The sequence below is a fragment of the Salvelinus sp. IW2-2015 genome, linkage group LG22, assembly GCF_002910315.2.
Source record: "Salvelinus sp. IW2-2015 linkage group LG22, ASM291031v2, whole genome shotgun sequence".
In the NCBI taxonomy this organism is placed as follows: Eukaryota; Metazoa; Chordata; class Actinopteri; order Salmoniformes; family Salmonidae; genus Salvelinus; species Salvelinus sp. IW2-2015.
The window spans coordinates 9,491,178-9,635,356 of record NC_036862.1 but is presented as its reverse complement, the minus strand read 5'-3'; the positions used below and the strand labels follow the sequence as shown (position 1 = coordinate 9,635,356).

Below are 144,179 nucleotides of genomic sequence, written 5' to 3'. Positions count from 1 at the left end.
GGTTGTGGGCGAAGCAGTTGCCGTACCAGGCGGTGATACAGCCCGACAGGATGCTCTCGGTTGTGCAGCTGTAAAAGTTTTTGAGTGTTTAAGGTGACAAGCCAAATTTCTTCACCATCCTGCGGTTGAAGAGGTGCTGTTGCGCCTTCTTCACAATGCTGACTGTGTGGGTGGACCAGGAGGGTGCTATGGTGTTGAATTCTGAGCTGTAGTCAATGAACAGCATTCTTACAGTACATAGGTATTCCTCTTGTCCAGATGGGATAGGGCAGTGTGCAGTGTGATGGTGATTGCGTCGTCTGTGGACCTATTGGGGCGGTCAGCCAATTGGAGTGGGTCTAGGGTATCAGGTAGGGTGGAGGTGATATGATCCTAGACTCAAAACACTTCATGATGACAGAAGTGAGTGCTACGGGGCGATAGTGATTTAGTTCAGTTACCTTAGCTTTCTTGCGAACATGAACAATGGTGGCCATCTTGAAGCACGTGGGGACAGCAGACTGGGATAGGGAACGATTTAATATGTCCGTAAACACACCAGCAGGCTGGTCTGCGCATGCTCTGAGGACGCGGCTAGGGATGCCGTCTCGGCCGGCAGCCTTGRGAGGGTTAACACGTTTAAATGTTTTACTCACATTGGCCACGGTGAAGGAGAGCCCACAGGCTTTGGTAGCGGGCCGTCTCAGTGGCACTGTATTGTCCTCAAAGCGAGCAAAGAAGTTGTTTAATTTGTCTGGGAGCAAGACGTCGGTGTCCACGACGGGGCTGTGTTTTTTTTGTACTCCGTGATTGACAGTAGACCCTGCCACATACGTCTCGTGTTTGAACAGTTCAATTGCGACTCTACTTTGTCCATCGGATTCTGGTTAGGGAAGGTTTTAATAGTCACAGTAGGTACATCACCGATGCACTTGCTAATAAYCCCGCTAACCGAGTCAGCATATATGTTATTGTCTGAGGCTACCCAGAACATATCCCAGTCCACGTGATCGAAGCAATCTTGAAGTGTGGAATCCTATTGATCAGACCAGTGTTGGATAGACCTGAGCATGGGCGTTTCCTGTTTAGCTTCTGTCTATAAACTGGGAGAAACAAAATGGAGTCATGGTCAGATTTGCCGAAGGGAGGGCAGGGGAGGGCTTTGTATCATTCGCGGAAGTTAGAGTAGCAATGGTCCAGAATGCTACCAGCCCGTGTCGCGCGTTCAATATGCTGATAGAATTTTGGAAGTCTTGTTCTCAGATTAGCTTTGTTAAAATCCCCAGCTACATTAAATGCAGCCTCAGGATATATGGTTTCCAGTTTACCTAGTGTCCAGTGAAGTTCTTTCAGGGCCGTCAAGGTTTCTGCTTGGGGGGATATACACGGCTGTGACTACAATCGAAGAGAATTCTCTTGGTAGATAATGCGGTCGGCATTTGATTGTAAGGAATTCTAGGTCAGGTGAACAAAAGGACTTGAGTTCCTGTATGTTGTTATGATCACACCATGAGTCGTTAATCATAAGGCATACACCCCCGCCCTTCTTCTTATCAGAGAGTTTTTCGTTTCTGTCGGCGTGGTGCGTAACGAAACCAGGTGGCTGTACCGACTGTGACAACATATCCTGAGTGAGCCAAGTTTCCAATGAAACAGAGAATGTTACAATCTCTGATGTCTCTCTGGAAGGCAACTCGTGCCCTAATTTCATCCACCTTGTTGTCTAGAGATTGGACATTGGCGAGTAATATGCTCGGAAGCGGAGGATGGTGTGCTCGTCTTCTAAGTCTCATCAGTAGGCCACTCCGTCTGTCTCTCCTGCGGCGACCGCATTGTTTTGGATCAGCCTCTGGGATAAGATCGCATGTCCAGGGTGGAGGTCCGAACAAAGGATCCGCTTCTGGAAAGTCGTATTCCTGGTCGTAATGTTGGTAAATTGACGTCACTTTTATATCCAATAGTTCTTCCCGGCTGTATGTAATAACACTTGAGGTTTTCTGGGCTAACAATGTAAGAAATAATACATTAAAAAACAAACTGCTGCATAGTCCTAAGGACCATCTCTGTCGGCGCCATCACAACAAGATGTGTTTTGTTACTCGTGRAGCTGAGGCTGGTGCTGCTGACAGCTGATATGACACCAGTCATAGTGTTTGTCAAGAGAGCACGTTATAAATTAGCACAGGAGAGAGTTGAATAACTCAATAAGCTTCAATAAATGTTGCCCTAAAGGTGATACAGTATTAAAATCTAGGAGACATAAACTCAGCAAAAAAAGAAACGTCCACTCACTGTCAATTTAACATGTGTAAATATTTGTATTAACATAACAAGATTCAACAACTGAGACATAAACTGAACAAGTTCCACAGACATGTGACTAACAGAAATGGAATAATGTGTCCCTGAACAAAGGGGGGGTCAAAATCAAAAGTAACAGTCAGTATCTGGTGTGGCCACCAGCTGCATTAGGTACTGCAGTGCATCTCCTCCTCATGGACTGGACCAGATTTACCCGTTCTTACTGTGAGATGTTACCCCACTCTTCCACCAAGGCACCTGCAAGTTCCCGGACATTTCTGAGGGGAATGGCCCTAGCCCTCACCCTCCGATCCAACAGGTCCCAGACGTGATCCCAGACGGGATTGAGATCCGGGCTCTTCCCTGGTCATGGCAGAACACTGACATTCCTGTCTTGCAGGAAATCACGCACAGAACGAGCAGTATGGCTGGTGGTCATGCTGGAGGGTCATGTCAGGATGAGCCTGCAGGAAGGGTACCACAGGAGGGAGTAGGATGTCTTCCCTGTAACGCACAGCGTTGAGATTGCCTGCAATGACAACAAGCTCAGTCCAATGATGCTGTGACACACCGCCACAGACCATGATGGACCCTCCACCTCCAAATCGATCCCGCTCCAGAGTACAGGCCTCGGTGTAACGCTCATTCTTTCGACGATAAACGCAAATCAGACCATCACCCCTGGTGAGACAAAACCGCGACTCGTCAGTGAAGAGCACTTTTTGCCAATCCTGTCTGGTCCAGCAATGGTGGGTTTGTTCCCATAGTCGACATTGTTGCAGGTGATGTCTGGTGAGGACCTGCCTTACAACAGGCTTACAAGCCCTCAGTCCAGCCTCTCTCAGCCTATTGCGGACAGTCTGAGCACWGATGGAGGGATTGTGCGTTCCTGGTGTAACTCGGGCAGTTGTTGTTGCCATCCTGTACCTGTCCTGCAGGTGTGATGTTCGGATGTACCGATCCTGTACAGGTGTTGTTACACGTGGTCTGCCACTGCGAGGGCGATCAGCTGTCCGTCCTGTCTCCCTGTAGCGCTTCTTAGGCGTCTCACAGTACGAACATTGCAATTTCTTGCCCTGGCCACATCTGCAGTRCTCATGCCTCCTTGCAGCATGCCTAAGGCACGTTCACGCAGATGAGCAGGGACCCTGGGCATCTTTCTTTTGGTGTTTTTCAGAGTCAGMAGAAAGGCCTCATGAGTGTCCTAAGTTTTCATAACTGTGACCTTAATTGCCTACCGTCTGTAAGCTGTTAGTGTCTTAACGACCGTTCCACAGGTGCATGTTSATTAATTGTTTATGGTTCATTGAACAAGCATGGGAAAAAGTGTTTACAATGAAGATCTGTGAAGTTATTTGGATTTTTACGAATTATCTTTGAAAGACAGGGTCCTGATAAAGGGATGTTTATTTTTTTGCTGAGTTTAGTAATAGAAGAATATAATCTCCCCTGGCTGGAAAGATGATAAGATCTGGATATGCAGGGAAACACATGAGAAACATAGAACCATATCAGACATCAGAAGTGGAAACTTCCCATTGSTGGGCGGTGGTTGTTTCCTGCACTTGTCAGGGATCATTAGGGATGCTGGCTGAATGTCGTTGTATGGCTGCAGGCCAAAGTMTTCCAACTGGCAAGTGGCAGTCTGGCAGCTGCTTCATGCATGAGCTTCATCGCAGCTGATATCTTTTAGCTCTGCTGCCCATCTCAGGTCCTGGAGGACCAAACTGTATGTCAGATTCACACCTCTACTCCCAGTACGAGAGAGGAAGCTGATCTGGCCCACTCCAACCATCATTAGACAAATGATTCATTGAGTGATTGGAATGAAAGCATTGAGGCTTATAGCATGTGTTTTTCTCTTGTCTCCAGGAAGTCACACTCTCCTCCTGACTGAGATTAACCTGATCCATTCCCGATAACCCTAAAACAGGYCTCCCCAACTTGCGGCCCGCGGCCCGACTTTTCCCCACAGGTGGTTTATTTGACCCCCAACATTTTTGGAACAAAAATATGTACTTAAAAAAATACTTTTTTACTTTTTTTATTTTTATTGTTGGACATAAAACACTGTAAAAACACCAGGATTTTTATCTAAGAAATCTGTTCCCAAGTATTCCCACGCATAATAGAGAGACACATGATCGTATACAAATGTAAGCAAGGTTTGAAATTATTATGTGTTAGTCAAACATTATATCTGTTTGGGCTTCTTGCGGTCAATTTGCAGTCTACAAATMATTTGTAATTTTGTTCCTAGTTCATGATCCCTGATTTTCTACCACATTCAGTAAATTAACTACTTGAATCAARAAGGCACTGAAGCGCAGTATAGTCCAGCAGACCAGGAACCAGTGGAAGGCTGTCCTTGAGCTGGCCACAAAAGGATTGTTGGATGGATTATGACTGTGTTGGCTGATAGCCATCCTTTTTCACAAGCASTTTCTGGCCTAAAACCAGCTTGAGTCATATCCTTATGTCAATACATTGACTCTACTAATGTACTGGCATCTGTGTTGGGGAAATTATATTGAGTTATAACAGGAAAAGCAGCTATTATCAGAAATGTTGTAAAAATCAGCACTTTCTCAATAGTGCTGATTTGGATGTTAATCAACACAACTACAGTATATTGAACTGTGGATGGTCTGAATATTTACATGTAAAGTGCTTATACAATAACACCTGTCGGGAAATGTTTAAACTTGCAGGAGACTGGAATTCTTTACCCTTGATTGCTGTGTGAGCAAATGCAGTGCTCACAGGTCAATGTGGTGCACAGTACATTAGATATTTCATAAATAGGGCTCATACATTAAATAATGGTCCATCATTTTCTGTCTTGTTGATATTTGTGGGAAAAATCACCAAATTAGCATCATATGGAGAGTGTTTCATGGAGGAACAGGTAGACTGATCAAACCCCCCCCCAAAAAAAACATGCCTCTGTGTGAAGATCAACATTTTTTATGTTTCGCCCAAATCCAAAAGAGGGCTTGGCACAGCACTCGTGTTAGGCWTTATGAAAACACAATGATGGTTATTCCCCTAGCTTTCCAAATCCTCACATTCTCAAACACATTTCAATACACAAGATTGAAACAAAAATATTCTCACTGAAATGTTATGATAGTGTGCTCACATACAGCAGCAGCATAGATACAGTCCTGGCACAGGGTTACGTGGCATTTCTCATTGATTGCAATCTTAAATAAATGCCCTAATTGACTTTTTCTGCATTGACCCCTGCCGCAGGAGATAAATGCTCAAGGAAAAGACAGTAGGATAGTTGTGTGTTGATCAGAGGTTTTAAAAGCAACCGTTAACATGAACATTTTTAACACTTTCTTTTCAATATTTTCTTAATGAGCATCGCTTAAGATGTTGCCGTCAACAGTGCCTCTTAGGAAAATAGGTCAACACTATTTAAAGGGCCAGTGTTGAGTCACTGTGCTAAGTAATTTTTTGATGCACCACACAAAGAGGGATATTCAGGTCAGTAATCATACGTGTCACGGGGTCGTCAACTTTTGTGTGTGTGGTTATGGTTCTTCTGGTGTTTTCTTTGAGAAATGTTCCACTTGATTCTTCCACTGGCCCATGAGCCATCCAGGAAATATCTATTTATCATATCTAATGAATAAATTACATTCTGTCTATGTTACAAGGCTACATGACTAATTGTCTGTGTCACACCCTGATCTGTTTCACTTGTCCTTGTGCTTGTCTCCACCCCCCTCCAGGTATCGCCCTTCTTCCCCACTTATCCCCTTGGTATTTATACCTGTGTTTTCTGTCTTTCTGTTCCAGTTCGTCTTGTTTGCCAAGTCAACCAGCGGTTTTCTCTCAGCGCCGGGTTTTCCCAGTCGCTCTTTTTCTCGTAGTCCTGGTTTTGACCCTTGCCTGTCCTGACTCTGAGCCCGCCAGCCTGACCACTCTGCCTGACCTCGAGCAGGCTGACCACTCTGCCTGACCTCGAGCAGGCTGACCACTCTGCCTGCCCCTGACCTCGAGCCTGCCTGCCGCCCTGTATCGTTTTGGACTCTGCCCTGGCTATGAACGCTTGCCGGTCTCCGACCTGCCTTTTGTCTATCCCTTAGTTTGAGCTCTGGTATTTATTATAATCCATCTGAATCCTGTGTCTGCATCTGGGTCTCGGCTTGTGTCGTGATAGTTTGTTATCCTCACTGACTCTATTCAAGGTTCTACAATGTCATTGTCTCATAAGTGTCCCCAAAACGAAGTACAGGAGTGATTACACTTAATAGTAGGGAAAGGTAGGGCAATTGCCTCCTGTTATTATTCCCACTGCTGGCTGTGCAGCGTTTGGGCTCCGAGAAAAGTGCAAGGGCACATAGCAGCAACCGTTCCCATTTATGCCTCATTTGAAATTAGATTGAGTGCCATACACTCAATACAGACTCTAGATATTCTAGACTCAGATCCATTCAAAGGAATTGGATAGGAAATGTTCCTCTCAGGGTCTCTTAAAGTGCTGACCGTTCCCACCTGAAACATAATGGATGGTGACATTAACCTCATTAACAGTCACTCGTGTCTATCTCACYCCCCGCCAGGCCCCGCCCCGCCAAGAACACAGCAGGGGAGGCATTTTTCTAATGAGTCTCGTTGCAACATGAGAATGGCAATCCAGTGTAGTGCATCATTATGATGGCATACATGAGCCCTAATGTCAGACTAATCACAATCTATGAATTAGCCATGAGAATATAGTCGCTCTCTGCGGTTTGTTCAAAATCATAACCATGTGTCGAACTCAGACAGACAAACCAATTCTACTCCAATTACACATACTGTACAGTACTTCTCTAGTTTGGAGCCCCAGAAACCAGACGATTGACTGTCTTTAACAATAGAGAAAGTTACTAAAGCATCTCCCTCTTAAATGTGGAAGGCACTTTTCAGTTGAATGCATTCAGTTGTACAACTGACTTGGTATCCCCTTTCCTTTCTCTATCACGAAGGTTTCCATTATAGGAACCAGCCAGTGAGCAGAGTAAAACAGTGATACATCGTAAGCAGGGGGAACAATGCATGAAACAAATAGTGGCACTAWTGTGTGCCTCCCCAGCCTTGTCTACCCCTCATGCCTCATATTCAAAGAAATTGAACTGTAGCACCTTCCTAGACCCTGAATCTTGAGTGTCATGGTGATTATTAAGCTCTGTAGAGTCAAGAACGGTTTACATTTCGCATGTCGACCCCTGGAAGAAGCCCTGGGGAAAGCCAATAATCACCAGTAAATAATATCTGCAAATGGAAAACAAATGGAAAACTTTGTTGATGGTGTTGGTATGTGCATGACTTTATGTTAGAAGCTATAGCTATGTACAGTATATTAGGAATACGACACATTGGGCTCTCCAGTTCATGTGACTAGTTGTGGTTCCAAGGTGTCATGTCATTCGGATGTCAAATTTGTTGACATAATTTCAAGTGATGTGCCTGTAAGGGCTCAGGGCCAGACCCAGATGCAGACACGGGAGGCAGATGGTTTAAGTGCTTGATATTTATTAGTTCCAAAAGGGGAAGGCAAGAGAATATTTGTGGACAGGCAAAAGGTCAAAACCAGATCAGAGTCCAGGAGGTACAGAGTGGCAGGCAGGCTTGAGGTCAGGGCAGGCAGACTGGTCAGGCAGGTGGGTACAAAGTCCAGAAAACAGGCAAGGGTCAAAACCGGGAGGACTAGCAAAAGAGAGAATAGCAAAAGCAGGAGCACAGGAAAAACACACTGGTTGACTTGAAACGGAACAAAACGAACTGGCACAGAGAGACAGGAAACACAGGGATAAATACACTGGGGGAAATAAGCGACACCTGGAGTGGGTGGAGACAATCACAAGGACAGGTGAAACAGATCAGGGCATGACAGTGCCATATCGATTGGTCTTTAAACTTGTTGGATTTAGCCAACAACAGTGTTTAAGCCAACAATAAAACATACACATGGAAATCCCACAGGGAAAAGTAACACAAATGGAGAAAGAACAAACATAAGGATTAAATCCAGGAAATTCATCCATCTAGTCCAAAGGGTTCTGCACTGATGAAATTCCAGGTTGGAATACCAAAGCCACTGGCCGTGTCCAAATACCCATACTTGCATCCTAAATAGTAGGCCGTTTTGAGTATGAGAAAAAATAACATTTTATAGTATATACACTTCTGAAATCACAATCCCCATTACCTGACAACAATGGTGACAGCTAGTGTTACTGGGGTCCGACAAATAACGAAAAATACATTTTAAAAATGTACATGTAGTGTGCGTGTGTGTGCATCTATCAGTTACACATACAGTACATGTCAGTACATACACACAGATAGGCGCCGGAGGAGATGGCTGCCGTTTTATGGGCTCCTGACCAATTCTGCTGTTTTGTGTATTTTTTCGCGCTGTTTGTAACTTATTTTGTACATAAATGTTTCTGCCACTGTCTCTTATGACCGAAAAGAGCTGCTGGATATCAGAACTGGACGAAGATTTTTTCTTTAACGAGGCAGACGTGAAGGATTTACACCAGATATCGACCAGGACATTTTTCAACCAGGCAGGTGCGCCACGAAAGTCAGAAATAACGATATAATAAATGCCTTACCTTTGAAGATCTTCTTCTGTTGGCACTCCAAAAGGTCCCAGCTACATCACAAATGGTCCTTTTGTTTGATCAATTCCTTCTTTATATCCCCAAAAACTCTGTTTAGCTGGCGCGCTTCATTCAATAATCCACCGGTTTCCCTCCTTCAAAATGCATACAAAATGAATCCCAAACGTTACCAATAAACTTCTCCAAACAAATCAAACAACATTTATAATCAAACCTCAGGTACCCTAATACGTAAATAAACGATACAATTTAAGACGGAAAATCGTTATTGTCTTTACCGGAGATAAACAACAAAGAACGCGCTCTCATCCACACGCATGAAAACACTAGAGCCAAAATGGGAGCCACTTAGAAAAACTACAAATTCTAGCTCATTTTTCCAAAAACAAGCCTGAAACTCTTTCTAAAGACTGTTGACATCTAGTGGAAGCCCTAGGAACTGCAATCTGGGAGGATTTCTCCTCATAATAAACATGACAGCCATTTTTTTGGGATGGTTTGTCCTCTGGGTTTCGCCTGCCATATCAGTTCTGTTATACTCACAGACATTATTTTTAACAGTTTTAGAAACTTTAGAGTGTTTTCTATCCAAATCTACCATGTGTATGCATATTCTAGCCTCTGGGCCTGATAAACAGGAAGTTTACTTTTCGGCACACTTTTCATCCGGACGTCAAAATACTGCCCCCTAGCCCAAAGAGGCCACCCATTCCAAAACTGACTGCAACTCTTTGTTAAGAGTTTCAGTGACTTCATTAGCTGTGGTTGTTAGTCCGTATATGGTTGAATCATCAGCATACATGGACACAAATGCTTTGTTTAATGCCAGTGAAAGGTCATAGAGAGCAGCCCTGTGGTACACCACACGTTACATGTTTGACATTAGAGAAGCTTCTATTATAGAAAACCCTCTGAGTTCTATTAGATAGATAGCTCTGAATCAACGATATGGCAGAGGTTGACAAGCCATAACTCATACGTTTTCTCAACAACAGGTTATGGTCAATAATATCAAAGGCTGCACTGAAATCTAACAGTACAGCTCCCACAATCTTCTTATTATCATATAGGCTATTTTCAGCCTTTTCCTGTGTAGCTTATCAGAGGTAGACATAATATGGAAAAGAGCAAACAAAGCAAGAGAAGAAAAAAAACAATCAGCAGTCCATTAATAGTGTGTGTGTTGTTGTGGTGTGTGTGTGTGTGTGTGTGTGTGTGTGTGTGTGTGTGTGTGTGTGTGTGTGTGTGTGTGTGTGTGTGTGTGTGTGTGTGTGTGTGGTGTGTGTGTGTGTGTGTGGCAGCTTTCACTCTGGCAGCTTTCACTACTGGGATAAGTTCTTTCTTCTTCTGGCGCACAGCTTCAGGAAAGAAGATGTACGCTCCTCTCAAGTTCTTGGCTCTGTCCAGAACAGCTACCTTGTCCTTGAACCTCAAGAACTTTAACACTATCGGCCTGGGCCTGTCACCTGGACCGGTGGTGGGTTTTCCAGTCCTGTGATCCATCTTCTGTTTCTCCGGGATCATTTCCCTCACTTTGTCCTCAGACTCCGTCCAGGTCTCATGTAGAAGTTCCGCAATTCTGCCCACAATAATGTTGTTCCGCCATAATTGTCCCTCGAGATAATAAGATTTTTCTGTCATTGTTATCATGGATTCACATACAGAACTGATGTCCTCCTCTCTCAATGACTTACAGATCGCTGTCATCTTGCCGTTGTCCTGTTTAATCCTTAAGAATCCAGAGCCCAGTTTCATAGATTTCAGTCTAATCCTTGTTTAGACTTAGGGCTATGAGAGGAGTGGTAGATTTTATCCTGCAGACTTATGGCAGCCTATAGTTTTTAAGGGTTCACTTGGTCTGAAACATTCCACGAGGATAACCATTTCACAACATTGAGGGACATTGAGTTCAGAGACAGGTGCTTGGCACAGTTCACCAAAGACTCTGACTCACACTATTGACATTTTTACACACTGTGCCAATAAAAACCAAAGAGATGGCCACAAGAAGATTCTGACTGAAGAAAGTACAAAGACAGAMCAATAGCGCTACACAGAGCTGTGACAAGATGCATGCACACCTGTGATAGACATGGCTGGATAAATATACTGCATGTGTAATGTTCGAAGCAACATCGACCAGTTTAGACAAACAAATTTCTCACAGGCACAGTATGTAGAATAATCCAATTTCTATAGACTTAGTATGGGTGGATGTGAAATATTTGTCAACTAGTGGTCTGTGAAGAAATGTCCAGTTAAAAGTAGTTGGTCAATAATATTGGTGAATAATATCTTAAATCATGTGTTCTTGACAAGTGACAGCTTAGGCAAATATAAGTCTGTACATGGTTTTTAGATGTACTATGGTTTGTTGGGCTGGCCAACAATTCCAGTATGGCAACAATTACATTACTAAGTAATGCAATATAAAAACAATAAGAAATGATTTATTCCAAGAAACAAACCATTCAACAAAAATGCAAAAAAAGCTCTCTCTCTGCAGTCTGGAGTGCATTGCTGTTCCATGATGAATCGTGATTGGCTACATGAGAAGGAGTATGACCTCTCTAGGCTTACAACAAGCAAAAAAAATTATGYTGTCATCCATATGAATGTCTCATCTCACCAAGGTGCTAATGCTATGTACTCTTCATTTGATAACCAAAATGCAAAGGATTTCCAATCTGATCCATATCACTCAGAATGTCTCTCAGAAGATGAGAGAGAGAAAGAAGAAGAAACAGAGAAACGGATGATAAGGCTTTTATATCTGTCAAATATATAATTTAATCACTGCAGTACAGTCCATGCTAGAGTGGAAAGATAGAAATATAACAAATATGGGATATTACTGATGGGGGAACGACCCATTACTATACTGTTGAACAATCAAACATTAACAATGTGACATTAAAATGCATTAAAGCCCTGTGTAACCATCCTTGCCAGGATGAATATGGCAAGCATACAAGGTGTAGTAAAAGATGATACTGTATACAATAAGTATAGATTCAGTATAGATACAGATACAGATTCTACATTAATGTTACATGAAGAGTGCTAAAAGAAACAGTAGTCTTTTTCCATAAGCAAAATGTTCCACGTCACACACTCTGTGGGAAAAATGTATTGTTATAATACCCTTTCACAGCTGACATATTACCATTGATAAATGAAAAAAACGGTGTAAAGGTTGTCCAAGCCATTAAAAGGGGTAGGTGAATATACAGTGAATAACCTGTGAAAAAAGGAATGGAAAGTGTCCATTGCAACAATCCATGACATTGCATAATAGCTGTGGCTGAGATGGACGTGATCCAAGCCTTGATTGAGCTTCAAGAGCACAAACAGGCTGCCGAAATACCCCCATCATCCAGGGTCATGCCTACTGGGCTGGATATAGACCGTTTCACATTGCATGGATAACTTCCTTCACCTGTCTGTCACGTATCCTGGATTATTATGTAGAGCAAGGCACAGACATAATATGGTTTAAAGAGCAAGGAGTTTTAGTTTTTGTGAACAATACCAGTCCATAACCACTGTCTTATACCTGCAAAAGTTTTATATCCCTAGTCAGTTTATGAACAAACGTAAAGGTTGGATCGATTTTTGGTTCTCAGGTACCACATTTCAACCATCACTGAAACTAGGGTTAAACAAATTGACAGCAACCTTCTGTTTTCTCCAGCGTTTTCTGAGATGGTTTTAAAACTACTGGTGTTTCTTTCATCCGAATGCGGTCCGGGGTCAACCCCGTCAAGGGTTTGTTTGCCACTCTAAGACGTGTTATCGGATTATTGGTGGATGATTATGGCGGCCTATTCAGTGTTGATTGACAATGTTTTATATGATGAGGCATTTCAGGAGCTTGCGCCGTACTATAAGCAGTCCTGCAGAATCTGGTCAATTTATGACAACTTAGTTTAAACTGCTTAATCCTTGTGAGAGAACTCTGAGGTGATCGTCCCCAGGCGTTGTCCACAGACTGGCCACGGACTGGAGCCATAAAACGCACCATTGTCGTTAAATGTACCAGAGAAATATCCTTGCTTAGTAAGTGAACTTATGCAAGTTTGGCTCTCAAACCAACTACCCGTTTTGTCAAACTAACCCACCCCCGGTTTATGCCCCCATTTCATGTGATTGGAATTAGGGGGGTGATTAATAAGGAGAGGAATGACTCRTGAATGTGCCAGTTTAGTGCTTTTGCTACTTATGTAATAATGCTGCTGGATTGGTTTAACAAGGGCCAGAGTCCCTAAGGAATATTTTCTCAGTGAAGGACAGGCTCTTTCCACTTTCAGAGGTGCATATAAACACATAATTCAAAAGCAAGCGTGAGAAGGGGAAGGGGAGGAGGGGTGTAAAAAGTGTTCCTCAGCCAATTGTTTTTTTGAAGGCACTGTCCTGACATCGGCCACACGCCAAACCCTCCAGATAAATGGATGGTGGCGTGCTAAAAGATGTCCTTTAGGATGTGATGAAGCAGGTGCATTATATTCAGTATAATGCCAGCTATATTATTCTTAGCAGTGATGAAGATGGAAGATGTATTCAATTTAAAAACCACTCACCAACAATGTTCAATCCTTTGGAGATGAATGTCAGGCCTAGTGGTTAGAGCGTTGGACTGGTAACTGAAAGGTTGCAAGATTGAAACCCTGAGCTGACAAGGTAAAAATCTGTCGTTCTGCCCATGAACAAGGCAGTTAACCCACTGTTCCTAGGCTGTCATTGAAAATAAGAATTTGTTCTTAACTGACTTGCCTAGTTAAATAAAGGTTACAAAGAGAAAAATAAATAAATAAAAAAATACAGTAGAGGCTTGGCACCAGATGACAAGTAAGGTCAATCACTATGCCATTCTTTATAGCCGTCCTGTCCTTCAGCAATACCTTTCTCCAGGATTGCACGCCAGCATTTTTCCCCTTGTTATTAATGTCCAGAGTTGTAAGTAGGGTGTGTGGAAGGTACTTCAGCCTGTGAGAACATTCAGAGATGTGACATTTCTAGCATTGATTGGACCCCTAAGGAGGAGTCACGGGAGGGGTGAAAAGGAAGAGAGGAGTAGAGAGAGAGAGAATGGAGCTTAATGGGTACTTTAGGATGAGGTGAACTTTCAGTACTGCATAAGAAGGAATTTAAAACCATACGTCACTCCATTAAAGACAAGCATTTACAATCTATTAATATACAGTGGGGCAAAAAAGTATTTAGTCAGCCACCATTGTGCAAGTTCTCCCACTTAAAAAGATGAGAGAGGCCTGTAATTTTCATCATAGGTACACTTCAACTATGACAGACAAAATGAGAAAAACAAATCCCGAAAATCACATTGTAGGATTTTTTATGAATTTATTTGCAAATTATGGTGAAAATAAGTATTTGGTCAATAACAAAAGTTTATCTCAATACTTTGTTATATACCCTTTGTTGGCAATGACAGAGGTCAAACGTTTTCTGTAAGTCTTCACAAGTTTTCACACACTGTTGCTGGTATTTTGGCCCATTCCTCCATGCAGATCTCCTCTAGAGCAGTAGTGTTTTGGGGCTGTTGCTGGGCAACACGGACTTTCAACTCCCTCCAAAGATTTTCTATGGGGTTGAGATCTGGAGACTGGCTAGGCCACTCCAGGACCTTGAAATGCTTCTTACAAGCCACTCCTTCGTTGCCCGGGCGGTGTGTTTGGGATCATTGTCATGCTGAAAGACCCAGCCACGTTTCATCTTCAATGCCCTTGCTGATGAAGGAGGTTTTCACTCAAAATCTCACGAATACATGCCCCATTCATTCTTTCCTTTACACGGATCAGTCGTCCTGGTCCCTTTGCAGAAAAACAGCCCCAAAGCATGATGTTTCCACCCCCATGCTTCACAGTAGGTATGGTGTTCTTTGGATGCAACTCAGCATTCTTTGTCCTCCAAACACGACGAGTTGAGTTTTACCAAAAAGTTATATTTTGGTTTCATCTGACCATATGACATTTCTCCAATCTTCTTCTGGATCATCCAAATGCTCTCTAGCAACTTCAGACGGCCTGGACATGTACTGGCTTAAGCAGGGGGACACATCTAGCACTGCAGGATTTGAGTCCTGGCGGTGTAGTGTGTTACTGATGGTAGGCTTTGTTACTTTGGTCCCAGCTCTCTGCAGGTCATTCACTAGGTCCCCCGTGTGGTTCTGGGTTTTTGCTCACTGTTCTTGTGATCATTTTGACCCCACGGGTGAGATCTTGCATGGAGCCCCAGATCGAGGGAGATCATCAGTGGTCTTGTATGTCTTCCATTTCCTAATAATTGCTCCCACAGTTGATTTCTTCAAACCAAGCTGCTACCTATTGCAGATTCAGTTTTCCCAGCCTGGTGCAGGTCTACAATTTTGTTTCTGGTGTCCTTTGACAGCTCTTTGGTCTTGGCCATAGTGGAGTTTGGAGTGTGACTGTTTGAGGTTGTGACAGGTGTCTTTTATACTGATAACAAGTTCAAACAGGTGCCATTAATACATGTAACGAGTGGAGGACAGAGGAGCCTCTTAAAGAAGAAGTTACAGGTCTGTGAGAGCCAGAAATCTTGCTTTGTTGTAGGTGACCAAATACTTATTTTCTCACCATAATTTGCAAATAAATTCATTAAAATCCTACAATGTTATTTTCTGGGATTTTTTTTTCTCATTTTGTCTGTCATAGTTTAAGTGTACCTATGATGAAAATTACAGGCCTCTCTCATCTTTTTAAGTGGGAGAACTTGCACAATTGGTGGCTGACTAAATACTTTTTTGCCCCACTAACTATTGCACGGTCCTCATTTAAAATGTTATTTGTACACTTTTTTCTCCTATTAGATCAAAAGGAGAGCAACATCTAAAAGGCCTAATACGATTACTGTCATAATTACTACAGGCTTCAGTGCAGACAGGCAACACAGGCCTGGGGCTCCAGATGTCGGAGCTGGAACGTCATTGGTAAGCTGTCAGAGTTACTCAGTCTTATCTCCTGGGGTGCTCTCTGGATGGATGCTTAACAAGACTGTAAAAGAAACAATTTTGTCATACAAGATTCCTCTAATGCTTAAGTAACACAAGTAACATTTTACTGCAGTGGGCTAAATCAGGGTCACACAGAGTGTTTCTTGGTAGTCTTAAACAAAAGTAAACACCTCACACACATGGTCATGGGCTTAAAAAAAGAAGACATCTGTACCATGTCAGATATGGAGTTGAAATGTATTCAGTTTTGAGTTTGCATCCAAATATTACAATTGATATACATCACAGAAGACTGAAATATAACAAAACCGTTTGACATAGAAACACCAGATTTTCGGCGGGTTAAAATTTGTTTTTTTTGTTAATTATGAAATTATGAAAAATATGAATAACATTTCACCCATGAGGCCACAAGGTAATTTGACTGCAGGAAAGGMTTTTAAGGAGGGACCTCCACCAAAAACATGAATGTGGTTTCAATTTCAGCTGGAACATATATTATGTTACAACAAGCAACTGCAAATGGACAGTGGCACAGAGGAGCCAATACATGGAAACTACCTTTATTCTACAGACCTATTCCCAAGCCCCTTTCTGTCCCCCTATTGGAAAGAGAGAGAGAAAGTACAGGCAATTCGGAAAGTATTCAGACCCCTTGACTATTTCCACATTTTGTTATGTTACAGCCTTATTCGAAGAAGTTTGGAACCCCCAAGACTCTTCCTAGAGCTGTCAGCCCGGCCAAATGTAGCAATCGGGGGAGAATGGCCTTGGTCAGGGAGGTGACCAAGAACCTGATGGTCACTCTGACAGAGCTCTAGAGTTCCTCTGTGGAGATGTGAGAATCTTCCCGGAAGGACAACCATCTCTGCAGCGCTCCACCAATCAGGCCTTTATGGTAGAGTGGCCAGACGGAAGCCACTCCACAGTAAAAGGCACATGACAGCCCGTTTGGAGTTTGCCAAAAGGCACCTAAAGGACTCTCAAACCATTAGAAACAKGATTCTCTGGTCTGATAAAACCAAGATTGAACTCTTTAGCCTGAATGCCAAGCATCACATCTGGAGGAAACCTGGCACCATCCCTACGGTGAAGCATGGTGGTGGCAGCATCATGCTGTGGGGATGTTTTTCAGTGGCAGGGACTTGGAGACTAGTCAGGATCGAGGGAAAGATGAGCGGAGCAAAGTACAGAGAGATGCTTGATGAAAACCTGCTCCAGAGTGCTCGGGACCTCAGACTGGGGTGAAGGTTCACCTTCCACCAGGATAACAACCCTAAGCACACAGACAAGACAAGGCAGGAGTGGCTTCGGGACTCTGAAGTCTCTGAATGTCCTTCAGTGGCCCAGCCAGAGCCTGGACTTGAACCCAATCAAACATCTCTGGAGAGACCTCAAAATAGCTGTGCAGCGACGCTCCCCATCCAACCTGACAGAGCTTGAGAGAAACTCCACAAATACTGGTGTGCCAAGCTCGTAGCGTCATACCCAAAAAGACTCGAGGCTGTAATCGCTGCCAAAGGTGCTTCAACAAAGTATGGAGTAAAGGGTCTTTATACTTATTTAAATGTGCTATTATTTTTTTGGGGTTATATAAATTTGCAAAAATTATTTAAAAAGTTGTCATTATGGGGTATTGTTTGTGGACTGATGAGGGGCAAAACGATTTAATACATTTTAGAATAAGGCTGTAACGTAACAAAATGTGGAAAAAGTCAAGTGGTCTGAATACTTTCCGAATGCACTGTATATACTGTGTGCATCAGACTGGAAAAACCCACACGCTTCCGTGAACCCACACACACAAACTCATTCACACACACATTTCTGAATAGACACCAATTAGTAAATGTTCAACAAACATGTAAACATCCCAGTGTTTCCCTGTAGAGTGTCCGGTCAGACCACACAGCAACTAAAGGCCTTGTTGTTATTGGCAGATGAACAGAGTATACATTGAGAGGCTCTGTCCACAAACACCCACAGATAGTCATCTGCTTTTAAGCCCTCATAGTTCAATTCAATGAGTCTAAACTTTGGATCAACGCCGACATCGAACAAAATAAAGGATTGTTCTCTCAGCKTTATAATAATAATTTATAATAATTTATTTAACTACAGAATGATTCTCAAAGCGCTTGAAAAWATAAAWAAATAAACAAGTAGCACGTAAAATATATATGTAGCTACATAACAGAGAGTAAGTCTGGACTATTGTCAACTAGAGTTGAACGTTTTGGGTGTTTCAAGCCTCCAACAGATGGGATCCACATAGCAGGAACAGAGGGAGGGGTTTGTCAACAGGGAAAGATGAGCAGGTACTTCGGTGGCAGGCAGGCAGCACAGTTCACTCTCCATTCAAGGCGTCTCACCAGCGCCTCGCCATCCCTGCCGTCTGACTGCCTTGTATGAGATGAAGTTCGTTGTTAAGTTCCCTCTCACTCAATGACGACAGTCCGGACAAAACTTTGGAGGAATCCTCAGACTAAACAATGGAATTATCACTGCCAGCTGGCCATCCAATGTAGTCCTCAGGGGTCAGGAGACCTTAGAAACAACCAGAAAATAAGGTGGCGTATTCAAATGAAAACACACTAGGTAACTAGATAGCTAACTTGCTAGCATTGTTAGCTAGCTACAGTATGTTCAAAGAGCTGATTTGCCATCAAATTCCAGGTGCACGAAACAAGTAGATGTAACCTAGGCTTAATTTATACGCATTTAGCTATTCAAAACCTAAAATAAAAAGATTCAAACAAAAAACAAATAAAAAATATTCAATATTTTCTAAATGTTCCGGAATTCTCTGCCTAGGTAACCACCCGGCGCCATTGCAAAATGGCAAATGTGTAGAATAGCAGGAAACATTTTCTCTCAGCCTCATGACAAATTATGTAAAATAGCATGGGATTAGCTATAAAACTGCAAATGTTTGGACTTTTTGGTAGGACCCGCAAAACTGCACTACACTACTGCCTGTCAACAATGGACAAGCTACATGGTTTTGACTGTGCGTGGGTGGTTGGGTGGGGGGATAATAGTGTGCTGAATACCAGGCTGGCTGGCAGGCTAACTGTTTCTATCTGTCTCAAACCCATCTAGGGACAATGAACCACATGCTGATGGGCCAGAGCAGACAACGACACAACAGCCGCGAGAAAGTCCTAAAGCACTGATTTCATTAGCTGAATCCTGCATATGTACTAAGACATATAGCCATAGTTTGAATCATAATTTTACTATTTCAGTACAAAGGGAAATCCATCAGGATCTTGGTGACACAGCAGACTTAGTAGCCTGCAGGGTTTGAAAGTGCCAGCTTCAAATCTACTTTATTACCATTCTTTAAAAAAGCTATAGCGATGTTTGGACAATACCCTAATAAAATATAATGATGTAAGAAGATTGAAATGCCATTTGTTTCGAAGTTTGGCAACTTCATAAAGTAATGTAACATTACACATCAATATTAGCAGAACATTGCAGCAATGTTTCGGGAACTACTTGTACTATCGTTAAAGTATGTTTTTAGAACAATTCTGGATCATCATGTCATAACCTTACAGAATACCTTTATAAGAGTCTTGCAGGAACGTTTCTTGTTTGTTCTTATTCTTGTTGTTAGTAGTAATATCTCCATCAACATTAGCTCCAACATTTTATTGCTGAAGTACGTTCAGGGAATGTTATTAGAACGATCATGTCATAATGTCACACTCTAACTTCATAAGACCATTGTAGGAATATTCCCAACTTGTTATTCTATTTCACCCACACTTTGTTGTGGCAGTATGTTCCAAGAACATTACCAGAACATTGTGTTATTACATCCAATGGCAACCTAAGGAGAATCTTAACGTTAGCGGAACTTTCCAGTAATGTTTTCTCAGAACCAATGACATGATTGCTGAAGAATGTTTGGGGAACGTTATTGTCATAACGTCACAGTATATCTTTATGAGTGCATTGTGGGAATATTCCCTGCTTGTGGTTATGTATGTTTTTAATAACATCTCCATCAACATTATCAGAATGTTCCCGTAATGTTTTCTCAGAACCATTTCGATTGCTCTGCCATTTTGTTGCGGCAGTATGTTCTAAAAACATGGCAGATACATTGTGTATTTACGCCACCTGGAAACCTAATGAGAATGTTTGGGGAATGTTCTGTGATGGTTGTTACAGATGTTGTGGGCAACATTTTAGTCCTTTAGGAGAACATTCCAAGGATATTTAATTTGCTAACATTTTCTAAAAAAAATATATTTGTTATCAAAAACATGTTTTGGGGATGGTATCATCTTAATGTTAGATAAAACCCTAACTAGAACTTAATGTGAATCTTAGATGATGTTCTGGGAATGTTACTGGTTTGTTGGGAGGCGTCTGACATGCAATATCAAGGACTTATACAAAACCAATATTGTCTACTTATATTTTTACATTTCAGTCATTTAGCAGACACTCTTATCCAGAGTGACTTACCGTATGAGTGCATGCATTTTTGTATTGGGAATGTTATAATCACACCGATCCATAGRAACTGTAATTTGGTCCTCACTTTCCCAGAAACACACAAATGTAAGCCTTGTTGAGACCAGGGGCTGGACTTAACAACTGCTGGTCAGATTCTCTATTAGAACGTCAGCTGTTACAGTTCGACTACTACGCATGAAAAAAGAAGATAAAAGAAACCTGAGGAGTATTGGAGATTGTAGTGTGCTAGTGACTAATGCAAGTTTGAACCCCAGGAAACCTTTATCATTAGCATACATATTTACATACTACATAGACTCATACTTGCACGAATTGGATTCGTAGAATATCGCAAGAATTACAAAAATCCTATGATATCATACAAATTGCTAAATTTGTTAACATAACACAATTAGTACATTTACATTTACATTTAAGTCATTTAGCAGACGCTCTTATCCAGAGCGACTTACAAATTGGAAAGTTCATACATATTCATACATATTCATCCTGGTCCCCCCGTGGGGAATGAACCCACAACCCTGGCGTTGCAAGCGCCATGCTCTACCAACTGAGCCACACGGGACCGAGTACACAATTAGATGAATTAGTACACAAAAGACTTAGACACGTTTTGGCACGTGAGCCCCACTTTCAAAACTAGTGTCTGAAATTATACAAAAGTTTGAGAGTGCATCTTTAAAAGTAAAATGTATTTTAATGACACAGAGGTGGCGGGATATGCTGATTGGAATGACCTATAGCCTAGGCTACCGCTGTTTTATTAATATAATGACTCATGTGTAGTCAGAACTGAAGAACACTCAAGGTGTACCTTATGGCAGTGTTGTCTATGCAGCACTTCTTTATTTATGATTAACAAACAAGTAAGGCGAGTTCCATAATGCTCCAATGGCCAGTGGTATCTCATCACCATCTGTTCCTCGCCAGCAGTCTGCCTCAGAAGACTGTCCAATCAGGCTTTAACAGGAAGTGATGTGAGCCAGAAGAAAAATGCATGCAGTCAGCTATGCAATGATCGGCCCATATATTTATTTCATGTACAGTGCATTTGGAAAGTATTCAGACCCCTTGACTTTTTCCACATTTTGTTACGTTACAGTCTTATTCTAAAATTGCTTAAACAGTTTTTTCCCTCATCTACACAGAATTCCCCATAATGACAAAGCAAAAACAGGTTTTGTAAAAAATAAAAGTAAATCACAAATACATGAGTATTCAGACCCTTTACTCAGTACTTTGTTGAAGCACCATTGGCAGTGATTACAGCCTCAAGTCTTCTTGAGTATGATACTACAAGCTTGGCACACCTGTATTTGTGGAGTTTCTCCCATTCGTCTCTGCAGATCCTCTCAAGCTCTGTCAGGTTTGATGGGGAGCGTTGCTGCACAGGTATTTTCAGGTCCCTCCAGATATGTTCGATCGGGTTCAAGTCCGGGCTCTGGCTGGACCACTCAAGGACATACAGAGACTTGTCCCAAAGCAACTCCTGCGTTGTCTTGCCTGTGTGCTTAGGGTTGTTGTCCTGTTGGAAAGTGAACCTTTGCCCCAATCTGAGGTCCTGAGCACTCTGGAGCAGGTTTTCATCAAGGATCTCTCTGTACTTTGCTCTGCTCATCTTTCCCTCGATCCTGACTAGTCTCCAAGTCCCTGCTGCTGAAAAACATTCCCACAGAATGATGATGCAGCCACCATGCTTCACCGTAGGGATGGTCCCAGGTTTCCTCCAGACGTGACGCTTGGCATTCAGGTCAAAGAATTCAACCTTGGTTTCATCAGTCCAGAGAATCGTGTTTCTCATGGTCTAAGAGTCCTTTAGGTACCTTTTGGCAAACTCCAAGTGGGCTGTCATGTGCCTTTTATTGTGGAGTGGCTTCCATCTGGCCACTTTACCGTAAAGGCCTGATTGGTGGAGTGCTGCAGAGATGGTTGTCCTTCTGGAAAGTTCTCACATCTCCACAGAGGAACTCTAGAGCTCTGTCAGAGTGACTATCGGGTTCTTGGTCAACTCCCTGACCAAGGCCCTTCTCCCCTGATTGCTCAGTTTGGCTGGGCGGCCAGCTCTAGAAAGAGTGCTTGGTTTCAAACTTCTTCCATTTAAGAATCATGAATGCCACAGTGTTCTTGGGGACCTTCAATGCTGCAGACATTTTTTGGTACCCTTCCACACATCTGTGCCTCAACACAATCTTGTCTCGGAGCTCTACGGACAATTTCTTCGACCTCATGGCTTGGTTTTTGCTCTGACATGCACTGTCAACTGTGGGACCTTATATAGACAGGTGTGTGCCTTTCCAAATCATGTCCGATTAATTGAATTTACCACAGGTGGACTCCAATCAAGTTGTAGAAACATCTCAAGGATGATCAATGGAAAAAGGATGCAACTGAGCTCAATTTCGAGTCTCTGCAGAGACCTGAAAATAGCTGTGCAGCAACGCTCCCCATTCAACCTGACAGAGCTTGAGATGATCTGCAGAGAAGAATGGGAGAAACTTTCCAAGTACAGGTGTGCCAAGCTTGCAGCGTCATACCCAAGGAGACTCAATGCTGTAATCGCTGCCAAAGGTGCTTCAACAAAGTACTGAATAAAAGGTCACATATACTTATGTAAATGTGATATTTCATTTTTTTTAAATTATTATTATCAAAAATGTTAAAAATAGTTTTTTCTTTGTCATTATGGGGTATTGTGTGTAGATTGATGAGGGAAAAAACTATTGAATCAATTTTAGAATAAGGTTGTAACGTAACAAAATGTGGAAATAGTCAAGGGGTCTGAATACTTTCCAAAGGCATTGTATATCAGAGAAAAATATAGCCCAAGGCTGCTGATGGTGGCTTACAGGCTATTGAGAACAATATACCCAGCAAATGAGCCACGGTACTGTTAAATGTAAAAGAACCTTTGGTTTAGTCTTCAAGCAGTTTTGATACGTTTTCATGATTCTAACCACTACTGTAGGAAAGTTTGTAAATGGTGTGGGTGCTGTACTTTGAAAATAGCCCGAGGTATTATTTGAATGTGTCAGAACAATGTTGTTAGTCGAAGGGTGAAAACGAATCAATTTCGAATCTGTTTCCTTAATACCTCAATCAGCCTGACTAACCGGTGTCTGTATGTAGCCTCGCTACTTTTATAGCCTCGTACTGTTATTTTTCACTGTCTTTTTACTGTTGTTTTATTTCTTTACTTACCTATTGTTCACCTAATACCTTTTTTACACTATTGGTTAGAGCCTGTAAGTAAGCATTTCACTGTAAGGTCTACACCTGTTGTATTCGGCGCACCTGACAAATAGACTTTGATTTGATTTGATTTCCCAGGATATAGACATATACAGTATTGGCAGAAAACTTAAATATATCTGATATTGGCAGAAAACTTAAATTCTTGTTAATCTTGTTAATCTCACTGCACTGTCCAGTTTACAGTAGCTATTACAGTGAAAGAATACCATTCTATTGTTTGAAGAGAGTGCACAGTTTTGAACATGACAAGTTATTAATAAACAAATTAGGCACATACACTGCTGCCATCTAGTGGCCAATATCTAAATTGCACCTAGGCTGGAATAATACATTATGGTCTTTCTCTTGCATGTCAAAGATGATGGTACAAAAAAATACAAAGAAACYTACGTTTTTTTCTTTGTATTATCTTTTACCAGATCTAATGTGTTATATTCTCCTACATTCCTTTCACATTTCCACAAACTTCAAAGTGTTTCCTTTCAACTGGTACCAAGAAAATGCATATCCTTGCTTCAGGGCCTGAGCTACAGGCAGTTAGATTTGGGTATGTTAGGCGAAAAAAAATTAAAAGGGGCCGATCCTTATTAATGTAAGCTTGGCAGGGAATGAGAGCTAGGTGGTGACAGCTTTGAATGTAGCCTGACCACTTTCTCTACAACATGTATGAGTAGAAAGTTAAGTCTCCAAACTGCCTGCACATTGCAAGAACAGCTTGGACATACTGTACACTTACCTGTGCATGCCTTACAAAGTATATACTGTATACAGTGCAAGAGTGCATACAAATACACTACAGTACATGTCAACATTAAAGCCAGGACACCTGCCTCTGTAAACTCTTTGTGAAACTCTCAATTTCCACTGCAGGAGCTGTTATTATCATGTAGTTATTATCTAACAGCCATAAAGGTGTATACACATACAGGTAAAGGATACTCAATGAGGGGCTGTGGAGTTTGATGGAAATCATTCACGACACTGACCTTTATGCCAACTCAAACTTGCTGCCTGGGACCCAGCACCTTCCTTGTGGCCCATTTCTGACAAAAATCTACTTGGACAGCCTGCTGAAGCCACTAGCGCCATTCGACCCTGCAGCTGCCCTCAGTGTCCTACCCTCGCTGTGTGCAGATGGCCACAGTGGACCATATCCTTCTTAATATCTCCCCAAGTGAACAGTGGCCATACCAGACTGGGTACTAACTGCTGCCTGTTACCTCATGGCCTTGCTTATGTGACTGGAGGGATAGGTACTGGCATCATTTCATAGACATGGGCATGACCCCTTCCCATGTTTAAGACACAGGGTAGCCCTATCACAAGGAGAAACATTGTCATGTTCACACAAGCACTCAAGTTCACAAAGTTTCAATTTCATTTCAACCACACAACCTACTAATTATCTTTACCGCCCTCCTCTTTCAACTCTTCCTCCGTTCACTCAGAGTTCAATGAGCAAACAAACACAGGGGGAAAACAATAAGCTGGAGTTATTGCGGTGCACTGGGTGGTATCAATCCTGTTTAAGAAAATGTAAACGGGTGTATTTATAGAACCTGGTTCATAACGGAACACTTCCACAAGCAAACAGTCCTGCTGTGCAGCATCTATGGCATCTGGCCATGTCTTTTCTCCTCAGCTGCAGTCATTCTGAACATGCAGAATTGCTCATTTTGGCATCTCTGTAGATTAGTGTTGTGTATATACGTAAAGCAGACATATTGCAGACATATTGCTTGTTCCGAGGAATGCAATGGTGGATTTTATGTTCAGATACAGAAAGCTGCTTCAGTGTACTCAGAGATCACTGAGCAATGAATGACCCTGAGCTAGACATCATGCTTTAGATTCTGTGGGATTGTATCAGATCGTTTTATACATTTGTCAATGAATCCACCATGATACTATTACACTAGAATGTTATGTTTGTTTTCGTTGCTCTATAAGACGTCATTGTTTAAGAACAAGGGACATCTTGGACTCCATGGATAAACTAAAATCATTCAAGTACAGCAGAAACTCAGCAAGACACCTGATTGACTACTGCGAAAGGCTGCTTCTTAAAAAATTTTACTGTGGGGAATTAGCAGAATCCCCACCATAGAGGAGCAGAGGCTAAATGAAGCCCATGAGTCATTGTCATGGAAGTGTTCCATTATGAACAAGCAGCCTACCCAGCTGGCAAATTTTGCTAGTTGGAAGTTGTGGGAACGTATATTTTTGGTTTCACATTGGTTGTAGGAATGAAGCCATACGTTTCCTGACTGGTAAAACAGCATGTTTTTTAATGTTCTGAGAACAGAAGTGAAAATTTTGCCTGTTCTGAAAATGTTTATTTTTAGATTGCAGGGAGGTTCTGAGAACGTTTTACTCTGCTCTGGTTCCTTGGAAGTTTTCCTGGGAAGTTTTATTAACGGTCTGAGAACAGAAATTATCGGTGATTTAGATTGTTTTGAATAACTTCCTTAAAACTTTCATGAACGTTTCAATACAACTTTTAATAACACTGCTAGCTTTTTTTTTTTTACTATTTTGAACTCCAAGCACAGATGGAAATTAATTTCCTTAGGTATTAACCATGCAAACATTTATTTTTTATTATGACACGGCATCAGAACCTATGATSTTCTTTTCTCTATCCATGGAATTACTCCAATGTGCCCACAGGATGSAGCTAGAATGCCATGTTTTTTTACTAAAATTCTAATATTTTGCCTAATTTCAGTTTGTGACTAAACAATCATTGTACCATCTAAACCACTGTGAAATATATTTTCAATAACTACAAATATTGTATTTTCAGCTATTTGAAGCTGGTGTACAAAAACGAGAGTAAAAGATGCAAAAACTTGGAAAGCATAGAAATAGCGCACATAGAATAGATCTACTGCGTCAGACTAGCTTTCAATGAGAATGACAGATCTATAACTAACGTTTCTATGTTCATTTTTGCTCGGGGTCGCCCAAAAAGTTACATATTGCAACTTTAACGTTCTTGGAACAATTTGAGAACATGACTTTAAACAGAACCACYAGGAAACCTGTAGGAAACGTTGAACTGAAATTCCCACAGAAGAATGTTGTTTCTTAATGTTCTCTGAACTACTTGAGATCATTCCCAATGTCAAACCAGTTGGAAAACGTTCCTACAACATTATCAACATTTAAATTAAATCTAACTATGTTTGAACTTTTAGGAAACGTTCTGTTAAAGTAATGAAATACCAAGAAATATGCTGATAATGTTCCAAAGCCAAGCAACTATTCTGRACCATTCCCAGAAAGTTGTGGGAAGGTTGTATGCAAAATAACCATAGGACAACCATGCTCGCACCAAGCTCTAAGAAACATATGGTTCTCTGAACATTGTGTGCTAGCCTGGGTATGCCGTGGAACAACACGCCCCACTTAGTGTCCCTGACGAGGTGTCAAAGACACACATCAAGCCCAAACACTGCAGGCTGCATAACACACACCACACACAGTGGCACAGTTCAAACATCAAACATACATAACCAATCAACATGCTCCCATGAACACACACACACTCACGCACACACACTGAGGCATGCCCCGCCCTTCACCTGTGGGGTGGGACCAAGGCTGACATTGAGTGATTATAGCACAGTTTACTGTAAAATGAATACCGGTAAGCAAGTGTGGTCGCACCTTGTTATCACAGGCAAGAGCAGAGCATGACAAGTAGTCACTTAAACGCTTTAGCTTGTTACCCCCGCAGGGTTCCTGGATACCACGATACACACAGTGTGTATCATGGGGCGTGGAATTATTGGATCCGTTGATAAAGATGATAGAAATAATAGAAATACTCAGCTATATTGTGTGCAACATGTTTTGTTGTTGTATTATATTATATTATTCTATACATTACACAAGTAATGAACAAAAATCTCAAAAAGATTCAAAAATGATTTATGAGATTGTAGAACACATTGGGAAGGGATCTTAGACCATTCCTCCATACAGAATCTTTCCAGATCCTTGATATTGTTTGTGGACTGCCCTCTCCATGTCAAACCACAGGTTTCCAATGGGGTTCAAGTCCGGAGACTGAGATGGTAATGGCAAAATGTTGATTTTGTGGTCAATTAACTTTGTGGAGTTTCGAGTGTGCTTTCGGGTTATTGTCTTGTTGGAAGATTCACTTGCAGCCAAGTTTCAGCCTCATGGCAATCAGGTTTTTGGCTAAAATGTCCTAGGACTAGATAAAGTTCAAGATGCTGTTGACCTTAAGGGCCCCAGGACCAGTGGAAGCAAAATAACCCCATAACATCAAAGATACACCACCATATTTTACAGTAGGGATTAGGTATTTTCTGTTTATGCGTTGTTCTTTTGAAGGCCAAATCCACCACTGGTAATCTTGGCCAAAGAGCTATTTCTTCATGTCATATGACCAGTAAGTTGTTAGCTCATCACAACATCAGCAAGGGCTCTGAGAACCCATTTAACAGTATAGAGTTTCGCCACTAGGTAACCCAATCACTGCTAATGAAATGTGTGTCAGGAGTTAGAATGTGTATGTGTATGTGTATACACTACTGGGGATTCCAGGGGCCACAGTACTGCTTTCAGAAGGGGACCCAGAGTGAGAGGATGGGGACCCTGAGTGCAATCTGTCGGGTGACCTTARGATCTTCTCTCAACGCCATCTGCTCCCTGGGCATTAGCAACAGGTGTGACAGGAGAAAAGCTGTGGGTGTGTCACCACTCAGGAAAAGCTTCAACCGTGTGTGAGTGGTGTGTGTGTGTGTCTGTAGGAAACTCTAGGGGCGAGATAGACATATTGTAGAACTGTCATATATTCTCAATTCAAAAACAGCGGTGTGAGGGTATATTTTTATTTATTTTTATTTCACRTCATATAGAGTYGGTGCTCTATAATCATCCTTCTACATGTAAAATATTGCTCCTCCTAATGGGATGCTAAAACAGAAAATGGCTGGAATGTCACACCAAACACATAAGAAATATTTCAATGTTACTGAGACACTTTTTTGCATTTATAAACACTTCTTCTGATCATTAGTCAAGGATAGTAGTCAAATGGGAGTGGAGCAATACCAAATGTTGCAAGAATATGGAATAGAATCATTTCTTAGGTCAATATCCTCACTCATCATCCTGTCCTAGAACTCATTAACGTGTTGTTTGTTACCAAAATCACTTTCCCAGAAAAMAATACATGTGGTACATGTTTCCCACAGAATACATGTGGTATTTCATTATTACGTAATGGTAAAGGAATGACGGCTCCATTTTGGAATTGAACCACATGTACTCTACATGGCAAGGATCAATCAGAGAGGGACAGTTGTTGATTTACTGTATCTAAAAACAGCATGCCTTCATGGAGTGTCTGTCAGGTACTGATGAGTACAACATGTTGGATGACCAAACGCACCTAACATCAAATCAGATGCTCGTCTGCAATGGAGGGCCAGCCATTTTATGTTTATCAAAAACAWCTGCTTTGAATTTCGACAGAGAGAAACCACAATCTTTTTCCCATATACTGTAACCCTCTAAGTTTTCCTAAAACATGGTGACTCAATCAAAAATAAATCCATTATTATTTAAGAGCGACTGCACTTCTGATTTCACGTTGTTTTCATGAGTGCTCATAAAAAAATGACTGAAGGAAAACGAGAGTAGTCTTGGGGTGTGGTTTGATGGGGGTGTTTCTTGGGTGTGTCTTCGCCATTCAATCATAACAAACAAGGACAGTAGCTACCCAGTTCAAGTTGAAACATTATTGAAAGCAAGCTGGCAACATGCATCAAACATGACGTCAGGTTTGCTTGTTTATGAGCTAATGTTAGCTAGCAGGGATCAACTTGTCTTCAAGTGAAATGTTAGCTATGCAAATCTTCCTCTCACAGTACAGTTCAGGGAGAGACTATGTATATAGCTAGTTACATTACAGTATCACAGCCTAGTATGATAACTGCATAACCTATCAAAGAATGACTTGGCTTGCTAGCTAACGTAGAAAACTTAGCTACTTAACAACAATACACCAGTCTCAGGTTTGATGGTTGACAGTCCAAGTAGAAGCTAGTCGGATGTAATCCATATCCTGGCCATCTGCCGGAGATTGTTGAACAACTTTATGGAAGCCCATTTTCACTAGAGAAGCTATTTCCAGAGTAAGGGCAAGTACTAACCACACGTCTTGTATGGGGAAGACATTCCAGTGGGCGAGTTCGTTTTTCAACCATTCCATTGTTCCTCCTAAGGAGAGGTCTCTGCCCGGGGCATCGGCCATGCAAAGCGAACTCGCCCAGTCTTTTCCCAATAGGCAAAAGGGGGCATGAATTGTTGACATAATTGTAATCCAAACCCTCAAGTAAGTCGTAATAGTCCATTTCTGACACTAGAATAAATGTTTCTGACTCATATCGATGCCACATAGGCCATTTTCAAATCGATGAGTTGGAAAGGGCAGTTGACCTTTAATGGTTCACATCTGTATCTAAATCGATTAAAGGGATAGTTTGGGATTTTGGCAATGATTCCCTTTATCTACTTCCCCAGAGTCAGATGAACTTGTGGATACKATTTTTATGTTTCTATGTCCAGTATGAAGGAAGTTAGAGGTATCAAATCAAAGCCAATGCTAACTTGCTTAATAATTAGCTGAATTAACTTAGCAAAATCCCAAACTAGGCTATAACTAAATTAATTCCCTACCTTGAAAAAAAGTARAAAGATTGGCTGCAGTTCATGCTAGATGTTGCCAGATGGGGGACTGGCATTGTAGGCAAACATTGTTTTTGCATGATATTTGAATATTTTCGATGGCCTTATGAAATTAGGAATGATTTAAATCACATAATTTTCTTAGAAACAAATTAGTAGACATTTTMGAACCTGTCATCCCATACTTTGAAGGTTTCTTGTCCAACTCGGATCAAAGAAATGTGAAAAGACTCTGGTCTCCCTAGATCGCCAACATCTCCAGGTGTCAGGGCTGTGGTGGTGAACTGTAGTTTAATCCCTGACTGTTGATGCTGAATGAAATCTTTCTCTCCCCCTCTATCTTTCTTTCTTTCTTTCTCTCCCTCCCTCTCCTTCTCTCTCTCTTCTTCTCCACTTCTCTTTCTTAATCAAAGCTTAGCTGTCTACATTATTACAGCTCCTGAGTGGCGCAGCGGTCTAAGGCACTGCATCTCAGTGCTAGTGGTGTRACTACAGATACCCTGGTTTGAATCCAGGCTGTATCACAACCAGCCTTGAGTCCCATAGGGCGGTGCACAATTTGCCCAGTGTTGTCTGGGCTTGTCCGGTGTAAGCCATCATTGTAAATAAGAATTTGTTCTTAACTGACTTGCCTTGTTAAATAAAGGTTAAATAAAAAATACAATTTTAAAAATACGTCAAGGTCAGTGGCCCATTATCTGTCTGGAGAGGTGCTGTCCAACCAAAGACTTGATTAATGCCACACACAGATGTATTGAGCCAAAAGCAAAAGGTGGAGAAAAGCAAGTCAGTCATGTAAACATTGACTACAAGGCGTCCAGCAACCCCTACTAGAAGGCATACATCAACTACAAGGCATCTATCAAAATCAACTACAAGGCACCCTCTCCTTAGCAGCATACTCTAAATGTTATTTGTACGGTATGCGGCTCCACAGAAGCAAACACACCTACAGTGCAGGCTGAAACGAACTAACAGCAAAGGACTTGACTCTGTAAAAGCACTCTAGAGAATGACAGGTTGTTCAGTTGCAATGCAACCACTTGAAAAAACTGTATGTAGCCTACTGATAGACGGTTTCCCCTTRGCCTGACTAGAAGCTATAGACATTTCAGCAGTCAATTAGTCGATTCACAACATGCAGGATGAATAGGTGTTCAGGCAAYCACGTCTCAGCTGTTGCCTCTCGGCTGTAGTGAGTGTGTGAGACATCGTTGACAAGCCTGGTGGCAGCTCTCTTTGTGCAAACATGTTAAATAAAACAAAGACACACAAGCTTACTGGACTCCCACTGTGATGATTGAGAAAGGTACAGTAGCAGTCATTTGGCTATGTATGGGAAAGCCCTCATCTCGTACCATAATCTACAGTACATTATGCAATGTGGAACAGACCAAAATACCTATATTAAATGATCATCAACAGACTRCAGACATATGGAAAATCCCTCTGAAAAGCTTTTGTCTTTCTGGTGATGTTAATATTAGCTGATCCTGATACTGTTTAAGATGTGAGTTAGTGTTTCATTGACATTGTAGCATTGACACCCCAAAGCCACAAAGCTACAGTGTTATGAGATGGAGCCTCTGGCAGTGACTCAACAGATATGAGTTAGGGCCTACCATACTGGCAGTCATTAAATCTTGTTTTTAATGTGCTGTCCTTACTCACTTCACGCTCCACAGCCCTTGTTGGCCGCACAATTGACTGGTTTATACTTGCCATTAAATTATCTTAATTAAATTTAATCATCCCATATGTTTTATGTTTATATGGAATCAAGAGCAAACAGCCAAACAGCATAAGCGGTCACAGTGAAATTGGACATTAGTTGTCCTCAATGTAACTATTTAACACGTCAAAAGGTTTGGCGAATGGTATCACTTGTACGTTGTTGTTTACATCAATGCAGAGGCCCTTTGCTCCACTAGGAGTTAATTAAGTAAAAGTTAAGTAAGTCATGACATCTATGCATGTGAGTAGCTGTGGAGGCTCCTCAGAGGAGGAAGGGGTGGATCATCCTCAGTGAATTTCATAAAAATAAAAATTGTAAAACATTTAAAATGTTATCCTTTTTACATTAAACTACACTAAATATATTCACGTCACCAAATAATTGATTAAAACACACTGTTTTACAATGAAGGTCTACAGTAGCCTCAACAGCAATCTGTAGAGTAGCACTATGGTGTAGCTTGAGGACAGATAGCTTCCGTCCTCCTCTGGGTACATTGACTTCAACAAAACCAAGGAGGTTCATGATTCTCACCCCCTGCCATAGACTTACACAGTAATTATGACAACTTCTGAAGAACGTCCTCCAACCTATCAGAGCTCTTGCAGCATGAACTCATATGTTGTCCAGCCAATAAAAAAGGATCAGTGAATTTAGTACTGAAAGCATAAGCTACAGCTAGCTAGCACTGCAGTGAATAAAATGTGGTGAGTAGTTGACTCAAAGAGAGAGAAAGACAATAGTTGTACAGTTTTGAACAAATTAATTTCTTCCAAAATGAWTGAGAAGCAAGAGAGCGATGGAGAGAAAGATTGTCATTCATTTTCACGTCCTCCCTCATGTTAAACGGCACTGACTGACACTGGTGAGTAGCCATAGCACCACAGCATCTGACAGCTACTGTACAGTCTAGCTGTCAAATGCTCACCAGATAATATCAGTCAGTTAACATCACCTTTAAGAATTATGAAGCCTTTTGGTGCTTTATGTGCTTGGTTTGACTACATACTGTAAATGCCACAAAATTCACAAAAAGCGACGTTAGCTGATGAAGATTATGCCATAGAATGAAACAAATAAGATTTCCTAAGCCTGTGTTTGGGGGCGGCAGGCAGGGGCGAAAATCTTATATCAACTTTGGAGGGGACAATTACATGAAATTTTCTCAAGAGCAATTCCTGAGGGGGACACCAAAAGTAGTGCTGTAACACAGCCTACGTTATAATATGTTAAATGTATATTGACGAACCATAATACTGGATAATTGATAGGTAGTTAACTGAAGGGTTGTCCCAACTTGTTCAAATGTTTAAATCATTATAATACTACTACAAATAATAGTTATAGCAGTGTTCCTTATCAGTCCAGTAATATGCAGGCATTTGTATTTACAACCAGCAATACCAAGAAAAGCCAGTAGGTAGCAATGGTACTGTACATTGTGTATGGGTGCAATTTTCATAATTATAATGAGCATGGTGTGATCTCATCTAAAATAATCTCCATTGAGAACCAAAGTTTGTCTCAGTATTGAATTTACCTTTTTATTTGACTTTTTCTGATACATGTATATGGTCATTAAATATGTGCTACTGGCCTGAATCTACTACAATAGATTTACAAGAACAAAAAGCTCAAAATAAGTACAATTCTAAAAGCGAAAGAACTACTTCAATGAATAACCCAAATAAATCAACCAAAATATCCTTCCAAAATACTTATTTATTGTTCAGTCAGTGTCTCAACTCTTCAAACAACAGCTATGGACAAGTTCATTACCGTTCAAAAGTTTGGGGTCACTTAGAAATGTCCTTGTTTTTGAAAGAAAAGCTATTTTTTTGTGCATTAAAATAACATCCAATTGATCAGAAATACAGTGTAGACATTGTTAATGTTGTAAATGACTATTGCAGCTGGAAACGGCAAATTTCTTATGGAATATCTGCACAGGAGTACAGAGGCCCATTATCAGCAACAATCACTCCTGTGTTCCAATGGCACGTTGTGTTAGTTAACCCAAGTTTATAATTTGAATAGGTGTCACGAGAATTTCTATCCCAATGCTCTAACTGAACTATTTTATATCTCTGTCTAATTCCTGAAGGTTGTAAATCTCCAGTTCAAAGAAATAGACAGACAGTCTCAGCCTGCAATAGATCAATTCTTTATTCAGAGAGCGCTCTGCCCCCCTAATGCAGAGCAAGTCTTTTTATACACACACACACACACACACACACACACACACACAACAACACACACACACACACACACACACACACACACACACACACACACACACACACACACACACACACACACACACACACACGTTTCTTATCATAGGCTACTCCCTGCTTAGGCAGGCAGTTTTTTCCCACTACCCCCATACATAGTTATCTCGTCTCACAGTTGCTCCCTGCTTGCATAGCTACTGTCACGCCCTGGCCTTAGTTATCTTTGTTTTCTTTATTATTTTAGTTAGGTCAGAGTGTGACATGGGGGAAGTTTGTGTGTTTTTGTCTAGTATAGGGTGTTTGTATTGTCTAGGGGGTGTTTGTAGAGTTCATGGGGTTGTGTTCAGTGTAGGTGTTTATGTAAGTCTATGGTTGCCTGGATTGGTTCTCAATTAGAGACAGCTGTCTACCGTTGTCTCTGATTGGGAGCCATATTTTAGGCAGCCATAGGCATTAGGTAGGTTGTGGGTAATTGTCTATGTCTTGACGTTAGTTGCTTGTGTCTGCACTTTCGTTTTGTAGCTTCACTGTCGTTTGTTGTTTTGTCTAGTTTGTATTAGTGTTCGTTTCATCTTCAAATAAAATATGTATTTATATCACGCTGCGCCTTGGTCCTCGCTTTCACCCGAAGACGATCGTGACAGCTACAAAAGAATACAATGCCCTAGTTATAATTCTAACCAAGCTACACACATCATCAGATTATATTCTTATGATTCTAACACATTTCACACGGTTATACAGTTTCATGGAATACTTCAGTCATTATCTTAAACATACAAATTCTTCGATCAATAGGCTAATTGATCATTAGAAAACCCTTTTGCACTTATGTTAGCACAGCTGAAAACCGTTGTTTTGATGAAAGAAGCGATAAAACTGGCCTTCTTTAGACTAGTTGAGTATCTGGAGCATCAGCATTTGTGGGTTCGATTACAGGCTCAAAATGGCTAGATACAAAGATCTTTCTTCTAAAACTCATCAGTCTATTCTTGTTCTGAGAAGTTAAGGCTATTCCATGTGGGAAATTGCCTGTCCCTTCACAGAACAGCACAAACTGGCTTTAACCAGAATATAAAGAGAAGTGGGAGGCCCCAGTGCACAACTGAGCAAGAGGATAAGTACATTAGAGTGTCTAGTTTGAGAAACAGACGACGCCTCACAAGTCCTCAACTAGCAGCTTCAAATAGTAACCGCAAAACACCAGTCTCAACGTCAACAGTGAAGAGGCGACTGTTTTATTGTATTGAGTGGTAGAAGTAAAGAAATGTCGAACATAATATCCTTTGTTTGAACTACTTACTGGAGGTCAGGATCAAACCATTGTGAGGCAAAGGGTGGGGGTTCGCAATCTTTTGAAAGTTAAAACACGCTATTAGGTGTCTATAATCATCACAAGTGCTTTCATTGCATTATACTGAAATTACATAGTTATGTTTACAGTGATATATTGGGGGGGAGAAATCATATTTTTCCCAGGATGGGAAACACACATTTCCACCTATGGCGGCAGGTAGCCTAGTGGTTAGAGCATTGGGCCAGTAACCGAAAGGTTGTTGGATCGAATCCCGAGCTGACAAGGTAAAAAATCTGTTGTTCTGCTCCTGAACAAGGCAGTTAACCCACTGTTCCCCGGTAGGCTGTCATTGTAAATAAGAATTTGTTCTTAACTGACTTGCCCAGTTAAATAAAATGTTAAATAAAAAAATACCACATACCTTGTTTTTGGCATTTATCCACAACCCCTACAAAAACCCGTTAATTTCCCCATAGGCTTTGTCCAACGAACAATGGCAGAGTTAGTGCCTACAAAAAGATGCCATTACTATTGCGCTCTATAGCTACACTGTTTAGTACAGTATAAAATGAATTAAAAGGGAAATGAACAAACGGCAGCCTATGTTTATGTGCATTCCCCCATGAATAAACTGAACTGACACACATCATACATTCTCCTGATGTGACCTGACTTAGTCTATAGCTGCTCGAGGCTGACATAACACGATCAAAAGTAACCTGAACTGAGGTCTGACCAAACATGAGTAGTACAGAAAGCAGAGTTGTATGTGATCCCTCCCATGTTGGGATTACAGTAAAATCAAAAAGTATCACTAAAGACTTAAGATCTTTTGAAAGTCAGCCTACACAGTAGGCCTACGTCTAAAATTTAAACTACGGATTACGAAAAACAATCATGCATACTTGTCAAGCATTCTTTAGAGCGAAAAATTATTTTTGATTTATAATAAATTCTTCACTTGCACACGAGAAAACATGATTAAAAATGATTTACACTCGTTATTCAACATCACCTGTTCCTCAGCTCACATAAGAATGAAAACTTCAGTAGCTTTTCGCTAATCTTCCGGGGCTGCCTCAGATTGATTTAACCCCGCTCTGATCAGTGTTCACATAGCATAGCATCCAACTAACACGTCCATCCAAAAGAGACCTGGCTCTTAATGAACTTAGTATGGGTCCATCATGGAACAGCTTTGAGTGTTTCAATTTTGCTTCAATTAAAAGGAATCCATCATTTTTCATTGACTGGATTTGGGGTCTGTGGTCAGTGAGCAGCAGAATTACTCCGATCTTTGTCAAAGTCATAAATATTCTTTGTTGAAATAACCATTCGTGTGCCAAAATGTGGTTCATTTCAATTTGCCCTGAGCGTATACACAGGTATTGTGTTAGAGGTAAAAGTTAAAGAGTATAGTGTATTTACAAGTCTCCAAGTCTTTTTTCTTAGTAGACTGTAGCACACTTTCAGCACTCAGGTACACAATTGGACAGTGATCGTAATTTCACGTCATCACTTCCACGGCCACCCTTTCAAAACCCCAACATGTTTTCTGAGGCAGACTCATTTTATTTTGTGATGCACTGACCAAACTAAAGGAAGGCTAGCTCCTGGCCAGTGTTCTGGCCAGTGTTCTCTGATGAAGACACTGCTTGCGTCTTCATCAGTATTAATGCAGGTCACGTGGTGGAGGTCCATTATGGGTTACCACACCCTGCTACTGTAATTCAACGGCTCAAACACGAGACCTATGTGGCAGGGTCTACAGTCAATCACGGATTAGAAAAAGAAAACCAGCCCCGTCGCAAACACCGACGTCTTGCTCCCAGACAAATTAAACAACTTCTTTGCTCTCTTTGAGGACAATACAGTGCCACTGACATGGCCCACTACCAAAACCTGTGGGCTCTCCTTCACTGTGGCCAATGTGAGTTAAACATTTAAACGTGTTAACCCTCGCAGGGCTGCTGGCCCAGACGGCATCCCTAGCCGCATCCTCCGAGCATGCGCAGACCAGCTGGCTGGTGTGTTTACGGACATATTCAATCAATCCCTATTCCAGTTTGCTGTGCCCACATGCTTCAAGAGGGCCACCATTGTTCCTGTCCCCAAGAAAGCTAAGGTAACTGAGCTAAACGACTATCGCCCCGTAGCACTCACTGCTGTCATCATGAAGTGCTTTGAGAGACTAGTCAAGGACCATATCACCTCCACCTTACCTGATACCCTAGACCCACTTCAATTTGCTTACCGCCCCAATAGGTCCACAGACGACGCAATCGCAATCACACTGCACACTGCCCTAACCCATCTGGACAAGAAGAATACCTATGTAAAAATGCTGTTCATTGACTACACCTCAGCATTTAACACCGTAGTACCCTTCAAACCCGTCATTAAGCTCGAGACCCTGGGTCTCGACCCCGCTCTGTGCAACTGGGTCCTGGACTTTTTGATGGGCCGCCCCTAGGTGGTGAGGGTAGGAAATAACATCTCCACCCCACTGATCCCCAACACTGGGGCCCCACAAGGGTGCGTTCTCATCCCTCTCCTGTACTCCCTGTTCACCCATGACTGCGTGGCCATGCACGCCTCCAACTCAATCATCAAGTTTGCAGACGACACTACAGTGGTAGGCTTGATTACCAACAACGACGAGACGGCCTACAGGGAGGAGGTGAGGGCCCTCGGAGTGTGGTGTCAGGAAAATAACCTTACACTCAATGGGAGCACCCCCCTATCCACATCGACGGGACAGTAGAGGAGAAGGTGGAAAGTTTTAAGTTCCTCGGCGTACATATCACGGACAAACTGAAATGGTTCACCTACACAGACAGCGTGGTGAAGAAGGCGCAACAGCGCCTCTTCAACCTCCAGAGGCTGAAGAAATTTGGCTTGTCACCGAAAACACTCACAAACTTTTACAGATGCACAATCGAGAGCATCCTGTCGGGCTGTATCACCGCCTGGTACGTCAACTGCTTCGCCCACAACCGTAAGGCTCTCCAGGACGCATCAATAGGGGGCAAACTACCTGCCCTCCAGGACTGCTACATCACCTGATGTCAAAGGAAGCCAAAAAGATCATCAAGGACAACAACCACCCGAGCCACTGCCTGTTCACCCCGCTATCATCCAGAAGGCGAGGTCAGTACAGGTGCATCCAAGCTGGGACCGATAGACTGAAAAACACCTTCTATCTCAAGTCCATCAGATTGTTAAACAGCTATCACTAACATTGAGTGGCTGCTGCCAACACACTGACTCAAATCTCTAGGCACTTTAATAATTAATAATTGAATGTAATAAATGTATCACTAAACACTTTAAATAATTCCACTTTATATAATGATTACATACCCTACATTACTCATCTCATATGTATATATTGTACTCTATACCACCTACTGCATCTTGCCTATGCTGCGCGGCCATCACTTATCCATATATTTATATGTACATATTCTTATTCATCCCTTTACACTTGTGTGTATAAGGTATTTGTTGTGAAATTGTTAGATTACTTGTTAGATATTACTGCACTGTCGGAACTAGAAGCACAAGCATTTTGCTACACTCGCATTAACATCTGCTCACCATGTGTATGTGACCAATAAAAATTGATTTCATTTGATCTATCTCCCACCCCATCAAAGAGCAATGAACAGACAGAGAGGGGGGAAGATAATAAGAGACGCGCATTCCTAAAGCCAGTATTGTCTGCTTCAGACCAGTCTCCTGCTGAGAGCGTGACGGCTCTAGAATCTGAACTCCCTTGGTGCCCGGTAGCCCCTCTCATCCATACATACAACCCCCCTCTATAATAATCAGCCACGATGAATGGTTTTCAGAAAAACACATTTTACAGCGCAGAATGCATGAAAACAAGCTTTATGTTTGTTTGAGTTAGCAACCTGGACTCGGGTAGACTAATATAGTAAATGTGACTCGTTTCAGCGGGTCACTACTTCACAGGAGAGCCATTCGAACGTAAACTTCTTTTTTAATTAAAAATGCATTTTTTTGGGCAGAAAAGCTTCCTGGAACATGTGAACGTTCATGTGCCTTAATAACAAACGTGTATGCCATCTGTAAATACGAATACAATTGTTAAATTACGAGCCTAGTTGGTTCAGCCACAGTCGCGGTTTTGTCTCACCAGGGGTGATGGTCGGATTCACGTTTAACGTTGAAGGAATGAGCGTTACACCGAGGCCTGTACTCTGGAGCGGGATCGATTTGGAGGTGGAGGGTCCATCATGGTCTGGGGCAGTGTGTCACAGCATCATCGGACTGAGCTTGTTGTCATTGCAGGCAATCTCAACTCTATGCGTTACAGGGAAGACATCCTCCTCCCTCATGTGATACCCTTCCTGCAGGCTCATCTTGACATGACCCTCCAGCATGACAATGCCACCAGCCATACTGCTTGTTCTGTGCGTGATTTCCTGCAAGACAGGAATGTCAGTGTTCTGCCATGGCCAGCGAGGAGCCCGGTTGATCCGAGTGTTCTGTCCTAACAGCAGTCAAGCACCAAAGCTGTTATACAGGATTACATACACATACTGACCAGCTCAAATAGACAGAAGCGCGCTACATGGCAAACCAATAGACGCATAGAGTTGAGATTGCCTGCAATGACAACAAGCTCAATCCGATGATGCTGTGACACACTGCCCCAGACCATGATGGACCCTCCACCTCCAAATCGATCTCGCTCCAGAGTACAGGCCTCGGTGTAACGCTCATTCCTTCAACGATAAACGTGAATCAGACCATCACCCCTGGTGAGACAAAACCGCGACTCGTCAGTGAAGAGCACTTTTTGCCAGTCCTGTCTGGTCCAGCGACGGTGGGTTTGTGCCCATAGGCGATGTTGTTGCCAGTGATGTCTGGTGAGGACCTGCCTTACAACAGGCCTACAAGCCCTCAGTCCAGCCTCTCTCAGCCTATTGCGAACAGTCTGAGCACTGATGGACGGATTGTGCGTTCCTGGTGTAACTCGGGCAGTTGTTGTTGCTATCCTGTACCTGTCCCGCAGGTGTGATGTTCGGATGTACCGATCCTGTGCAGGTGTTGTTATATGAGTTCTGCCACTGCGAGGACGATCAGCTGTCCGTCCTGTCTCCCTGTAGCACTGTCTTAGGCGTCTCACAGTACAGACATTGCAATTTATTGCCCTCGCCACATCTGCAGTCCTCATGCCTCCTTGCAGCATGCCACATTCACGCAGATGAGCAGGGAGCCTGGGCATCTTTCTTTTGGTGTTTTTTTTTGAGTCAGTAGAAAGGCCTCTTTAGTGTCCTACGTTTTCATAACTGTGACCTTAATTGCATACTGTCTGTAAGCTGTTAGTGTATTAACGACCATTCCACAGGTGCATGCTCATTAATTGTTTATGGTTCATTGAACAAGCATGGGAAACAGTGTTTAAACCCTTTACAATGAAGATCTGTGAAGTTATTTGGATTTTTACAAATTATCTTTGAAAGACAGGGTCCTGAAAAGGGGACGTTTCTTTTTTTTGCTAAGTTTAGTTGAAAAGTAGCTAAAAGGTAGTTTCTAATTAGCTAAAATGCTAAAGTTGTCTGTGATGAGATTTGATCACGCAATCTTTGGGTTGCTAGACATTCGTGTTATACGCCACCAAACCAGCCAACTTTTGTTTTCGCCTTAAGTAACCTTCTGTCTCATGTAACCATACCATACTAATTTGAGTGTGCCGGATTTATATTTACTATGTTACATCTAGCCTATGAGACCAGGCTGGTGTTAGTGCACTGGGGTGGAGTTGAGCAGCGGTGCTCGGAGGCATGTTGGCCCCTCTGTTAAGCTCCTGGATGTTAAAGCCAGACAGTCCAGGGTTCTGGGGGCAGCACAGTGGGGCATCCATGTCAAACGCAAAGAGCCACAGTGGTGGCCCAGTAGTGCTGGAACACAGCTAGCATGTAAACACTTTGGATGGAGCTGGTCTCTTCGATTGACTTCATATTCTTCTTCCCATTCACTCTTCTTCACTGGATTATTGTTACGCCTGGGGTCCTTTCAAACACTAGAGCTTGAGTGGTCACCAACCTTTTCGGAGTCAAGATCACTTTCTGATTCAAAATGCAAGCTGAGATCTACCGCTCAGATTGCAGTCAAAACACAGGAGCATACCGTAACTTGTGCACTGAGTGTACAAAACATTAGGAACACCTGCTCTTTTCATGACATAGACTGACCAGGTAAATCCAGGTGAAAGCTATGATTCCTTATTGATGTCACTTTTCGGGGACTAAATCCACTTCAATCAGTGTAGATGAAGGGGAGGAGACAGGTTAAAGGAGGATCTTTAAGCCTTGAGACAATTGAGACATGGATTGTTTGTGTGCCATTCAGAGGGTGAATGGACAAGACAAAATATTTTAGTGCCTTTGAATGGGGTATGGTAACAGATGCCAGGCGCACCAGTTTTAGTGTGTCAAGAATTGCAACGAGTGGGGTTTTCACGCTAAACAGTTTCCTGTTTGTATCAAGAATAGCCCACAACGCAAAGGATATCCAGCCAACTTGACACAACTGCGGGGAAGCATTGGAGTCAACATGGGCCAGCATCCCTGTGGAATGCTTTCGACACCTTGTAGTCAATGCCCCAATGAATTGAGTTGTTCTGAGGGCAAAAAGGGGTACAACTCAATATTAGGAAGGTGTTCCTAATGTTTTGTACACTCAGTGTGTAACTTCGGGCTAGGGTAAGTGTACACTTGCGTAACGAAAGGCATTGACCCGATATCTGAGGAAAGAGCTTCAGCTTTGTTTTCACTAATTGTTCAAAATGCTGATGGGGATGGATAGGTTTCCCCTGAAATGAACAGTCAATTAATCTAGTCCAATCCTCTCATCAACTAAGAGACTAGTTGCAAGGATCATTGAGCACAATTGGTGCTTCACAAAGTGATTGGACCAATGGCTTTGTCTGGGTTGTCTTGGTAGCAGGAAGAAAAGGCACCAAAAAACAAACAAACAAAACCATTTGTGTTCACTAGTGATTTGTTATGAAAGGCAGTGACCTAAATGAGCAATAAATATCATCATCAATGCCAAAATCAGTTATTCAGCCAGAACATTGATGTTCCCCTGTGAAGATATATCTACAATTAAAAATCTATAGCCCTCTAAAGCCACAGGATAGTGTCCTATCCTTCAAGATACAGTACAATATACAGTATTTGAGCTCACAGAGTGAGTAGTTCCTCTCTTGTCTGATACTGGGCCCCATTCCATCATACAAAAGCATCACTCTAGTACAATTTTTTAATATTTTTCCAATTTTATCTTGTCACATTGACACCTAAAAACACTTTTTATATAAACATCTTAATTTTGAACAGATTGAAATGATTAGCATCAATAACAGTCTAAGTTTAACTCAAAATGAGAGATATGACAAAAATGCAACCGGTTTATTTAACTGATTTGATTGTTGTTGCAGTGGAATAGAGGCATGGAATAGACGGGGGAGTTTGTTTTATTGGATAAAGAAATATTAACACCACTTCCTGTGGTCTCTGTGTCCCCTACTGCTGATCCAGCCAATCCAAGAGAGTGCCGCAGTGTCCTGAAAGGAAAAAACATTGCTACAGTTATATAGTGAACATACTGACACCCTATACTAAACTTGTATACAGTACATGTAGAAGTAAATGGGGTTCAGCCAAAGGTAGGGCATAGAAATACTCACCACAATACATCAGAGACCACAGTTCAATAAATGTATGTTAACCTAACCAATTGGTTCCTTCACTGAACCTGCTCCACTCCCAACACAAATAAATCAAGTATCCTGTCATGGCAAGCTTTCCGTTAAGCAGTCAAAGTGGTGTAGATTCTGTGGCTTTTGGGTACACACAGTAAATAACCACAAATGGCCAGCAGAGGGATAATTAGAGCATGTGCATTGCCAATAAAAGTCTGCAGAGAGGAGATATACAAACACAGGCCCGCAGCTCAGTACACAGCTGCAACCAGGCAGGCAGCCAGCACAGTCAGAGCATCACTCATCTTCCATACACAAACCACCCTCTTAATGGAACCACTGAATAGACTTGTTATCCTCTCTCACAGTGGTGCAAGCACAGACTCCTTCAGGAGGTAGAATGGACACATCTTGGCAGTCATGTGAGAAATGCGGAGTGTGTTAAAGGTTATTATGATGTCATGCTCATAAATGATTCTGGACATGGTGGAAGGCATGCAAGGTTTACACAGCAGCCAGTTGGTCAAGACATGCGTGCCTGTGTCACTGGACCCTTTTAGTGCACCTGAATTATTTTAGCAGCACTGTGGCCTGCAATGCAGTCTCATTCCGTCAAGCACAGAAACCACTCAGTCTGAAATGTGCATACAGCATGCCCACAAGAGAATTGTATTACAATACAGGGGAAGTACTAATCAGCAGTACATTCTAGTGGTAGAGGAAGAGACCCTGCCGTGTTCAGGGAGGTGCTTTGCACTCTGGATAGGCAGGGTCTGGATAGGCCAAAATCCCATGAAAAGCAAGAGCCCCAGCTCCCATGGGGCAATTCCCTTACACTACCTGCAGAGATGTGCAATATATCCTCTACTTCTACAGTTTCATCCCAACTGTGTAACTTTAGAGGTCAACGCATAGATACAACATTTTTGTCAGGATTAGTAATAGGCCGTCATTGTAACTAAGAATTTGTTCTTAACTGACTTGCCTATTTAAATAAAGGTTCAATTAAAAAAATGTATAGTAATGTGCTCAGGAGCTGTGCAGGCATTGGATTTGTTTGCCGTTTTATTGCTTTCTAGAATCATTTCCATGTAATGTGTTGCACATTTTCTTGTCAGTTAATATTTAAAATAAGTTCATATATTTGAGGTATTGTGCTATTATCGTCATCTTGCATTAAGTTCAATTGCCTTTTTGCAGATTTGTACGGTCTTACTTGACAGCTCATTTCCCTGTTTTACACATCTTGGAAGCACTTTGCAAAGACGAAATGCTCAATTGCTCAGAAATACACATGAGTGGGTGTAGAAGCCGAATATGCAAGTCATTTGGCACAGGATAACCTTTCTCCTCCCAGACTGGTTTTGGTTACAGTGCCAGCGCCAGACATACATCACTCCTGTCAAATGTCAAATGTGTCCTTGGATTTCAGTAAGGCAGCATTTGAGGTCTAGGGAGACTTTTCAGCACAGGGAGTCAATGACGTGTTTCCAATGCTTACGTCAAATGTGCTGTCCCTTAATATAGCTATGTCCTTTCTTTGGTGCCAGTGGGCTCTCCATCTTTTACTCCTCAAAATGCAAAAGGCAGACATATTCAGAGCAAAATACTATTCCTTTTTTTTGCACGAAAAGCTACTGTTCGGGCATGCATCCATTTCATTACATTTGAAAGAGAGGGCATTATATAACATAGGGTTTGATCCAGGGACGGCACGAATAATGTTAGTCTACCCATTGGTTGGATGAGCATCTGCTGAAAATATATTCTGTAGAAGATCTAAAAGCATGTCTAATGTAAGCATGTTCATCATGTTCAGGAGAGTGGAGCAGACATGAGTCTATCCAGTATCACGGGTGTTTTTCTTTTTTTTTCTGCCTGCCTGCCTGCCTGCCTGCCTGCCTGCCTGCCTGCCTGCTCGCTGTTGAGAGGTCTGTGAGGTGGATGCACATACTCAGGAGTAATCAGAGCCTGTTAAAACCCTATCTAGAGATAGGAGAGCTGCCTCTGGTTTGATTTTTCTGCCCTAGTTCTCAGTGGGAGGCTCGCTGCCTGACTTCCCGAAGTTCCTCCTCAAGGCAAAATGGAAATCAAACTTGACTAAGTGCAACCGGGAAACACAAATTGATGCACATTAAAGCAAGTCAATGAAATGTGATTCTCATTCTTATCACAGGGTAGAGGTGCATGCAGAGGCGCTGTACTCTAAATCTGGCCATTACTAATAAGACTGTCAGACCTTATAACATTATTCACCATGTCTCTCTCTCTCTAGCATATGTTATCTATCTCAATCTGCAGCAGTCGGAAACTGAATGCACTTTGGCATCTCCTCCTGTACACACATAAGGTTATCACTGGCCATTTCTGTATAGTGTTACCCTTTGGCTTTGACTTTAAGTGCTGTGTTAGCGTGCGGTGCTCATACGGGGAGCCTCACCTTCTTTGAGCTGTGTCATATGTGTTCCATAGCTGCTGCTGAGATTTTCTTAAGCGATGCCTTCCATGTGCGCCAGTGCTCTGCACTCCGCTATCACAGTCAAGATCCACCTAGGTGCAATATTCTGTTCCATTGTGGCCTTGCTCCAAACATGACTATGATGAAGCCGTTGAATTAGAAAAAATTACTTCTCATGACCTGGGACTTGTCATAAGAGTCCTGTGTGGCAGAGAAAAATGGAGGATCAATCAAGATCACATATTACACACTGAAATGGCTGAGAGCCAGTGTGATCATTTTATATGTGTATTTCAGCTCATCATCTAAAGTCTCAGAATGAGAGACTGAGGTGATGGACCTCTGATCAATGGAGAAAAAGAGATGCGATTAATGGAATGGAGAGTGGTTTCTATGTGGTGTGAGGCAGCTCCCTCTACAGTTCTCTCTACACCTTGCACATGAGAGACGTGACGGAAGCTTAAACAAGGCCTGCTCTCATTCCCTCAACTCATATTTCGATATAACATGGATTCCACTTGTTTCTTTCGCGTTGGCTGAATTACAATAGAACCCAATATGTTGTTGTACCCCTCCCCACTACATTTATAGGGTCCTAGACTACAGATTAACAATATATATATGCATTATAAGGTTTAATATTGTTCCACAGTTATTTTCTAGTCTCTGCCTCTTATAAAGAAACGGTCTGAGAGATGTGTGAGTTATTGCAGTCAAAACAGGGTGTCTGTGAGAAAGTGCCTCAAGGCTAAAAGAGATTCATAGACACAGAACCCTGCAGGGGAGTGAAAGAGATAAGAGACAAGTCAGACATACCACTATTAAGCAACTTGGGGAGTGGACATTTACTGCTGAGCCCTTAGAAAACACTGGAACTATTGTATCTCCTGCAAGTTTGTAAAACTGTATATGCATGGGCTTGGTCTCATGAGTAGAAGGTATTGACATAGGCAGTTACATCACTTGGGGTTGACTGCAAGCATATTAAAAGCAACTTGGACTTTTCCTATTTTGCAGAACTCAGGAGAGACATCAGATGTATGTGTGATGTTTGATCTTTGACTTCTGTCTACAGCTGTATTTCGATTAAAATTGTTATGATTTATAAATGCACATTTTGAGTGTTCCTTATTTGTTAAGTAAATAACGGAACCCAGAAAAGTGGAACCAACAGGTTCAATAACCAAAATATTGTTTTTCAAACTCAGTGTCATATTTTAGCAGACACCCCATTCTTTCTGCAGACATCTTTGAATCTTTGTGAGAACTATGTGGGAAAGTAATTTTTCTAATAACCAAAGAAGAACCTTAAGGGAACGTTGCTACTTGATAGGGAGAATCACACAGTTCTGATAAAGTTCTATTACCTTTGTAAAATAACGTTATTTTGTTGGAATTTGAGAACTTGTACATAACGTTCCCCACATAGTTGTAAAAAAACTATTCCCATAATGTTATGGGAAAGTTATTTTTCTAAAAACCAAAGAGAACCTTTAGGGAACATTGCTATTTTGGTAGGGAAAATCACATAGTTCTGGGAATGTTCAATATAAAATGTATTTTGATTTGTTTAACACTTTTTTGGTTACTACATGATTCCATGTGTTATTTCATAGTTTTGATGTCTTCACTAGTATTCTACAATGTAGAAAATAGTAAAAAATAAAGAAAAACCCTTGAATGAGTAGGTGTTCTAAAACCTTTGACCGGTGGTGTACATTCCCACAACTTCCAAGGAACCAAATGTGCTAGATGGGTACTTTCGGAAATCCCAGACCTGGCTGGAATATTATGGGAGGCAACCCATCTCTCTAGAAAGACTATTATGACATCTTCACTGTGTACTGATCCTCTCTGTAGTAAACTGCTGGAGATTTCTTAGAGCAGGGCTGCCCAACCTGCTTCCTGGAGATCTACTGTCCTTTAGGTTTTCGGTCCAACCCTAATTTAGCATATCTGATTCAGCTAGTTAAGGTCTTGTTGAACAGCTAATAAATAGAATCAGGTGTGTTAAATTAGGGTTGGACTGAAAACCCACAGGACGGTAGATCATTGCCTTAGTTATATGGAAAGACGGATAGGTGGTCTGACTTTCTCCAGTAGACTATTGAGATTCAATGGAGTGATAAAGACTAGTGTAATGTCGCCCTCCAGTGATAGGAAAATATAAACCGTCAAATCACCAATATTATTTGTAGACACATTGCAGGTTTGGTTTTTGGGCCTATGAGGCATGCATGTAGCCTTTATCAAATCATATATCAATGTCTTGGAACATTGGCCTTGATGAAATATAAGAGAACATTTTGAACTTCCCCTTTGTAACAATAAATATTGTAATGTTTCCTAATAGGCCTACCAACAGTTTACAATTATTTATGTGGGCGTTGCCTAATGCGAATTAAAGCTACATCACAGATTATCCATTATATTGACCAGATACCCTAGTGGCCGCTCTAACAATGAAATAATTGTCTTGAAAATGGAAGGCAGTTGGAGGGAGAAGCCCCTGACTGCAGTGTGCAGTTTGGGGCCGGGCTCAATGTGGGCGGAGTCAAACGTCTGGGCCGGGCTCAATGTGGGCGGAGTCAATCGCGTTTAACCTGAACCCGTCCGGTCTCCTTCAAGGTCACCGAAGTTGAGGTAAACGTCGAAGGTATCACGTCAACGAAAGATAATCTTAATCGAACCTAACCTACATGGATAAAATATAAACCATGGAAGTGAGACTGTCATTATGCATAATGTACTTTGTAATATTCATGTTATACCAGTACAGTGGTATATTTTTAGATGACCAACTACCGCACCGATGTTAGCATAGCATTAATTAGCACCCATTTGKACGTGAGCTAGCTAATTGCTCACAATGAGGGAATTTTATTTGGACAAATTTGCCTACTTGAGCAGTAAGTCCAGGTTTACATGTACAGTTATGTAATCGATTTGATCGTTGATTTTCTGTGTTTCTTCAATGTATGCCTTGTTGTGTTTGGCTGGCTCTAAATGTGTATCGTTGATGCCATTCCCTTAGTTACACATAGTGAGTCTACACAGCCTACACATAGTATATACAATAATGAAATCACCTGGTCCCAACATACATGGAAAGTCAAGAAAAGTAATTGTAACTTGTCCACACTGCAAACTGAAGTTTAATAAGAGAAACTTCAAAACACATTTACGAAGAAAGCATACACATTGCTTTGAAACAGTATCCAAGGAAAGATTTTTGGCATGTGAGCGCATTGATGTGAGAAATGGTGTGTTTGTTTGCAGTCGAAAATAAATGTTCTGGTCCAGCAACACTCAAACATGTTGTGAAAAATATTTGGGCTAATTCAGTTCCAACTGTGTTCAAAACTGTTATGCGTGCTGGAGTATAAAAAGCTGTTGAATTGTACTTTTTCTTGACTTTCACATACACTGTGTTCACAGAAACATTGCTCGGATCTTGTCCCCTGGACCTTGGAGGACTTTTGGTGTGGATGATGTTCAGGTTAGATATTCCTTTAAATTATTCCACTGAACTGTACCATTTGATTGACATTCCTTTATTGAAAATTGTACCTTGTTTACACCACAAGGCCTACCAAAGCAAGGTTTCTCAAACAACTGTGGGGTGTTTGTTTTGATGGTAAGATGCTGGCTATTCAGTATATTATATTAGTCCTATTTTCTGTTGTAACATATGAAAAGTTATTATTATTTCTGTGCTTGCAGCATGCAAAGCACACTATTGTTATTGCTCATACTTTTTCTTGTTTATTTTTCTTGACACTTTTTGGGACCAATTTCCTACAGTTTTTATACTACTTACACAATTCATACATCAAAAACTCCTGCAGAGCTGGATACTAATGTGACATGTTGTGACTTCTTGGGGGGGACGTCTTCTACATCCTGAAATATATTCCTGGGGGGTGGTATTATTATTATTTACTATTATCATTATTGTTGTTATCATAACTATCAAACTTAACAACCTACTCTTTCTTAACTTACAGTACGCTCTGTACATTGCAATGGAAGCACAGTGTGATTTCACTGAGGTATGTATAAATTATGAAATTCTCATCACTTGTGGACATAATGTTTTTTGTGATCCCCATCCGATTGTGTGATTTTCTTTTTCAAATGAAAACATGCAGCAAATTATGCGATGGTGGTGCCTAGTTCTCCTGCAGAACTTTCCCATGCAGTAAGTCTTGAACATTATTTTTTTTAATCATTTGCATCCTTAAAATCACTTGTTTCACTGTAGCCAGACTGACCTGAATATATTTTCATATTGAATGTATGTCATTCACTCACTAAGGTCTGAAGAAGAGAGGTTGAAAGATTGAAAAAGGCGGCGAAAACAAAACACACTACAGGTAGGTGTCATATGATGAATGGTATAGTCTTAAACCAATGTTTAAAGACTTAACCCCCCCTCTCCAATATATTTCAGGATGATGCAGACTCGGTCTCAACCTTTAAGTCTTTACTGAAGACTTATCTCTTCAGTAGGTCATATGATTGAGTGTAGTCTGGCCCAGGAGTGTGAAGGTGAACGGAAAGGCTCTGGAGCAACGAACCGCCTTGCTGTCTCTGCCTGGCCGTTTCCCCTCTCTCCACTGGATTCTCTGCTCTAACCCTATTACAGGGGCTGAGTCACTGGCTTACTGGTGCTCTTTCATGCCGTCCCTAGGAGGGGTCAACCCATTGAGTGGGTGAGTTACTGACGTGATCTTCCTGTCTGGGTGGCTCCCCAATTAACTGTCTGTTGTGCAGCTCCATGCGAAATGTTGGCTGAGTCTTTGTGGGCTATACTCTGCCTTTCTCAGGAATGTAAGTTGGTGGTGAAGATATCCCTTAGTGGGTGCAGGGCTGTGCTTTGGCCAAAGTGCGGTGGGTGTATATCCTTCATGTTGGCCTGTCCGGGGGTATATCGGATGGCGGCCACAGTGTCTCCTGAACCTCCTGTTCAGCCCCCTCCAGTTTTATGTCGGCAGTAGTTTTATGTTGTCGGGGGGTAGGGTCGTTGGTTATATCTGGAAGTAACTTCTCCTGTCTTAATCCGGTGATCCTGTGTGAATTTTAAGTCATGCTTGCTTATTCTCCTTTCTCTTTCTTTCTCCTACTCTGGAGGACTGAGCCCTAGACATGCGTTCAGGACTACCGGCATGAGACTCTTTGCTGTCCCAGTCCACACTGGCCTTCTGCTGTTCGTTTTCAACTGTTCTGTCTGTGGCTATGGAACCCGACCTGTCCAACCGAGTCTACTGTCCCAGAACCTCTGTTTTCAAATCTCAGAGCCGCAGGAGCGTAGAGGATACTCTTATGATCGGCCATGAAAGCCACTGACATTTACTCCTGATTATATGTTACGCATGGGTCATGTTATGACATTTGAACATACTTGCCATGTTCTGTATAATTCCACCCGGCACAGCCAGTAGAGACTGGCCACCCCATAGCCTGTTCCTCTCTAGGTTCTTCTAGGTTTGCCTTTCTGGGAGTTTCCCGCACAGTGCTCTAGCACCCCTGCTTGCCTTGCTGTGGGGTTTTAGGCTGGGTTTCTGTACAGCACTTCGAGATATTAGCTGATGTACGAAGGGCTATATAAAATAAACTTGATTTGATTTGATGTAGAAGAAGTCTCCAAGAAGTCACAGCATGTCACATCAGCATCCAGCTCTGCAGGATCAGGTACTGTATAGGCTATTAGCTAAAGTAAGGTGCATACTTGTACACACATCCCTAGAGGTTCCCTTACATTACTTAATGACCACAATCTGTTTTCTTTCTAGACGATACTTAAAACAAAATGCACGGCGAACTGGGAGCTGTGAACTGGGTATGTAGTCTACTGTGTGTAATGCTGAAGGCTTGATGCATGGCAAGATATACTAGTTGTGATGACTTGTTGAGTAGTCATAGATATCACTGAAAACCCCTTTAGTAATAGTAGATTTTGTTTGCATGGTGGTATTGTGAAAGTGGGGTGTAATTTGTCTTGATCACCCAATAAGACACAAGTCTTAATATTTATTCTTCCTTTTTCTTCAAGGAAGCAGATGTTCTTCTAAGGGACACCCTAGAGACAGCAAGGTGGTGCGAATGCCAAACATGAAAAGGCACTGTTTTCCCTCCCTAGTGTAATTGGGATGGATGGGGAAGACCGCATTAACCCTTAAAGAACTACGGTTGTATGATGGCCTGGATGAAGAGGAACATTTTCTCCTCAAGGAGCCCTTCATGTTCCAGAGAGATTATGAGATGTTCTATGTGACAAGAAGAAAATGACTGTCTTTGCCTCTTTTGAGGAGGAGGAGCGAAGCCATTTTTGAGGAGTGGTCAAACCTTGTTTTTGTCTGCTGTCTTAATTGTTAATTGTGTTATGTTTAGTAAAGATGATGTAGAAGTCACCCGAGTCTCTGATCTCTTTACTGGAGCTGGTATAACTTAATGTACAAAGCACATTCAGCTTATCAGTATGTCTATTTGGTATAGTCTGTCTCCATTCTCATGAGGAAAGTAAATAGCATTATAAATCAGGATAGGTAGTAACTGTGTGTGTGTGTGTGTGTGTATATATATATATGCTCAATGAAATAATATAATTACAAAGGTATAACATCTATCAACACAATTTTAACAGTACATGACATGCATAACAAGTCTGTTCACTGTAACAATATCTGTAGCTTGTCTCAAATATAGCATGAAGCAAAAAGTGTTACAAAAGATCTGCTGGTACTTCATATAATATTTCTTACGATCTTCAAAAATGAAATATATTTGTATTCAACGTGTGCCTTGCGCAAACGTGTGTGTTTGGATTCAGTGTGTGATTGTTAAACCTCAGATGGACAAAAAAAAGGTGGGCGGGGTCGGATTAGATTTTTTATATATTTTTTTAACCCGGCCCTGGATTGCACACTGCAGTCAGGGGTACTTGGTCGGAGGAGGCAAGATCAGGTGGGACCATTCTAGCCAATGTTAGAGCAGATACGCGTGTGATCAACAGGCACAACGGTTTCCACTAGTTACCTGTCACAAAGTCAAAATATCGCGGCTATATCGTATAAAATTCATAACAACTAAATATGCTTTGTGGATTTAATTCAAGGTTAGGCATACAGTTAGCTTGGTTACGGTTAGATTTATTAAAATCACATTTTAAAAAGAGAATTTGTAGAAATTGGCGGAGTTTATGACTTTGTGGCTATGGTAACTAGTGACGACCAGGCAAAACTCCGATAACGTGTTTTTTTCTTAAAGTTGCCGTGTCCTACTTATATCAGTACACTCGTAACAACATAATGATTAGGGAAAAAAACTATTTGATCAAATAAGCCATTACATTTCTTGTTACACAAACTCCTCGCTTGATAAGCGAAAAACACGACAAACTCCACCTTCTAGAGAAGACAGATTTTGGGCCGAGTTATCCCTCCATTCTCCACATTGAATACTCCCAAATTGTCCTTTGGGGTAATTATATTTCTATGCAGGTATCAAATAAGGGTGCGTTCGTAAATTCACTCTGGAACGCTCAGGGTGCGCTCTTAAATTCAGAGCTTTGTCAGATTGTCCGTTCGTAAATTCAGAGCGTTTCGCTCTCGGGAGCGTTTAGAGTGTGGCGGAGGAGTAGGGTTGATCCACGCGTTCTGACCTCACAACGGCAGTCAAGCGCCCAAGCTTAATGGCTAAAGTTAGCTAGCTTGCTATCTACTTCCAGACATAAATGAGAGAACACCTCACTCTGACCATTGTACATAACGTTACCCTAGCAGAGCTGTTTTCATGTTATCCAGAGCGTTGGTGACTGTAACTGTGCTGCTGGCAACAATTTAATTATGCTTTTTTTGCCAACGTTACTGACACCGGTCATATTCAACGGGTGTTGAGCGTTCGTAAATTCATCAGTTAAAGTCTGCGCTCTAGCACACTCAGACGAGAGTGCTCTGAAATCGGAGTAGAAAGCCAGAGCGAATCTACGAACGCGTCCTACGTGTCACGTACCCCCCCCCTTCCGAATGGTTGGCAAACTCGATGGTGAGGCTGTTGCTATAGTAACAGATACGGAGAGCAGACGGTAGTCTGGCTGGTGAGCGACAAACAGCGAAAGGTGTTGAGGGTTTCTGGATGTGGAGAAGTGGGGTGGAAAGACGTGTGGATAAGGAGGCTGCAAGAAAGGGGAAGTGACGGGTCTGTTTGAAAATAAAGAAATGTCGGAGAGGATCGCTTCATCATGTGGGAACCTTTATGATACCACTTCACTCCTTCTCCAGTACTGCAATGGTGAGTTCACCTTTGACTTGGTGGCATCTAAGTCGACGGTGGTGGGACTAGGTTTTCGTGCACCTGTTTGCAGGTTTCATGCACCTGTTTGCAGGTTTCATACCAGTTTACACGAAACAGAGATGTGCCTCGAGCTACAGATTGTTGAATAGAATGTTAGCTTGCATCGTTAGAAATTATCTAGGATCTATCCATCCATCATAGAGCAGGCTGTCATGAACTTCATGTTCACTCACTGTTATTTTGTGATTGATAGGTGTAACCCAGAGCCATGTATTTAGAAACATATATGGCTCTGGTGTAGCCTATGGTCGACCTGCCAACCCTCTTTGACTATATGTAAAACATCCGGCTGGGGGGAAACAGATAGGCTATCTCTATGATATTTAATAGTGGAACTATTTGCATATTATGGTTTCACTGTTTCAGATTAAGTTGAATTGCCTTCGAGAGAAGAGTGACAGATGAAGTACACTGTTGTGACTTCATCTCGCTGTGTTATAAATTAGAGAATGGTGTTCAATTTTTGAGGGGCAGCAGGGGCTGGACATGACTGTAAAGAGCGATCATAACATTACAGCTAATCAAAGAAAAGCTGATGCAATGATGCTGTAACTGGCCACATCACAAGACCAGGTTCATGCATGTCCAGTGTCCACTGTGTGAGAAGAAAACAAACACACTATAGGTAATGTCTTTTACTCTAAAGTATTTATTTATATTTCATGCACCCATGCTATCCAATGCATTTTCACATAGTTCACAAATCCACTTATGCATCAACACCTCGTTTGCCATGTAAGCAGTGTGAGAGTGAACATAGGATATTTGATAGGACGTGTAGCATACCTAAATAGACTTGCAAGGTTTTCAATGTATTGCTAAACAAAAATCTGTGAAACTCAGAGGTTCTGTGTATTGGGCTACATGCAGGTCTACATATAGCCTATAAGTAGAAGATAGCCTACTATAAAATCATATTCAGTGACAGGTGGACAGACATGGAGAGAGACATGTCATCTGTTCAAATGTCCAGGCTGTCCTGACCCTGTAAGCCTGGGTAGATAATTCCCATGGCAGGGTCTGGTATGCCCAGTACCCAGCCTGGGTGTCCTGCCAGGGTCTCCCATGGCCAATGCCTACCCAGCTAGCACATAATGTTCTAAGAACCATATGTTTCTTAGAGCTTGGTGAGAGTGTGGTTGTCCTATGGTTATTTTGCATACAACCTTCCCACAACTTTCTGGGAATGGCGCAGGATAGTTGCTTGGCTTTGGAACATTCTCAGCACATTTAAGTAAATTGACCTAAAAAATGTCATTAATTTCTTGCTATTTCATTACTTTAACAGAACGTTTCCTAAAATATCAAATATGGTTACATCTAATTTCAATGTTTGTAATGTTCTAGCCTCTTACGAACCATCCTGACCTCGCAAGTGTAACAGTATAACTTTAGTCCGTCCCCTCGCCCCGACCCGGGCGCGAACCAGGGACCCTCTGCATACATCAACAACAGTCACCCACGAAGCATCGTTACCCATCGCTCCACAAAAGCCGCGGCCCTTGCAGAGCAAGGGGAACCACTACTTCAATGTCTCAGAGCAAGTGACGTCACCAATTGAAAGGCTATTAGCGCGCACCACCGCTAACTAGCTAGCCATTTCACATCCGTTACACAAGCTTACATTATGTTTCGCTACATGGATACAGTCTGGCCACGACAAGAGTCAAACCGTTTGAGCCCCTCCCTTCTATCCACCGTATGGCCGGACCAATCAGCATCCTCTAATAATCTGTGGATCGAGAACCCAATACTCGTTGTTGTCGCCCTTCATGGAGGACCAGATCAGAGAGGTTGTGAAGCTGGGGATCACTGCTGGGGATCCATGGACGTTGCCAGGTTTTCAGTAACCCAGAGTCTTGGTTGCTGAACAACAAGTGGTGGAAAATGCTGGCATCAACAGTGTATGGAGAACCTCATGAGGATTGTTGTGAAGGAGGTTCACGTGACATGCAAATGGTAACTGTAGTAACCTGGTATATTTATGTTTACCAATAGARGGCAGTATTGACTCAAGACGGGGGTTTGCTTCCCGCTATCCGTAGCTATTTCCTATGTCTGCCTATATTACCATGATTAAGAAAGCTTCAGGTAGTTTAAGCCAGGTGCATAAGATAATGTAAAATCTAAGTTACAATTAAAGACTAAACCGTACGTAAGTCTCATGAGTCGTAATTCTAAGAAGCCTTTAAGGATACTACATATTTGGCGATGAGGATAACTATGGAGCACTGAGTTGGATTTGTTTTTGCCACGAAGTTAACGGAGTGTTTGGCGTGCGACGCGGGAGGTGAGACTCAAGTGACCGGTGGAAGATTCTGAAGGATTGATTCCCTGGATACGGGTAGGACAAATTATTGACTGTGTGAGGGGAGAAASAATCGGAAAAGATGGCTTTGGCAACAATAGGCTCGCTACCACCATTTGATCCTAAAAATCAGGAATGGGAGGAGTACTGTGAAATAATGGAACATTTCTTTGCTGCTAATGAAATAACTGATGCCGCTAAACAGAAATCCATACTCATAAGCGTTGTCGGTGCACAGACGTACAGCTTAATGAGAAACCTGTTGAGCCCAGATAAACCGGGAGAAAAGTCATTCATAGATTTAGTCGAACTATTAAAAKATCACTTCAACCCCAAACCCAGTGAYATAGTACAAAGATTCAAGTTTGATTCACGCATGAGAAAACRTARCGAATCAGTGGGGGAATATGTGGCTGAGTTGAGAAAACTAGCATTGGACTGTAACTATGGGAATACATTATCGCAAATGCTACGCGATCGGCTGGTYTGTGGGATTAATGATGACAGGATACAAATACGATTGTTATCAGAGCCTAATCTCACGTTTGAGAATGCACTCAAACTGGCCCAGGCCATGGAGTCCGCAAATAGAAATGCACTGGATTTGCAGACAAGGGGCGCAACTGCGTGCCATACAATAAAAGAGAGCAACGCTGAGCGCGTAGAATTTCAAAGAACAGAAAGCKGTGGTGCAGCAGCCAATAGAGACTGTTATCGTTGCAAAGGCAAACACGCAGCGTTTGACTGTAAATTCAAACACGGAAAGTGTTATGCCTGTGGGATYATAGGCCACATTGCGAGGGCGTGCCGCAATAAAAAAAAGCCACGGGCTGCAGAAAAGAGGACGGACAGAAAACCGAATACCTCCAGACGCTCTAGCTACCGCTCTAATCAAGTGATAGAAAGTGAAAGAGAGTGCGCAGACGCAGAGCAAGCATTCTCAATGTACAGTGTACAGGGGGCYAATATGAAGAAGGTGGAGCCTTTCATTGTGGAAATGGGAATAAATGGATTGAAGGTACCGTTTGAACTAGACACCGGATGTAGTGTCACTCTGATGAACAGGTCCCAATTCTATAGGAAGTGGAAAACCGTTGAAGTGCCTAAACTGAGAGACACCCCCATTAAACTAAAAACGTACACAGGGGAGAAGATCACTGTGATTGGAGTTGCTGATGTTCAAGTGGAATATCATGGACAAAAGAAAAATCTGCCTCTCTTAGTAGTGGAAGGTACTGGCCCCAGCTTACTAGGAAGAGGGTGGTTGGAGGAAATAAAATTGAACTGGGATGAAATCAAACATGTCACCACAGAGACATTGACACTACAGCAGGTGCTTTCAAAGCATGAGTGTGTTTTCAAAGAAGAGCTAGGGACATTAAAAGGGGTCCAAGCTACCATTCATGTTGCTGCTGATGCTACTCCCAGATTCTATAGGCCAAGATCAGTTCCATATGGCATGAAGCCTAAAGTGGATGTGGAAATTGACAGACTCTTAGCAGAGGATATAATTGTACCTGTCAAGTTTTCTGAGTGGGCAGCACCAGTTGTTCCCATACTAAAACCAGATGGTTCAATCAGATTATGCGGTGACTATAAGCTGACTGTAAATAGAGTTTCTTCTCTGGAGCAGTACCCAATACCCAAAGTGGAGGATTTGCTTTCAACGTTAACCGGAGGGCAACAGTTTACAAAACTGGACATGAGTCACGCATATCAGCAAGTGCTAATGGATAAAGCTTCACAGAAGTACCTGACCATAAACACCCACAGAGGGATGTTTACCTATAAACGCTTACCTTTCGGGGTGTCTTCTGCACCAGCTATCTTCCAAAGAACTATGGAGGGATTTCTGCAGGGGATACCCAAGGTAGCAGTTTACCTCGACGACATTCTTGTCACGGGAGTCACGAAGGAGGAACATCTCAGAAACTTAGGTGAAGTTTTGAGGAGGATGGAGGACGCCGGTCTCCGGCTGAAGAGGAGCAAGTGTACACTGTTAGCTGATGAAGTGCAGTACCTGGGTCACAAGGTGGATGCCAAGGGGGTACACACTGTCAAAGCTAAAGTGAGGGCTGTTGTGGAAGCTCCAGCTCCGACAAACGTTACAGAGCTGAAAGCCTATCTAGGCTTACTGAATTATTATAATCGCTTCCTCCCGAAACCTCGTCTACCCTCTTAGCTCCTCTACATCAAAACTGTTAAGAAGGATGTGGCCCTGGGAATGGTCAGGAAGACAGGAAGAAGCTTTTGCAAAGTCAAAGGTGTTACTGCAATCAGCTGAAGTGCTAGTCCACTACTCAGCAGACAGAGATCTTATCTTATCGTGTATGCTCAGCGTATGGTGTGGGGGCGGTGCTATCCACCGGATGGAGAATGGGTCCGAGAAAACCTATCGGGTTCATGTCAAGAACGTTGTCGCCAGCGGAGAAAAAGTACTCTCAGCTGGGACAAGGAAGGACTGGCTGTCATATTCGGAATACAGAGATTCCACAAGTACTTGTACGGGAGAACATTCACTATTGTGACGGATCATAAACCTCTGATCTCGCTGTTCCATGAACAAAAGCCCAGTACCACAAATGGTCTCTCCAAGAGTTCAACGTTGGAATGTGTGGCTCAGGGCCTACGAGTACAGAATCATTTACAAACCAGGTAGATACCATGGGAATGCTGATGCTCTGAGTAGGCTGCCTGTTCCAGAAATCATCAGTCAGGAAGAAGAAAATGACCAGGTTTTTGATGATCGACGTGTTTGATGATGCCACCAGTGAACACAGCACAAATCAGGGCAATGGACTTCAAAGGATGTGACGTTATCACAAGTGCATGAATTTATCCTGAAAGGATGGCCTACAGTGACAGGAGCCTCAGATCATGCCTTACTACACTCGCCGCTTGGCATTGAGTGTCGAGATGGATGTGTTCTGTGGGGTTCAAGAGTAGTTATCCCACCACAAGGGCGGGGGGTTGCTACTGAAGTTGTTGCATCAGTCGCATCCAGGTATGTCGAGAATGAAAGCCTAGCAGAGGTCATATGTCTGGTGGCCCAAAGATGACCACGATGTGGAAAATGAGGTTAGCCGGTGTGAAGATTGTCAGAGTAACAGGAAGTCACCACCCACCGCTCCATTTACATCCTTGGGAATGGCCAGAAAAACCATGGACACGATTACATGTGGACTACGCTGGACCTTTCCTAGGAAAAATGTTCCTTGTGCTGATTGATTCTCATTCAAAGTGGATGGATGTTTACCCCATGAACACGTCAACATCATACGCTACGATTGAGAAGGTTGAGACAAAGCTTCAGTGTTATGGGATTGCCTCAAATGTTGGTTAGTGACCAATGCTACTTGTTTTTACAAGCACTGAATTCACAAGTTTCATGAAACAAAATGGAATTCAGCATGTAACGTCGGCCCCTTTTCACCCATCTTCAAACGGATTAGCAGAACGTGCGGTTCAGACCTTGAAGGAGGGATGAGGAAGATGCAAGGGCCCAGCATTGAAACAAAGGTGTCAAGATTCTTGTTTAGCTACAGGATTACTCCTCAAGCTACGACTGGTTGTCACCTGCAGAGATGTTGATGTCAGGAGGTTTAAGGTCGACCTTGATCTCATCAGACCAGACCTGAAAATGAAAATACAACAAAAGCAATGGAATCAAAAATGGAATCATGATACCCCGAGCCAAACTCAGAAGTTTCTCAACTGGAGATGATGTCTATACAAGAAATATGGGTTTGGTCCTAAAATGGATTCCAGCTACCATTGAGGATTGTCAGGACCAGTATCTTATACTGTGATCATCGGAAGTGGACAAAGACTAAGGAGACACGTGGATCAGATCCGAGCTCGAATTCCAGTTCCATCCGGAGATCTGGATCAATTCTTAAACGAGCAGGACAGGACATTGGAACGTTCCCCAGAGTTGCAGTTGGACAAACCACCTGAGACCAACAATGCTCAACTTCCTGAGACCACCAGTCRGGGACGACCTCCTCCTGTGAAGTCTCCACAAAAGGACTTTGTTTCACCATCAAGGGGTGAAGATCTGGTGGCACCAGCTACACCACCTCTGAGACGCTCTATTAGAAAGAGACGTCCGCCAGACTTTTTCAGATCCTAAAGGAGATCATTTTTGAAAAAATGTAAATAAGAATATAGCATAGCTCAGGAAGGAATTAAATTGGGTTATTAGCTTTAAAGGGGGGGAATGTAGTAACCTGGTATATTTATGTTTACCAATAGACGGCAGTATTGACTCAAGACGGGGGTTTGCTTCCCGCTATCCGTAGCTATTTCCTATGTCTGCCTATTTAACTATGATTAAGAAAGCTTCAGGTAGTTTAAGCCAGGTGCATAAGATAATGTAAAATCTAAGTTACAATTAAAGACTAAACCATACGTAAGTCTCATGAGTCGTAATTCTAAGAAGCCTTTAAGGATACTACAGTAACTATACATAATTTGATATTAATTAAGTCCACGCTATGTTGAACATTTATTGGACTCCTAGCTAACTAGCTAGCTAGTAGTGCATAAGTAAAAATGAAATACTTGAAAATGTCCAACATATCTGAGAATATATTTTTATCATAAAAAACAATGAGATGGTACCTTTACAAATGGTTTACCATGATATTATAATTTTTTTATGATGTTTTTGAAATATTGTTCTTTTGTCATGTCTATTGCATTAACTAATATGTATTTATCATTGTCGTTATTGCTTATTATCGCTAGTCACCATAGCAGCACCCACCCGTAGCACGCGTTCCAGCAGGTATATCTCACTTGTCACCCCCAAAGCCAATTCCTCCTTTGGCCGCCTCTCCTTCCAGTTCTCTGCTGCCATTGACTGGAACGAACCACAAAAATCTCTGAAACTGGAAACACTTATCTCCCTCACTAGCTTTAAGCACCAGCTGCCAGAGCAGCTCACAGATCACTGCACCTGTACATAGCCCATCTATAAATAGCCCAAACAACTACCTTCTTCCCCTACTGTATTTATTTATTTTGCTCCTTTGCACCCCAGTATTTATACTTTGCACACTCATCTACTGTCAAATCTACCATTTCAGTGTTTTAATTGCTAAATTGTATTTACTTCGCCACCATGGCCTATTTATTGCCTTTACCTCCCTTATCTCACCTCATTTGCTCACATTGTATATAGACTTATTTTTCTACTGTATTATTGACTGTATGTTTGTTTTACTCCATGTGTAACTCTGTGTTGTTATATGTGTCGAACTGCTTTGCTTTATCTTGGCCACGTCGCAGTTGTAAATGAGAACTTGTTCTCAACTTGCCTACCTGGTTAAATACAGGTGAAAAAAAAAATAACAAAATAAAAAAAAAAACTTTTTTGAATTTGTATTAACAGATGTCCCAGACTGTTTAATTCCCGACCACATCATTAGTGGTTCACCTGATGTAAAAAGGAGCTGGCTGCTTGCCTCTGTGTCACAAATCATGGACAGATTCATCATGTTTGGTGACATCACTGACATTGCAACCGGTGTCAGAAATATGTCCAGGGGCCAACCTCTACAGAGGAAGCATCTCTCATGCCGTATGCCAGGTTGCAGTTTTTCTTTTACTCATACAGAAAAGCAAGGGAGAACCATGAGAAAGAACATCATGACTTGGTAGTGGATTCAGTGCCAGATGCAACCAGGGGTTTAATCATTATGCCAATTCTGTTGCAAAATGTTTAGTCTGTTGCAAAACATTTTGCAACAAACTGTTTACTCCAATGGAAATTCTAATTGGACATTCTATTCTGGACATTCATTGGACATTCTATTGGACATAAACAGGTAGGTCCCTCCCCGTTTCGTTCCGTTTGCTCTGTTTGCTTCCATTTGGTTCTTAAATGGTAAACCGTTTCCGTAATGAATACGCCCAAGTCTAGTGAGGAGGACCACAAAAAACAACATACTGAGGCAAAACTCAGCTTTGGCTTCTTCCTGTCCAACATGTAGGGAGATGGGGAGATGTTGTTGTGGTTATACACTGTAGCTCTGTTGTTCTACAAGGCCTATGGTCATAGCCAATATGCCTACAGTACCCTTCTACTGACCTTGCAAGTCATTGCCACTCTTTCCCTTCGGTTGGCACACAGTCTTACCTGGAACAGGTTCTAGAATGTGAAGGGAAAGAATATCCCTCTTGACTTACACCTGGAACACCTCAGCTTCTTGAAGTAATTTTTGAAGGACCTGGGTCCAAACATGACTGAGCAAGCAACAGACAGGATTAGTAAGTCCATTGTTGTCTAGGACATGATGGACAGACGCTGAGTTAGAGGCATCAAAGTCTAGTGGCATCCATCATGCTGGTCGCCAGACCGGGGACATTCTAGCCTTTGTGGAGGTTGTCAGGGAGGCAGAGCTGTTAAAACCCAACCAGGCAGAGAGTTCACAGCATTCCCTGGTTTAAACAGAAACATTCTCTCTAAAGTGAAGTACAGTGAGTTGTTCCCGTTTGATTTGAAACAGCTTAGGTGCTAGGCTAGCTGGGGATGTGGTTGGTTTAATCTGACCATCTAACCCCGTCTAAGAGGACGGGGTAGAATAAATACACTGTTGTCACTGTAAATATTTCTTATTGACTTGTATTTATCAGTACAACTGTTTATCTGCTATTAGCTGTATAACTTTCCATGTATCATTGTTCTGTTGTCTACTGTAACAAAGTACAAATCTAACTTTGTATTATGCTTCTTGATTAATTCATAACTTAAAAGAAAATCCATAATGTTAAATTGAAATTAAACAACACCGCTGACAGTTATGATGGTTAGCATTTGAACAAGGAACAACATAATGATAGTAACAAATGCACATTTCATTCAGCTATCTAACTGCTATAGAACAACAATGTCCTCAGCTCAACAATGTCCCCCCCCCCCCCATTGTGCAGAATTTCTCTTGCGTGTTGTAATCTGAATACTGAAAGGTTGTTGACAATGTAGACACTGATGCTGTACCTGAAACACATACATTCACCAATAATAGCAATTATGACAGCCTGCATTTCGGGAAAGTTCTCAAAACCTGTGTCATATCTGATGTTTTTGAAAATATTGTAGAAACACTGCAGCGTTTCCAGATGTAATATTTTTTCAACAATCATCTTAGTGTCACGTTCTGACCTTAGTTCCTTTTTTATGTCTTTGTGTTAGGTTGGTCAGGGCGTGAGTTGGGGTGGGTAGTCTATGTTCTTTTTTCTATGTTGTTGTATTTCTATGTCTGGCCTGGTATGGTTCTCAATCAGAGGCAGCTGTCGATCATTGTCTCTCATTGAGAATCATACTTAGGTAGCCTGTTTCCCCCATTTTGGTTGTGGGTGTTTATTTTCTGTTTTAGTGTCTGTTCACCTTACAGAACGGTTTCATTTTCTCATCGTTGTTATTTTGTGTAGGGTTCAGTTTTAAATTAAAATATGACGAACACTTACCACGCTGCATTTTGGTCCTCTTCTCCTTCACCAGACGAGAATCGTTACAGAAACACCCACCAACAAAGGACTAAGCAGCGTGGGAACATGGACTCCTGGACATGGGAGGACATTTTGGACGGCAAAGGACCCTGGGCACAGCCGGGGGAGTATCGCCGTCCGAAAGAGGAGCTGGAGGCAGCTAAAGCGGAGCGGCGACGCTATGAGGAATTGGCGCAAGGAAAAGTGCACGAGAGGCAGCCCCAGAATGTTTTTTTGGGGGGGCACACGGGTAGATTGGCGGACTCAGGTAGGAGACCTGAGCCAACTCCCCGTGCTTACCGTGGCGAGAGAGTGACTGGGCAGGCACCGTGTTATGCGGAGAAGCGCAAGGTGTCCCCAGTGCGCACGCATAGCCCGGTGCGCTACATCGCAGCTCCTCGAATCGGCCGGGCTAGAGTGGGCATCGAGCCAGGATGGATGATGCCGGCTCAGCGCATCTGGTCTCCAGTGCGTCTCCTCGGCCCGGTGTATACTGCACCAGCCCTATGCACGGTGTCTCCAGTTCGCCAGCACAGCCCAGTGCGGCCTGTCCAAACTCCCCGCCACTGCCGGGCTACAGGGGGGATCCAGCCAGCACGAGTGGTGCTAAGCTCTGCGCTCGAAGACCGCCAGTGCGCCTCCACGGTTCCAGTGCATCCGGTGCCTCGGCCAAGGACAGGCCTTCCTGCATGTTCTCCCAGCCTGTGTGAGTCCTGTGCCTTCTCCCAGAGCCAGGCCTCCTGTGTGTCTCTCCATTCCAGTGATAATCCAGGCACGAAGCCTCCAGTGATAATCCATGGCCACAAAGCTCCAGTGATTGTGATCGATGCAGAAGCCTCCAGTGATGATCGATGGCACGAAGCCTCCAGTGATGCATCCATGCACGAAGCCCTCCAGTGATGATCCATGGCACGAAGCCTCCAGTGGTGATCCATGGCAAGAAGCCTCCAAGTGATAATCCATGCACGAAGCCTCCAGTGAATCCATGGCACGAAGCCTCCAGTGATGATCCATGGCAACGAAGCCCCAGTGATGAATCCATGGCACGAAGCCTCCAGTGATGATCCATGGCACGAAGCTCCCAGTGATGATCCATGCACGAAGCCTTCCAGTGATGATCCATGGCACGAAGCCTCCATGTGAGGATCCATGGGCACGAAGCCTCCGTGAGGATCCATGGCATGAGGCCTCCAACGAAGGCGTCAGTCCGGAGCTCCGCGACGCCCCTATCCGGAGCCTCCAGCGACGCCCTCCAGTCCGGAGCCTCCAGCGACGCCCTCCAGTCCGCAGCAGCCGGAGTCTCCCTCCGTCCGGAGCAGCCGGAGTTCTCCCTCCTGTCCGGAGCAGCCGGAGTCTCCCTCCGTCCGGAGCAGCCGGAGTCTTCCCTCCTGTCCGGGACAGCCGGAGTCTCCCTCCTGCCGGAGCAGGCCGGAGTCTCCCTCCTGTCCGGAGCAGCCGGAGTCTCCCTCCTGTCCGGAGTCTTCCTCCTGTCCGGAGCAGCCGGAGCCGCCCGTCTTGAGCTGCCGGAGCCGCCCGTCTGTCCTGAGCTGCCGGAGCCGCCCGTCTGTCCTGAGCTGCCGGAGCCGCCCGTCTGTCCTGAGCTGCCGGAGCCGCCCGACTGTCCTGAGCTGCCGGAGCCGCCCGTCAGTCAGGAGCCGCCGAAGCCGCCCGTCAGTCAGGAGCCGCCGGAGCCGCCCGTCAGTCAGGAGCCGCCAGAGCCGCCCGTAAGTCAGGAGCCGCCGGAGCCGCCCGTCAGTCAAGAGCCGCCGGAATCGATCATTGTCTCTGATTGAGAATCATACTTAGGTAGCCTGTTTTCCCCATTTTGGTTGTCGGTGTTTATTTTCTGTTTCAGTGTCTGTTCACCTTGCAGAACTGTTTCGTTTTCTCATCGTGTTATTATTTTGTGTAGTGTTCAGTTTTAAATTAAAATATGACGAACACTTACCACGCTGCATTTTGGTCCACTTCTCCTTCACCAGACGAGAATCATTACACTTAGCTAACACTATCCACCCCGACCAACTACCCTACTTTCGTTTTTACAGAAGTAACCTTCTGTCTTATGTACAGTGTCTTCAGAATGTATTCATACCCCTTTACTTTTTCCAAATTTGTTTGTGTTACAGCCTGAATTGAAAATGTATTACATTTAGATTACACACAATACCCCATAATGTCAAAGTGGAATTATGTTTTTCGATTTTATTTACAAATGTAATAAATGAAAAGCTGAAATATCTTCAGTCAATAAGTACTCAACCCCTCTGTTATGGCCTAAAATAAGTTCAGGAGTAAAAATGTGCTTAACAAGTCACATAATACGTTGCATGGACTCACTCTGTCTGCAATAATAGTGTTTAAAATGATTTTTGAATGACTAATACCTAATTTCTGTACCCCACACATACAATTATCTGTAAGGTCCCTCAGTCGAGCAGTGAATTTCAAACAGATTCAACCACCAAGACCATGGAGGATTTCTGATGCCTCGCAAAGAATGGCATCTATTGGTAGATGGGTAAAACAACTAAACAGACATTGAATATCACTGAGCATGGTGAAGTTATTAATTACACTTTGGATGGTGTATCAATACACTCAGTCACTACAAAGATACAGGCGTCCTTCCTAACTCAGTTGCCGGAGAGGAAGGAAACCACAGAGATTTCACCATGAGGCCAATGGTGACTTTAAAACAGTTACAGAGTTTAATGGCTGTGATAGAAGAATGGTACTTACTCCACAAAGCTAACCTAATTCACAGAGTGTATTTGTACAGAATACAAATATTTCAAAACATGCATACTGTTTGCAACAAGACACCAAAGCAATACTGCAACAAATGTGGCAAAGTAATTACTTTTTTTTCTGAATAGAAAGTGTTATGTTTGGGGCAAATCCAATACTACACATTTCTGAGTACCACTCTCCATATTTTCAAGCATAGTGGTGGCTGCATCATGTTATGGGTATGCTTGTAGTCGTTAAGGACTGGGGAGTTTTTCAGGATATAAAAAGAAACATAATGGACCTTAAGCACAGGCAAAATCCTAGAGGAGAAGCTGGTTCAGTATGCTTTCCACCAGACACTGGGAGATGAATTCACCTTTCAGCAGGACAATAGCCTGAAACACAAGGCCAAATATTCACTGGAGTTGCTTACCAAGAAGACTGTGAATGTTCCTGAGTGGCCGAGTTACAGTTTGACTTAAATCTGGTTGAAAATCTATGTCAAGACCTGCAAAACACTTTGGGACTATATCAACAATGGACTAATCAAACAAATGCCAAAATATCGCTTTGGTGTTTTCCTTTAGGTGTGTTGTCCCGTGCCCACTAATTGGCCACACCTGATCTTTAACGATTGCTAGTTTCTTTTAAAATGGGGTCTGTTTGAAAATACTAAGAATGAACAGTTTTGTATGCTTAAAAAAACATGGTATGCTAGCTCCATCCTGGTGGCTCAGTTGACTAATTCCCATGGCTAGAGAACAGAAGATTATAGGTTTAAATCTCACTGATACTGTGTTGCTATAAAAAATAAATGTTTGCATGAATAATGCCAAAGGTAATGAATTTCCATGTGTCCTATCTGTGCTCGAAGTAAAAAAAACAATTAACCTCAAATAAGCTCGCAGTGTTATCAAAAGTCCTATTGAAAAAAGGAAGTTTAATGAAGTTAAACCTCTACATAATCTATCATTTCTGTTCTCAGAGCATTAATAAAACATTTTTTTTGTCACATACATGATGTTTGATTGTCACATACACCAGATAGGTGCAGTAAAATAAAGGAACCAGATTAAAACATTCTCAGAACCTCACAGCAAACTAAAAGTAAACGTTCCCAGAAAAGGAGAAAACATTTTAAAAGGGATCAGTTTTACCAGGTCATGAAACATATGGCTTCGATCCTGCAACCAATGTGAAACCAAAAACATATGTTCCCACGACTTCCAAAGAACCAAATGTGCTAGCTGGGTAGCCTGGATGTGCTGCAGACTTAGGATCGGTTCCAGGCTGCAGATCACCCCAGACGGTGGAATACGGAGGGGAGCAGCTCAGCTTCTCTGCCAAAGGGAGGTAGAATTGACTTTGGAGCCATCTTGGTCAGGGTTGACCTTTACTGTAGATTGGTTGCTGCCTTTGTGTCTGTGACCAAAGCTCTAGTCTGGACTCTGAATGGTCTGGTGCTGGTGGTGACGGTGACAGTTTAGCTCCTACAGTCACTATAGGTTAAGCACTTTAACAGCTGAGATAGCAATTGTGTACAGGTGTATTTTATCCCACAACAAGCTATTGATTATCATGAATGCAAACAATAGATAGTAAAAGGCTTGCAAAGGTAAATACACTAACTTGTGACCATCTGGCCCATTTGTGTTATTGACTGCCTCAGACTTCGTGCAACAATCATGGCTCATCTGTCATGAAATCTAATACCTACAGGTCAACGTTTAGGTGTATTAACCATTGGCTCACATGGTGTAACAGCAGGTAGTACGATGCCCACTCTAGGGTTTGCTCACATTGTTACTCATGTAGACCCTGGTCCCAGTGGTGTGTGTGTGTGTGTGTGTGTGTGTGTGTGTGTGTGTGTGTGTGTGTGTGTGTGTGTGTGTGTGTGTGTGTGTGTGTGTGTGTGTGTGTGTGTGTGTGTGTGATTGATAGAGAAGACCTCAGTGACTTCCTTGGAGATGAAGGCAGGGGGCTGAATTGTGTCTGTCATTCTGTCAATGATATTATGTACAGTATGATTCCAGCCATGCCATGGTGTGCCTGATGTGAGCACATTCACATTTATCTCTCTGCATGGGTGCATTTGTGTGTCATGAATGGAGGAGACTCGGATCCCACCCACTGCAGTCTCACTTCCTGGTTGTGCCTGGCTGTTTCTGCAGCGGTGTAAATGTCTGGCCCGCAGCCAAGCCAGCCTCGGGCTGCATCCACTGCTGCTGCCGCTGTGGAGGCAGGACTGCCGGGAGCAGTGTCCTGTTACAAACAGTGACTCGCCTGTCTCTTTGTGAGCCGCATGTACTTCTAGAAAGGAGGAGGAGAATAAGTAGAAGGAGGGAGGGGTTGGTCCAGGGAGAGAGAGGCAGAACAGGCACTGGCTATAGAGGAGACGAGGGGAAAACCCTACATCAGAAAGAAGCCCATCCTTGGCATCCCGGGACCCCCCAAGAGAGCTAAGGAGAGGAGAGCAGGCTGTCAGACTGACTGAGTGACTGGCTGACTGGTTGAGTGACTGAGCATGACAGGTAGGGGAAGGCAAGCAGACTCCAGAGCCCAATGAATATTTCAGCAGGCTTTGCTTTTCGCCCTGACCTCCATTGTCCTCTCGCATCACACAGGGGTTCATCCCTCTCCACCTTACGCCATAGAGCTAACCTTCCCTCCTCCCCTCCCATTCCCTCTCCCCATTTAGTCATTTTCAAATTATATCATTAGTAGCCATGCTTTTTTTTTTTACACAGCTGCCACCTGCTTTAACTGTGCTAGCTGTAGCTGTCCTTTGCCTGTGCTGTGTCATCTGCTGGAGGCAATAAAGAGAAAGTTATTGAGTACGCATCATAAGCCTGCAGTCTGTCGGACAGCTACTGCGTGTAAAGTGCGAGGGGGAAGGTTGTTTCATTAACAAAGTAATGGGATGGCATTCCTGTGGAAACGTTGTTGAAAAATTAGGTAGGTATAAATGAATGAATGATCACACTTAATTCATTACCAGAAACAATTCAAACTGTTTTTTTTTTAGTTTGACATGGGGATGGGTGGAGTGAACATCCGTAGATGTGGTTGTTTTGTACCTTGGCCATTCAGAGGCAGTGTAATTGACATTAACTGCAGAGGCGATTTAAATCTTATCAATGCTTTTACTCAGCAGATTTCAAATTGTGACTAAGGTTATAAAGCACGCCATGGTTAATTGACAGCGTCAGCCAAGTAAATAGGTATTTGTTTATGTATGTCGGAGTAGGTATTTGTTATGTCGGAGTATCCAGTATGCATAGTCACTTTAACTATACATTCATGTACATACTACCTCAATTGGGCCGACCAACCAGTGCTTCTGCACATTGGCTAACCAGGCTATCTGCATTGTGTCCCGCTTTTACGCTACTGCTACTCTCTGTTCATCATATATGCATAGTCACTTTAACCATATCTACATGTACATACTACCTCAATCAGCCTGACTAACCAGTGTCTGTATGTAGCCTCGCTACTTTTATAGCCTCGCTACTGTATAAAGCCTGTCTTTTTACTGTTGTTTTATTTCTTTACTTACCTATTGTTCACCTAACACCTTTTTTGCACTATTGGTTAGAGCCTGTAAGTAAGCATTTCACTGTAAGGTCTACACCTGTTGTATTCCTGTTGTTTTCGGCGCACGTGACAAATAAACGTTGATTTGATTTGAGTTTGACATGTTCTTTCATTTCCCCTCCTGCTGAATCAAAAACATCTAACAGATGTTGGGATTCTTAAAGTCAAACGCTCAACTATGCCCAATTTGAATGTGTGTTCTCCCACAATCTTTCTGACTGAGAGATGAAATAATTGGTTCTACTGGGTCAGGCATGTTACAGGCAGAGTAAATAGGCATGTCAGTCAGGGCAGCATTATCCTAAGAAATCTTGTTGGTAGTACTGCATATCCTCCAAAGACACATTAATCTAACAATGTTCTCTTGGTCATTTGAATGGCATCAGTGGTGTAAAGTGCTTGAGTAAATATACTTTAAGGTACTACAGTACTTAAGTAGTTTTTTTGGGTATCTGTATTTTACTTTACTATTGATATTTTTGCAACTTTTATTTTTACTTCACTACATTCCTAAAGAAAATAATGTACTTTTTACGCCATACATTTTCCCTGACACCTAAATGTACTTACATTTTGACAGGAAAATTGTACAATTCACACACTTATCGAGAGAACATCCCTGGTCATCCATACTGCCTCTGATCTGGCGGTCTCACTACACACAAATGCTTAGTTTGCTGGAGTGTGCCCCTGGCTATCTGTCAATAAAAATAAAATAAAATGGTGCTGTCTGGTTTGCTTAATATAAGGAACTTTAAATTATTTATACTTTTACTTTTGATACTTAAGTACATTTTAGCAGTTCCATTTACTTTTGATGCTTAAGTATATTTAAAACCAAATACTTTTAGACTTTTACTGAAGTAGTATTTTACTGAGTGACTTTCATTTTTACTTGAGTCATTTTCTATTAAGGTATCTTTACTTTTACTCAAGTATGACAATTGAGTACTTTTTCCACCATTGAATGGGATATGACGATAACAAGCACTGGAATTTTGTCAAGTGGCAAACAGTCGTCAACTCAACATTATAATGTATGTACAGCATTCTGTTACATTGTCACAAAATCTGTTTTAACTGCATTGTTTTGTTGAAAGACATTTGAAAGAATTGTCAGACCTTTCAGTTACAGGGCATCCTATCTGATATTGCACAGTTAAGCATTTGAGCTGGAACAGAGGATTAAATTGGACTGCCAAATGATGTCATCCCAGTGAAGGACGAGAGGTTACGGTCTAGCTGGCGAAGGTGCATAATTGACATCAGAAATGACGTCATTGTTTTCGCACTATTCACTGAGTTTTTAAAGTACGACGCGTGACATGGTTCAACGCGCAAATAAAATCAGCACAATATTATTTTTCAAATTGCCGCCGGAGCTAGAACTGAGCTCAGGTATAATGTGCTAATGACAACACATAAAAGAGTAAAGTCTTCAAAACGGGGTTGGCCTCAATTTTGTTTGAAGCAAATACTGCTTTTCATTCATGTCAGAACTGCACTGTAATTTTTGTTCTTTGCTGTAGGAATTTAAGACCAACATATTGTTTGTCAAGGAAATAGCCTAGTGTAATCTTTATTAGCAAAAACTAACACATAAAGCTTGGAGAATTATGCAAATTCCTGCTTTTGTACTGGGTGAACAACAAAACATCTTTGTTCCATCCCCCTGACACCATCTCTGTCTCTGTCCGTTTTTCCTTCTCCCTCTCTTTCCTCTCTCCCCCTCCCTCTAACTCCCACTCTCTCTCCCTATCTCTCAGATGACAATGTGTCTGCGGGCAGCACCATGGAGGTGGACGACCGCCTATCGCACCTGGAGCAGCGTGTCCAGTTGCAGGAGGATGAGATCCAGCTGCTGAAGGCTGCACTGGCCGACGCGCTGCGCAGACTGGGCAGCTGTGAGGAGCTGACTCAGCCTGGGGCCGGCGCGGGGGGGAGGAGGCCTACCTTGGCCGCACCCACCAAGGGTGAGGAACTGGGAGGCTGGGACCACGTTAGACCAACGTAGTCTCGTCAACATACAGTACTAGCTGTAATAGGAGAGTCTAGAAGCTTCTACTGAGGAGGTTGCATTATAAACCTGACGCACAAGGCGTGGAGAGTGTTGGTTGCCAGCCAGGGGAAATTGTTTTAAGATGTTCATACCCAGGATAATTTAGCTATTTGATTTGGAATTTTAGGACCCCTTAAAGTATCAAAAATATATATACAAAACTTATTTGATTAAACATTTAATTTGGCCCAAAGAAACACATTGAATAAAGAAAGTCAAAAATATATAATTTAAGAAAGTTTGTTCTGAAGTGTCTGTCCTATTTCTGAGAGATATAAGAAATATCAGGATACAATTTATATATTTTTTACATGTATTTAAAGCTTGCAATGGAGAGATACACCATGTACTGTATGTAGTTTTTGGTAAGAATTTGCACTGTTGATTTGTAAAAACTTCAACAACAAAGGTCTGTTTACTGAACCATTCTTCTTTCCCTCTTTTGATGCCAGTGCGCCAACTCTTGCAAGCCTTACCATCCAAGCCTCTCACTCTCAGCAATGGTTATGTCCAGCAGAAACATATGGGGGGATACCCTTCCTCTCCCTCTTCTCCCAAAAAGGAAGTGATGCTGTCCATCAAAAGGTAAGACATCCAAATGTGTGGATCTAATACTGTTTTTCTTGGTATCCTTCTATTTTGCATTTCCAAGCCCTTCCTTAGGGTGGCAGTGTGGCGTTGAATCTACAGTCTGCACTGCAAACTTATGACCGGAGACATTTCATATCCCTCTCAATATCCTTGTTCACTCTTCACCCTCCCCCTCTTTCCACCTCTCGTCTTTTTCCTCTCCCTCTCACCTATTCTCCCCCACCAGGAAGAGCATGTCGACGGAGCGTCTGTCCACGGTCAGGAGAGAGATGGTGTCTGACAGCAGAAGCAGAACCACCTCGTCAAGCAGCTCCACATGTGGCAGGAGCAGGTGATTGTCTGATACAGCACAGACACCGCTAACCCCCTAAACACAGACACTGACTCAGCTAACCCTCAAAACACTGACACACCAAACACTCCTGCTCCATCTGTCTAACTGAGAGAGCATAGTGTGCAGCCAAGTAACCCTCTGACTGACAATGATGTAGTCATTGACCAGAGAAGACCAAAGCAGCAACTTAGCGTTGCATTCTCACATAAGTTTATGCTTAGGCAGCTCGGTGTTACAGTTAACTATGATTTGTTCCCCGTTAGCACACATCAATGTCCCTCTTTTATCCACAAGACATCTGTGTCCGTAGCTCACATCTGTGTTAATATACAGTACCAGTCAAAAGTTGACACACCTACTCTTTCCATAGTTTTTCTTCATTTTTACTATTTTTCTACAGTGTGCAAAGTTGCCATCAAGGCAAATGGTGGCTACTTTGAAGAATCTCAAATATAAAATATATTTCGAATTGTTTAATACTTTTTTGGTTACTACATGATTCCATGTGTTATTTCATAGTTTTGAAGTCTTCACTATTATTCTAGAAGGTAGAAAATAGTAAAACATAAAGAAAAACCTTTGAATGAGTAGGTGTGTCCAAACTTTTGACTGGTACTGTACATCCATGCATACCTTATACATCTGTGAAGTCTACCCAACATCTGAGAATGGGTATACAGCTCATCTCTGATCTCTGAGGAAAATATCAAGACAGCTTGTCACGTCCTGAGCAGCCGTAACTGTCTCACTTGCCAGATAAAGTACCCTTTCTTTCTCCCTGTTCGATCAGACAGGTGACATATGGTGTGGGTCTGTGTTCTTCTCAGCTATTCCTCTGGCTGACGTATTCTGAGAGTAGAGGTGCCAAGGTCTCAGGGGGTTTTGTTGACGTCCAATTTAGGACACTGATCGTTGTTTTTAACCTCTTGCTGTTCAGATCAGATGACAAATGATCCTTAAACACTTGTGTGAATGCACCACTGATGCATTGCTTTGTAACACCGTGGTGTTGTATTTCTACGGAGAGAGCAGGTGAATGGACGCTGGATGTTTGACTGGCTTGAATCATTTAGACCCCTGTATGTGTAATGTCTAGGGAGGAGAGGAGACGGTTGGAGGTCATATGACCTCTCTATGTCGTCTACATACATATAGAAATTCAGATCTACTGATGTGTTTTTAACATGTACTTCCATAATTTTAGTCCGGTGCAGTGTTATGTAGGCTACTGTATTTAACAGCATCAGTCGTTTAATAAAGGAAGATGGAACAGTGTATTCACAGTCAAATGCATGGATGGTTGATTGTACCAAACAGAAACCCCCCACACCTGCTCATTGTTTGAATAGCAGATAACAAGATCTGATTGGTTTTATGGAGGTGCTATTAAGCTTTGAAAGACAGATGGATACAGTCAGTCCGTCCACTCCCTCTTCCCCCAATGAGCTCACTCTGCTGAGGGTGTCAAATTTCAGGGGCTTAGGTAACGGAGGTGTGGTTACAGAGCAGAAGGGAGGTCCAGCAGAGTCAGGAAGTGCCTCCCCATTGGTGGAAAAAGTGCCCAGACTCCGGACACAGCTAAAGTTAACTGAATCAACAAGGAAGCCTGGTAGTTGTCGACAGGGTTCTGTTGTGTGAACCGCATTGCCAACACCGTGCTGTTACCTAACGGAAAAGTTACCATGAAGAGATCACCCAGGTAAATAAATACGTAAACATTTTGCAGTTAAGAAGGTGATTGTTTGACAAGCCATTTTGGGTCGATGGATAGTTTTTTCCAACAGGAAGCAGTAACTGTTTTTATCTTATGTAGGACCTTTTGATGCGTTATCTTTCAATGGGGTTTGGGGAGGGGCAGCAAAGAAACAAGGCCAGAATGATGCAAAGACCAATTGCGATTTACAACAAACTAAAGCCATAGATAACATGACTAAGAAATCAAAAGAAATGCAAGTAACGTTACTTTCGTACTGTACAAAGACCTTTCCATTGTATCGTCTCTTTAAGAACATAAGTGTTTGCATGGGGGAGCTTTGCTCTGGGGAACCCAAGGGAACATTCTGTCTTATCACTAGGGTTCTCAGCTGTAAGTATTGGCCATCAGCTGGGACCATGTGAACGGCAATCCCGACGCACTGTTTTACGTTTAGAAACGTTAATAATTATCGCGTGCGATACAGTTTTAGAAACACAAAGCCCTCTACTTTAACATCACATCAAAAGAATTTCACAAATACAAAAATATACACTTACTGTACACTGTTTTAACCATTTGTAACACAGTTGCAGCCCACTTTTTTCTCCAGTTGAAACACTATTCTGGCGTCCTCCTTCCGTTACTCACAGGTGTTCGGAGCGTGCTAGATAGCTAATTAGCACAGGTGGTCGCCTCTGTCTTCCGTAAACAAGCGCCGTGTGGGAACTCTAACCATATAAAGGTGTGTAGTTAATTTAACCTTTTGTTTAAAATAATAATAATCAAACCGATATGAAAGATAAGGTCCTTATGCTTCCAAAACTGTACCGCAAGCGATGCATGCTAATATTCAGACCGAGCGTCGGGACTCTAAAACCCTCCCCGAACGGAAGATACCTTTGTGAATATGCACTAGGGTTAGCGTCAATGAATAGGCTAAGGGGAGCTCTGTCCCATTCCAGTTTTAGGCAGATCCTTTACGAGTTTGCATTACGGATGTGTGAGTCAACAAACCAAAAAGAATGGCCATTTTTCTATCTGTGGTTGATTTCCCCCCCTTGCTGTTGCAATGTTTCATTGGGATTGTGGGTGGATGGGTAGCTTGTTTATCTGGATTACGGATTCCTCTTGCTCTGCAGAAGGACTGTTGATTGGCACTCTTGCTCATCCACATGCATTAAACATCTCGACTGAGGCACCCTGATTGCAGACTGGCTTGATGGGATAGCTGAGCCTGAGGACGAGGAACAGATTGCATGTATTTGAATGGGAAATTTGATTCAGGGGTCTGAGTGTATGCAAATACTGGTTGAGGAAGAGTGAATGATGTCATGTTGGACCACTTTTCTATCTCTTGCTCTTTTTAAAGGAGATGAATCAGCAATCTGTACCTGAAGTCGACTATGGATGTATTTGCATATTTTGTTCTCTGCATTCGGGTAGCACCTGGAATTTACTAGGTAGGCCTAATGATGGTAGGTTATAATGGGTACTTTAGTATTTACTTCATAGATTTCAACATTAACTTTCTACCAAATGGTACAGTGTTTCTTGTTTTGAGGAACCTTAAAGAAATAAACTGCGTTGTCGGAGGCCTTTCAAGCCACACCATTATTTATCTCTCTGGCCTTCCTGTTGCCAGTTCCCATCAAGCCTGGCTTTAATTAGTGGTTTTGACTCTTTCAGCGGCTCTCATTGGACACAACAGGGCCTCTCCTCTTTTTGAAAAGCCGCATGCAGGGAGACAAACAGGCCTTTATGTGGCTACTTTTTAAAGAGAGCCCTTCCCCGACTGTCTCTGTGGTTGTCCCACAAACAACCAGGCTCCAGATATAATACACTGTAGTGAATGAATGCTCAGCCAAAGACAGAAACATGAAAGCCTCTCAGTTTACTTGTACTTCTTCCCTCAAGTTTTCAGTCTGTCGATCTGTATTGGATCTTAGTGTGTGCTATGCCTTGCGATTAACCAAACTGGTATTTGCCCATATGTACTACTAATACGGTTTCAGTTTGAAGCATGATTTAATGAGACAAGCTGTCAAAGAAAGTAATCTGCAGTAGTATTGTAATTGTATCCAGTCTTCCTCCAAACTGAATAACCTACTGCTCTATACTCTCGGATTAGTTAAAATGCACAGATTGGCAATTAATGTTCCTCCTAGACTTTTCTCTCTTATCTTACTTACCATCACTCCTGTGACTGTGTTGCCATGGTAATCTCAAACTGTCCTAGCTAGGCAACCTTTCAGTGGCTTTGACAGAAACTCATTGCTTTTCAGCTGATGTAGGGGAGTGCTGAAGAGGCCACCCGACAGGATATTGACTGTCTGTGCTGTCTCTGTCACTCTCTCGTGCTCTTTATTTCATTCTCTATCACTCTCTCGTAACTGGCCTTATTTTCCATTTCATGGCACGGCACCAGTTGTATTTTCTGTATCATGAATACAGTAATTTCCCGTCCGCATTGTTTGAATACTGTATTTAATGTTTGTTGTCTATATGTTCTACAGTATGAACTACTACTTTTAATATTGCAGACTATTTGGATAATGCTCACCGTGCATTCTGGCGCAGGTAGATGGGTTCTAGTGTAGATAGAAAAGTCAGAGGCATAAAGGATGAGGTCACTGAATAATTTAGTCCATTGCAGCAACACCATGAGTTTAAAAACGGCATCTCAGAAAATCACTCTTCTCTTTTTCTCGTTTCAGCAAAGAATGCGCCGTCAATGCAGGTACGTCTTAGCACGGCAACAGGCCTGCGTGTGATTCCTTTACCATACGCGGAACCCTTTTATACCTTATACCCCCTTTTTATACCTCAAGCATTGGCCAGTTTACTACACAGGAATCCATGAGCACTGAAGTACAGAATGAACATGTCCAATAAACAACAACCAATAGCCTGTCTGTTATTGTTGGGGTTGTGTTCATTTTTAACAAGCCAATTACCTGCATTTTCCCTTGTCCTCTCTGAGTGCTTGGGTAGATGATTCGGGACCACAGAGCTGCATGCTAAGAGCCAGAAAGGACAGCACACTGCTCCGTTAATGAGCTCAATTGACTGGTGTTATGGCAGCAGCCACAACACTATAATGCCAACCAGAACCGCAATTTGTTTTTAATATGACGCTATGTCAGCCAAGAGAGACCGTATTATGGGATGCCCTGAGTTATTGTAGTGCCTCAATGTCATGTTTTTGTGCAAAGCTTCAGAGCCGTTTGAAATGACATACACTGAAGCTGTGTCTTTTGCCATCATGCTTCAGTGATTCGGCGCACAAATCCTACCTGTTATATGGTTGAGGGCACAGACTTTGTTGCCGTGCTTATGTACAAAAGACTTAAATTTCACTATCTACCGTTCATGCTAGCAAGGAACGGTATAGATAGGAAGGGTTTCACCATTAAAAAAAACAATTTCTCTCTCCTGCAAGTTCTTATCTCCCTGTTCTCTCCCCCTCTCCTTGTATCAGAGGATGGCTATGTGAGGATGTTCTTGAGGGGTCGGCCAGTCACCATGCACATGCCTGACCAGAAGAGGGACAGCTACAGACTGGACCACAAGGGTGCGCTGCCTGAGCACAAGCTCAAACTGCAGTGGGTGTATCCTTCTGTCGCTGACAAACAGAGAGTAGTGCTGCAAGGCATACAGGGGTGTATTCACTACGAACCAAACGGAAAACAAAACAGGGTGTAACCTACCTGAACTATTCCAACATAAGCTTGTTTTTGTTGCTTTTTTCCCCAGTTTGCTAGGGTTGGAGTAAGGATTACACCCCAGATGAGGCAGGGAAAGCTTGTGATGGACAATGGCTGCAGAAATATATTTAAGCAATAAGGCCACGGGGGGGGGGGTGTATATGACCAATATACCACGACTAAGGGCTGTTCTTAGGCCCCACGCAACGCGGAGTTTGGCCACATACCACAAACCCCCGAGGTGCATTATTGCTATTATAAACTGGTTACCAACGTAATAGAACAGTAAAAATACATGTTTTGTCATACCTGTGGTATACGGTCTGATATACCACGGCTTTCAGCCAATCGGTGTTCCGGGCTTGAACCACCCAGTTTATAATGTGCATTTGTGAAAGAACATTTCAGTGCTGCAGTACTGTCATCACACCTGAATATAGTACCACATTACTATTTTTATAGTTGATTACTTGTGTGTGAGTTTATGGCCTCTGGGGAGTAACTTCTTTGATTTGTATTGTACTTCCCTTCCATAAGTTCTGAGATTGCATCAGCCTCCTACTGTTCAACAGTATAATTGTTCAGACAGGATTACTGTTGTGGTCCTTAACCCTCGGTTGTCCAGGTATGGGTACAGGGGCAGAGACTGCCGCTCCAACCTCTACCTGCTCCCCACCGGGGAGATAGTCTACTTCAATGCCTCCGTGGTGGTGCTCTACAATGTGGAGGAACAGCAGCAGAGACATTACCTGGGCCACAACGACGATGTCAAATGGTAAGGCTAGTTGGTGTGCTTGGTTCAGCAGCTCCACCACCATAACCTTTTAAGATGAATGGTGCAAGCAAGCAACTTTTCTTCAGGAATTACATTTTTTTCTTCTTAGCCTTGGCTCCTGATGGTGACGCCCCACTGCATTTAGTGCAGCACATAATAAGCTATGCAAAAGGCAAGATGTGTCATCTGGAATTTATTTAGCTAAATGTGATTGCACACTAGATGGCATTCACAGTTTTGTCTGATAATCATCAGCTATCGTTTGATTTAAATCGGGGCAAGGTAGTTTTGCATTTTCCGAGGCTAACTGCCAAGAACTTCCTTGAATGACACATTGATTCAGAATAAACTTTATTTAAATGAGGTCCTGTTTGAGGCTTAGTGTCTCCTGTGCAAACAAAGGTTGGGCTGGTATATGTTAATGTCCTACTTGCACAGTATCATTTTCATACATGTTGGGCAATAGCTAACTCTTTGATACACCTGACCAGAATACTCATTCATTTGTATTGTGAACAGTTTTTAGTGTGGCTATAATAATGTAGAATTTATCTTCAAAATGTGCAAATGTGTTCATGAAACTATTACTTATCACAACACTAATGCTTCAAGGGCTTTTCATACCAGTGTATTTGTTGTAGGGCCTGTTATTTGCTTTTTGAAGTATCATTGACTGTTTGTTTATTTCATGGGTCATTAATAAAGGGCTGAATAAATGAGTTGGGCTGTAATGCCGTCACAGTCGTTGTATACAGAGACGGGGAAAAATACACAAGAATTCCCCAGAGGACAGTGGGAAAGGTTAACTTGGCCTTATGACTCGCTACATCACTGTGCCTGTACTGTCTTCCCGACAGCTTAGGCATCCATCCAGACATGGTCACCATAGCCACTGGACAAGTCGCCGGAACCTCCAAAGATGGCAAGGTACATTTTAAAATCAACGATTTTCTTCAATTCTGAAGGAATGACCTCTTATTGGAATCGTATGTGGGTCACAGTAGTATGTATGACTGCAGTGGTTCCAATTTCTCTCTCTCAGACCCACTCTTTCTCTCTCTTTCATTAATTTCATTATCAGCTGTTAGAGGGCAAGGTACATTTAAAATCAACAATTTCTGAAGAAATGACCTGTTATATCCTCTTATGGCCATCTTATATTGTATATTATTTATATGTCATTATAATGCATGACTGCACTGTATCCAATTTCTTTCTCAAACCCACTCTCTCTCTCAGCTGTTGCCTCCTCATGTGCGTGTGTGGGATTCGGTCAGTCTCAATACCCTGCATGTCATTGGGATGGGCGTGTTTGACCGGGCAGTCACCTGTGTGGCCTTCTCCAAGTCGGTAAGCCCTCCCCAACCTGCTTACAGACCGAACTTTGAGAAAGTCATTATTTAGTACTTTGAAAACATGTTCCATGACAATAGCCAGCATGTATATGTTAAATATCTATAAATTGTCTGAAACAAATAGAGCCATTTATTTACATGATTACGTAAGCCTCTGACTAATACCTGTTCTTCAACAGAATGGTGGTGCTCATCTCTGTGCCGTCGACGATGCCAATGACCACATCCTGTCTGTGTGGAACTGGCAGAAGGAGAAACAGCTGGCGGATGTGAAGGTGATGAAGCCTCAGACTTATCTACAATATGCATGAGGAGAGCTGCTTTATTTGGTATTGCATGGTATATCACTGCAATAAAGACTAGTCATGATTGATCACTGATCATAAATAAAGAAAAGTGAAGGCGTCAGCAGTGTAGGCCTCGGTATGATTAAGTGTTGTAGTCTGTGGTGCAATCAGTCACCATCGTCTGCCAGTTCAGGGGTCTAATTCTCCTGTCATCCCCTCCAGTGCTCTAATGACTCAGTGCTGGCCGCAGCCTTCCATCCCATGGACGACAACCTGATCGTCACCTGTGGGAAGTCCCACTTGAACTTCTGGACCATGGACGGAAACACTCTCACCAAGCGCCAGGGGCTGTTCGATGTATGTGGATGAGCGAAAGACAACTTAACTTCTGCCTCCTGTTAACGTTTTAATTATAACGGAACTGTTAAACCTTTTCTTCCAGAAAAACGAGAAGCCCAAGTACGTGCTGTGTGTGGCCTTTGCTGAGAACGGAGACGCCATCACAGGAGACTCCAGTGGAAACATCTACGTCTGGGCCAAAGGTCTGTTTGAAGACTGTAGCCTTCTCAGCCACTGTAGCTTAGTGCTCTGCAACCAGTCGTTCAATTTACACATCCATTTCTTATATGAAAGCAATTTATTAAGAAAAAAAGTACACATCGCAGAAGTCCACCTCACGTCCCGCCTTGAAGCATATTATTTGACAGCGGTTTGTGATTGACAGGTGGGAACCGGATCAGCCAGGTGGTGGCGAAGGCCCACGAGGGCGGGATCTTCTCCCTGTGTGTGCTGAAGGATGGTAAACTGGTGTCCGGTGGAGGGAAGGACCGCAGGATGGTGCTTTGGGACCACGACTATAACAAGCAGAGTGAGATGGAGGTGAGAGAAGAGGGTGTGGATGACTCCGAAGGATGAGTAAACCTTATGCAGATAAGGACACACTGTACTCTTTATGACCCAAAATCGAGACTGCTGAGCTCATGGCTTCCCTTGACTTTTCCCCTTAGCACATAAAAGTTACAAAGACCAAGTGTTTAACTGTATAGGTGTCCTTTGGGCAGCTGTAATTCTACTTGAGAATGACAGATGAGATGTATAGTTTTATGCTTGTTGCTGTCGTGTGTCCTCTTTCTCAGGTGCCTGAGGCGTTTGGGCCAGTGAGAGCCGTGACTGAGGGGAAGCAGGGGGAGCTGTTAGTGGGGACCACCAAGAACACCATCCTTATAGGCTCATTCCCTGAAACACTCAACCCTATAGTACAGGTACACAACCTGGCAATTGCCAATGTAACATATCAGTAGGAAGTATGTTTTTACCTGTAACCCCCATATTTCTCTTCTCTCCCTTCCTCTTTTACCGTTCTTCCTCATCTGTCTCATTTTGCTTTTTCTGTACATGCAATACCCTTTATCATCTCGCCTTCTCTCTTAATCTCTCAGGGTCACACAGATGAGCTGTGGGGTCTGGACATCCATCCTTCCATGGAGCAGTTTGTGACTTGTGGCCAGGACAAGCAGGTCCACCTATGGGACACCAACTCCCATCAGCCTCTCTGGAGCAAGACCACCGAGGTGCTCAATCTTCCAACTCTTCTCTGTAGCTACTCTCCTTTTGAATATACACCAGCTTCAAGAGGAGAGTTGTACTTGGTCCAGATCCGCACTTGGTTACCTTGCTGTAATGACAAAGGCACCTGCAACATCTAGCTTAGTGAATTTACATCAGTCCATAGTAGTTGTCCTGACTTGTATGTGATGGGCACCATGTAGCCCTGTTGATCCTCCATGTCTCCCTCCATCTTCCAGGACCCAGGGCGCTCTGCAGGGTTCCATCCCAGTGGAGCTGTGCTGGCAGTGGGGACCATGACAGGAAGGTACTTCAGATCCTCACGCATTGGCTTGACAATCATCTCTTATTGGACAATGAAATGCTAACAGCACAATTTAATTGGACAGGATGAAGGATTTGGTATGGAATTTGATTACATAGTATCAGTGCAATGACACCATCAAATAACCTCTCCTATACTTTCCTCATCCTGTCTGTAGGTGGTTGGTGCTGGACACTGACACACAAGACCTGGTGTACATGCACACTGATGGCAACGAGATCATCTCTAATGTCAAGTACTCCCCAGGTACCGTGCAAGAGTCATTTCCAATATTATAAATCCCACCTTAAATATACACGTTGTTTATGGCTCCAATAAGTGAAATCTCAAATGGCTGGCCATCTGTCTGAACTGAACGGTACAGGATTATACAGTGTTCTTATCCACCTCCTCCTACATCCACAATCACAACTAACCTAACTCTCCTGCTCTCAGACGGCAACTTCCTAGCCGTAGGTTCCCATGACAACTTTGTTTACATCTATGCCGTGACGGAGAATGGCAAGAAGTACAGCCGCGTGGGGAAATGTACTGTAAGTAATAAAGACAATCCCATTGATGGGAAATTAAATCCCTGTTTTAAAAACTATTACACTAACATTTTTGTGATTTTGTTTATTTATTTTCCTCATAGGGTCACTCCAGTTTTGTCACCCACCTGGATTGGTCCGTCGACAGCCAATACATTGTAACCAACTCAGGAGACTACGAGATCCTATTCTGTGAGTCTCTTTTGTCCAAACGGATAACTCTGTCTATAACTATAGTGTTGTGGTACATTCAAGCTTATCTTCTGTTTGTGGTAAAGGGGAAGCTTCCAGCGGCAAACATGTGACGAGCATGGACCTAGTTCGTAATGTGGAGTGGGCAACCTCCACTTGTGTACTAGGCTTCAGCGTCTTTGGTGAGTCACCACTTCCTGTTTCACTTGTGATATGGGGTAATGATGGCAAAACCAGACTGTAGCTTTATAAAGACAAGAAATGAAACTTCTATGCGTCATCTGTAACTGAGTTCTTTAAACAGTCGGTTCAGGTCACTCTAGAAATTGGTGATTGTGACAGCAGTCAATCATTTTAAAATGGAGCTGTTAGTCTTTGCAGTTGTATCAAGTGGGAGTCTATATTGTTTCCTGCCTTTGGTTTGGTTCTATCTAGTGGAGTAGTAGAGTGTTTACTTGCGTTTACCGTCTACCCACTTTTGCGGAAGAATGCTTTGAAAGTATAAACACGTGACTTTTTTTTTCACCACGACTGGCGATCACAGTTTATCCAGCTATTGTTTCTTTACCACTACATCGCTGGTTCAATCTAGGTGTTTGGCCCGACGGTGCTGACGGCACAGACATCAACGCCGTGTGCAAGTCACATGACTCCTCCCTGCTGGCCTCTGCTGACGACTTTGGCAAAGTGCACTTGTTCTCCAACCCCTGCTCCCAGCCAAGGGTACGCTTGTCGTCATTTACATCTTATATGCTTTTATATTAGTGTTTTCACTTAAATTAACTTGTTTGCATCTAAACATATGTAAGTTAATCATTCAGGGGACATTTGACGGAAGTGGAAGTTAGGATTTGCCCCTCAGTGGATGAATTATGAACCTTCTCTTTGTTTGTCTCCCTTGTCACGCCATGCAGGCCCCGAGCCATACCTACAGTGGCCACAGCAGCCATGTGACCAATGTTGCCTTTCTCCACGACGACAGTCACCTGATCTCCACTGGCGGGAAGGACACCAGCATCCTCCAGTGGGTGGTCGCCTAGACAACTCTGCTGCATCAGTCTCCACCGTCGCCTCCTGCCCTCCAGAGGGCAGCACTTCTGTGCCTATAAAAACACCCACTTTAACCCTCTCCTCTCTGCACTCCTGTTTGTCTGATGGTACTGTCCTGAGGTGCCACTAGGTGGGGCACTGACTTCAGAGAATAAGCATGTGAGACTATTTTAAGGCTATTTAAACACAGTTGTAGCTGCTATTTATGTTGCTAAGGTCTATAGAAGTATATCTGAGTGGCTGTGCTATTCTAATATTAACTGTAATGTGGTGTGGCACCTACAGTAGCACTTGAAACATATTTAGGACTGAGTTTAAGCTGTGCATTGCCTTCATTTGTTTAATAAAGTTTCTAACCCGATCATGTTTGAATATTCTCTGATACTGTATTTAAAGAGCTATCTATCAGAGGCAGTGACTCAAATGGTGTACTGCGACTTTAAAAGGTAGCGCTAAATAATCATGTTGAATGTAATGTAGAATTGCAAACATTTTGGGTCTTCTGACTTGCTTTGGAGCTACCGGTATGTAGTTGATCATCTACTACAGTATACTCGTATCACTTCCTACTTCCTGTTCTCTGTAGACTGTCGACATGCTGACGACCATAGCATCCCTTTTAACCTATTTGTTTGAAGGCTCAAGGTCACCTGTTATTGGTCATGAGGCTGCTGTGGAGATGACCTGTCAACACGTGTCTGATTAGCAAGGAAGAAGGTCATAGTAAACCTCAAACAGCATTAACATCCTATTTTTGTTTTGCCCTCTGTGGTTCAATCATGTGGATGAAGTCGTGTTTTTTCCTGTAAATCCTAGGTAAACAGACAATGTCCTTGATCATTGTCCATTTGCAATCCTATTTTACTCAGTACTTCAAAAAAACTTAGTCATAGTTGGTAAATACACTTTCAGGTACTTTGGTGTGTTTTGCACCAAAAACCTCTGCACTCCTACTTACGCATCAAAGTAATTGCTGTCCCGCTTAAAAGTAATCTGTCAGCTATTCAGAATACCTCACTCATCATTTAACAAACATTCCCGTGTGTTACTGAAAACAAACACGAAAATGGTGGTGCAAGTGGGTTGACTGTCTACATATAGCAAACGCTGCCGTACTGTATTATGTAAAACGGATCTCTACAAACCCAACCTCAAGCATGGAGGTTAGTGGATTTTAATCTTCAAAGAGGAAGTGCATATCTTGGGTAATTGGTTGCTGGGCAACAGCTGGGTTGATGCTGCTGTGTTGACGCCCTGGCGTGTGGGAACACTAATCTGCGTCTTTCCAGGCCGCCTCAAACTGCTCCCTCCCTGGTGCTCACACTCACTGAGGTTGGGGGGTGGGGTAATAATATCGACTTCTTGGGAGATATCAAAAGTTATACAAAATTACTAACATTTCTAGAGTGGAATTAGGCAGATGAGACTCCCAGCAGCTGTGCCAAGCAGCCACTTGAGTGGCTTTTTTGTGTTTTCACTCAAAGATTAAAGCCCAGGCTCAAAATAGAACCACTCTAGTACTAGGAGGTCTAGATCTTTTACCCCACCTCTTCCCCTTGAAATTCCCTCTAAGATTGATGACAAAAATGTAATTCTTTGTGGTATAAAGGATGATTGAGCAATTATGAGTAATTTGGTTACCATGAAGTAGGTCTAAATGTTTTGAAGTGCTTGCTGCTTATCAGCTGTCAGAATCGAGTACATCAAGACAATGAAGGTAAAATAAATTGAAATAAGATTTAAATGACTTGTATTAAGCCTTTTTTAAGGTTAAAAGAAGCAAAATGATCTACCAATGACGTTCAGATCATTTAGCTTGGCAAGAAAAGAAAAAACAAACACACCAAAAAAAACAAGTGATGTATTACTCTATATAAGATTGCTTACATTTAACTTTTTGCAGTGTAAATAAATCTGAGTTGCTTTTCTCTACTGTCTGGACCATGGGCTCAGAAAGATTCATTACCAACAAATATTTATCCATATTAAGCTCTAATACTAAACAGTCTGTGATAAACATAAAATATTCCAGGTTTAGGCATGAATCCAAATCTAAAAACTAACTGAGGATGACAAATATAAGAATGCAAATGTAATGCTATGCCTTTTTGTCTCAATTCACTGCAATTGGCTTGTCCTTGTTTCTTTTAAATTCTTTTGAAAACGTGTATTTAAAATTACACTGCAAGGTGCCTGTTGATGAAGAATTGATGGATTAACATTTGTAGACCTAAGAATGGCCACAAGGGGATTATGTCTCCAGTCCAATATCTATAAGGTGTGGTGCCTGTAGGATGTCCAGTAGTAATTCAAGTCAATAGCCAATTTGGAGGAATCATTGACCGGGTTGTCTCTTGAAACATTCAAGACCAGAATATTTCTGATTTATATCTCTATATAAATTATTCATATCCCTGTATAAATAGAATTAGAATGAAATGAGTCCTCTTAAAACAAAGTAAAAATTTTTAGTGGGAATAACTGTTTGATGTTTACCCCTTAGAGATGGTGATTCAGGACAGAAAATAAGCAGATGGGCCAAAACAGATTCCAAGTAAAACCGCAGCGGGTGGAAGAGTTTGACTCCGGTCTCCCACAGAACATAAAATGACGCTAGATATCTATTTGATTCTTTGACACACGTCTAGCCTGTGCTGAGCCTGTTTACCATACTTCTGATCACACTGTTCCCTTAGCCCACCACATGGAGAGAAGCCATCCTTTCTCCTCTCAACAAGGACCATTTAATTGATCACTTTCCAATACACAAGACTGGGAAGGCTGATACGGCATGTCTTTCTCTCTGGTCTTGTGTGGAGTATTTATGTTGGCCAGCATGAATCAATCTCCAGCTGGATATGCAGAAGAGATACACTGTGATTCCTTTTCCATTTGTGGCTTGCTTGTGAATTGTAGATGCACACTCACTTATAGCCCTGACATCCCATCAGACTGGATGAAAGACTAATTGGATCTCACACAATCACAGCGTAAACTCACAGGTCATGTGGACAGATGCAGGGATGTAGGTTCTACAACACACCCTAGTGACCACTGATATGGAAAGTCTACAGTGGGGTCTGAAATTACTGACAGCCTTGATAAAGATAGGCAAAAATGACTGTTTAAAAGAAATCATTCATATACTGAGCTATACACTCAAAAATATTTGGGATTATATAATTGTATACTAATACAATTGCGCAGAGAAAGAGATTTTGTTTAACCTTTAACCTCTAACCTCTAAATTGTTGTTAATCTAACTGCACTGTCCAATTTACAGTAGCTATTACAGTGAAAGAATACCATGCTATTGTTTGAGGAGAGTGCACAATCATGAACTTGAAAATGTATGAATAAACCATTTAGGCATATTTGGGCAGTCTTGATACAACATTTTGAATAGATGTGCAATAGATCATTGGATTAGTCTAAAACGTTGCACATACACTGCTGCCATCTAGTGGTCAAAGTCTAAATTGCGCCTGAATAATTCATTATGGCCTTTCTTTTGCATTTCAAAGATGATGGTACAATTTTTTTTTTTTTAAACATGTTTTTTTATTTTATCTTTTACCAGATCTAATGTGTTATATTCTACTACATTGATTTCACATTTACACAAACTTCAAAGTGTTTCCTTTCAAATGGTATCAAGAATATGCATATCCTTGCTTCAGGTCCTGAGCTATAGACAGTTAGATTTGGGTATGTCATTTTAGGTGACAATTGAAAAAAAAGGGGCAGATCCTTAAGAGGTTTTAACAAGTAATATTTTTTTCTCTCAAAAAGGTAGTGGTCAAAATTATTGACACCCCTAAAGATTCTTATAAAATAAAGTAGTCAAAAGTTTAGTATTTCGTCCCACATCCCATATCCCCACGCAATGACTACATCAAGATTGTGACTCAAACTTGTTGGATGCATTTGCAGTTAATTTTGGTTGTATTTCTAATTATTTTGTGCTCAACAGAAATAAATGCTAAATAATATAGTGTGTTATTTAGGAGTCATTTTTATTGTAAATAAGAATAGAAATTGTTACTAAACACTTCTACATAAATGTGGATGCTATTATGATTAGGAATAATCCTGAATGAATCATGAATAATGATGAGTGAGAAGGTTACAAGGGTCAAAGATCATACCCCTAAGACATGAAGAGACACAAACACAGGCACAGACACATGCATACACACACACGATAACATACACACTATACACACACGTACTCATGGATTTTGTGTTGTGGATATGTGGTAGTAGAATAGTGGCCGGAGGGAACACACTTGTGTTGTGAAATCTGTTGTGAAGTACTGTAATGTTTAAAAAAAATTATAAACTGCTTTAATTTTGCTGGACCCCAGGAAGAGTAGCCGCTGCCTTGGCGCAACTTTTTTAATGACGCTAACTTTTTATTCATCAATCATGACAGTCAGCCTATGCTATGAAGTCATGGTCAGTATAGGCTGTTATATCTCTGTACAAGAGACTACAGCATCATTTCAACATGTGTTTTTTGTTTATGATTACAGATGCTTGAAGGCATCTGGCTGATCGGAATCAAAGCTTGGTGATGCAGCAGTGTGCTGTCCAACATTTTGTTTACAATTTGAGTGTATTACTGGAAAACTGTACTCTTAATAACATGCCCAAAAATAGCCTGGTTTTGGCCTGAGTCAAACCCCAGGCCGAAACAAAAAGACACAGCTAGGAATGTATGTCCAAAACAAAAATGAATTGACACTACAGGGATCCATAAATGCACAGGTGTGCTTTTGAAGTGGAATGTTGATGGGAGGAGCTCATATAGAATATGGAAAATAATTTTTTTAAATTATGGTGGAAAAACTTGCATCTAGCAAACAAGCATATGATCTGACGTGGAAATCTGTATAGGCTACAATGCATTGCTTCATAAGCTATTGTAGGTTGGTTACTATGACACCAGAACTGCATTTGACAAACCCCTTGCCTTTATCTGTCTTGTAGATTCTAATTCTCTGGGCCCTGGCTATCTATCTCTGTGTCTCTTTGGAGGTTTAGTTTTATCAGAGCTGTTTGTGCTGTGCATTTGACACATTCCATTTGCCACAGTAGTGGGTCGGCAGAGCAGCGTGGGGTACACAGCGTGGGGTACACACCTCCCGCTCTCTCTCTCTCTCTCTCTCTCTCTCCCTCTCTTTATCTCTTGAGTTCGTCTGGTGTAACACATGAAATGGAGCTATGCACCGTAAAATGAGGAAGATGGCTCTTTTAATGGACTGTAATGACTGTTGTTGCTAGGATAGAAGCCTTTTAGTGTGATGCACGGAAAGAGGGGCCGTGATTTCAACATGTTTCATTTCACATTGGATCCCTCTTTTGATGTTGACCATTACTTTACAAGAATTTATGTCTTGTTCATGGCAGCAATTTAATCACTATCTCTCTCTCTCTACCCCCGCCACCTCATTACATAAGTGTTGGGATAACAGCTTATTTTAAGTATCCCCCTGTTGAAGTGAACCTGTAAATATTCCAATATTATGAATATGTCAAGAATGTGAAGTACTGTTTTCATTTAAAACAATGCCCTGGGATCCACCCTGAAACCCTATCTTGGCTGTGATGGTAACATCCTTGTTTAGTTGTTTTTTTCTCTGTTTATTTGAGGATTTTGTTCAGGGAACTTAAGAACTGAAACAATCAATGGCAATATGTTTTGCCATATCGAGTTTTAAAATCAACCCAAACACTTTATAGTGTTAGAAATAAAAGCTAAACGGTATTTCCAGCTCTCTAAAAAAATCACACGAGTGTAATTTCTCACCTCCACTGCTAGGATGGGGGCCTTTAAGTGTGATGTACAGACAGAGGGGCCATGATTTTAACAGGTTTCATGGCATCAATCTCTCTCTCTCTCTCTCTCTCTCTCTCTCTCTCTCTCTTCTCCCTCTCTCTTCTCTTCTCTCTCTCTCTCTCTCTCTCTCTCTCTCTCTCTCTCTCGCCTCTCTCTCTCTCTCTCTCTCTCTCTCTCTCTCTCTCTCTCTCTCTCTCTCTCTCTCTCTCTCTCACACACACACACGAACGCACGCTCTCTCATATACGCACGCACTCTTTCTCGCGCTCTCTCTCTCTTCACTCTCCATTCTCGCTATCAATAACTTTTTGGGGTTTTTCACAGAAGTTAAAGAAATGTAATGTCCGATGATAAGCATCTGATTGCAAATATGAAGCATTCTGCCAGATAGAGACTACAGTGTGGCGATTGCAGACGCGTACCTTGAGTGCACTGTCCCAGTGGCGCCATCCACATAAGGTGAGCAAAGCAGAATTCGACATAGCGCCGTACTCAGAGGAGTGAGGATTACACCGTTTACTCAACGAATCAGTTCTACTACGGACAATATCGCGAATGTAAGTGTTTCACCTTGTATTTCATGTAAACTATAAATGCCAATTAAGACTTCAGAAGTGCGCGCGCCTGTTATCACCTGCTTGACAAAGGATGGGCATTTATTTTAGGCGCATGTTTTGTACCATAACTACATTTATCATTGCCTTTTTTTTATTAGCTCTCTGTTTTGTATCTATCTATCTAATCTATTTAGAGTAGACCTATCGAAAGTAACGTACGTAATAGTGTGAATTCCTGATAAGATAACATTTACAATTGTTGATGGGTCTCGTGAAATGTGAAAATTGAACGGCTATATTGGCAGCATTTATAGTAACTTCATTTCACTAAAGGTTTTACTATCTCTACCGCGCCCACTTATTTGACAGTAGCAAAGCAGTTCATTGAATTGCTCTCCTGCTATAATAAATACTCTTCCAACGAGTATTAATGGAGTCAATTCAATGCACATTGGGGGTCTTTTCTGTAAACATTCAGCACAATGGAACGTCTGTTCCTCCTTCAGAATTCTCCCCATTGGCTGCATTGATGGTTGTGGTATTTACAGCATAATCTCACCCTTTAAAGACTATCTGTTTTGTATTCAACTAATCCCCATTTCTGAACCAGTAGGAACGATCACCCTTTAACTGTTTGAGCTGCTGATCTTTAAGACTCACATATGACAATGTGGTTTGCTAAAAGCTCTGGAATTATTTACCCTGTCTTTTAGACAGTGTTTTCTTACCAAACCGCTGCAATTAACTGCGAACGCTCACTTCCCTTGCTTTTGTAAGCCATTTATTAAAACATTCTAGGCCTGTAGAAGTGTATAATCTCCAGTAGTTGTGCGTGTGTAAAATCAGTGGGTAAGCCAAGACAGAAAAAAAGCCATATTACACCCTATGTGTTGTGATAATTGTGTTGTTTGCTCTAGAACCTGTTAGTTCATAAGCCTTGCAAGTTGCCACCTTGATATACAGGCCTAAGGCAGAGACAATAAAAAGACACAGTGGCAGAATAAATTCAACCACACCTTTGTTTCATTTCAAAACCGCAGCAACATCTGTCTGGTGGTGTCCACAAAGCATACAGTTACATGAAGCTGGCTGCAACCTGGTCTCAGAGCGTTTTGTATTATTCTGTACGTAAATCTGTGGTAATACATTTAGTATGCTTTGTTTCATTTCATATGGTATGTATTAATTTGTGGATGTCCATCACCCATTTCACATGATATGTTACGAATGATAATTCATAATATATGTTACAAATTTGCAAAGAAAACTACAGTCGTGGCCAAAGTTTTGAGAATGAGACAAATATACATTTTCACAAAGGCTGGTGCCTCAGTTTGTATGATGGCAATTTGCATATACTCCAGAATGTTATGAAGAGTGATCAGATGAATTGCAATTAATTGCAAAGTCCCTCTTTGCCATGCAAATGTACTGAATCCCCCCAAAACATTCCCACTGCATTTCAGCCCTGCCACAAAAGGACCAGCTGACATCATGTCAGTGATTCTCTCCTTAACACAGGTGCGAGTGTTGACGAGGACAAGGCTGGAGATCACTCTGTCATGCTGATTGAGATCGAATAACAGACTGGAAGCTTCAAAAGGAGGGTGATGCTTGGAATCATTGTTCTTCCTCTGTCAATCATGGTTACCTGCAAGGAAACACGTGCCATCATCATTGCTCTGCACAAAAAGGGCTTCACAGGCAAGGATATTGCTGCCAGTAAGATTCCACCTAAATCAACCATTTATCGGATCATCAAGAACTTCAAGGAGAGAGGTTCAATTGTTGTGAAGAAGGCTTCAGGGCGCCCAAGAAAGTCCAGTAAGCGCCAGGACCGTCTCCTAAAGTTGATTCAGCTGCGGGATCGGTGCACCACCAGTACAGAGCTTGCTCAGGAATGGCAGCAGGCAGGTGTGAGTGCATCTGCACGCACAGTGAGGCGAAGACTTTTGTAGGATGGCCTGGTGTCAAGAAGGGCAGCAAAGAAGCCACTTCTCTCCAGGAAAAACATCAGGGACAGACTGATATTCTGCAAAGGGTACAGGGATTGGGCTGCTGAGGACTTGGGTAAAGTCATTTTCTCTGATGAATCCCCTTTCTGATTGTTTGGGGCATCCGGAAAAAAACTTGTCCGGAGAAGACAAGGTGAGCGCTACCATCAGTCCTGTGTCATGCCAACAGTAAAACACCCTGAGACCATTCATGTGTGGGGTTGCTTCTCAGCCAAGGGAGTGGGCTCACTCACAATTTTGCCTAAGAACACAGCCATGAATAAAGAATGGTACCAACACATCCTCCGAGAGCAACTTCTCCCAACCATCCAGGAACAGTTTGGTGATGAACAATGCCTTTTCCAGCATGATGGAGCACCTTGCCTTAAGGCAAAAGTGATAACTAATTGGGTCAAGGAACAAAACATTGATATTTTGGGTCCATGGCCAGGAAATTCCCCAGATCTTAATCCTATTGAGAACTTGTGGTCAATCCTCAAGAGGCGGGTGGACAAACAAAAACCCTCAAATTCTGACAAACTCCAAGCAAGAATGGGCTGCCATCAATCAGGATGTGGCCCAGAAGTTAATTGACAGCGTGCCAGGGCGGATTGCAGAGGTCTTGAAAAAGAAGGGTCAACACTGCAAATATTGACTCTTTGCCTCAACTTCATGTGATTGTCAATAAAAGCCTTTGACACATATGAAATTTTTGTAATTATACTTCAGTATTCCATATTCCATACATCTGACAAAAATATCTAAAGACACTGAAGCAGCAAACTTTGTGAAAATAAATATTTGTGTCATTCTCAAAACTTTTGGCCACGACTGTATATGTTACAAATTTGCAAAACATATGATATGTTACAATTTCTAGCTTGGTGCCTAGCGTTAGCTAGCTGGCTAACGTTAGCTATGCTAGGGGTTAGGGTTAAGTTTAGGAGTTAGGTTAACTGTTTAAGGTTAGGGTTAAGGGAAGGGTTAGCTATCATGCTAAGTAGTTGCAAAGTAGCTTAAAAGTAGTAAGTAATTGAAAAGTTGCTAATTAGCTAAAATGCTAAAGTTGTCCATGATGAGATTTGAACTCACAACAGAACTCACAACATTTGGTTTGCTAGATGTTCGCAATATATCCCCACCCATCCACCCCGACCAACCACCCTACATTTGTTTTTACCTTAAGTAACCATCTGTCTTATGTAACAATACCAAATGTAACATATCATACTAATTTGGGTATCTCGGATTTACATTTACTATGTTACGTCTAGTCTATGAGACCAGGCTGGACCTACAGCTCGGTCAATCAAGTTAATGTTTCCGACATTTTCGCAGTACTAAACAACTATTGATGTAGAACACAAGTGTTACCATAAGTCGCAAAGAAATAAGGAGCTGCCGCCACTATTCCAGCACCATTTCAACTTCAACATTTCAACATCATCAAATCACCTATGCTTAGTCTAATATAGGGACAACTAAAAGATTCCATAACAATTTAGTCCAATTAACGTAAGCTGAATATCATGTGACTGTCCATGGTATGGATTTCTGTGTGTGTGTGTGTGCGTAAGTAGAAAAAACATGTTGACTCACTCTATTTGTAGAGAAACGGAATGCCATCCTCCTCTCTTTCATGTTGCCAAAACAATCTATGACTATGTCACACAGTACATACGGTTTTAGTTTTTATTGTCCTAGGCTACCTGCCCAAAATGCTTGCTCGCTAGCCTAACTTCCAATCATGGGCAACGATGCGCCAGCTAGTTAACATTAGCCTACTACATCTAGCTACATATTGAACTTCCATTCTTTCAGGCCAGAGGTACAATGTATGAATTTATGGTTGGATCAGAATCGCCGTTATAATCATTGACTAGTACAGAGAATTAAGTAAAACCACAAGTCCAAATCCCTATCTCCATACATGGCTAAAGCTAGCTAGCTAGCTACCCGGAAGACAACAACACAATGAGATGCTACAATTCAAGTAATTTTTTTGTCAGTAATATTTGGCTTTTGATGTGATGTTATTGGTGTGAAGCCAAATCCAAGCTGGCTACCCTTGACACTTTTTGGGGGGGTGCCAGGACCATTCACAGTTGAGCTCACTCAGTTTAGCTGAATGCTGATTGACTATTATTGTATAATTTTCTTATCAAGAGAGGCCAAATGCTCGCTGGCTTCCCTTGCATTCAATGATACGGGCGGCAACAATATCATATTCTTTTTGACCCGACAGCATCAAATAGATACACATAGAGAGACAAAGGGGCGCTGTTTCGCTCACTCGGATGCTTTCTCCAGTGGGATACATTCAGCATCTTGCGAATTGAAGGACAATTTTGAAACACAGAGAGACGAACAATAAATTATTTTATGTTTTTTCTTTTATCTTGGTCAATTTTGTGGGAAAGCCTGGCTTCCCTGGGCATCCATGAATACACGCCACTAATACTCTCCAAAATACCTCATATTGTTTAATCGAGTGCAGCCGTTCAAACCACAGGGATAGATCAGCGGTTTTGCTCATTTTAAAATTTGTTCCCTTACCTTGAAAGTGGTCTATGGACAACGAATGACTGCAATCCACACTGCAAACAATTAGCAACATGAGCATTGTGGGATTAATGTTGCAGTCACTCCTTGTCCATAGACTGGAAACAAATATCTAAATATGTAAAAATGCTATCCCTTTAAAGTACAGTACCCTTCTTATACACTCAATGTGTATTGGGTTGCATGCTGGCACCACCGTACCTACTGTAGTGTACTGGACCCATTGAACGGGAGCTATGGAGGGTTTTACTGTCTCATTGACTGCATTTTCATGGCATCATATTAAATCATGTCCACACACAATGGCTGGTGGATGATCTTTTCCAGGTCAACCACTCATGAGGGTTCAGTAGCTAGTCCTCCTGCCTCTGCATGCCAGCTTGCGTGCCTGTTTCTCTGGGGCTGGGTCCTCAATATCCAGGGTCACTGAAGGGGGAAGCCCTAACACGTTTAATCTAGCCGAGCTAGCACCGCGTAATTGCTCACGGTCTCACACAGGGGAGGTGTGATAAGCATGGACACTTAAAGCTGCAATATGTAACTTTTGGGCGACCCAACCAATTTCACATAGAAATGTGTTTTATAGATCTGTCATTCTCGTTGAAAGCAAGACAAAGAAGTGGTAGATATTTTCTATGTGCGCTATTTCTAGGTTTCCCGTTCTTAAGTTTCATTTTTGCGTCTTTTACTTTAGGTTTTGTACACCAGATTTTGTACACCAATATTTGTAGTTATGGAAAATATATTTCACAGCGGGTTTAGATGGTACTGTCACGCCCTGACCATGGAGAGCCTTTTTACTCTCTATTTTGGTTGGGTCGGGTGTGACTAGGGTGGGTGATCTAGTGCATTTATTTCTATGTTGGCCTGGAATGGTTCCCAATCAGAGGCAGCTGTTTATCGTTGTCTCTGATTGGGGATCATATTTAGGCAGCCATTTCCCCACTGGTTTTTGTGGGATCTTGTTTGTGTGTAGTTGCCTGTGAGCACTCCATGGCTTCACGTTTCGTTTATTGTTTTTGTGAGTTTCCTTTATTAACCTCTCTTGGGTACGTGAGATGTTAGCGTCCCACCTCTTCAACAGCCAGTGAAACTGCTGGGTGCCAAATTCAAATACAGAAATACTCATTATAAAAATTCAGAAAACAAAACATATTTTACATAGGTTAAAAGATTAACTTCTTGTGAATCCAACCACGGTGTCAGATTCAAAAAATGCTTTACGGCGAAAGCATACCTTAATATTATTTGAGAACATAGCCCAGCAGACAAATCATTACAAACAGTAACCAGCCAAGTAGAAAAGTTACACAAGTTAGAAATGGAGATAAAATGAATCCCTTACCTTTGATGATCTTCATATGGTTGCACTCAGCAGACATTCATTTACTCAATAAATGTTCCTTTTGTTCGATAAAGTCTCTTTATATCCAAAAACCTCCATTTTGTTTGCGCGTTTTCTTCAGTAATCCACAGGCTCAAACGCAATCAAAACAGGAAGACAAAAAAAATCCAAATTCTATCCGTAAAGTTCATAGAAACATGTCAAACTATGTTTATATTCAATCCTCAGGTTGTTTCTAGCCTAAATAATCTATAATATTTCAACCGGACAATAACGTCGTTAATATAAAAGGTAAACAAGAACACACTCTCTCGGTCTCGCGAATGAAAAAGCTCTGTGACACTTTAGGGTCCACTCATTCAGACTGCTCTTACTTCCTAATTTTTCAGAATACAAGCCTGAAACAGTTTCTAAAGACTGTTGACATCTAGTGGAAGGCATAGAAACTGCAATTTGAGTCCTAAGTCAATGGATACTGTAATGGCATTGAATAGAAAACTACAAAACCCCCCCCCCCAAAACTTTTCGCCTGCCAAATCAGTTCTGTTATACTCACAGACACTATTTTAACAGTTTTGGAAACTTTAGAGTGTTTTCTATCCAAATCTACCAGTTATATGCATATCATATCTTCTGGGCCCGAGAAGCAGGCAGTTTAATTTGGGCATGCATTTCATCCAAAATTCCGAATGCTGCCCCCTACCCTAGAGAAGTTAAACATGTGGAACCCAAATCACGCTGCACGTTGGTCTGAGTATATTTCCAGTTCGTACGACTATCGTGACAGAAGATCCCACCACAACAGGACCCAGCAGCGTGACCGGGAAGAGAAGGTATCCTGGGCTTGGGAGGAGATAAAGGAGGAGAAGACATCCAGGACTTGGGAGGAAATTATGGCTGGAGACGAAAGCCTTCCGTGGAAGCAGACGCAAGGAGAGAAGAGAGGACAGCGACGACGCCGGGGTTCGCGGCCTCAGAGTAAGCCCAAAAGACAGCCCAAATCTTTGGGGGGGAACACACGGGGTGGTCAGTGGAGCCGAGGAACGAGCCAGAGACCGTCAGGGAGTCGAAGGAGAAACTCAACGAAAGATTCCGGAGAGAGGTGGTGGCGATGAGAGTGCTGCAGCGTGGAAGTGCTGAGGAGCGTGACACCAGTCCGGTGTCATCTGCACCGGTTTCACGCATCTGGCCTCCAGTGCGTCTCCCCAGTCCGGTACGTCCTGTGTTTCCTCCACGTACTCGCCCTGAAGTGTGTGTCACCGTTCCGGTACAATTTGTGCCGGCCCTACGCACCAGGTCTCCAGTGCGCCTCCACAGCCCAGTACGTCCTGCGCCAGCTCCCCGCACTCGCCGTTCGAAGTGTGTCATCGTTCCGGTACAATTTGTGCCGGTTCTACGCACCAGGTATCCAGTGCGCCTCCATAGCCCAGTACGTCCTGTGCTAGCTCCCCGCACTCACCGTGCAGAGTCTGTCATCGTTCCGGCACCATCTGTGCCAGCTCTACGCACCAGGTCTCCAGTACGCCTCCACAGCCCAGTACGTCCTGTGCCTCCTCCTCGCACTCTCCCTGAAGTCGAGGCCCCAGTCTGGTACGTCCTGTGCCTGCTCCTCCTACTCTCCCTGAAGTGCGCCTTCCCAGTTTATTTTATTTTTTATTTTACCGTTATTTTACCAGGTAAGTTGACTGAACACGTTCTCATTTGCAGCAACGACCTGGGGAATAGTTACAGGGGAGAGGAGGGGGATGAATGAGCCAATTGTAAACTGGGGATTATTAGGTGACCGTGATGGTTGAGGGCCAGATTGGGAATTTAGCCAGGACACCGGGTTAACACCCCTACTCTTACGATAAGTGCCATGGGATCTTTAATGACCTCAGAGAGTCAGGACACCGTTTAACGTCCATCCGAAAGACGGCACCCTACACAGAGCAGTGTCCCCAATCACTGCCCTGGGGCATTGGGATCTTTGTTTAGACCAGAGGAAAGAGTGCCTCCTACTGGCCCTCCAACACCACTTCCAGCCGCACCTGGTCTCCCATCCAGGGACTGACCAGGACCAACCCTGCTTAGCTTCAGAAGCAGCCAGCAGTGGTATGCAGGGTGGTATGCTGCTGGCGATGTCAGGTACGTCCTGGTCCTGCTCCCCGCACTCGCCCTGAAGTGAGTGTCACCAGTCCAGTGCCACCTGTGCCGGCCCACGCATCAGGTCTCCAGTGCGCCTCCCCAGCCCAGAGCGTCAGGTGACGGTCCCCTGTCCAGAGCTTCAGGCGACGGTTCCCAGTCCAGAGCTTCCGGCAACGGGTCCCCAGTTTATTATTTTTATTTCACCTTTATTTAACCAGGTAGGCTAGTTGAGAACAAGTTCTCATTTACAACTGCGACCTGGCCAAGATAAAGCATAGCAGTGTGAACAGACAACAACACAGAGTTACACGTGGAGTAAACAATAAACAAGTCAATAACACAGTAGGAAAAAAATAGTCTATATACATTGTGTGCAAAAGGCATGAGGAGGTAGGCAATGAATAGGCCATAGGAGCAAATCATTACATTTTAGCAGATTAACACTGGATGATAAATCATCAGATGATCAATGTGCAAGTAGAGATACTGGTGTGCAAAAGAGCAGAAAAGTAAATAAATTAAAACAGTAAGGGGATGAGGTAGGTAAATTGGGTGGGCTGTTTACAGATGGACTATGTACAGCTGCAGCGATCGGTTAGCTGCTCAGATAGCAGATGTTTAAAGTTGGTGAYGGAAATAAAAGTCTCCAACTTCAGCGATTTTTGCAATTCGTTCCAGTCACAGGCAGCAGAGAACTGGAAGGAAAGGCGGCCAAATGAGGTGTTGGCTTTTGGGATGATCAGTGAGATATACCTGCTGGAGCGCGTGCTACGGGTGGGTGTCGTTATCGTGACCAGTGAGCTGAGATAAGGCGGAGCTTTACCTAGCATGGACTTATAGATGACCTGGAGCCAGTGGCGACTAGAGCATACAGGTCGCAGTAGTGGGTGGTATAAGGTGTTTTAGTAAAAAAACGGATGGCACTATGATAAACTGCATCTAGTTTGCTGATTAGAGTATTGGAAGCTATTTTGTAGATGACATCGCCGAAGTCGAGGATCGGTAGGATAGTCAGTTTTACTAGGGTAAGTTTGGCGGCATGAGTGAAGGAGGCTATTTTTGCGAAATAGAAAGCGGATTCTTGATTTGATTTTGGATTGGAGATGTTTAATATGAGTCTGGAAGGAGAGTTTACAGTCTAGCCAGACACCTAGGTATTTATAGATATCCACATATTCTAGGTCGGAACCGTCCAGGACCGGAGCTTCCGGCGACAAGTCCCAGTCCAGAGCTTCCGCCGATGGTTCACAGCCCGGAACCTCCAACGAAGGTCCACAGTCCGGAACCTCCTGAGAGGAACCTCCTACTGTCACGCCCTGCCCATAGAGAGCCTTTTTATTCTCTATTTTCGTTAGGTCGGGGTGTGACTAGGTTGGGTGATCTAGTGCATTTATTTCTATGTTGTCCTGGTATGGTTCCCAATCAGAGGCAGCTGTTTATCGTTGTCTCTGATTGGGGATCATATTTAGGCAACCATTTCCCCACTGGTTTTTGTGGGATCTTGTTTGTGTGTAGTTGCCTGTGAGCACTCCATGACTTCACGTTTCGTTTTTGTGAGTTTCCTTTATTAAACATGTGGAACCCAAATCACGCTGCACGTTGGTCTGAGTATATTTCCAGTTCGTACGACGATCGTGACAGGTACAATGATTCTACTCTACACTATACTTGCTTGTTTAGTCACATAAACTGAAATTAGGAAATGGCGGAGCGATTTCTGCACAGTGCATCTTTAATAGCCTGACAGGTGAAGTGGTTATCGCCCAATAACGAGGGGGGAGCCTCAGCCGGCCCAACGACAGCTTGGTCTAATTGGATATTGTTTTCCAGGTAGAGCTGGATTGCCTGCTAAGGTGTTGTCATTGGACTGTAGTCTCTAATTTGCTGTGCAAGTCACTGAGGTAGACGTTTCACTGAGAATATGCCATGAAAAGGCTTTTGACATGTTTTTAGCTCTCTTGTGGAAGAAGTTGGATTTTCAGTTTAATGAAACTTTTCAATCCACATGCCTACTTGGCATCCTAACTATGAGCTCATATCCCTATATTTGCTGTACCCTCATAAAGCTAACTGAAATGTGCAATGCAACAATCCATCTATTCACGTCTCCTGTGCTTATTTGTGTTATATTGGTAAGGCAACCAAGCAAATATGTGTTTATTCAAGTCTGATTTTTCAGATTAGAGAAGTTAAAAGGTTTCACTTTGTTTTCAGTCTTGATGATCTTTGCTGCTGTTTCTGACATTCCAGGTTTAGCACCTTGGTAGGGGTCAATTCCATTTCAGCTCGTTCAGTTTAGAAAAGTAACTAATGCTGAACTGATTCAATTAACATTGGGATTAGGGATGTTAACGGTTAACTGTTAATCGGCGCGAAAATACATTTGACCGGTCATGCTTATCGGTTTATAGGTTAATTTAGTGTCATTAAATTGGCCACTAAATTGTATTTTAGTTAGTCGTCATGTATCTTATTCATCACACGCACACAACATACAGCATACATACAGAGCCTAGTTTGAGGAGAGGAATAGCCTATCACCTGCCAGACAGCACGAGAGTACCTTTTGAAAAAGCTGGTACTGGAGTGAAACGTGCTTTTATAAACTCAGTCATTGTACATTGCGCAACAAATAACTATTCTAAATGCAATCTTGTGTTAGAAACTGTTTTGATGGCCAGGATAAAAAGAGCTACTTGTAAATTCAAGCACCTCTCCCATTCGCCATTCGATATTATAGTCAACGGAAGGCAAGCTATCAGTGCGTCACCCACCACTTTGCAACGGGAGCTTGAGGAAAGGAAAGGAAAGGAAAGGGGGATACCTAGTCAGTTGTACAACTGAATGCATTCAACTGAAATGTGTCTTCCGCATTTAACCCAAACCCTCTGAACGAGAGGTGCGGGGGGCTGCCATAATCGACATCCACGTCATCGGTGCGCGGGGAACAGTGGGTTAACTGCCTTGCTCAGGGGCAGAAGGACAGATTTTTACCTTGTCAGCTCGGGGAGCCGATCTAGCAATCTGCAGTATAATTGTTTGAAATCTGAACGATTTACTTTACTTCAAATAATGAGGCATGTCTTACTTTGCTTCAAAGTAGCCTAGCGGAAATCAAACCTATAGAAACTTGGAGGCAATTATTTTATAAAGACTTCCTCATGCCATGAACCAGAATTTCTCTACTGTTCTATTGGTTTTCATATCAACTTTCTTTCATTGTCCAGAAGCCAAAGGCATAATCCTAGCCATATTAGCAACCCATCCTAGTTGTTGCTATGAGATTGATTGGTGTAGTGCTGCAGAGATGGTTGTCCTTCTGGAAGGTTCTCCCATCTCCATAGAGGAACTGTGCTCTGTCAGAGTGGTCATCGGTTTCTTGGTCACCTCCCTGACCAAGGCCCTTCTTAACCGATTGCTCAGTTTGGCCTGACGGCCAGCTCTAGGGAGTTTTGGTACCCTTCCCCAGATCTGTGCCCCGACACAATCATGTCTCGGCGCTCTACGGACAATTCCTTCGACCTCGTGGCTTGGTTTTTGCTTTGACATGCACTGTCAACTGTGGGACCTTATATATGTGCCTTTCCAAATCATGTCCAATGAATTGAATTTACCACAGGTGGACTCCAATCAAGTTGTAGAAACTTCTCAAGGATGATCAATGATCGATGCACCTGAGATCAATTTCGAGTGTCATTACAAAGGGCCTGAACACTTATGTAATAAACTATGAAATAACACATATGAATCATGTAGTAACCAAAAAAGTGTTAAAGAAATCAAAATGTATTTTATATTTGAGATTCTTCAAAGTAGCCACCCTTTGCCTTGACAGCTTTGCACACTCTTGGCATTCTCAACCAGCTTCATGAGGTAGTCACCTGTAATGCATTTTAATTAACAGGTGTGCCTTGTTAAAAGTTCATTTGTGGAATTTCTTTCCTTCTTAATGCGTTTGAGCCAATCAGTTGTGTTGTGTCAAGGTAGGTGTGCTATACAGAAGATAGCCCTATTTGGTAAAAGACAGACCATATTATGGCAAGAACAGCTCAAATAAGCAAAGAGAAACGACAGTTCATCATTACTTTAAGGCATGAAGGTCAGTCAAGCACTTGTCAGCACTTTCACACAGACATCACAGAGGGAATACAAGCCTCTGAGTGGTCTGCACTCTGTCTGCACCTGCTACCAGCACTTTGCCTAATCTGCAGGCCTTCGATTACTCAGCGCTCTGAAAATGTAAGTGCATGTGGATGAAATATCATATAGGAAGAAAGCCTTGGGGTTAGAAGAGGAAGATTTCTTCTTCTGTATTTGGAAAGTGCAGTCATAGCTCCAGGGTACTTTATCCATGAGCGCTGTTGTGACATACATAATGATTTGTATTTTGAATGTGAGGGCCATTGGATTGGCATAGCAAAATGGTTGGTTGAGTTTAGGTGAAAAAATAATGGTTGAAATATACTAAATCGAATTTAGAGACCATTTCTGTAGAGTCGCGGGCTATCCTTCCTGTCAGAGGTTGTTTTTATTTCATATTCACTGGCAGGGGGACCGCTGCTTGTAAACTGGAGGATTTCCTGACTTGGAGTGGTGTTTTAAACAACAGATGGGAAAAACACACAGAACAAAACATGCCAACTTGAGTTAGTACTGCCTCAGATTCCTTTACACTTCCCAGAAAACCTTTATGGTGGGCTAGGCCTCTTTCCTCCTTTTAAGCAGTAAAAAATGTGCCCTTTCTCACCCCTATTTTAACACTGTGAGGACAGAGGAAAGCTTGTTGGGGACTTGTTTTCTTGATCGTTAATTAAGTAATGTATGGTTCATTTTGGTACCCGTCCCGCATACTGGTCACCAGTATTATGAGGAAGGACTGTCTTCACACAAACAGTATGAATTCAAGCTTTGATCTGCAATAATTTAGTTTGGTTTGACCTTTTAAGACCTCATGGCAAGCTGCGTGTTTCCACCAGAAGAGTACTAATCAAGTAAACTAAACTAAGTTTGACAGAACAGGAAGTCACACAGGGACTGACAAATCCCAGCGGCACCCATACCTCCTCCACCCAGAGCCAGACCTCTCTTCATTGAAGTGATCTATTTGCACTCTGGCATTCACCTTGTAGCACTACCGTGTATTTCCTCTGGCAGGGCAGCTGTTTTTTTTGTTTAGGAAGTGTCAGTGGCATTCTTCCACTGTGTACTCTGGGTCTGCTGCCACTTCACGCCTGTCAACCAGCAGGCTGATAACAGTGACTAGTGGGACTTTGGCTCTGGGACTCTGCACAAAGCTTCCTGGAGGATTTCAAAGCCTGAATTCAGACTCAGAAATAAAACAGACTGTCATAAAGTGCTGGTGTTTACAAAAATCCCCCAGACCTTGTTTATCTGTGGCAACTTGAATGCCCCAGTGTGTCCCTGGAGGTGACTGATACTTCAGAATCCTACCTCAGAGGGAGAGGAGAGGGTGATACATCAGTTGTCTTGTAGGAACCTCGAAAGGGGTCGACAGGTCAGTGTGGCTATTGTCCAACACTCATTCATTCATTTCCGGTGCAACAAGCTGATTGGGCCAAATTAAGGCTCAGCCAATAAAACCCTCCGGTGGGAATTTGAATGGAAAATGTGGCACTTTTATTGAAGTCATCAATTTCCCCTGCAGGACGCCTGCCCTGGGCTTTATAGAGACCCGAAGTTGGCTCTCCAGCCGAGCGTGAAATGAGCAGCCTGCTAGGCCCGGATTAAATACCTGCTCTTTGCTTAGGGCCAAGTGAAGGTTGCTGCGGCCGACACCGTACATGGGCTGGTCTCCCCCACATCAGTCACTGGCTGTATAAGTCACAGGGGTGATGCAGGGAGCTAAGGACACTGTGTGCTGCAATGGTTTACAGTGCAGACGTGGAGGCCAAGGCCGATGGCAGCTGACCTTGCCCTTCAACTCATGGACAGTACAGTATTTCACATCATAATGTCCGTCGAATGGGATAATGGAGCTAGTATAGGTAGTTTACCTCCACAATGTGTCATTCAGTTTAAATTGACAGACTTTGTCATGGTATGAAAGAACAGACTGCCACCAGCCAAATACAGGTCAGCATTCAAATCAAATGTTATTTGTCACATGCTTTGTCAACAACAGGTGTAGACTAACAGTGAAATGATTTCACTGGCCCTTCCCAACAATGCAAAGAGAAAGAAAATAGAGAAATTATAGAAAAGTAATAACATGTAATAATAAATACACAATGAGTAATGATAACTTGGCTATATACATGGGGTACCAGTACCGAGGTGCAGGGGTACGAGGTAATTGAGGTAGATATTGTCATGACTGTCCTGTGAGGATCACAGGTCAGATCAGCATGGCAATGGTTGACAATAACCAGACATTCTCTCACCCACAGAAGAGGTGAGGAGGGGACTGGGCCAGTTTGACAGTTCACACCCTGTTATAAATTGCAGGAGAAGGGAGCTCTTTCTCCCCCTTCAGTAAAATCCACCAGAAGAATATCTTTGTTAACAGACTTTTCCCGCCGAAACTATAACACGTTCAAATGTGGATACTGGAACAATAATTCTAACATAAAAATGTGGGGAATGGTCAGTAGGGAGCTAAAGAAAACTAATGTCACATTGGTTTTTATTTTGTGATGTCATTAAAAAGGTTATGAAGGAAATACTGTAACTTGAAAAGTATTTACACTACAGGTATGAAGTCTCCACCCATAACGTTGTATATGAAATATGAAAAATTATGAAATTATTTTAGTTAAGATAGGAATGTGATTTTAGGAGGTATAAGAGAATCTATCTCCTATAAACTGTGCATAGTAAGTAGCCACGCCTCGAGTGCGGTCGGCGAGTGTGTCAGACTGACGGAGCCGTCCCCTTTGGCCAGAGTGCATAAAAGGATTGCCCACAGAGATTAACATCAGACCAGGAAAGACTAGGAGTTGCAGCCCACATCTAAAGTGATTTAACCTCTCTTGGGTATGTGAGACGTTAGCGTCCCACCTCTTCAACAGCCAGTGAAACTGCTGGGCGCCAAATTCAAATACAGAAATAGTKATTATAAAAATTCAGAAAACAAAACATATTTTACATAGGTTTAAAGATTAACTTCTTGTGAATCCAACCACGGTGTCYGATTTTTTAAATGCTTTACGGCGAAAGCATACCTTACGATTATTTGAGAACATAACCCATTAGACAAATCATTACAAACAGTAACCAGCCAAGTAGAACAGTTACACAAGTCAGAAATAGAGATAAAATGAATCCCTTACCTTTGATGATCTTCATATGGTTGCACTCAGCAGACATTCATTTACTCAATAAATGTTCCTTTTGTTCGATAAAGTCACTTTATATCCAAAAACCTCCGTTTTGTTCGCGTGTTTTCTTCAGTAATCCACAGGCTCAAATGCAGTCAAAACAGGCAGACAAAAAATACAAATTGTATCCGTAAGGTTCATAGAAATATGTCAAACGATGTTTATATTCAAACCTCAGGTTGGTTTTAGCCTAAATAATCGATAATATTTCAACCGGACAATAACGTCGTCAATTTATAAGGTAAACAAGAAAGGCACTCTCTCGGTCTCGCGCATGAAAAGGCTCTGTGACACTTTAGGGTCCACTCATTCAGACTGCTCTTACTTCCTCATTTTTCAGAATACAAAGTGAAGTGGTCTGAATCCTGAACCCTGAGTAATCAACACGAGGTGTAGGCGAGAAGCTCACCTCCCAGACAATCACTGGTACGGCTGATTAGCTGTCCTAAGTCAGGTATCGAGAAAAGCTAATCTAAGTGAGACTATCCTACTACACTCATCACCAATGGGAACCGTCGACACGGCTGGCTATCTCACGGCTGGCTATCTTCCAGAGTGAACAACAGTAGAAGAGATGGGTCCGGACCCTTCCGGACAATCAGAGCTTTACAAGCGTGCCGCTGAAAAGCCAACCCACATCCTTCCTAAGAAGGCCTGGTTCCACCAGAGATAAATGGCAAACAAGGCACTCACACGTAAATACATTCATGATTTCTTATTCCAAACGGGCAGCAGTTCATGTGCAAAGTATATGATTCATGTGAGAATAGTTCTAAAATGTATCCACGATTAGTGTCCCTTTTTCTCTCTCTCTCTCTTCCTTACCCTTTTTCATTCGTTGTGTACAAGCTGCCATATTTTATCACTCCACTAGGGACCTTTGTCTCATGTAAAGGTTGTATGTTTATTCTGTGTTATTATTTAGTTAGCTAGTACTACAGTAATTCCTGTAATTCCTGTAGTCCATGATCAGCTCCTTTGTCTTCCTGATGTTGAGGGAGAGGTTGTTGTCCTTCTCCCTGTAGGCTGTCTCATCGTCATCTGTGATCAGGTCTACCACCATCGTGTCGTCAGCAAACTTAATGATGGTGTTGGAGTCTAGCACGGCCATGCAGTCGTGGGTGAGTAGGGAGTACAGGAGGGGACTAAGCATGCACACCTGAGGGGCCCCCGTGATGAGGGTCAGCATATTTAAATCACAAGTCACCATTTTGGACGTATAAAGGTTGGTCAAATAGATATAACTGTGAACAATAAATCACAGTTATATTTGATATGATCAAATAAATAACTTACAGAGGTATGGATCAGTGTTTCTCCCGTAGCTTAGCTTCCACTTCATCTGACCATTTCCGTATTGAGCTGGGACTGTACTTCCTGTTTGAGTTTTTCCTTGTAACCATTTGCCAAATGGAGGACAAGGGGGAGCTTTGTAGGCGTTTCTGTTTGTGGAGTAAAGGTGATCTAGAGCTTTGTAGTCCTCTAGTTGCAAAGGTGACATGCTGGTAGAAATTGGGTAAGACAGATTTCGGTTTCCCTGCATTCAAATTAATTCTGTTTCGTAGGTACTGTAGTAGCCTAGGAGAGACAAATTGCGACAATGGTGAAGTAAGTTTGTGTGCTTGTGTGTGTGTGTGCTCTGCGTAGGAGATGTTTATGTTTGCTCTTAAGACCTTTACCGAGACAAAATCCTGACATAATCCTAATTAGGGGGCTAAGTGCATGTTGACGACTGAGCACACCACATAGTCTAGACGGTGATAACTGCCCTGACACCTAGACTACCCCTATGGTTAGCAAAGCTGTAATGATCTACTGTGCTGTCAGGCCTCCAACTCCCATTCTGAGCTGCTTTACATCGATGAAATAGGAACTGAAAACAGGGTGTCTACTGAGCAGCAAGCACATTGCTTTCTGCGATCTCATAACAGATAAACAGGATCTCATGCACATGAAACACATATGCTGACCCTATTGAGCCCACGTTTCAGATGATCAGTTAGTCAGATGAAACAAAAAGAAACAGATGAGACCATGATCAAAAGCCAGCCTCTGTAAAGTAGAGCGGGGCGTTGTTTTCGTCAGAAGAGTAGAGACTGGCTGGGTAATGAATGTGTCCCTGACTTGGTCTTAGCGCCTCTTATCCATCTCCCTTTCCCTGTTTTTCGCTAAATTGAATTTTCTTGCTCCTGGTTGGGTTGGGGCACTTCTTATCTTGATATTTTCACCAACCACCTCATCTTTGATTGAAATTTCAAACACACACATATTCACACATACACATACACACACAAAGCTTTGGTCTTATGACAGTCAACAACTCATACTTACAGTACGGTCAGAGTGAGTGACGATAATTATGATTATCATATATCAAGCGTGATAACTATCTCTTGCCCACCGTACTGGGTTTGGATTGCTGGTTTTGCTACCTATATTTTGGTCATGACTCTGTTATCATGTTTGTGGTTTTGTTTGGCCGTGTAATGTACATTTTCAACAATCTCTCTTATGAGTTCATTTTTCAGTTCCAGCTAGTGTACAGTTGTGGCCAAAAGTTTTGAGAATGACACAAATATACATTTTCACAAAGTCTGCTGCCTCAGTTTGTATGATGGCAATTTGCATAAACTCCAGAATGTTATGAAGAGTGATCAGATGAATTGCAAAGTCCCTCTTTGCCATGCAAATGTACTGAATCCCCAAAAAACATTTCCACTGCATTTCAGCCCTGTCACAAAAGGACCAGCTGACATCATGTCAGTGATTCTCTCGTTAACACAGGTGTGCGTGTTGGGGATCACTTTGTCATGCTGATTGAGTTCGAATAACAGACTAGAAGCTTCAAAAGGAGGGTGGTGTCACGCCCTGACCTTAGAGAGCCTTTTTATGTCTCTATTTTGGTTTGGTCAGGGTGTGATTTGGAGTGGGCATTCTATGTTCTGATTTCTATGTTTTTGTATTTCTATGTGTTGGCCGGGTATGGTTCTCAATCAGGGACAGCTGTCTATCGTTGTCTCTGATTGGGAATCATACTTAGGCAGCCTTTTCCTCTTTTGTCATTGTTGGAAGTTGACTTTGTTAGGGGCGTTATAGCCCAAGTTAAGCTTCACGGCCGTTTCTATGTTTATTGTTTTGTTGGCGACATCATTATAATAAAAGTATGTCCGCTCACCACGCTGCACCTTGGTCTTCCTTGAACAACGGTCGTGACAGGTGGTTCTTGGAATCATTGCTCTTCCTCTGTCAATCATGGTTACCTGCAAGGAAACACGTGCCGTCATCATTGCTTTGCACAAAAAGGGCTTCACAGGCAAGGATATTGCTGCCAGTAAGATTGCACCTAAATCAACCATTTATCGGATCATCGAGAACTTCAAGGAGAGCGGTTCAATTGTTGTGAAGAAGGCTTCAGGGCGCCCCAAAAAGTCCAGCAAGCGCCAGGACCATCTCCTAAAGTTGATTCAGCTGCGGGATCGGGGCACCACCAGTACAGAGCTTGCTCAGGAATGGCAGCAGGCAGGTGTGAGTGCATCAGCACGCACAGTGAGGCGAAGTCTTTTGGAGGATGGCCTGGTGTAAAGAAGGACAGCAAAGAAGCCACTTCTCTCCAGGAAAAACATCAGGGACAGACTGATATTCTGCAAAAGGTACAGGGATTGGACTGCTGAGGACTGGGGTAAAGTCATTTTCTCTGATGAATCCCCTTTCCAATTGTTTGGGGCATCCGGAAAAAAGCTTGTCCAGAGAAGACAAGGTGAGCGCTACCATCAGTCCTGTGTCATGCCAACAGTAAAGCATCCTGAGACCATTCATGTGTGGGGTTGCTTCTCAGCCAAGGGAGTGGGCTCACTCACAATTTTGCCTAAGAACACAGCCATGAATAAAGAATGTACCAACACATCCTCCGAGAGCAACTTCTCCCAACCATCCAGGAACAGTTTGGTGACGAACAATGCCTTTTCCAGATGATGAAGCACCTTGCCATAAGGCAAAAGTGATAACTAAGTGGCTCGGGGAACAAAACATAGATATTTTGGGTCCATGGCCAGGAAACTCCCCAGACCTTAATCCCATTGAGAACTTGTGGTCAATCCTCAAGAGATGGGTGGACAAACAAAAACCCACAAATTCTGACAAACTCCAAGCATTGATTATGCAAGAATGGGCTGCCATCAGTCAGGATGTGGCCCGGAAGTTAATTGACAGCATACCAGGGCGGATTGCAGAGGTCTTGAAAAAGAAGGGTCAACACTGCAAATATTGACTCCTTGAATCAACTTCATGTGATTGTCAATAAAAGTCTTTGACACTTATGAAATGCTTGTAATTATACTTCAGTATTCCATAGTAACATCTGACAAAAATATCTAAAGACACTGAAGCAGCAAACTTTGTGGAAATTCATTTTTGTGTCATTCTCAAAACTTTTGGCCACGACTGTCATCTATATACAAGCACAGCTGGTAGGATGTAGGATGTATCCAAACACCTAGTTATCAGTAATCTAAAGGATGCATATACATCATGCATGTAGAAATGGTAGCCTAACATTTGAAATATATTCCTTGTCAGCTCTGGTATCCAGTGATGCCTTGTGCAGTTCTCACTACCCTCTGGAGAGCCTTATGGTTCTGGGCGGAGCAGTTGCCGTACCAGGCGGTGATACAGCCCGACAGGATGCTCTCGATTGTGCATCTGTAGAAGTTTGTGAGTGCTTTTGGTGACAAGCCGAATTTCTTCAGCCTCCTGAGGTTGAAGAGGTGCTGCTGCGCCTTCTTCACAACGCTGTCTGTGTGGGTGGACCAATTCAGTTTGTCCGTGATGTGTACACCGAGGAACTTAAAACTTTCCACCTTCTCCACTACTGTCCCGTCAATGTGGATAGGGGGGTGCTCCCTCTGCTGTTTCCTGAAGTCCACAATCATCTCCTTTTTGTTGACGTTGAGTGTGAGGTTATTTTCCTGACACCACACTCCGAGGAACCTCACCTCCTCCCTGTAGGCCGTCTCGTCGTTGTTGGTAATCAAGCCTACCACTGTAGTGTCGTCCGCAAACTTGATGATTGAGTTGGAGCCGTGCATGGCCACGCAGTCGTGGGTGAACAGGGAGTACAGGAGAGGGCTCAGAACGCACCCTTGTGGGGCCCCAGTGTTGAGGGTGGAGATGTTGTTACCTACCCTCACCACCTGGGGGCGGCCCGTCAGGAAGTCCAGTACCCAGTTGAACAGGGTGGGGTCGAGACCCAGGGTCTCGAGCTTGATGACGAGTTTGGAGGGTACTATGGTGTTAAATACTGAGCTGTAGTCGATGAACAGCATTCTCACATAGGTATTCCTCTTGTCCAGATGGGTTAGGGCAGTGTGCAGTGTGGTTGCGATTGCATCGTCGGTGGACCTATTGGGTCGGTAAGCAAATTGGAGTGGGTCTAGGGTGTCAGGTAGGGTGGAGGTGATATGGTCCTTGACTAGTCTCTTAAAGCACTTCATGATGACGGAAGTGAGTGCTATGGGGCGATAGTCGTTTAGCTCAGTTACCTTAACTTTCTTGGGAACAGGAACAATGGTGGCCCTCTTGAAGCATGTGGGAACAGCAGACTGGGATAAGGATTGATTGAATATGTCCGTAAACACACCAGCCAGCTGGTCTGCGCATGCTCTGAGGACACGGCTGGGGATGCCGTCTGGGCCTGCAGCCTTGCGAGGGTTAACACGTTTAAATGTTTTACTCACGTCGGCTGCAGTGAAGGAGATTCCGCAGGTTTTGGTAGCGGCCGTGTCAGTGGCACTGTATTGTCCTCAAAGCGAGCAAAGTAGTTATTTAGTCTGTCTGGGAGCAAGACATACTGGTCCGCAACGGGGCTGGTTTTCTTTTTGTAATCCGTGATTGACTGTAGACCCTGCCACATACCTCTTGTGTCTGAGCCGTTGAATTGCAACTCTACTTTGTCTCTATACTGARGCTTAGCTTGTTTGATTGCCTTGCGGAGGGAATAGKTACACTGTTTGTATTCGGTCATGTTTCCGGTCACCTTGCCCTGGTTAAAAGCAGTGGTTCGCGCTTTCAGTTTCACGCGAATGCTGCCGTCAATCCACGGTTTCTGGTTTGGGAATGTTTTAATAGTGTGCTGTGGGTACGACATCGCCGATGCACTTTCTAATGAACTCGCTCTCCGAATCAGCGTATTCGTCAATGTTGTTGTTGGACTCAATGCGGAACATTCCCAATCCACGTGATCGAAGCAGTCTTGAAGCGTGGAATCAGATTGGTCGGACCAGCGTTGAACAGACCTGAGCGCGGGAGCTTGTTGTTTTAGTTTCTGTCTGTATGTAGGCTGGAAGCAACTACAGTGGGGAGAACAAGTATTTATACACTGCCGATTTTGCAAGTTTTCCTACTTACAAAGCATGTAGAGGTTGTAATTTTTTCATCGGTACACTTCAACTGTGAGAGACGGAATCTAAACAAAAATCCAGAAAATACATTGTATGATTTTAAGTATTAATTTGCATTTTATTGCATGACATAAGTATTTGATACACTACCAACCAGTAAGAATTCCGGCTCTCACAGACCTGTTAGTTTTTCTTTAAGAAGCCCTCCTGTTTCTTCACTCATTACTGTATTAACTGCACCTGTTTGAACTCGTTACCTGTATAAAAGACACCTGTCCCACACACTCAATCAAACAGACTCTCAACCTCTCCACAATGGCCAAGACCAGAGAGCTGTGTAAGGACATCAGGGATAACATATTGTAGACTGCACAGAGCTGGGGGATGGGCTACAGGACAATAGGCAAGCAGCTTGGTGAGAAGGCAACACTGTATGGTCGCAATATTAGAAAATGGAAGAAGTTCAAGATGACGGTAATCACCCCTGCTCCGCGAAGATCTTGGTGGGGCATCACATGCAATCGAGACATGATGGTCATCACGACAGGGAAGGTGAGAGGGGGCATGGATGATTCCATTGCCGAGCAGACATGGATAGAGGGGATGCCAGCGGCACAGAATGCGTCATAACTGACGGCGCAGTGAGAGACCAGATAGGTTGCAACTTGGCGGACCACAGTGGACGGTCAGAACGTGGAGAAAAACCTAAGTAGCATGAATCCTCACAAGACACACCATGCCCCATTGTCGTAGGGATATAAAACACAGTCACTCATGGGCAAGCCGGCACCACTCGGCAGATGAATAACTCCCTGCGGCCTGCAAACGCCACGACAGCGCGAATGTTCCAGTGTCCCGTCTTGAAATAGTTTATGCCCAATGGAGATCCCTGATCAAGCCAGCGCATGTCGCCAGGACGCCCTGGATGGGATTGACAAGTGGTTGCCGAAGGATGAAAGCAGAATCGTTCTGGGAGATGAAGAGAGTTCCAAGTGAGGAGTGAGATGTTGCTGGGCAGTAGAAGTACAAGGATACATTAGTGCAGCTTCTCTTTGCGAGATCTTAAAACTTTGCCAGAACCACTAACAGTGAGAGCTTGTTTTGGGTTGCGAATAGAGCTACGAAAGATCGGGTCGAACCGTGTGTTACTATGGACACGCAAGAATGCGAAACGCAGCCATATTGGTAGCTCAAACCAGCAGCTCCCGAAGGACACTGCGAGCAGATGCGAATTCCCAACCTGTAAAGCTTCAGTTTGGGGGGTGTGGAACATCTCATCATGCTATAGAGGGGGACCATGGCTTGTCTGTCTCAGCCAAGGTTAGATGTGAGAGGGGAGAGGAACTGCTACACTCTGGGTGCACTTAGAGGGGTTAGGCGCGAGATGAGGATCTGTTTGGTTGTGGCCCATAGCATAAATTTCCTTGCGCTTACGCATCCTTTGCGGTCACTATGACAAACGCGCTTCTGCTAGGTAAGAGCATTGATATTGAATCGAAGTCGTGCTGGGTTTCTTTTTCCAGCATGAAACCGACCCGAACAACACAGCCAGGAAGCAACTAAGGTCAGTGCTCCAAGTAAGAAAGCATCGTCAAAGTATCTGGAGTGGCCCTAGCCAGTCTCCAGAACCTGAACCCCAATAGAAAATCTTTGGAGGAGCTGAAAAGTCTTTATTGCCGCGCGAGCCCCAACCTGCCAAGGGTCTCTAGGAGAAGGTCCTGTATGGGGAGTGGCGCAAAATCGCCTGGTGCGTGTGTGCCAAAACCTGGTCAGAACTACAGGAAACGTTCATTGATCTCTGTAATTGCACCCAAAGGTTTCTGTACCAAATATTAAGTTCTGCTTTTCTGATGTATCAAATACTTATGTCATGCAATAAAATGCAAATTATTTACTTAAAAATCATACAATGTGATTTTCTGGATTTTTGTTTTAGATTCCGTCTCTCACAGTTGAAGTGTACCTATGATAAAAATTACAGACCTCTACATGCTTTGAAAGTAGGAAAACCTGCAAAATCGGCAGTGTATCAAATACTTGTTCTCCCCACTGTAAATGGAGTCGTGGTCAGCTTTTCCGAAAGGAGGGCGGGGGAGGGCCTTATATGCGTTGCGGAAGTTAGAATAACAATGATCCAGGGTTTTACCAGCCCTGGTTGTGCAATCGATATGCTGATAGAATTTAGGGAGTCTTGTTTTCAGATTAGCCTTGTTAAAAACCCCAGCTACAATGAATGCAGCCTCAGGATATATGGTTTCCAGTTTACATAGAGTCAAATAAAGTCCGTTCAGGGCCATCGATGTGTCTGCTTGGGGGGGAATATATACGGCTGTGATTATAATCGAAGAGAATTCCCTTGGTAGATAATGCGGTCGACATTTGATTGTGAGGAATTCTAAGTCAGGTGAACAGAAGGACTTGAGTTCCTGTATGTTGTTATGATCACATCACGTCTCGTTAATCATAAGGCATACCCCCCTGCCCCTCTTCTTACCAGAAAAATGCTTGCTTCTGTCGGCGCGATGCGTGAAGAAACCAGCTGGCTGCACCGACTCCGATAGCGTCTCTCGCGTCTTTTCACAATTTCACAGTGTTATTAAATAAGGAATGCCCTTATATATATATATATTCCAGGATTTTTCTTTATTTTTTGCTATTTTCTACATTGTAGAATAATAGTGAAGACATCAAAACTATGAAATAACACATGGAATCATGTAGTAACCAAAAAATAATTTATCTACTTTTCTATTGGTTTTCATATCAACTTTCTTTCATTGTCTAGAAGCCAAAGGCATAATCCTAGCCATATCAGCAACCCATCCTAATTGTTGCTATGAGATTGATAGGTGGAGTGCTGCAGAGATGGTTGTCCTTCTGGAAGGTTCTCCCATCTCCACAGAGGAACTGTGCTCTGTCAGAGTCACCTCCCTGACCAAGGCCCTTCTTAACGGATTGCTCAGTTTGGCCTGACGGCCAGCTCTAGGAAGTTTGGGTAGTTCTAAACTTCTTCCATTTAAGAATGATGGAGGCCACTGTGTTCTTGGTCACCTTCAATGCTGCAGACATTTTTTGGTACCCTTCCCCGATCTGTGCCTCGACACAATCATGTATCGGCGCTCTACGGACAATTCCTTCAACCTCATGGCTTGGTATTTGCTTTGACATGCACTGTGAACTGTGGGACCTGAGATCAATTTCGAGTGTCATTACAAAGGGTCTGAACACTTATGTAAATAAGGTATTTATGTTTTGTTTTTTTGTACATTTGCAAAAAATTCTAAAATCCTGTTTTCGATTTGTCATTATGGGATTTTGTGTGTAGATTGATAAGGATTTTTTTTAAATCAATTTTAGAATAAGGCAGTAACGTAACAAAATGTGAAAAAAGTCAAGGGGTCTGAATACTTTCTGAATGCACTGTATATTGTTTGTATATGCAGTGCCACTCAAAAGTTTGGACACACCTACTCAAGGTTTTTCTTTATTTGTACTATTTTCTACATTGTAGAATAACAGTGAAGACATCAAAACTATGAAATAACACATATGAAACCAAAAAAAGTGTTAAAGAAATCAAAATGTGTTTTATGTTTGAGATTCTTCAAAGTAGCCACCCTTTGCCTTGATGACAGCTTTGGACACTCTTGGCATTCTCTCAACCAGCTTCATGAAGAATACTTTTCCAACAGTCTTGAAAGAGTTCCCACATATGCTGAGCACTTGTTGGATGCTTTTCCTTCACTCTGTGTTCCAACTCATCCCAAACCATCTGAATTGGGTTGAGGTCGGGTGATTGTGGAGGCCAGGTCATCTGATGCAGCACTCCAAGACTCTCCTTCTTGGTCAAATAGCCTTTACACAACCTGGAGGTGTGTTTTGGGTCATTGTCCTGTTGAAAACCAAATGATAGTCCCACAAAGCACAAACCAGATGAGATGGGGTATTGCTGCAGGATTCTGTGGTAGCCATGCTGGTTAAGTGTGCCTTGAATTTGAAATAAATCACAGACAGTGTCACCAGCAAAGCACCCCCACACCATCACACCTCCTCCTCCATGCTTCATGGTGGGAACCACACATTCGGAGATCATCCGTTCGCCCACTCTGCATCTCACAAAGACACAGCGGTTAGAACCAAAAATCTCAAATTTGGACTCATCGGACCAAAACACAGATTTTCACCGGTCTAACGTCCATTGCTCGTGTTTCTTGGCCCAAGCAAGTTTCTTCTTATTATTGGTGTCCTTTAGTAGTTATTTATTTGCAGCAATTTGACCATGAAGACCTGATTCACGCAGTCTCCTCTGAACTGTTGATGTTGAGATGTGTCCGTTACTTGAACTGTGTGAAGCATTTATTTTGGCTGCAATTTCTGAGGCTTGTAACTCTAATGAACTTATCCTCTGCAGCAGAGGTAACTCTGGGTCTTCCATTCCTGTGGCGGTCCTCATGAGAGCTAGTTTCATCAAAGCGCTTTATGTTTTTTGCGACTGCACTTGAAGAAACTTTCAAAGTTCTTCAAATTTTCCAGATTGACTGACCTTCATGTCTTGAAGTAATGATGGACTTTTGTTTCTCTTTGCTTATTTGAGCTGTTCTTGCCATAATATGGACGTGGTCTTTTACCAAATAGGGCTATCTTCTGTATACCCCCCCTACCTTGTCACAACACAACTGATTGGCTCAAACACATTAAGAATGAAAGAAATTACACAAATTAACTTTTAACAAGGCATACTTGCTAATTGAAATGCATTCCAGGTGACTACCTCATGGAGCTGGTTGAGAGAATGCCAAGAGTGTGCAAAGCTGTCATCAAGGCAAAGGGTGGCTACTTTGAAGAATCTCAAATATAAAATATATTTTTATTTGTTTTAACACTTTTTTGGTTAATACATGATTCCATGTGATATTTCATAGTTTTGATGTCTTCACTATTATTCTACAATGTAGAAAATAGTACAAATAAAGAACAATTATTTACAGTATATATAAACACCAGGAAACCACATTTTTGATTGCAGTGGGCCTTTTAAATGACTTATTTTGAGAATGAAAATATGAAGCATTATTTAATATACTTCCTGTTACCTAGTCACCTTACACAGTCCTGAAAAAGGCAAAGTCAAATTTGTCACTATATGAATAGTTTGAATGTGAACATTGTGAGGCTTGTATAGTTGTGCACCGCTCTGCTTCCTTGTGAAAAACCAAACTACGTGCTGTGAGCAGTTCTTAATTTGAACAGATGTTGTGTTGACCGTTACAAAAAGGAGAACATTAGATCACTTCAAAGTCATCACCAGGCCAGTGAGGCCACACAAAGTGCCTGTGTCTTCACATCTGAGTTTGGCCTCTGGCAAAACATACTCCAAACAGTGGTGACAGGGACTCTTGAAAACAGATGCCCTCGACAGTCAGCTAGCTCGGTTCAGTTGAGTTCGGTACAGGACATTGTGTGACACCAGAGACTCAGCACAGTGTGGCCTCTCCACCAGCTGGAGGAGCAGGATTCCCCAGAGAGCACAACAACATATGAACTCGAATGTGTTGAACCTAAAGAAGCTTTCGACTCTTATCCACATTCTGTTGATAGCATTGCTGTGTTATGGTACAGTACACTAAGAAAATAACACCCACACATTCTTATGGCTCTTATACAATACATGTAATAGATACCAACAGTTTGACAGGTATGCTTCCCTCATCAGGGTTTCATCTTGTACAGTATATGTTGTGATGTCACAATAACTATTTCCAATGGCAGTTGGACTTGAGATGGCCATGTGTTGGCCTAGTGTACAGCTGCATCCTGTGGGTTTAGAATCAGTGAAGCAAGTAATCCCTCTAAAGATGATTTTATTATCTTACGACTTTCATTTCTTTTGATGAATAATATGTGTGATTCATAGCTAGATGTATGAGTGGCAGCATCTGTATTATGTTGCTTCGATATTATTTTCCCACCCCACCAGTTATTGTCAGCAGCAGCTGCTAGCTTGAGATATCTAATGTCATTACCTACCCACCCGGCACACACTGGTTGAATCAACGTCGTTTCAACGTAATTTGTCAATGTCTTGTGACGTAGAATCAATGTGGAAAATACATTGGATTTGAAAAAAGTTATCAACCAGCACTGTTTTCAACTGATATCAACCTGCGTTGTAAACGTTGAAATTAGGGTAAAACTTCAACTTAAATATATTGACTTAACCTGACTAACATGTTGTTGCATCAATCTAATTTCAACATAATCATCAGAACTATGTATACGTTGAAATTCCACGTAGAAGCGTAAAAAATATTTGACATCCTATATTCAATATACACTGAGTATACAAAACACGAAGAACACCTGCTCTTTCCATGACATATACTGACCAGGTGAATCCAAGTGAAAGCTATGAACCCTTATTGATGTCACTTGTTAAATCCACTTCAATCAATGTAGTTAAAGAAGGATTTTAAAGTCTTGAGACAATTGAGACATGGATTGTGTATGTGTGCCATTCAGAGGGTGAATGGGCAAGACAAAATATTTGAACGGGGTATGTTAGTAGGTGCCAGGCGCACCGGTTTGTGTCAGGAATTGCAATACTGCTGTTTTTTTCCACACTCAACAGTTTCCCGTGTGTATCAAGAATGGTCCAAAGGACATCCAGCCAACTTGACACAACTGTGGGAAACATTGGAGTCAACATGGGCCAGCCTCCCTGTGGAACGCTTTCGACACTTCGTAGTGTTCATGCCCCGACGAATTGAGGTTGTTCTGAGGGCAAAAGGGGGGAAGGTGTTCCTAATGTTTGGTATACTCCGTGTATAATGGGATGGTTGGAAGTATGTAGAATTTCACATTTGATTAGACATATTTTATTTGAGTTAGAGGAGTAACTTTCAACGATTCAATGTTATTTAAGTAGTCTACGCAAATGAGTTTGGAAGCTGATCAATGTCTAAATGTGTTGACATGATAGCTCAGCTTAATCAAACACACCTTGTTTCCATAGATAAGCAGGGTACATAGAGGAAGGCATCTGGATGGTGGACTAGTTCACACTGAACTGCATTACCAGTAGGAGTCAATGTTCAGGCTGGAATCGTTGAACTGTGTCTTCACATTTTATGTCAATATACAGTACCTTTTTATTTAGGTTGATGGCATGACGTTAAAACAATGATGTTGATTCAAACATAGCATTTTACTATCAACATCGAAACAAGATCAAATAATGTGTCTAATCAAAATAAAAAATGAAACACAATCTCAACCACCCCAATATAGGCTATTTTGAATATACAGTAGGATGAAAAATATTTATATGGTGAATTTTCATTGGAATTTAAACGTATACATTGTTCTGATGATTATGTTGAAATTACAACCTGTTAGTCAGGTTAAGTCAATGTATTTAAGTTGAAGTTTTACCCTAATTTCAATGTTTACAATGCTGGTTGAAATGAAAACAGTACTGGCTGATAATGTTTTTTAAATTAAATGTATTTTCCGCGTTGACCCCACTTCACAATAGGTTGACAAATTACATTGAAACAACATTGATTCAACCAGTGTGTGCCCAGTGGTATAGGCGCCTGGGCAATGGAGCAAACGAAGCGGCTGCACCCCCACTTTCAAAATGAACATGACCCAGTGGGTAATTTGTTATTTTCAATAATTAGTCATGTTTTGAGCTAATCTGTTTTACAATAGATATGTCCATTTTATATATGATATAATAATTAACAGATTGCATTTTGCACCCGTCGTCGCCTTAAGATGAATGGTTTTGACCACTCTAAAGTTTTGCTCCGCTCCAGCGCGCCACTGTTTTGGTTCAGTGCAGTTAGAAAGCGCTAGTTGCATCACTGGTGTTTAAAATGAAAAGGCACCTGCCTAAATATATATTTTGTTGTATCGTCGTTTAATTTTCCGATGCACTCAGGGTGTTGTTACATATCGTTTTAGTGGCGTGCACCAAAAGCAAATTCATTGTATCATTTCACTTCGCCTGTAAGAACTATGATGAGCCTGGCAGCCTGGCATGTCTGATTAGGCTTCGCTGTATCGCTGCCTCTGACTCTGGGTAGCCTGCCCTTCCATCAGCCTACCAGAAAACTGCATGCTCAGTAGTTGTGTCTGTATGCGCCTATGCACAAAAGGGAAAAGTACAGGATATTTGTATCTCTATAAAACAGCTCTTCTTGGTTTGGTAAGTCATATCGACCAAATAAGCCATTTCTACTCTCGTTGCATCAAATGTGTATGCTGCTGAGACAAGTTCATTTGAAACATTGTCATGGTGACACTGTAATGTGACAGCACTTCAAACAACAGCACAAAAAAACGATGTCGGGGGAAAAGGAGGGAAAGCCGGACGGTCATTTAATGTGCTTGTTGAGACTACCCTTTGGTTATTCCCCATACTTTTCATGATTATTCTGTTTCTTCACGATTTGTCGTCACCTATGTAGCCTACTGTGTTGTTTAAAAGGCTTTTATTAAACAGAATTACAAGTGAAAAAGAATTGGAGAATCATTTATAGTAGCCTAGTCCTGTAACTGCAGGCTACATATTTGTTCAAATATAAAACCCTTTTATTTCCTCATCTTAAAATGGAAATATTTATGAGGTAGGCTACAGTAAAAATGATTTTTGTTCAAATTGTGTGGTTTTAAGAACCAAAACGCAATTACAGTATGCAGTGCTGTTCATTGTTTCTATTCATCAAATTAGGCCCACACAATAACAAAATATGCAGGCTGTATATGAGTAGCATGGTAAAAAATGTTTTGGTATGAGGTAGGTCGGAGACCCTTGCTCCAACCCAAACCGTTCAAAAATGACCCATATTGCCAGAACTTTATTATTTCTATTGCAGATTCAGGGCAGCAATTTATGTATATATATAGCTGGTAAAAAAAAATCACATTTTAGAATGATACATTCATAATACGTTAGTAATATTATTTTTATGTGACCAAATTTAAATGCAACACTCTAGTTTGCATTTTCAAGTTGACAGTTCTCGTTCAATGCCCTTTGACCTTTCCCTGTGCCTTACGCATTCAGTTGAATACAAATAAACCTTAGCTGACCCCTCTGTTTGTTGCCTGTTTAGGAGACCTGCCAAGCCCTCTCGTACTGTAGTATCCTCTCACTAATCTGCCCTAATGAATGAATAATCATGCAGCTCAATTCTAGACCCGTCATCCTCGCTCTCTCGCTCGCTCTCTCGTTAAGTGAGGGGGAAACAGAAGCGCCTCTCTCTCTCCCGGGCATTGCTGGTGGCTGATTAAAAGGATGCCAGGTTCGTGCTCACCACCCCCACTGTGTTTATTGTTATGAAACTGATTCAATAACTCAGGGTCTTTCCCACCAGACCTCAGGGAGTTGACAGAGAAGGGTCCTCGCCGAGGCCATCGGGAAGCCTATGTGTTTAGACTCATTATTAAACTGGGACCAACTGGGCCGTCCACTGGGACGCCTGTCCAAAACACAGACTTGCGAATGCCTGTGACACTGTCCAACTTGTAATGTCACTTGTCCAACTGGCTATGTTCCAGGAAGGGAACAACCATCCTTACCATTTGTCACGCCCTGACCTTAGTTCCTTGTTTATGTCTCTATTTTGGTTTGGTCAGGGCGTGAGTTGGGGTGGGCATTCTATGTTTTGTTCTATGTTTTGCTTTTCTATGTGTTTGGCCGGGTATGGTTCCCAATCAGAGGCAGCTGTCAATCGTTGTCTCTGATTGAGAACCATACTTAGGTAGCCTGTTCCCACCTGTGTTTGTGGGTAGTTATTTTCTGTTTAGTGTTGGTTGCACCTTGCAGAACTGTTTCGGCTATTCTTTTTGTTATTTTGTATTCAGTGTTCAGTCAGTTAAGCGAATAAAGATGAACACGTACCCCGTTGCATTTTGGTCTGACGATTCCTCTTCTTCTTCCGATGAATGCCGTGACACCATTACTAATATTAAGTGATGTTGGGTCATTGTGACGGTATAGATTGCCTATCTGGAGTGAGGTCGATCTACTGTTGAGGTAAGGAATGGACTAGGAAAAAACTGATCATAGAATCATATATTACCTGGAGTGTATTCACCGTGTCATTTGTGTCAAAGCAATTATTATTTAGATAGTACAGAAGTTTATCACAATCTCAAAGTTTCCCTACGAAAACAAGTCATAAGCTAAATAAATCGATTATGAACTGTCTATTATGGCGCTAGGTTCTCAATTGTCCGTTCACCAAAAGGGTTACTCTTCTGTCTGTCAGAAAAATTATAGTTTGAATGTGCTTCCCATCCCAATCCAAGCAACACTGACAATTTCTCCCGGGCTGAAATAGATCAAATTATGATATTATGGTAACTGGTTTTCAGGCTTAACAGTGTTAGGCAGTTTTAAGTATATGTGCCGTTTGAACATTGGCCAGGGGGCCCTGCTAATTCAGTTGAACAAATGCACCGATTCAAGTGCGGTAAAGTGGCGATTGTTGTTGAATCTAAAGATCGCGAGTCACCATTACGAAACGTTTGAAGGTTGGTCAAATAGATATACAGTAACTGTGAACAATAAATCACAGTTATCTGATATGTTTAAAATAAATAACTCACAGGTGTTTGGAGGTCGCTGTTCTTCCGCTGTGTGAATCCTGACTAACCTGAAGCTAATGCTCCACTAATCCTAAATTAACCAAAGAAACAAAGAAAGGCCAATGTGTTTAGTGAGTTCAATACTGTGCAATCTCTGTTTTCATTGGCATTAGGATTAATTAAACAAAGCTAACCAAATAAATGCTAATCTCAATAGATGTATCCTAGTGTTTTTCCTGTGGCTACATATCATTTTCACTAGTTCATGATGGTATAGTATAGAGTCTAATGAGTTAAGATTAAGATTGTTCACAGTGTTTGTTCTGATATAATTAACACTTAGCTCTAAGTATAAGCAAGTGCAAGCAAACGAGCTGCGAAGAGGTAGGCCTATTCCTTCAGCACTTTCGAAATGAACAGCGACAAAAATTCAGATAGATGTTGAGGCCTTAACTTTACTATTCTTTAAGGAGGAGAGAGAGAGAGAGACTCCGCTATTAGCCTACCGTTTTACATATTATAATAGACCTATGTGGTCTAAAGGAAGGACAATACAATCACAAGGATCCACTTTTGTAGACAACATTACAGACGCACTGGCAGCGCATTGCGCAAACAAAACAGCCCTCGCAATATGAACTGGAATTACATGGGTCTATTACTGAACTTTTTGCTGAACAAAAGTATTTGAATGGGAAGAGACTGTCACTGGCAACTATGGTTACGAGGAGGGGATACTGTAATAGAATGTTGTTGGGTCTATAACTTACCACCCTCTTCGTGGAGAAAAGCGCCAGAGATTATTATAACACACAAAGTAAGAAAAACAATGAAATGCATCATTCTAACATTGCCTAAAATTATGAATAAGATAGTAATGAGATAGACCTATATAAGCAATATAACAATGCCGATGTACAAACTATGGCACATATGACGATAAGCGGTTAAGAGGCAAGCCGTAATTTCATTAAGACATGCGCAAGCTGAGACGGATGTAGCCTATATGCCACCTATTTGTTCAGCACTTTTGAAATGGACAGCGATATAATTCAGAATATGGGCTGTTCTTAGAGTATTCTGACTGTACACCAAGTCCGAACCGTAGGATAAATAACGGGGGCACATAAGCATACAATGAAAGCTGTTACAATGGGGTCAGGTAAGCAGGCAATGAAATCTGTTACAATATTCAACGATGACATTTCTCTAAAACTGGCTACAGGCTAGATGTGCACCACCAAGTCAGAACAGTAGGCTAAGTTCTAAGGAGGGAAGGGACAACATTCTTAGGGTGAGGCACATGGGCTACTAACTGCTTACTACACAACATACTTAGTATTACTTTCTTAGCCACAGTATACATATCTCCCTGGCATATTACATCACTTATGCAGCAGCATACTAGACATATTTATGGACTCATCATTGTTGTGCTGTGCTGTCTTGAACAGGAAGTTGGCAAGGCGGTCCTTCTCGTGGGCAAACTTCTCAATGACTTAGTCATCAAAGTCTGGCATTCTCTGGATAAAGTCATGCTGGTTTGACAGCATGGCCCAATGCATTTAACCTTTTCTGGCCCATGGAGTAGCGTGTTGTTTTTATCCTTTTAAGGGGGGGAAAGGTTTCTCTCTGACTCGGCGGTTGTCATTGGAGTGGTGATGATGATTTTGAGAAGAGAGACCCATCTCAGACAAGGCCTCCCGCAGGTTGTTCTCGTTGAGTGATTTAAATGCCAGTAGAGAGTGGACAGCTCCGTTTTCAACTTCTCCTGGTTGCCCAGAGGCCATAGTTTGGTAGCACACTGGAGTTCTGCGGTCAGAAAGCAAAATACATACTGGGAGAAAAATTAGCTGTCCACCAACTTTGCTGCAATTAAGTGGTTATTTTCAGAAAACCTTTCTTGCACATGAGCAGCGATTGTGTCGCATGCCTCCTTCATCATGGATGCAGTGTTAAGTTTGCTCCGCCTTGGTTCAGTGGCATCAACATGTCCTTTGGCCAGTGTATTAGTTTGCTCGCAAATATTTTGAATGTTCACCTTGAAGTTGTTGATTGCTCTGGCGATTCCTTCTGCATCAATGGTTCGTTTCTGCATTATGTTGTACAAAACATCCACCTCTGGCATGACCACGGAAAAGAACTCGAGCAGTTGCAGAAATGTGGGATCCTTGAGTTTCATGGACAGGCCATAAGCCTCGCTGATGATGATCTCATCCCATCCAGGCTGCGTTTGGATGTCCTCCATGCACTGGGCCAGTGCCCCACAGTCCTCCCATACAGCATTGACGGTTCTGCTTTTGAAGTTCCATCGTGTACTCCGTGGCCTGGTGACCTGTCTGTTCATTGATTCCGCGAGAGCAGAAAGTCTTTCGGGTGAGCCCGTGAAAAAGGTGGAAAAGGAGGATTGGTCTGCCAAAAACACTTTAAGCACGCTCACTCTCCCTGCACAAAGTTGCTGAAGTGTTAGATTCAGTTGGTGTGCCGAAACAGTGCACAAATTGCGCGTTTGGATAAGTCTCCTTCAGTAGCGTTTGGACACCATGTACTTTACCACATACATTTGTACAACCCGCTTGTCCTTGATATTCAGAGTCGCGTTGGTACTGGTTTGATAGTGTTGGAGAGGCCAACACCAGTTTTGTCCTTCACCTCTACAAACTCCAAAAACCTCTCACACACAGTGTGGTCTGGTAACATGTAGCGCAGCACTATTACCATCTGCGATTTTTAGAGGAGACGTCAGTGGTCTCGACTGCCTGTACAGACACAAAATGAGTCTCAGACACCTCCTTAGCTATAGCTTCTCTGTACACTTCATACATACAATCCAAAAGTGTGTTTTGGATCGTGCTTGATGTACCCTTAGAAATTGGTTGGTCGTCATAATGCCTTTGTAGCCTGTAATCTCCTTCCCGAAGGAGCTGGGTGAACGGTGGCCAGGTATAGGTCCAGTTGTAACAGGAACCCCTGGCACTGTGCGGCCGTCCCATCATACTCCCGGGGAAGGGAGAGATGCATCCCACTGGAACTGGATCCGGACGGGACGGGTAGAGGTAACCCCGTTTGCGCTGAGACTTCCTGTCTCTCCCAGCGGTCCATCGTCTGGACAACCCAATCCATCATGGCACCGAGATGATGCAGCACTCCTCCACTCCTCTGACCGGGGTACCTGCTCCTGCTGACTCCATGGTAGGTGTGAGATTCTGTCATTGGTGTGCGTACTGGGAGCGGAGTCAGGTGCAGGAGAGCAGAGTTGTGAACAGGCGCACACTTCATTTAGGCAGGAGAAACCAACAGACGGACGCCACTGCGTCAAACTCCAGCCAATTGGCAAAAGTGCAAACGCGCAAACAGTCACAATAATATGTACAAACAAATAAACATACCTCGTGAAATAAAACACGGAATAAACGCATACCAGTATAGCGCGTCAAAATAGACACGTAACACAAAACAATCTCACACAAAGACATGAGGGGGACCAGAGGAATAAATACATGTAGTGTGATTGGGGAATGAAAACCAGGTGTGCAGGGAACAAGACAAAACAAATGGATAAATGAAAAATGGAGCGGCGATGGCTAGAAAGCCGGTGACGTCGACCACCGAACGCCGCCCGAACAAGGAGAGGTGCCGACTTCGGCGGAAGACGTGACAGTTAGAGCACTTGTGTGAGACCTGTGGTTCTATGGAAAAGTCTGGACTATTATTCATTCATTATACAGGGTGACCTACATGTGTCCCAATTACCAGTGTACAATGGCACAGAACAACAGCACTCTGTGTGAGTTAGGACATCATGATAACTTCAACACAAAGGTGACACCAAGATCGTGGTGGGGCTCACAATGACAATTAGACTTAGTTAAGTTGGGATCCATCATTCATCAAGGATCCACATGAATGTTTTCAATTAGTTTCAGTTACACACTGTATTATGGTGTGAGAACACACTCTCACACAAACTATAGCTGAATATACCCAGGGAAAGACATCCTACATATACACACTTGACAATGGACACCTGTGACACAAAAGTAAACAAACGAGCTACAGACTAAAATCAGTTGAACGGAAATTACATTTGTAAGAGTCAGCAAAAAGTGTGAGCTAAGCACATTTATGGGAGCGGGGGGCAAATGCGTTGTGCGGGGGTGCTGGTTGCGACAGCCAATGTGGCAGGCTTCGTGTGGCGGGGCTTCAATAATCCTAGCTGGCAGCTGATCAAACGCCACGCCTTTTTGCACGATGTGTTCCAGGTTAGCACAGGCTCCCCTAGTTCCCCCTGCTGCTCCCACTAGAATCTACAGGCTGCGTGGCCAATAATGTCCAGCCCTCACAAACTACTGGCTAGCGTAACGTCCAATATGGCACGGGTTTATCCAGAGCACAATTCCATGTGTCATCCAGCCAATCAGGTCTCTGGGCTTGACTGACCAGGTAGGAGAACACAGAACAAAACACCCTTCTGATGAGTTACGTCATACAGGCTGAGGCTCATAAGCCAAAGCGAGCTGTTGGCAGACGTTGAACCTGATGAATGTCGCCAGGACGCCTGCAACCTTCAAAAGACTATCGCAGGTGTGCTGATAACATCAGTGTGGTCACTGAGCCACGAAGGAAGAGTTGTCAACACAGTCTAAGTAAAATAATAATAACAACACAGTCTAAAATACAATAATAATCACCAGGGTGTGTAACCTACTGGCTTCATTAAAGAACATGAATAGAATAACCTGTGCATGATTAACTTCAAAGTCAACCAAATACTAAGCACGTTAAGTCCAGTTTGTCCCAGGGTTAGGTAGAGGTCACAACTACATTATATTGTAGTTGACATTGCAGTGTTAAGATTCCTCCCTCGCATCCAAAAACTCTGAGATAAGCATTTGACAGTAAGCACAAACCACATTCTTCAGTGTCAGTGTTCATATTTGTTTCCTAGAAAGGAACCAGATCAACGTAAGCGTCAAATCTGTGAGAACTTCGAAACAAGTGTGTGTGGGGATTATATATATTTTTTACTCAGTGAACGTTATTTTTGCACACATATAGCCTTGTGCACTTGATCGACGTCTATACTGGCCAGTATAATAGAGCAAAAATAGAATGCCTGTGTCACGTGGGACTAGGTGGGTGAAGGAATCAGACGCAGAGAGAGATCCACTTGGAAAAAATATTCCTTTTACTAATGCACAAAAAATGATAAACCCAAACATCCAGGGCGCAGAGAACAACTTGATAACCCAAAACACAGGGTACCAAGTAAAATGTAAAAATAATACACCTCTACCTAAAACACACACACACATAACATAAAGACAATCCCGCACAAAACAAGGGCGGGTCTACCTACTAAATATAGGGAAGCTCATTTACGAAAACAACAGAAACACAGATGAAACTAATAAGACAAAACAAACAGACAAACGAAAAAGGGATCGGTGGCGGCTAGTAGGACGGTGACGACGACCGCCGAGCACCGCCCGAACAGGCAGGGGAGCCAACTTCGGCGGAAGTCGTGACAGCCTGTTTGTTTCATTCTATTTCTACTTTATGATGTTTTTTTCCCCAAGTGCAATATTCCTGTGTGTGGTCACAAGTGTTCTGTTCTAAAGGCTGTCATGGTAACAAGTGTTCTGTTATAAAGGCTGTCATGGTAACAAGTGTTCTATTATAAAGGCTGTCATGGCTAACAGCAATATTAGTGTCTTGTTTTTTCTCAAGACTTGAGTGTCATTTGCAGTAAAGTCTAGGCAACAAATACAATTGGATTGCTTTCTTGAATTTCTTTTAGCTGTGAGTTAGGTTCACATGAACCACTTTATATTTTACACACAGAGACTGATCATGTAGATCATATTCTTTGTTGTTGAATTAGTTCAAACCTGCATTTCCCCCTAGCAGGGACTTTTTGTACGTTTCAGTGCAACAACAAAAAAGTGTCACCTTTTTAGGCCCTCAGCAGTTATCATCCCTGAACATTGTGTGATAGGCTGAGAGACTTTCAATTATGTAAAACATTACGCTACCCCCTTCTTAAACTGAACACACCCTGTTTAATAACCTGGACAAACACACAGAAAATACCCTCTGAGAAGTATACAGTAAGCAAACACATTCAGATTGCTTTTACCGTGTGAAAACTCAAAACAGGCCTCCTAATAGTTATTTGGGCTCCAACCACGTGACCCATGTGATCTTCTCAAAGGAGACACTTTCTCTTGCAGGTGCACAGGGCAACCCGGTGTTCACCTCCGTTTGTGTGGTATGAGTCTCTGTGTCTTTGACTGAGCTTTCAGTCCTGACAGTATCCCGTTCCGCTGAGGTATTAATATCCCTTGGAGCCCACAGTCTCACAATGTCCACCACCCTTCTCCTGAAGGGTAACCTAGGCAACATTGGTTGCTTTTTCCTCAGAGCATCCTGTTTCCTTGAGAGGTAGTACGACTGACTAGGCACAAATGAGTCAATGCTCAACTCAGTCTCTTGTCCCGTGCCAGGGACCTCATGCTCTGAAACAACCCCAAAGTAAGGTTTGATCCTGTTGTAGTGTACCAATGCATGATAAGGTCCATTACACTGTACTACTTCATACAGCACATCTGACAGTTTCTTTGCGATTTTGAAAGGATCTTTGAGTTTCTTTATCAGTTTGGGTGACAACCCCTTTTTCCTCTGGTAGTCTCTAAGTCAAACAAATTAATTTTCCTCGTACCTCTGGGGTGTCACATTCAGATCAAAGTATTGCTTTTGTTTACCTGTGGCTTTTAGGTGATTTCTCTTTACAGCTTCCCTTACAGTGCTAAAATACCCTTGCACCTTACTGAAAAACATACTGTTTCCCTTCATTTTGTTGTGTTCCCATAACCACATCAAGCGGTAAAGTCATTTCAGTACCAAACAGCATCCTGTATGGTGTGAACACCGTGGAAGATTGAACACTACTCCTGTATTCCATCATCACATATGGGAGTATCTCATCCCAATTTCTTTGATTGTCATCAACAAAAAGTGACAGGATATTGAGTTCTGTTCATTCTTTCCACCAAACCATTTGATTGTGGGTTATACGGAGTGGTTCGTGTTTGGTTCATTTGTAAAAGATTGCACATCCCTCTAAAAAGAGTACATTCAAAAATGCTCCCATTGTCGCTATGGATAGAGAGAGGAACGCCTAGCTTCAACACAAATTCCTCTACCAGTTTCTTGGCCACTGTTACTGCTTCCGGATTGGGTATGGCATATGCCTCTGACCACTGAGTAAAGTAATCTGACACAACCATAATGTGTTTGTTACCTCGTCTCTGCTGTCTCTGTAAACGGACCCATTAAGTCTACAGCTATCCTCTCAAAAGGGCGGCCTGTGACAGATCTTGTCATACCATCCTGGCCAATAAAATCTTGCTCTAATTTTACTGGCGAGTTTTTCAACTCCTAAATGGTCTCCTGTTCTATCATTGTGGATATAGCTACAGTTGAAGTCGGAAGTTTACATACACCTTTGCCAAATACATTTAAAATTCGTTTTTCACAATTCCTGACATTTAATCCAAGTTAAAAAAAATCCCTGTTTTAGGCTCACCATTTTATTTTAAGAATGTGAAATGTCAGAATAATAGTAGAGAGAATGATTTATTTCAGCTTTTATTTCTTTCATTACATTCCCAGTGGGTCAGAAGTTTACATACACTCAATTAGTATTTGGTAACATTGCCTTTGAATTGTTTAACTTGGGTCAAACATTTTGGGTAGCCTTCCATAAATTTCCCACAATAAATTGGGTGAATTTTGGCCCATTCCTCCTGACAGAGCTGGTGTAACTGAGTCAGGTTTGTAGGCCTCCTTGCTCGCACACGTTTTTTCAATTATGCCCACAAATGTTCTATGGCATTGAGGTCAGGGCTTTGTGATGGCCACTCCAATACCTTAACTTTGTTGTCCTTAAGCCATTTTGCCACAACATTGGAAGTATGCTTGGGGTCATTGTCCATTTGGAAGACCCATTTGCGACCAAGCTTTATCTTCCTGACTGATGTCTTGAGATGTTGCTTCAATATATCCACCTCATTTTCCTTCTTCATGATGCCATCTATTTTGTGAAGTGCACCAGTCCCTCCTGCAGCAAAGCACCCCCACAACATGATGCTGCCACCCTCGTGCTTCACAGTTGGGATGGAGTTCTTCGGCTTGCATAACGATGGTCATTATGGCCAAACCGTTCTATTTTTGTTTCATCAGACCAGAGGACATTTCTCCAAAAAGTATGATCTTTGTCCCCATGTGCAGTTGCAAACCGTAGTCTGGCTTTTTTATGGCGGTTTTGGAGCAGAGGCTTCTTCCTTGCTGAGCGTCCTTTCAGGTTATGTCGATATAGGACTCGTTTTACTGTGGATATAGATACTTTTGAACCTGTTTCATCCAGAATCTTCACAAGATTATCTAAGATGTGCAGACGTGGTTTGTCGTCCTCTCGTTTACTTTTTGTATTTTTCATCTTTTTTGTATATATTTCAATTTATTTTTCAATCTCTTTTCCATTTTAAAATTAAATATACCTTCCGGTAACCCGCCTCACTCAATGTGACACGGATCCACTATTTTTTTTTAGACCTTATAGCCAAAACGTTCACCAGAAGCTAGCCATCAGACACTAACCAGCTAATTTGCTACTAGCTATTTAGTCAATGTTAGCCACTGCTAGCGACCTTTACCCTCTGCACAGGCACCAGGCGTTTTTTAGCCTGTATAATACCTGCCAGCCTCGGACTGTTTTACTCCACTACAACGCCGGCTTCCTGCCGTAAACCCTGGACCATTACTCCTGATCATCACAGCTAGCTAGCTGCCACCGAGTGACCCAGCCCCGATGCTAGCCCTGAGCAAGGCGCATCTCCCGGCTAGCAAATGAAATTACTACAACTACCATACCTCTTTCGCCATCTGGCACAGTCCCTTCGTCGACACGGTGCCCCGCCGTACCACCACGACTGGTCCGCAGACGTAATTCCATCCGCTGTGCCCTCACCCGGCCTTTGCCGGACGTCGTAGTAGACGCTTCTACCTACCCCGGCCTGCTAACTCTAATCGCCGTGTCTCCCGCGTGCTAGCGTAGCAACGACTACCCCGCAGCTTCCTTGATCCATCTATTGCTGTTCACTGGACCCTATGATCACTTGGCTACATAGCTGATGCCTGCTGGACTGTTCATTTATCACGGTACTCCACTTTGTTTATGTTTGTTTCTGTCGGCCCTAGACCTGAACTCAGGCCCTGTGTGTAGTTAACTGACCCTCTCTGCCCAGTCATCGCCATTTTACCTGTTGTTGTTGTCTTAGCTGATTAGCTGTTGTTGTCTTACCCGTTGTTGTCTTAGCTATCTCTCCCAATCAACACCTGTGATTGCTTTATGCCTCGCTTTGTCTCTCTCAAATGTCAATATGCCTTGTATACTGTTGTTTAGGATAGTTATCATTGTTTTAGTTTACTGCGGCGCCCCTAGTTCCACTGTACATGTCTCAGATAACTCCTTTGTCCCACCTCCCACACATGCGGTGACCTCACCCAGTATAACCAGTGTGTCCAGAGATGCAACCTCTCTTATCATCACTCAGTGCCTGGGCTTACCTCCACTGTGCCCGCACCCCACCATACACCTGTCTGCACATTATGCCCTGAATCTATTCTACCACGCCCAGAAATCTGCTCCTTTTGTTTTCTGTACCCAATGCACTAGACGACCAGTTTTGCTAGCCTTTAGCCGTACCCTCATCCAACTCCTCCACTGTTCCTCAGGTGATGTGGAGGTTAACCCAGGCCCTGCGTGTCCCCAGGCACTCTCATTTGTTGACTTCTGTAATCGAAAAAGCCTTGGTTTCATGCATGTTAACATCAGAAGCCTCCTCCCTAAGTTTGTTTTATTCACTGCTTTAGCACACTCCGCCAACCCTGATGTCCTTGCCGTGTCTGAATCCTGGCTTAGGAAGGCCACCAAAAATRCTGAYATTTCCATKCCRAACTARAACATTTTCRGWCAAGACAGAACTGCCAAAGGGGGAGGAGTTGCAATCTACTGCAGAGATAGCTTGCAAAGTTCTGTCATACATTCCAGGTCTATACCCAAACAGTTCGAGCTTCTAATTTTAAAAATTAATCTCTCCAGAAATAAGTCTCTCACTGTTGCCGCCTGTTATAGACCCCCCTCAGCTCCCAGCTGTGCCCTGGACACCATATGTGAATTGATTGCCCCCATCTATCTTCAGAGTTCGTTCTGTTAGGTGACCTAAACTGGGATATGCTTAACACCCCAGCAGTCCTACAATCTAAGCTAGATGCCCTCAATCTCACACAAATGATCAAGGAAACCATCAGGTACAACCCTAAATCCGTTAACATGGGCACCCTCATAGATATTATCCTGACCAACTTGCCCTCCAAATACACCTCTGCTGTTTTCAATCAGGATCTCAGCGATCACTGCCTCATTGCCTGCATCCGCTATGGGTCCGTGGTCAAACGACTACCCCTCATCACTGTCAAACACACCCTAAAAAACTTCTGTGAGCAGGCCTTTCTAATCGACATGGCCCGGGTATCCTGGAAGGATATTGACCTCATCCCGTCAGTCGAGGATGCCTGGTCGTTCTTTAAAAGTAATTTCCTCACCATCTTAAATAAGCATGCCCCTTTCAAAAAATGTAGAACTAAGAACAGATATAGCCCTTGGTTCACTCCAGACCTGACTGCCCTCGACCAGCACAAAAACATCCTGTGGCGGACTGCAATAGCATCGAATAGTCCTCGCGATATGCAACTGTTCAGGGAAGTCAGGAACCAATCCACACAGTCAGTCAGCAAAGCAAAGGCTAGCTTTTTCAAACAGAAATTTGCATCCTGTAGCTCTAACTCCCAAAAGTTTTGGGACACTGTAAAGTCCATGGAGAACAAGAGCACCTCCTCCCAGCTACCCACTGCACTAAGGCTAGGTAACACGGTCACCACCGATAAATCCATGATAATCGAAAATTTCAATAAGCATTTCTCTACGGCTGGCCATGCTTTCCTCCTGGCTACCCCAACCCCGGCCAACAGCTCTGTACCCCCCGCAGCTACTTGCCCGAGCCTCCCCAGCTTATCCTTCACCCAAATCCACATAGCAGATGTTCTGAAAGAGCTGCTAAACCTGGACCCGTACAAATCAGCTGGGCTGGACAATCTGGACCCTCTCTTTCTAAAATTATCCACCGCCATTGTTGCAACCCCTATTACCAATCTGTTCAACCTCTCTTTCGTATCGTCCGAGATCCCTAAAGATTGGAAAGCTGCCGCGGTCATCCCCCTCTTCAAAGGGGGTGACACTCTAGACCCAAACTGTTATAGACCTATATCCATCCTGCCTTGCCTTTCTAAAGTCTTTGAAAGCCAATAAACAGATCACTGACCATTTCGAATCCCACCGTACCTTCTCTGCTGTGCAATCCGGTTTCCGAGCTGGTCATGGGTGCACCTCAGCCACACTCAAGGTACTAAATGATATCATAACCGCCATCGATAAAAGACAGTACTGTGCAGCCGTCTTCATCGACCTGGCCAAGGCTTTCGACTCTGTCAATCACTGTATTCTTATCGGCAGACTCAATAGCCTTGGTTTCTCAAATGACTGCCTCGCCTGGTTCACCAACTAATTCGCAGACAGAATTCAGTGTGTCAAATTGGACCTCTGGCAGTCTCTAGGGGGTACCACAGGGTTCAATTCTTGAGCCGACTCTTTTCTCTGTATACATCAACGTGGGTGATTGTGGGTGATTCCCCGATTCACCTCTACGCAGACGACACAATTCTGTATACATCTGGCCCTTTGTGCACTGTTAACTAACCTCCAAAGGAGCTTCAATGCCATACAACACTCCTTCCGTGGCCTCCAACTGCTCTTAAACGCTAGTAAAACCAAATGCATGCTTTTCAACCGTTCGCTACCCGTGCCCGTCCGACTAGCATCACTACTCTGGACGGTTCTGATCTAGAATACGTGGACAACTACAAATACATAGGTGTCAAATCAAATCTAGAATCGGCTTTCTATTTCGCAACAAAGCCTCCTTCACTCACGCCACCAAACTTACCCTAGTAAAACTGATTATCCTACCGATCCTCGACTTCGGCTTCTACAAAATAGCTTCCAATATTCTACTCAGCAAACTGGATGCAGTCTATCATAGTGCCATTCGTTTTGTTACCAAAGCCCCTTATACCACCCACCACTGCGACCTGTATGCTCTAGTGGCTGGCCCTTGCTTCATATTCGTCGCCAGACCCACTGGCTCCAGGTCATCTATAAGTCTATGCTAGGTAAAGCTCCGCCGTATCTCAGCTCACTGGTCACGATAACAACACCCACCCATAGCACGCGCTCCAGCAGGTATATCTCACTGGTCATCCCCAAAGCCAACACCTCCTTTGGCCGCCTTTCCTTCCAGTTCTCTGCTGCCAGTGTCTGGAACGAATTGCAAAAATTGCTGAAGCTGGAGACTTACATTTCCCTCACTAACTTTAAACATCAGCTATCTGAGCAGCTAACCGATCGCTGCAGCTGTACATAGTCCATCTCTAAATAGCCCACCCAATCTACCTACCTCATCCCCATATTGTTTTTATTTACTTTTCTGCTCTTTTGCACACCAGTTTCACTACTTGCACATCATCATCTGCTCATCATCATCTGCTCATCCATCACTCCAGTGTTAATCTGCTAAATTGTAATTACTTTGCTACTATGGCCTATTTATGGCCTTATCTCCTCACGCCATTTGCACACACTGTATATAGACTTTATTTTTTTCTATTGTGTTATTGACTGTACGCTTGTTTATTCCATGTGTAACTCTGTGCTGTTGTTTGTGTCGCATTGCTTTGCTTTATCTTGGCCAGGTCGCAGTTGTAAATGAGAACTTGTTCTCAACTAGGTAACCTGGTTAAATAAAGGTGAAATAAATAAAAAAAAGGTCCTTTGCTGTTGTTCTGGGATTGATTTGCACTTTTCACACCGAAGTGCGTTCATCTCTAGGAGACAGAACGCTCCTCCTTCCTGGGCGGTATGACGGCTGCGTGATCCCATGGTGTTTATACTTGCGTACTATTGTTTGTACAGATGAACGTGGTACCTTCAGGCATTAGGATATTTCTCCCAAGGATGAACCAAACTTGTGTAGGTCTACAATTTTGTTTCTGAGGTCTTGGCTGATTTATTTAGATTTTCCCATGATGTTAAGCAAAGAGGCACTGCGTTTGAAGGTAGGCCTTGAAATACATCCACAGGTACACCTCCAATTGACTCAAATTATGTCAATTAGCCTATCAGAAGCTTCTAAAGCCATGACATAATTTTCAGGCATTTTCCAAGCTGTTTAAAGGCACAGTCAACTTAGTGTATGTACTGGAATTGTGATACAGTGAAATAATCTGTAAACAATTGTTGGAAAAATTACTTGTGTCATGCACAAAGTAGATGTCCTAACCGACTTGCCAAAACTAGTTTGTTAACAAGAAATTTGTGGAGTGGTTGAAAAACAAGTTTTTAATGACTCCAACCTAAGTGTATGTAAACTTCCGAACTTCCTGATGGCAACTGTAAGTATCTCATATACGAGCTCATCTGGTACAACCCCTCTCCAGATGGTGTCATCTGTCTCATAGTTTTGACTCTTAAGGCATAACACCTTATTCTTCACATGTAATGCCCCCCACACTTGTTTGAAAAGCCTAAACTTTGGCTCCGATTGCAACTCCACAGGGAGCTCTGCTCTACCCTCTTTTTTCCATGTCTTTAACTGGGTGACCACTGGGTCACTATCCTGTGCTTCCAAAAGGAAAGCTGCATTTTTGAGTACTGCCTGGCTTGTTTGAGCTCCAGCTACAGGCTCAATAGTGACATCCTGAGGCTTGTTTACGATGGCTCTCAGATTGACAGTGGCCTCCTGTGAGACAGCTGTGTCCACACTCTGGCTGTGTGTGTCGGCGTGACACACCATCAGCATTACTGTGCAGTCTTCCTGGCCTGTGGACAATATCATAGTCAAACTGATCCAGTTTCTCTAACCATCTAGCCAACTGTCCCTAGCCAACCTCAGTGAGCTGTGATCAGTTCTCAGTAGAAATTTCCTCTCCAGAAAAAAGTGTTGGAAACACTACCACAGCAAGAAGCTCCTTCTTCGTACTTGAATAATTCATCTTCTGTTTTGACAGTGCCCGACTGGCATATGCTACTACTCTCTCTCTCTACCCCTGACTGTCTCTGTTTTCATGGGGTCAGTGGACACTCCCTCAGCCCAAGATGATGTGTCCCAGGTAGCTCACCTGCGACCTGAACATGTGGCACTTAGATGGCTTCACCTTTAAGTCCTGCCTGCTCCAATCTGCTGAAAACCTCGTCTAAACGCTTCACATGCTCTTGGAATGTACAACCAAACACTGATGTCATCTAAGTACACCAAACATGTTGTCCACCCTAAATCAGCCAAAACCAGGTCCATGAGACGCTGGAAGCTGCTTGGAGCATTTGTCAACCCAAACCCCATGACCTGGAATTCGAAAAGCCCTCACTTTGTCACAAAATATGTTTTTCAACGATCCTCGGGGTGCATCTCGACTTGCCAGTACCCATACAAACACACACACGTACACACGGGCGTACTTGTGAACTGATGAGAATGATTTACATTATTGGTCCCTCGCCACCATGACTGTGTCATTATCTCTCCTATTGTGGGTACTTACAGGAGCCGTAACGCTTACCCCTTTTGATTATGGCTTGCTGACTACGTGTTTTGTGACCCAGTTATTCTGCTGAATATCAGAAGGATCGTCCCCCATTGAACTGCATTTGACAAGGTCACCATAGGAGTGGCCCATCCTTCCTTTCACAACAAAGACTAGCATGGTATCTTTCATGGTCGTAATTACTGTTCAAAACCACTGAATATTATACTGCTAGTGATTGGTGTAGTTTCCATAAGAATTGTGACTAATTGGACCAATCATGACAGGTGGATTAGAAAGGGCTGTCCCTTGTGTCCGTCTTTATTTCTGTTCAAGAAGGATGACCTTGGAATGTGGTTAAAAAGTAAACACTTTCGTATCAAATATGTATTTATACTCTTGTGTAAAGCATACACTATGAGTAAAAACATAAGAGTGTGAGAAAGACCATTGGTCAGACCGGAATGTTCTAAGAATAAATAATAATGGCTTCAACATGAAAACAAGCAGAGAGGTGAGGAGTATTGGAAGTTCAAGGTTAGAGTACATACCAGAAACAATAGGTACAGAAAGCTGATATAGAGTAACTTGAAAAATTAATGGATCTGACCATTCCATCCAAGTGCATAAACATCAACTGTATGTGAACAACTAACTGGGTTGGAAAACTGAAACAAATTAAAATTGGCAATACACACTATCTCACACACTCTCCTTTCTTCTGTTTTAGATGGGCAGTGCCGAAGAGGCCTGAGTTAACAGATCGCCTGCTGCTGCTGTGTGCGTGGCATGGATCGTCAGTGACAATCTTGGAGGAAGGGTGTGTTGTTTGGCCTTTGAAGAGCTCTCATCCAGCAGAAGAGCTCTCATCCCCCTACACCCCATCAACCTCCCCACCTCCCTCTCCACAGCTAGCGACAGACCTTGGACAATAATCTCTCCAAGATTTATGATGTCCTTGTGCCGGAGTGGAGGCCTGGCTCTTTGTTCATAAGAAGGGTTTTATATCACCACTTTTTTTTTCTCTCATCTTCTTCCTCAATTGAAAAAGGAGTGGGACCAGCCGTGAAATGGGAAACGTCTGTTTGACATGTGAAGCCCATCTGGAGAGAAAGTGTGTTTTCAAGGAATTACTAAACAAAAAGGAAACGTCACTGTACGGAATGTCGTTTTCCCTCTTTCCTTCTCATTAACAACAACATGTCGGATTGTTCTGGCCCTTTAAACGCTTAGTCACAAAATAAACGATGCACCTACAGAATATGAGGACAATGTGCAACATTTCCTTCTGTAATGTGGACTCGAAGATCGACCAGTACTTCCAGCCTACGCTGTACATCATTGTCATCGTCCTGGGCCTGCCCACCAACTGCATGGCTCTGTGGGCAGCTTACTTGCAGGTGAAGCAGAAAAACGAGCTGGGCATCTACTTGATCAACCTCTCCTTGGCTGACCTCCTCTACATCGGCACCCTGCCCCTATGGATCGACTACTTCCTCCAGCACGACGACTGGATTCATGGCCAGAATTCCTGCAAGCTCTTCGGCTTCATCTTCTACACCAACATCTACGTCAGCATCGCCTTCCTCTGCTGCATTTCCATCGACCGATACCTGGCCGTGGCCTACCCGCTCAAGTTCGCCAAGGTCCGGCGGGTGAAAACTGCCGTGCTGGTCAGTTCCGTGGTGTGGACCATTGAGATAGTGGCCAACTCTGCGCCACTCTTCCACGACGAGCTCTTCCAGGACCGTTTCAACCACACCTTCTGCTTCGAGAAGTACCCCATGCAAGACTGGGTGGCGGGCATGAACCTTTACCGGACCTTTCTGGGTTTCCTGGTMCCCTGGCTGKTCATGCTGGGTGCMTACCGGGGCATTCTGCGGGCGGTGCGTGGCAATGTGTCCACGGAGTGTCACGAGAAGGCGAAGATCAAGCGCCTGGCGCTGAGTCTAATCCTGATCGTATTGCTGTGTTTCGGGCCATACCACGTGCTCCTGCTGTGTCGCAGCATCCTCTTCCTCCAGAAGCCCTGCGACTGTGGCGCAGAGGAGGACCTGTTTGCAGCCTACCACGTGGCGCTGGCGCTCACCAGCCTGAACTGTGTGGCTGACCCCATCCTCTACTGTTTTGTTAACGAGGGCGCACGKCATGACGTRGGTCARGCYCTCACCACCCTGCTMGGSGTCTTCAAGCGGAAKTCGCCCMCGCCAGCTGACGCACTGYCAGCTGGATCTMTCACCTTGGAGACACCACTGTCCACCAAAAAGCAGCTGGGCCTGTACAGCGAGGTCAAGGCCAGCACCTACAAGACAGAGCTGGTGGCCCTCAAAGAGGAGTGTCTTCAGATGACCATACTCAGTGTTAAGAAATGAACAGCCATCCTGATCCGCNCCAGCACCTACAAGACAGAGCTGGTGGCCCTCAAAGAGGAGTGTCTTCAGATGACCATACTCAGTGTTAAGAAATGAACAGCCATCCTGATCCGCCATGAGAACACCCAAGACTATGGGGAAGTGGGTCAGTTTATGTTGCATAGAAAATGGGAGATGTTTTATTATGTGTAATGTTTTAGCTGTTTTTTAGTTTTGGGGATGACACCTCATATTATGTACCTCATATGGTAAACTGTGATTGAAATGTGTTTGATATAGACGAAAATAATCAAATCAAGATGGACCATGGGTACATTGTGACAACCGTAAGAAAGACTATAGTAAGTTCAGTGGCTTACATGTGATGCAATGTGAAACAAAGGATGTTTGCCATCAAACAGTTTCTTTCTCCTTGTGATCTATAGCAGGTATGTGTTCTGGTTGGTACAAGGTTATCTAACAATGGATTCGACATGTTTACATTTCTCTTTCAATGAGCTCCAGATGCCTTGTAACAGCTCCAAAAATCCCAAATGTGTTCTGTCAGCCGGAGAGTGAAGCACAATACTACTTGTTTTTGTTCGACAATTTCACTGGGAAATAAATTATATCATTGTTTCAATTGTGTTGTGTCTACTGTAACAGTACTTTGAACAAATATGTCAGGAAACCGAAGACGGGGGGTCAACTTTATGGTTGATGTGTTGCCGTAAAAGCATTAGTGTGTTGACCATGGGCCTGATAACAGTGTTGTGTCCTTCTTCAATGTTGATTGTCATACTCTTGAAACTACTGTATATTTTCTTGCAGTTGGTGCCTATTTGAATAGATAGAATAACAAACACTTATGATTATTGTCCCCATCAACATTTCTTGGGTCTTGGCTGTCATATCCGAAAATCAGACATAAAACTCCAAATGACTTTCACACCGCTTATCACACCATTCACTGATGTGATAATGAGGATGATGTGTAATTCCACTGGGGGGAAAAGTGTTTTCCCTCCGCCCTGTGGCTGACGGACCAAGATGTTGATGGTGTGTCGATGGGACTGTCACATTGTTCCATGCAGAGGGTGGTAGTTCTTGAGATGTCAGGGAGACAACTCCTCCCAATGCAAACAGTGCAGTGTGAACCAGGTCCACACTACATCGGCATTGCAAGTCCTGCATGATGTGCCTATTTAAAGTAAGCAGGGCAAGGCAGCTATCACCCTCATCACCACCGCTTACCTGCTAATGAGCCAGTGAGATTCCTAATCAGATGTGATCACAGCTCTGCCTGTAAAATGTTTCCCAGATCAGATTGGGACCATCTGCAGCCTCTCGCTCTTCCTCCATGGTTTAAGGCTGTTGCTCAATGACATGGAAATGATCAAGGTCAATAGTTCAAATACAATGGGCTTCTTATCTCCGAGAGGCAGGTTATGTTTTCATTGATATTAAGGGGTTTAAAGCGAGCCTCGTGACCTACTTTGTTATGACAATATGGAAATACGAATGAGTATTGAAATTAGATGAAGCTATTTCTTCAAATGGATTCTGAATCACCTAATTGTGGCAGCTTCAGGAGGAGGCATAAACAAGTGACATACACTAGGTTTGCCTGGAGTCTGTACAAAATGTTATTTCTGAAGGATATCTTGTCACAGGAATACTCGGGGAAAGAACGACCAGTGAAATATCACAGCCCTAGCCCACTGATGTTTGTTGTTGTTGGCGTAGGCCTCTTAATCAGATATAATAATGGCCATGCTGTAACCAAAACAGTCATTTCTCTATTATTACGCTTGTGTAATCTTAGCATGACAGCCCACCCTTTGCTTTAGTGAGCACCGCTTAGAATCCGCGGAACAAATCGCACTGCATCTTACCACAAACAGGTCTCTCCAATGCGTGCTGCCAACCTACAGATAAAACACAAACTGCAGAAACAAGGTTTTCCCTTGCTAACTCATTGGCATCATAAACCCATGTTCATTCTGAACTGAAATTTCATCTGACGTTTCCCACAAACCAAATCACTGGCTTGACACTGACACAAAATAAGAGAAACTATCTAGAGGCATTTTGTTTGATTGATATCCTCAGTGATAAGACAAGGTGTTAGTGTGCCCCAGTTGTCCTATATCAATCAGGAATAACAAACACTGTGACTAATGACCTTTGTCGTGTATTACTACTGTACGTTTGGATTGTCATGCAAATGATCATTGGCATACTATATTACTCTCTGATGAACCCAAGCTTGAAATTACTGTAATCTTTTACCCAACTGAACCCATTCATTTGTATGGTACAGTAAGACGGTTTATTCTATCACAATGATACACAGTGAATACATTGAAAGCAGTGACGTGTGATATTGTGAATTTTCAGGCAGAGCTACAGATAACCTCTTATGTAATTACTATCTCATTGTGCTGGCGTTTTCATTCACACAATCATCATCTTCTTTACCACTGTATTTTGTGGTATCCTCTGTAAAACAAAAGTGTGGCTTGAGTCTCACACATCAATATACTCCAGGGTTTTGGTTCCTGACACGTGCTGTTGAGAGGATTCTGGCAAAAGATAACAGTGCTGTATTTATGGAAACTGTTGTTTTCAACAGATGTCCATTCTTTTCATCAAAGGTTTCATATTCTTATCCATTCTATGAAATCTGATATCCAACTAGAATACCTACTCTTTACATAACTGAAATGTGGAATAATTTTAAGTATAAAATATTCACAGTACCAGTCAAAAGTTTGGATACACCTACTCATTCCAGGGTTTTTCTTTATTTGTACTATTTTCTACATTGTAGAATAATAAAAGATATCAAAACTATGTAATAACACATATGGAATCATGTAGTAACCAAAAAAGTGTTAAATAAATCAAAATATATTTTATTTTTGAGATTCTCCACCCAATGCCTTGATGATAGCTTTGCACACTCTTGGCATTATCTCAACCAGCTTCATGCGTTAGTCACCTGGAATGTATTTCAATTAACAGATGGGCCTTGTTAAAAGTTAATTTGTGGAATTTATTTCCTTCAAAATGTTTGAGCCTATTAGTTGTGTTGTGACAAGGTAGGGGTGGTATACAGAAGATATCTATATTTGCAAAAAAAACAACTCCATATTATGGCAAGAACAGCTCAAATAAGCAAAGAGAAACGACAGTCCATCATTACTTCAAGACATGAAGGTCAGTCAATGCAGAACATTTCAAGAACTTGAAAGTTTCTTAAAGTGCAGTCACAAAAACCATCAAGCGCTATGATGAAACTGGCTCTCATGAGGACCGCCACAGGAAAGGAATACCCAAAGTTACCTCTGCTGCAGAGGATAAGTTCATTAGAGTTACCAGCCTCAGAAATTGCAGCCCAGATAAATGCTTCACAGAGTTCAAGTAACAAACACATCTCAACATCAACTGTTTAGAGGAGACTGCGTGAATCATGCCTTCATGGTCGAATTGCTGCAATGAAACCACTATTAAAGGACA

At 42.7% G+C, this 144,179-nt stretch overlaps 2 protein-coding genes and 1 long non-coding RNA gene across 11 annotated transcripts; all 3 read left to right on the top strand.

The window, feature by feature from the left end:
- Positions 1 to 48,400: 48,400 nt before the first annotated feature.
- On the top strand, positions 48,401 to 52,253 carry LOC111982565 (uncharacterized). 5 transcript variants are annotated; one of them, XR_011473832.1, is made up of 8 exons: positions 48,401 to 48,496; positions 49,279 to 49,339; positions 49,428 to 49,477; positions 49,645 to 49,892; positions 49,992 to 50,041; positions 50,159 to 50,216; positions 51,636 to 51,682; positions 51,896 to 52,253. It is a non-coding gene; the product is annotated as an uncharacterized lncRNA (long non-coding RNA). The 5 variants fall into 5 exon arrangements; XR_011473831.1 differs by having other exon boundaries at positions 48,403 to 48,483; XR_011473833.1 differs by lacking the exon at positions 48,401 to 48,496 and adding an exon at positions 48,503 to 48,749 and having other exon boundaries at positions 49,848 to 49,892.
- Positions 52,254 to 53,907: 1,654 nt separating this feature from the next.
- Positions 53,908 to 85,152, top strand: LOC111949414 (echinoderm microtubule-associated protein-like 2). Of its 3 annotated transcripts, XM_023966549.2 has the most exons (22): positions 53,908 to 54,132; positions 72,094 to 72,300; positions 72,839 to 72,971; positions 73,204 to 73,308; positions 77,722 to 77,744; positions 78,486 to 78,615; positions 79,337 to 79,486; positions 80,344 to 80,413; positions 80,726 to 80,836; positions 81,021 to 81,116; positions 81,351 to 81,485; positions 81,571 to 81,670; positions 81,853 to 82,007; positions 82,265 to 82,390; positions 82,568 to 82,699; positions 82,934 to 83,001; positions 83,177 to 83,265; positions 83,455 to 83,552; positions 83,654 to 83,741; positions 83,828 to 83,923; positions 84,334 to 84,464; positions 84,656 to 84,870. In XM_023966549.2, exons 1-22 carry the CDS (start codon positions 54,060 to 54,062, stop codon positions 84,779 to 84,781), a joined length of 2,442 nt encoding a protein of 813 aa, XP_023822317.1. In that variant the 5' UTR covers positions 53,908 to 54,059; the 3' UTR covers positions 84,782 to 84,870. The 3 variants fall into 3 exon arrangements, with proteins under 3 accessions (XP_023822317.1, XP_023822319.1, XP_070290107.1); XM_023966551.1 differs by lacking the exons at positions 53,908 to 54,132; positions 72,094 to 72,300; positions 72,839 to 72,971; positions 73,204 to 73,308 and adding exons at positions 74,903 to 75,010; positions 80,568 to 80,582 and having other exon boundaries at positions 84,656 to 85,152; XM_070434006.1 differs by lacking the exons at positions 53,908 to 54,132; positions 72,094 to 72,300; positions 72,839 to 72,971; positions 73,204 to 73,308 and adding an exon at positions 74,903 to 75,010 and having other exon boundaries at positions 84,656 to 85,152.
- A 5,614-nt stretch (positions 85,153 to 90,766) lies between these two features.
- On the top strand, positions 90,767 to 140,692 carry LOC111949726 (G-protein coupled receptor 4). Of its 3 annotated transcripts, none has more exons than XM_023967076.2 (2): positions 90,767 to 91,092; positions 139,037 to 140,692. In XM_023967076.2, exon 2 carries the CDS (start codon positions 139,554 to 139,556, stop codon positions 140,676 to 140,678), a length of 1,125 nt encoding a protein of 374 aa, XP_023822844.2. In that variant the 5' UTR covers positions 90,767 to 91,092; positions 139,037 to 139,553; the 3' UTR covers positions 140,679 to 140,692. The 3 variants fall into 3 exon arrangements, with proteins under 3 accessions (XP_023822844.2, XP_070290104.1, XP_070290106.1); XM_070434003.1 differs by having other exon boundaries at positions 90,767 to 91,190; XM_070434005.1 differs by lacking the exon at positions 90,767 to 91,092 and adding an exon at positions 107,587 to 107,676.
- The last annotated feature ends 3,487 nt before the right edge of the window (positions 140,693 to 144,179 follow it).

What these genes read in the sequence shown, in the direction of transcription:
- LOC111949414 (XM_023966549.2), top strand. Translation starts at nt 54,060, where the DNA reads ATGTCGGAGAGGATCGCTTCATCATGTGGGAACCTTTATGATACCACT. An exon ending in AAGCTCAAACTGCAGTGGGT is followed by an intron (nt 78,616 to 79,336) that starts GTATCCTTCTGT and finishes TCGGTTGTCCAG; the next exon opens with GTATGGGTACAGGGGCAGAG. An exon ending in GCCGCGTGGGGAAATGTACT is followed by an intron (nt 83,553 to 83,653) that starts GTAAGTAATAAA and finishes TTTTCCTCATAG; the next exon opens with GGTCACTCCAGTTTTGTCAC.